This window comes from Xyrauchen texanus, chromosome 11, assembly GCF_025860055.1.
Source record: "Xyrauchen texanus isolate HMW12.3.18 chromosome 11, RBS_HiC_50CHRs, whole genome shotgun sequence".
Taxonomy (NCBI): Eukaryota; Metazoa; Chordata; class Actinopteri; order Cypriniformes; family Catostomidae; genus Xyrauchen; species Xyrauchen texanus.
The window spans coordinates 43576483-43720661 of NC_068286.1; the positions used below are offsets into that span (position 1 = coordinate 43576483).

Below are 144179 nucleotides of genomic sequence, written 5' to 3' on the forward strand. Positions count from 1 at the left end.
GTCAAAATACATTTTTGTGTTAATTAACATTATGCCACAAATGCTGTCGATTGAGCGTAACTTGTATTGAACCCGGAATATTCCTTTAAGCAAGTAGTATTCAGCTGGTCATGTGATTTTAAAAATGGCAGCCCCCATGAGGGTGCCCCTGCCCATTGTAGAATAAAACTGCTTTTATAAGGTTACTGATATGACTAGAGTCCTCATCTTACAATATGTGAGTGGTCGTGATTTTATACATGCCAAAATCACAATCCTTTTCATAGGAGTAAAACTTTTTAAATGTGGCAAAAATGACTAAGTGCAACTTTAATCAGATTACGAAAAAACTGTTCTCTCAATTGCCAAAACTTACAAAGAATTCTCTATCGGACATTTAAATTAGACAGGGACCAGGAATAAACTGAGATGGCATGACGATAGTGATTACTGGCATCAAGGAACAAGACTTGAGAGGCAATCTGAGCATCAGTTGCGTTGTAATCCTCTAAAGCTTTGGCTCTCACCTCAATTGTCTTTGTACTCTTAGATCAGGAATAGGAGAATCATTATGCTGATTGTATTTACAGTTTAACTCAAAGAATAGAGTTAAATTCATTGAATGTCTTGAAAAAACCTAAACAAACCAAAGATGTTACACACTAGGAAAGAGACATGCATTGGTAGATGGCTTGTATTCGTTTATCATGTTAAACATGAACTTAGTCTTCAGTAAAGACCGGCTGTATATAGTTGATGTATTATGTGACACACAAATGTATATTATTTTTGGTAGTCTGTTTATAGATACAGTCGCCAAGGGAGGCATCTCCCACCAATAGGGGAAAACAAATCCCAGTTATCACAGTTATCAGTTCATTTCTATGGGCAAAGTGAAGAGAAACGTACAATATATCATTTGCAATAGAGATTGCCATTTCTAGGTCTGAATTTACCCTTTTGATTTACATATATAGGTTAGTACTGTGCAAAAGTAAAATAGTCAAATCTATCAGAAACGTTTCTTTGTTTCCCCCATGCTAAACCTCACCAATCCTCAGAAAGTGACGTCTTACCGACTGTATCTTTGCGGTTTTTATTTTTTATTTTGTTCACTTAAAAACTCAACTTATACAGCTTTTCAGAAGGTATGTTTGAAAGGGTTTGAAGGAGAATTAAGTTTATTTATTTGCATGACAGCGATCTGTTAACATGATCTGTAAGTGTGCAGGTCATTATTAGTTTTGCTGATTGCTATTCAGGACGACTTCACAGAATTTTACGTTTTGTAAAGATTTAAATTGGAATATTATTTTCTACAGTGATGATCTTGATATACTAAACCAATTTTAAGAAATGCTCTCAATGGACAAACCAGATCAAGATCAATGTAAACATCTCAAATGCACATTATAAAGAAACATGCAAAATCGGTGCAATAAATATGTGAATGTATCAAACAGTTTCAAAGTCTCTGTTTGTTTATATCATGGTTGTACTGTGTTACTTGTGTGACTAGGAAACCTCCTTCCTCAAAACAAAGCCTTTTTGCTGATCCAGATGAGTACATAGCAAGAGGCCAGATGTGCTCTGGTAAAAGAGCACAATGCACACTCGTTTTTAGTCCCCAACCTTTTCCATCCTTTCTCAATCATTGTGTCCACTGCTCTTACATACAGCATGCTGCGTCTTCATTTACAGTCAGTTGTACTGTAGTAGATAACATAGTAGATAACCTCATCTTCCTCATTCACTTCCTCCATGTGTATCATGTAAAACAGCAGAGGGTGTGCTGTCAGAGCCTTTTGGTGAAACTTTTATCATCTTAATGCTGAATAATACTAGTCATTCATTTTCAGGATGTTAACCCTTTTAATGCCAGTTTGTTTATATAATGCCAGTGATGTTTTATTTTTTAATCACAGTCTAGGATGTCAGTGATTAGCAACAATGTTGATTTTGATGCATTATTATTTTTTGTGCAGTGTCAGATTTAAACAAACAAACAAAAAAAAAAAAACTCACACTTAGTACCTTAGAGGACAAATATGTCCATGTCAAAAAACTGCCATAAGAATATTATATATTAATATTATTTTCCACTTTCAATTAGTTAATTTTTTTAACAACATCAGTCCTGATTATAACTACCAAATATTCATTCATTTTCAGGATTTTAACCCATTAAATGCCAGTTTGTTTATATAACGCCACTGTTGTTTCATACACACACATACATATGTAGTGTTTCCATGTTTTATGGGGACTTTCCATAGACATAATGGTTTTTATACTGTACAAACTTTATATTCTATCCCCTAAACCTAACCCTACCCCTAAACCTAACCCTCACAGAAAACTTTCTGCATTTTTACATTTTCAAAAAACATAATTTAGTATGATTTATAAGCTGTTTTCCTCATGGGGACTGACAAAATGTCCCCACAAGGTCAAAAATTTCGGGTTTTACTATACTTATGGGGACATTTGGTCCCCACAAAGTGATAAATACACACTCACACACACACACACACACACACACACACACACACACACACACACACACACACACACACACACACATATAAACACACTCTGATATCCATACCAACACACCCACACAATTTTAGCTGCATCATTTATTCAATTGGCCTGCAGTGCTCTATAATACAGCAAACATAAAATTGGAAAAAATCATGTATTTGCTCCATAGGCTAAACATGATAAAAATGGCGCCATCTGGTGCGAAATATTACAAATTACAATTTTTAAGCCAGGGCTCCAGAATGAAAGCATAATATCATAGAATTCATGATGTTATGCTTTAATGCCACTGAAATCAAATATTGCAGTTTGGGTTTCAATGGGGACATTTTTGTCCTGAAGTTCCTGAGTGTAACTATTTTGTAAACTATACTTGTGGTGTATTATAGGAACTGAGCATGAAATTCAAAAATTCCCCCAAAATTACACACCTTTGGCAACAATTAAGCAATTGGCATTAACAAAATTATTGTTATTTTTTTATTTATTTTTGTTGAAAAAGACAAAAATGTCCCTAAGGTCGCACAAGGGTGAAACAATAAATGCTTTTTGAGTTATTAATTGTACAAAAGGGTATATCGTTTCTTATATGCTGAGAACTTTTGTGACCCATGACTTATTTTTATTTTTATTTACTTTATTTGTTTGTTTGTTTTTTCCTTCACCTGTACTTCTTATCTTAATGTCTCAGTGATTGTATTCATATATTGTTGGATCTTGTGTAATTTTATAATTTGTATATATAAAAAATCCAACTCGTATTTTTTTTGTACAAGTTCCATGTGCTTGTTGTAAATGTTAAACAAATACTATTTAGTTTCTTAGTGACTAAATAACTACAGTTTGTTCACATTCGGACTATTTGCATTATTTTAATTTCATGTCATTATTTTATTAATTTTCTAGCTTTTGCTTGTCGCTTCAGAAATACTAGTTCAAAAATGAAAATTCTCTCATCATTTACTCGCCCTCATGCCATCCCAGATGTGTATGACTTTCTTTCTTCTGCAGAACCCAAATGAAGATTTTTAGAAAATAAATCTCAGCTCTGTAGGTCCATACAATGCAAGCGAGAACAAAAAAATTGTTTTTACAAAAAAAAAAATCTCCCCCTTTGTCCAGCCCCGGCCAGATGGCGATATGCACGAAGAATGCGAATAACATAACAAACAAAAGAACAATGGGAAGTGAAAGTGAATTTTATATAGTAAAAAGGTACTTGCACATTGATCTGTTTCTCACCCACACCTGTCATCACTTCTGAAGAAAAAGATATAACCGCTGGAGTCATATGGATGACTTTTATGTTGCCTTTGTGTGCTTTTTGGAGTTTCAAAGTTCACTTACATTGAATGGCCCAACAGAGCTCAGACATTCTTCAATTAATCTTTGTTTGTGTTCTGCAGAAGAAAGAAAGTTATACACATCTGGGATGGCATGAGGTAAACAAGTAAACGAGAATTTTAATTTCTGGTTGAACTATCCTTTTAACGGAGATATTGAAGGTCTACAATTCACAGAGAGAACAATAAGGTAACCCAACTGAAATTTAAATAAGAGTTTGTAGGCAAATAGCAAATAAAAATAGCACAATGCACTGATTCATGTGCAAAATCCCACGCTCAAATAAAGGAAGGAAGAAAAAAAGCACACTAAAAAACAAGGCACGCTAGGCACGTTCTGCACGTGCCTCCTGTTAAACCGTGTCCACTCAGCAGAGAGCGCCCGTGGGTTTGTTTGGTGTCGCAGCTCAGCTGACTAATGTGTCATATGATTCCTACAACACACTCATGGATCTCATGTCTGCTAGAAACCTGAACTCTCGTCCCGATGGGGAAACTGCGATCCCGGAGTGTGGGCATGTGAAATAGAGTGCAAGCATGCCGACTCTGCTGCAGAAACTCTTCAGCAAGAGAGCTGTCGGTAACGGGATCGCCCGGGACTGTTCGAGTGAAGTGGAGCTGCGGTAAGCACGCGCCGACAGTACACCTTTGGATATATACAATCACGCGCGTACCTGTGCATGCAAAAGTTGGAGCGCAGCGCAGGGCGTCCCATTATATTACAGATGTTTCTCCTGCAATAAAGACCAGAGGTTATCGTGCGAATATATACGAGTTTGTAATCACTGTTTATAAACTCAGTGTGCCACCGTGCCTCACAGGCCATAGGTTCAGTGCAAAATGCGTTGTGGAAACACACACCAGCAGTTCTCATAAGTGCGTGTCGGTGTGTCCACCAGTGTTGGTGTAATGCATTACTAATTAATTTATTAATTAATTACTGTATTTAAATGAAGGGATTACTCTTAATTTTTCAGTAATTGAAGTACACTTACTTCTAATGTATTTGCGATACTGTATAGACTATAGAACAATTATATATACAATAGTGAATTTAAAATCGAAATGTAACATTTAATGTAAAAAAAAATATATGTTTTTTAATTTACCGCCGCCCTCTTAAATTCTTTGGCCAGTTCATGAATAATTTATTAATTTTATATGATTTATTTGAAAGAATTAAAGGAACAGTTTCATGTCTATCCTTGTATTTTTCATCTGGTTGAGGTTGATAAGGGTTTTAGAAAGTAATTAGGAGGCCTAATAAGTAATGCAATTACTTTTCAGACAGAGTAGTTAGTACAGTTATTAATTACATTTTTAGAGTAACTTCTCCACAACTGGTGTCCACTTTCATGTAATGCTTCCTATGTATTGATGCATGCATAATATTGCCATTTACGCATCAGGTTTTCACTGACGGCTCATTTATGTCCTCTCCTTTTATTTGCGTGTCTTCCCTGTCAGTTACTATTCTTGCCTCTAGAAGAATGAGTGACAGTTGGGCACAGGCAGTGTATAAATTGACAGCAACGCTAAGGTCAGGGCCGTTTCAAGGCATAGGCGAACTAGGTGGTCGTCTAGGGTGAAACCTGCAGGAGCCTATTTTAGCAACACTAAAAATAGGCTACTAATTTAAAACATAATATTCACAGAGGAATATGTTCTTTCATTTGCAAATTTTATATAATTTTTTTTAGGGAGGAGGAATTTATATTATAAAAAAGGACTCGATCTGTTTCTCACCCACACCTATCATATCACTTGTGAAAATATGGATTAAAAACACTGAAGTCGTCCAGATTCCTTTTATGCTGCCTTTATGTCCTTTTTGGAGCTTCAAAGTTCTGGCCACCATTTACTTGCATTGTATGGACCAACAGAGCTGAGATATTCTTCTAATAATGAAAGCCATACATATCTGGAATGGCATGAGTGGGAGGTGGGGGACTTTCTTTGTGACTTTGTTGCAACATGCTTATTATAGCGTTAGCAAATGGTACGTGTGATTTTGTTTGCTGGTGTGTGCAAATGTGGCCTGTGAGAGTGTCCTATGACTGGGTTTGGATCACATGCTTTGCGAGCGTGTGTGCGTGTGTGTGTGTGTGTGTGTGTGAGAGAGTTTGTGTTGATGACAGTCATGTGATATTTGAACTGAATTCATTTGGTCATCAGCTAGACAAGAGAACGCCCTCAAACTCTGAACACATGCTTCCTAAAACATCTGGCTCCCTCCCTCTCCTCTCTTTCTCTATATGTATCTCCATCTGAATCTCACCATCATTCTGTGTGTCTGTCAATTATGTCTCATAATGGTCAGTTGACTTGAGGAAGTAACATCAAGACAAAGTGAGATCTCATTTGTAAGAAAACTGCATCAGTGCACGCATGCATATACATGCGCACACACACATACTCTGTCTTGTGTACTGAGAGGAATATATTTGAAGATGAAGATTAAGAGTCGTAAGAAATCCACAACTTGGTGGTTATTCAACCCAGAGGATGCGTCAAGCAACAGGTACAATGAGTGTGTTTGCTTTTAGTTTTTCTTTGCTTATGAGTGCAATCCGCTTAATCTGTTTTTTTGCTCTGTACTTTTGAGTCAGTGCATATTTTATGTTTTTGTAAAGCATTGAGCTCATTATTAGTAATTTGATGCTTAGTCCTTATTGCAAGTGTGATCCTTAAGCAGTAATGTTGACATGAGAAACATGAAGCATGCCAGTAAAAGTTTATTGTATATATTGGCATATAAGCTATGTAAATTTGCCTTGAAACCGCATCATGTGAAAAATTTGAGTATTGCTTGGAGGCCCAGATAGAATCTGTGGGCTTTTTTGCATATTTGTAAAATTATATTGAATATATTTAAATATGGTAATATGTGTTAAATGGAGTTTGGAGTACTATGCTTATTTGGTAGGTAAAATCAGATTCAAGTAAACCATATTATTTAATAAATGCACTGCACATTCAAGGCCAGGTGATATGTAGAATTTGTGAATGACAAGTATTCAAATTGTTCAGAAATTTGCAACCCGCATTGTTTCAGTCAGGCCCTAGAGATCTGAAGTGCTTCTAGTTGTCAATCAGTGAAGTCTCTGTGTGTCTGTACTACAGTGATCATGTGACAGAGGTGATCATGTGATCCCACACGGGATGGCTGAGTTTGGAAAGGCATACTTCTCTTTCTGCTGTATTTCTGCTATTCCGAAACTCTACTGATGTGTCTAAAAGGCTCTGTTGAACGTATATTAGGCGACTGTTAAGGAGTATTTCTCCCTGTGTGTGTATATACTGTATGTGTGTTTTAGAAGCCTTTTTTTTTGTCTTTGCCTTTTTTTTTATTTCTTTTTTTAAAGTGGATAAGTATTGGATGGATGTTAAATTGTGTGTGTGTGTGTGTGTGAATGTGTAATGGCGGTACCACCCCAAGCAAGTCTTCTTTTCTGCATATACATGGTGAAATTATTTATTTTTCACAAATCCCAGCTAAGCTGGGGTCAGAGTGCAAGGTCAGCCATGATACGGCGCCCCTGGAGCAGATAGGTTCAAGGGCCTTGCTCAAGGGCCGAACAGGGGTGTCTTGGTGGTGTTGGGGCTCGAACCCCTGACGTTCTGGTCAGTAACCCAGAGCCTTAACCGCTGAGCCACCACTGCCCTCATATATACCTTTTTTGGGATGTATATGTAGTGTCTGGAGGCTGGGAAGTGATTGACAACTAATCTTACATTTACATTTACATTTACATTTATTCATTTGGCAGACGCTTTTATCCAAAGCGACTTACAAAAGAGGAAGAACATCAGCGAATCATCTTAGGGAGACAGTGGTACAAAAAGTGCCATATTACAAAGTTTCACTATCATCATAATAGTATACAAAACCGATTTAAGTTCAACAAGAATTTTTTATTTTTTATTTTATTTTTTATTTTTTTTATTGACCGGTTAAGTGCTTTTGGAAAAGATGTGTTTTTAGCCGTTTTTTGAAGATAGAGAGTGAGTTAGCTTCCCGGATTGAGTTGGGAAGGTCATTCCACCACCGTGGTATGATGAAACTGAAAGTCCGGGAAAGTGTTTTGGTGCCTCTTTGTTTTGGTACGACAACGCGACGTTCCTTAGCCGACCGCAGGCTTCTGGTGGGAACGTAGCTCTGCATAAATGTTTTAAGGTATGCTGGAGCAGACCCAGTGACTGTTTTATATGCCAGCATCAGGGCTTTGAATCTTACTAAGTTTCTGTAGCGTTTTACCCTTTAGGGCAGTATTTTTTGTTTTGTTTTTGAAAGCTTTCATCACAATGTATATTCTCTGTCTCACTCTCCCTTTTGTTTAGTTGGGCGTCTGCTGAGTTTGATCTAGCTCAGATCCGGTTGATAGTGTATCAAGACTGTGAGAGAAGAGGGCGCCAGGTTCTCTTTGACTCCAAAGCAATACATAAACTCAATGCATCTGAGTCGGTAAGTTACTTGTGTGTGTGTGTGTGTGTGTGTGTGTGTGTGTGTGTGTGTGTAGGGAGGTGTCTATGAGCACTGTTTGGGAGGAGTCACATGCTCTGTAATCCAGCTTGCTTGAATCTCATGACAGGTGTGACTGCTCAGCTAACTGGGTCAAAGTGTTTAACACCCATGAGTGGATGTGGATGTGTGCGTGGATGTGTGCATGTTTGTGTGCGTTGGATTGATATGTCCATTTACTGACTTTTGATTTTTTTTGTATCATGTACTGTATTTGTTTGTGGGTGATTTCTTTTTTGCATTAGGTGTCCAGGCTAGAAATTAAGGGGGAGCTCGGGGCAAAAGTGCCACTAAAAATCACTGAAATGACCCTATATTTTAAAATGATGAAATGAGGAACTTGTAATGAATTCCTCTGTTTATATTTGTTACATTTGATATAATTAATATACTATTCTATGTCTAATTATGCATTTGACCTCTTGTTAATGTTAATGAACTGGTTCAATTGAAGTAATTAAACTGAAAGGATGATACACAGTATTTTTTATAAAATTAGAAAAAGAAAAAAACATGCCCCTTAGAATAAAATACAGGGGGATATTTGGCCCCTTAATGGTAAAGTACATTTCGTACATTGTTCTGTGTACACTTTTCACTTCAAGGAAATCTTCGAGTCATTTTGAGAAATCAGATTTCCTTGATCGATTGAAATAAGAGTTACCAGTAAATGGAACATGAAAACCTACTGCAGTGTTTCCACTAGGATTTTTTTGACCCGTATTTATGCGTGACAGTGGAGGAATAGCTTAAAATTACCTTAGAATAATTACAGATGGGTTATTAATTTTCGCCTTGTCACATGAAAGTCACTAGATCTTTTTTTTTCCAATCAATGAAAGTGAATGGTGACTGAAACATTAACTTTTGTGTTCCATGGAAAAAAGTAAGTCATAAAGGTTCGCAAGTAATGACATAATTACTATCACTTTAAGAGTACAAGTCAAAACTCACCGGTTACATTTAAAGTTAAATTACATGTTGACAAAATGGATTGAAGGTGTCTCCCCCGCCCCTGGCAGCGAGCCCCTCCCCTCTTGCGGTCGGCGGTCTCAGACCCTGCCACGTTTCACCGGCTGGTAGGGGACTCCTCCGCACCTGGCAGCGGCCCTGACCACTCCAGTCGGTCGGTTAGGAGCCCCTTCTCCCCCTCGTGGTCGGTATGTGTTTAAGCGTTTCTTCTCACACTGCAGTAGTTCTGGTAGTTTTACACAAAGCATTTTTGCCGTTTCTGCCTTTCTTGTCAAAGGGTGTCTAGGCTAATATGAATTATTAGGGAGCGCTACGAAATGAAAGCTGGCAAAACTCGCTTTGACGTCGCACGCTTGCAGCGTTTACTGCTTTGCAGCGTTGATTATTAACAGGAGCAATAGTTTTATCTCATAGATTAATTCGGCACATTTCAGTCTGCATTGTTGTGAACCTGTCATATACTGCAGACAGTGAAAACTACTGTAAACTATTTTAGACCTGACAGCAAACCCGCTGCCTGCGAGTAAGCATAGCAAAGTGATATTTCTTATTTCACATTTTACAAGGGCTTATAATTAGTATTTTTAGAGAGAGGGTGGAAAATGTTCATGAAACTATGAAGTAAGATATATTTTTCGGCAAAAAAATTAACAGTCATGCATGACATGACACTTGTAATTATTTGCTGCAAAACTGGAACATTCTTTGTTCTTTAAATAACATGAGAAATACATTTTTCCTTGATCTTTTCACATGTAAGAGTCCATTGTACTATAAAAACATACTGTAAGTTTCAGAACTCAAAACTTCCTCCTCACAGCAAAAAGAGCATTTGTTGAAACCAAGCTGCCCAAATGACTCGTTCTCTACTTCCTCCACATTGTGATGTCACACTGTGCTAAACATTTGCATCAGACTGCCTCCACAACAACATGTCAAAGCCTACTTTACCTTATCACTTCTGTAGCCCCGCCCAGTTGTAGTGAGCAGTAACATGGCAAGGAGAGAGATCAGGTCAGTCAAGAGCAGAGAGCCAATCAGAACAGTGGCTGTTTACTTAAAGGAGAAGCAGCACCAAAACATTGTTTCTGATAGGGTCAGAATGAGGGTGGAAAATTAACATGTTTGACAGATAATATAAAAGGTAATGTCATGGCCCCTTTAAAATGGGATTTTACAATGTATTCATAATAAGGGTATGGGTTTTTTTTAACTCACCATGATTTACTACAGTTTAACATCAATATTTAACATTAAATTCTACTCTTTCTTTTACAGAGTCAAGACTTTTCTTTGTAAATTAAACATGTATTTGTTTATGTAGACCTATTTATACCCATCCATACATCCGTCTTGACCGTTTTTGAATGCCTTTGGCTCCGTCTGGACAGAGTGTGATTTATTGTCAGTAAGTTGTCACATGATTGGTCTATTTATTCAGCTCTCAGAGATAGAGAGTGTGTTTGTGTGTGTATTGCTATTGAATTGAATAATGTCACTTCCATATCATTTTTTATGTTCGTTGCAAATGCAAACAAACAAATCAGAAGTGATTCAGATAGAGTTTTGACATGCAACTGTTATTGAATTACAAAAGTTACAAAACTGAGTTTTCAGTTTCCATGGCAACATCGTTTAAAAGCATTTTCCCTATTAAAAGTACCCTTGCAAAAAGTAGTTTAGTCCTTAATAAGAAGTGAGTCCCCTGTTTTCCCACAACCTTTTGGGTTTGCAATGGCTTGCAATGAGGATTTTTAACCTTCAGTTTAAAAGTGGAATTTCCTCCTTCAGACTTGAAGGATATTTCATCTTGATCTTTAAAAACTGATTTAGTGGACTGATATCAATACGATACCCTGTCAAAACTGATATCATCATTTTGGGGAAAATATCTTAATCGGATTTGCTCCTGCATGTGTGCCATTTTTATTTGGGATACATTTCCAGCAGTGATTCATGAGTCTTTTGATGCCACGGTGTGTTAAGATTAGATTTCTGGTGAACTGTTAAAGCTGGTTGGATACATTTCCAATAAACACTAAACCAGATGCTCCAGACTCCGTTCTACAAGACATGAGACTGAGATGTGATTTGATGTGATTGATTGTTTCTGTTATCATGTTACAGACCGCTGACGAGACCAAAACTCCACACACCCGGAGTGGTTCTTGCCAAATCGGCAGCCAAGCAAATGAAAAATACAAGCACCCTACATATCAGGTTTGTGTTGTTCCATTAGTCATGGAAAACCTGAAAATATCTGGGAATTTAAAAATGGTCATGGAACAGCCATGGAAATGTCTATACTAAATACAGTTTTCTAGTTAATACTTTTTTCTAACTATAAAATATTTCATCAGCCAGATATTGCTCTTATGTAGAGCACTACCTGTTCACAAGCCATAGTGTTGTTCTGTTATATCTGTTCCTATCATGAAATAACAACATGCACTTTGAAGTTATGGCTGTATAAATGATTTACATATGACCTGTGTGTATATATGTTCAGTACACCAGACCGGCTTCAGATGTGAACATGCTTGGGGAGATGATGTTTGGCTCCGTTTGTATGAGCTATAAAGGTTCAACTCTGAAGATTCACCACATTCGGTGAGTCCTTGTAAGAGGGTAAATCTTCTTCGATGCAAACTTGATCAATTTGCTTGCTAATGATAATGCTGTGTTCTTGTGTGCTTGGCAGGTCTCCACCGCAGCTAATGGTCAGTAAGGTTTTCTCAACACGATTTGGCAGCAGCACCTCTGGAAGTACAAATACGTAAGTCTCTTGCTAGCTGTGATCTACTGCTACAGTTGCCCAAAAAAGTATTTGGACGCTCAAGCCAGAGGTAGAAATGCATCATCGTGTCATTTCATGTCAAGTGAAGTTAGGTCTACAGTAATAAAATGATTAGAACACTGAAAACACTTATGAGTTGACTGTACTCAATTGATTAACCCTTGAGCGTCAATAAAAAATGTTACTCCGACGTCTTTAGAGGACAAAAATGTCCGTGTTAAAACACTGCCCTAAAAATATTATTTATTAATATTATTTTCCACATACACTGACTTTGATTTTTTTAACCAACATCAGTCGTGATCATAACTACCAAATATTCATTCATTTTCAGGATTTTAACCCTGTAAATGCCCGTTTGTTTACACAATGCCACTGTTGTTTTTACACACACACACACAAATTTCTCAATACACACATACAAAAAACACTCTGACATCTATACAACACACACACACACAATTTTAGCTGCATCATTTATTCAATTGGCCTGCAGTGCTCTATATTACAGCAAACAGAAAATAGGAAAAAAGCTTTTATTTGCTCCATAGGCTAAACATGAGAAAAATGGCACCATCTGGTGGAAAATATTACAAATTAAAAATGTTAAGCCACGGCTCAGGAATGAAAGCATAAGATCATAGAACTTGTTCCCTCAATCGAATTGAATTTTTAAGTGTGGCTTAAGTGTCCAAATACTTTTTTAGGGCCACTGCACTAGGTGGCAGTCAGGTGATCTGATTTTAGTTACCACTTGATTTGAGGAATTCGGGTGTTCTTTGTACCACTGATTGTCTTGATTTATTTATTTGTATATATTTTCTTTTCTTTGGAAGACTACAAGACAGTTTTGAGTCGCTGAGCCAAACTTTTCCTAGTCACACCGGCAGCCTAGGTAAGGTGGTGCAAACAGTTCCTCTCTAGTTCCTCTTTCTTTGTCTGTTTATTTTCTATTGTCTCTCTCTGATTACTGACACACACACACACACACACACACATACACACACATACACACACAGTGTCTTTCTCAACATGGCCATGTACTACTGCTCTTGCAGGAATTCACTGTGTGCCTAGCGCTCCTCTGCTCTGCCTGGTTCGGAGCGCGTCTTTCTTTGCAGGTTTGTCTGGAATGCTGAAGCAGTGTGAGCATGTGTTGATTTCACATGCACTCACCTTTTATCCAAAAATAAAAACTCTTTATCATCAAGTACTTCACCCTCATGTTGTTCTAAACCCATATGACTTACTTTCTTCCATAGAACACAGAAGTTGGTAGATATGTGAAATGGAGCTTTTTAAGCTTCAAAAAGGATGCAAAAGCAACATAAAAGTATCATAATTGTGGTTCATATAATTAGGGTGTTACATTCCAAGTCTTCTGTAGCCATACAAGGGTGTTGTGTGAGGAACAGACCGGAATTGAAGTCCTTATTTACTGAATATCTTCCTTAAAAAAAGCGATAGTATGACTTAATATATACTTGGAATATAGCGCACACGTTGTATATACTTTTATTATGTTTTTACAGCCTTTTTAATGCTTAAGGCTCAAGTCACCATTCCGTGTAAGTGAATAAAAAAAAAATAATAATAATTTACAATTATCTCCTTTTGTGTTCCATGGAAGAAAGTAAGTCTCATTGGATTGGATAGATGGACTCAATGGATTGAAACAACATGAGGGTGAGTGAATAATGACAGAATAAAAATTTTGGGGTGAACTAATCCTTTAATGCTCACTTTCTAGTGTGCTTAGACCTTAAATGATTTTAGGCCCTTTTATATAATGCACTTTCACTGTCTGTGTGGCTCACCAGCATTGTTACGGATGAGATGGCTTGGCTTCATGGTTGCGGGGTTAACTCTACTCTTTTAAATGGGTCATTTTGCAGGTGTTGTGTGTAACCTGCATGCTTCATTGAAACAAAAACCAACACTTCCCCTTAATCACTCACCACACGAAGCAATGTGGACACACTTCTCGTCCCACTTGAGTTGAATGTGAGAGTTTAATGACTATAATGAGTATAATGAATGTTGTTGTTTTTTTTTTAGCCCACAGTAATCCAGTGGACATGCCAAGTAGAGGACACTGTGAGGACGGAGATAGTGGTATTGCCCGCACAGGTATGTACATTCATCTGAAAGGTAGAGCTCGCTGGTTATGTAGTAATATTAGGCAGATATTTGTGCCTGTTGAGAGTAACGACATTGGTCTGCAAATAGCCATGACAATGGATAGTGCACATTTCAGTTTACATTTTTTTTTTTTTAATTAGAGAGAAAAAGAAGTGATGACATTTAAACAATATTGTGTATTTTAGTGTAACTTTTTGCTATAATTAAAATTGAAACCGGAATATTCCTTTAAAACAAGATTTTGCATTACAAATAATTTTATTAGCGTAAACTTTGAGCTGGCATGCGGTACACAAATTTGCGGAAACCCTGATGATCCATGTTATCCGAGCATGATTTGAGAATCTTCTAAAGAGCATCTCAATGGAAGCAATAAAATTGGACCAGGAGTCAGGAGAGTCAACACAGTGAAAGTCACAAATTTCCTTTCTGACCTAGAACTTGTTCAGAACCATCAGAATCACTTTGTTATAATATTACTTTTAAACATTTTCAAAGCTTTTATTCCTAGGTTTAAATGAGATGTTCAATACCAGATTTTCAGTGTGGTTACAGGCTTTTGGAACTCATTGTATTTCTGTATAATATCGACTATCGGCCACTCTGCTGATGATGCAAGTATTGCATTGGTCTTTAAAACCCCATATCAGTCGGCCACAAATTATTTGCTTTATGCATGGTTCCCACGGTCATGGAAAACCTGGAAATATCAGGGAATTTAAAAATTGTGATTTCCAGGCCTGGAAAAGTCGGGTCAAATGTCGGGTGGCCCGATCACAATTATTATGGTATAATTTCTCATACGTGCTTGTGTCCAATAAATTCCCTTCAGAGAGCAGCTCATATTCTTCACATCTCTTACAATGCATCCGAGGACTCACGGGTGACAAACGCTCATTCATCACATCATTGCACATTCAATGCGTCCGCAGGCAGAGTTTGGAGTGTTACTTTTGAAATGTATTCAACTACAGATTACAGAATACATGCTGTAAAATGTAATTTGTAACGTATTCCATTAGATTACTCAAGGTTAGTAACTTATTCTAAATACTTTGGATTACTTCTTCAGCACTGGTAGATTAGATAGTAGCGAGTAAAGATGCTGACTACCATCCCTGGGGTCGTGACTTCGAATCCCAGTACGTGCTGAGTGACTCCAGCCAGGCCTCCTAAGCAACAAAATTGGCCCAGTTACTAGGGTGGGTAGAGTCACATGGGGTAACCACCTCGAGGTCGCCATAATGTGGTTCGACCTCGGTGGGGCGTGTGGCGAGTTGTGCATGGATGCAACGGAGAATAGCGTGAAGCCACCACACGTGCTTACGCACTCAACAAGCCACATGATAAGATGCGTGGATTAATGGTCTCCGATGCGGAGGCTGAGATTCACCCTCCACCACCAGGATTGAGGCGAGTCACTATGCCAGAGCGCATTGGGAATTGGGCATTCCAAAATGGGGAGAAATAATAACAAAATATAATAATAAAAAAAATAACACCGCAAAGCTGATGTCTTCTTGAGTTGTTACCTAGCTACAATGGTAAACAGCTGCCGCTTGTACTTGTACATTAATGATGCAATTTTACCACGGTTTGGACCCAAACTATACGATGTGAACAGAGACCAGCGGGGGCAGGGGCAGAGGTGGGAAACGAACTCTGGTGTGGTGCAAGCAATCGAACCAAGTGTAATCCCTGTCCATTTTAGGATTCACGCAATATGTTCGTATGGATTATATTTAAAATTTAACATTTTCAGTTTAACTTTTATCAAACAATGGTGTTTTTTTTTTTGTTTTTTTTTTCAAATTTCCAATTGTGATTTCGATGTCATTTTCAGAATGAAAGGCTAAATGTTTGGGCATGGAAATTAGCTTTTCAAGTCATGGAAATTCATTGGTTGAAAAGAGTGGGAACACTGTTTATGCATTAAGTGGATCCGATTTGTTGGACACATTTTCTGTCAAATGATGTGTGACCTTTCACTTTTTTAATATGCAGCGTCTTTAAGCAGCCTATTGGCCACGCCCATACCATCACCTGGCTCCTCCTCAAGCAGCGGCTGTGCCAGCAGTTACAATCGGCGATGGCTCCGTAGCCAGGCTACCAGTCTCCAACATGGACCCATGCCTCGCTGGTGAGTGTGTGTGTGTGTGTGTGTGTGTGTGTGTGTGTGTGTGTGTGTGTGTGTGTGTGTGTGTGTGTGTGTGTGTGTGTGTGTGTGTGTGTGTGTGTGTGTGTGTGTGAATGTGAGCCTTCCATGTGTAAGACATCAGTAGAGATATGTAACACCTCAGGCATGCATTTATACATGTTTGTGCATCAGGAGCACTGAAGAAATGTTCAACCTTTCTGATGAGAGCTGCAGTTCCAACCCTGCCATGATCCGGAGAAAGAAGATTGCCATCAGCATCATCATCAGCCTGCCGGAAAAAGAAGAGGAAAACCAACATTTTCAGAAGTTCTTCTTCTCTCACTTCCCTCTGTTTGAGTCTCACATGAACAAACTCAAGACTGCCATCGAGAGGGTAAGTGGAAAACTGCAGTTGAGTGATTTAGGGCACAGTCTGTTTATCGATGTCTGATGAATATTGCACACAAAATGTAAATCACTGACAATCATTCAAATCTGATTGGCTGTCTTTAAACAACTTCCTGGAGTAAGGGCACACGCTTTTTTTTTATCAGTCTGACTGGACAGGAAGTAGCGTTTACAAGGTACCGGGTTAACTTAACATAAGCGCTTTTGACAAAGTAATAATATTTTTAGGCACTTAATAGCTAGTAATATAGATTTCCATGTGCATCATTTTAGTTTGTTTGTATGGACAGATATACTAGAGTCTATACACAATTCCACAATTTTTATGGTGTTTTCTGACAGAATTTGTCAATAAGCTAGCATATCATGCTAAAGATTTGCATTGCACTGAAATATTGAGATGCATCAAGAATAATTTTGGAATTTGATCGTGACTTGAAAAATAGAATCGCAAGGTGCCTAAACTTTCCCACACCCAATCTTTTTTTTTTTGACAAACACAAAGTTTGTGTTTTTGTTTTCTTTTTAAGGCAATGATTGTGGGCAGAAGGATAGCAGAGTCCAGCCAGCGAGTGCAGGTGTATCTGTGTCGAGTAATGGAAGCACTGGGAGAATTCAGGTCAGTCGTGAGTGGGGTGTGGTGCTGATTTCCATCCTCTTCATTGATTCTTTACACTTCATGCACACACTTGTCTAAACATGATCTGCCTTTCTGTGCTCATTTGAGTCATGTTAGAATCTGATTCCCTTGTTTTGTAGGATGACAGTCTGGAACCTGTACATGGCTCCACGCATCAGTGAGCCAGTCTGGCTTACCATGATCTCCCAGCGTGCTGAGCGAAATCTGCTGTGTCAGCGCTTCCTAAAGGAAATGAGTTTGCTGATGGAACAAGGAGCCAAGAGCCAGTCAGTGTTCTTGAAACTCTCATCAAAACGTATTGCTTATGATCTTTAGCCCAATTCTTTTGCTAGTAATTTGTTATCAAAAGGTGTATTGGAAAATCAACCTTTTAAAGGGACAGTTCACCCAAAAAGGAAACTTCTCTTGTCATTTACTCACCCTCATGACATATGAATGACTTTCTTACACAAATTAAAATTTTTAGAATATCTCAGCTCTGTAGGTCCATACAATGCAAGTGAATGGTGACCAGAACTTTTAAGCTTCAAAAAGCACATAAAGGCAGCATAAAAACGATCCATACGACTCCAGTGGTTAAATCCATGTCTTCTGATGCGATATGATAGGTGTGGGTGAGAACCAGATCAGTTAAGTCCTTTTTTTACTATATATCTCCACCTTTGACCAGCCCTGACCAGTAGGTGGTGATATGCATGAAGAATGCAAATCGCCAAAATATAAAAGAAGAATGTGAAAGTGGAGATTTAAACAGTGGGTACGGAAAGTATTCAGACCCTCTTAAATTTTTCACTCTTTGTTATATTGCAGCCATTTGCTAAAAACATTTAAGTTCCTTTTTTTCCTCATTATTGTACACACAGCACCCCATATTGACAGAAAAACACAGAATTGTTGAAATTTTTGCACATTTATTAAAAAAGAAAAACTGAAATATCACATGGTCCTAAGTATTCAGACCCTTTGCTGTGACACTCATATATTTAACTCAGGTGCTGTCCATTTCTTCTGATCATCCTTGAGATGGTTCTACACCTTCAATTGAGTCCAGCTGTGTTTGATTATACTGATTGGACTTGATTAGGAAAGCCAAACACCTGTCTATATAAGACCTTACAGCTCACAGTGCATTTCAGAGCAAATGAGAATCATGAGGTTAAAGGAACTGCCTGAAGAGCTCAGAGACAGAATTGTGGCAAGGCACAGATCTGGCCAAGGTTACAAAAAAATTTCTGCTGCCCTTAAGGTTCATAAGAGCACAGTGGCCTCCATAATCCTTAAATGGAAGACGTTTGGGATGACCAGAACCCTTCCTAGAGCTGGCCGTCCGGCCAAACTGAGCTATCGGGGGAGAAGAGCCTTGGTGAGAGAGGTAAAGAAGAACCCAAAGATCACGGTGGCTGAGCTCCAGAGATGCAGTCGGGAGATGGGAGAAAGTTGTAGTAAGTCAACCATCACTGCAGCCATCCACCAGTCGGGGCTTTATGGCAGAGTGGCCCGACGGAAGCCTCTCCTCAGTGCAAGACACATGAAAGCCCGCATGGAGTTTGCTAAAAAACACCTGAAGGACTCCAAGATGGTGATAAATAAGATTCTCTGGTCTGATGAGACCAAGATAGAACTTTTGGCCTTAATTCTAAGCGGTATGTGTGGAGAAAACCAGGCACTGCTCATCACCTGTCCAATACAGTCTCAACAGTGAAGCATGGTGGTGGCAGCATCATGCTGTGGGGGTGGTTTTCAGCTGCAGGGACAGGACGACTGGTTGCAATCGAGGGAAAGATGAATGCGGCCAAGTACAGGGATATCCTGGACGAAAACCTTCTCCAGAGTTCTCTGGACCTCAGACTGGGCCGAAGGTTCACCTTCCAACAAGACAATGACCCTAAGCACACCGCTAAAATAACGAAGGAGTGGCTTCACAACAACTCTGTGACTGTTCTTGAATGGCCCAGCCAGAGCCCTGACTTAAACCCAATTGAGCATCTCTGGAGAGACCTGAAAATGGCTGTCCACCAATGTTTACCATCCAACCTGACAGAACTGGAGAGGATCTGCAAGGAGGAATGGCAGAAGATACCCAAATCCAGATGTGAAAAACTTGTTGCATCTTTCCCAAAAAGACTCATGGCTGTATTAGATCAAAAGGGTGCTTCTACTAAATACTGAACAAAGGGTCTGAATACTTAGGACCATGTGATATTTCAGTTTTTCTTTTTTAATAAATGTGCAAAAATGTCAACAATTCTGTGTTTTTCTGTCAATATGGGGTGCTGTGTGTACAATAATGAGGAAAAAAAATGAACTTAATGATTTTAGCAAATGGCTGCAATATAACAGAGTGAAAAATTTAAGGGGGTCTGAATACTTTCTGTACCCACTGTAGTTATAAAGGACTTAAATGGTGATCTGTTTATCACCCACACCTATTATATTGCTTCAGAAGATATGGATTAAGCCACTGGATTCGTATGGATTATTTTATGCTGCCTTTATGTGCTTTTTGGGGGCTTCAAAGTTCTTGTCACCATTCAATTTGTATTGCATTGTATGGACCTACAGCACTAAGAAATTCTTCTAAAAATCTTCATTTGTGTGTCTCAGAAGTAAGAAAGTCACACATCTTGGATATCATGAGGGTGAGTAAATGGTGAGTGTTTTTTGGGTGAACTATTCCTTTAATTTTGACAACAATTTTCATAATTGAACTTTTAATACACCACCAGTCAAACGTGTGGAAACATTTAACTGAACTGATGTTTCTTTTAATCTTTTGATAATAGTTTTGATTTCTTGTCTTACAATTGTATTATTTTATAGTCTTGGTGTTTTTCCTGGTTTTTATAAAATATGTAAAAACTAATAATAATAAAGCATGAGAAGGTGTCAAAACTGTTGTTGTGCACTTGTGATGATGATGTAGTGTGTAATTTACTGATTACATACATTTCCTTACATTTTCTGCAGGTTTCTCTCAGCTCTCCTTACTGCCGTTCTTACACATCACTTAGCCTGGGTTCCCACGGTGATGCCCAGCAACCTCCCACCAATCAAACACGCCTCCCAGACAGCGGATCTGTTAGCAAAGTCTCATCCATACAACCCACTATGGGCTCAATTAGGTATGACACACATAATACATACACACTCGCGAAAATAATCATATTACCACCAAGCAGGAAATTGTGGAGCATAATGGAGCGGCTGTGGCTCAGGTGGTAGAGCGGGTTGTCCACTAATCGCAGGGTTGGTGGTTCGATTCCTGGCACGACTCCTCATGCCGAAGTGTCCTTGGGCAAGACACTGAACCCCAAGTTGCTCCCAATGGCAGGCATGGCAGCTCTGCCGTCAGTGGTGTATGAATGTGTGTGTGTGAATGGGTGAATGAGATGCAGTGTAAAGCGCTTTGGTTAAGGTTAAAAATGGCTATATTAGTGCAGACCATTTACCATAATTGAGTACATTCTAAGCACTACCATGTTTACAGCCCTGCACCTTTTCCAACACATTTTTTTGTGTGATGGGCTGTAGATGATCCCAAATGATGAGAACCTCTTAAGAGTTAAAGGACACTTATGAACCATTTTGTTTACATAAATCATTTATCAGTTTGTGTACTTCGAGCTTGTGAGTCTCAGTGTATTAACATATTTAGAATGTAACTATGTGTAATATAAGTAATGCACTTATAAGTAATTAAAGGGATAGTTCCCCCATAAATGAAAATTCTCTCATCATTTAATCACCCTCATGCCATCCCAGATGTGTATGACTTTCTTTCTTCAGTAGAACACAAACAGATTTTTAGTAGAATATCTCAGCTCTAGGTCCATACAATACAAGTGAATGGTGATCAGACCTTTGTAGCTCCATAAATCACATAAAGGAAACATAGAATTATTCTATTTGACTCCAGTGTTTAAATCTTCAGAAGTGATATACAATAATAGGTGTAGGTAAGAAACAGATCAAACTTAGTCCTTTTTTACTCTAAATCCCCACTTTCACATGTGGTGCCTGATTATTTCCACTTTTACATCTGAAAGTGAAAGTTAAAGTGGAGATTTAGAGTTTAAAAAACATTAAGTATTGCTCTGTTTCTCACCCACACCTATTATATCGCTTCTGAATATATGGATTTAAACACTGTAGTCAAATAGATTATTTTTGTTTCCTTTGTGATTTTTGGAGCTACAAAGGTCTGATCACCATTCACTTGCATTGTATGGACCTACAGAGCTGAGATATTTTTTTTTTAAATCTTCATTTTTGTTCTGCATAAGAAAGAAATTCATGCACATCTGGGATGGCATGAGGGTGAGGAAATGATGAGAGAATTTAAATTTTTCTGAATTGAAATGCTGTAAATAATCCAATTACAAGAATTTTAAATGTAATGTGTTACACTACTTTTTGACTAAAAAGTTATTAGGTCAGATTACCTAAATTACTTTGTACTCAGATTACACCTAACACTTTCATGAGAACATAACGTTGATATTTCCTTTTGTGAAAAAATATAAACCGCTTTTAAAGTCCTGCATTTATTTGCATTTGCGACTATTGACCAGGTTCATTATTATGTGTTTAGGTGATCTGTATGGTGCTTTGGGCTCTCCAGTGAGAGTTTGTCGGACAGTGGTAGTGGGGCGAAGGAGGGAGCTGGTCCAGCGAGTCCTATATGTTCTCTCCTACTTCATTCGTTGCTCAGACCTGCAGGAGCATACACAACCCCAAGGACAGATGGACAGTCCAGCCAATCCCTGCTCCTCTCAAACCACCGATCTCACCCATGAGACTGAAAGGACCAATGAAAAAACAGACTCATCGAAGCCCATCCCCTGTGTTACGAGAACCAATGCACTGAGCACTGGCTTGGGTAATTTACATTCAGACATCCATTTAGAACAAAATGATGAGAGAACATTCTTAACAGATACAAAATCAACAAATCCCTCCACCTATCCGGAATCGACCACTGTCAGGCCTGAATGTACAGAGATTGGCCAGGAATGTTTTGGAGAAGACAACGATTCTGTTGGGAGCATATTAGAACACAATTTGTCCAGTCAGAGTCCTCTTCTCCAGAGGGTGCAGTTTCACATTGGCAGTCCCAGAGAGGCAGAGAATTATAAACAAGCGGGGTGTCTAACTGGGATGGGGTGTGGGCGGGCATTAGACAGGAAGTTACATCAAAGGCTTTTGACTGACATACGGAGGAACGAGAGTTCAGACAGTGCCCTAGGTGATAGTGATGAGGAAGAAACATCAGCGCAACAGCTCTATGTGGTTACAGATCAAAAGGAGTATGAGTTACCACTTCCAAGGTAAGTGCAACAGACTCTATTTAATATGTACACAACATCACAGGGGTTTTTCATACTGGGGTCCGGGGACCCCCACGACCACAAGGGGACACTAGGGGGTCTGTAGAATTTTCGAGAGAGTGAAAAAACAAAATGTAGTTTTTAGGACAAAGATAACTTGAGACATTATGGTTTAGTTCGGTTTTTTAAAGACCTGTCATAAGCCATGAGATTAATCATGATTATTTAATTCTGTTGACAGGCTAGCACTAGTTTGAAACAATAAGAAATATAAAATCCCCAAAAATCAAACCAAATCTGGACAAAAGTACTAAATTTAAAGTATTTTTATATATATATATATATATATATATATATATATATATATATACACAGTATCTCACAAAAGTGAGTACACTCCTCACATTTTTGTAACATTTTCATGTGACAACACTGAAGAAATGACACTTTGCTACAATGTAAAGTAGTGATTGTACAACTTGTATAACAGTGTAAATTTGCTGTCCCCTCAAAATAACTCAACACACAGCCATTAATGTCTAAACCGCTGGCAACAAAAGTGAGTACACCCATGAGTGAAAATGTCCAGCTTGAAAATATCCATATATATATATATATATATATATATATATATATACAAGGGATCATCATATTTGGGGGTCCTTGGCATCAAAAAGTTTGAAAACCCCTGTTCTAGCACACACTCCTTTAAAATGAAAGTTCACCTAAAAATGAAAATCCCAGATGTGTATTTCTTTCTTTCTTCTGCAGAATACAAATAAAGGTTTTTTTGAAGAATATCTCAGCTCTGTATGTCCTTACAAAGTGAATGGTGGCCATAACTTTGAAGCTCCAAAAAGCACAAAGGCAGCAAAAAAGTAATCCATATATTTCCAGTGGTTAATTCCATATCTTCAGATGTGATATCATAGGTTTGGGTGAGAAACAGTTCCATATTTAATCCTTTTTTTTTACTACAAATCTCCACTTTCACTTTCTTCGTTTATTTCACCACTTACTGGGCCGTGAGGAGAATTTATAGTAAAAATGTCTTAAATAATCATCTGTTTCTCACCCACACCTATCATATTGCTTCAGAAGACATGAATTAAACCACTGGAGTATTATGGATTACTTTTATGTTTTCATTATGTGCTTTTTGGATCTTCAAAGTTCTGGCGACATTTCACTTGCATTGAATGGACCAACAGAGCTGAAATATTCTTCTAAAATCTTAATTTGAGTTCAGCAGAAGAAAGAAAGTCACACATCTGGGAATGGCATTAGGGTGAGTAAATGATGAGAGAATTTTCATTTTTGGGTGATCAATCCCATTAAAACAATAATGCCTATTAATAACCTTGAGTGTCTTGTACAGTTGTCAGGTGGAGAGTCGAGCCAGTGTTAATCATTTTGGACACTCTTTGCTGGGGGGTTACTGTCCTCAGTATATGCCTGATTTTGTGTTACATGGCATCAGTTCTGATCTCAGGCTCAAACAGTGCCTTATGGCGGACCTGGAACACACTGTTCTCGTAAGTACAAAAACATTTACATTATTACTGCATACAGTAATTGACTGGTCACTTATTCTTAAGACAAAATAGGCTACAAATCTAAAGTTTATGTATCAAATAATTATTTTGGATTAATCTGGAAGACATGTTCAAAGGTATTCTATGATAGCTGCCAACAGGACCTGCTTAGAAATAAGTAAATTATGAATATTACAAGAGTCTGCGTGTTTATGCTTGTTTGTGCAGCATCCGGCGATGGATGAGCCAATCACCGAGGCTCTGTGCATTGTGGCGGACACAGACCGGCTGAGCGTGCAGGTGGTGACGAGTCAAAGACGCACGTGTGAGGGTGGACGGTTAGGCAGAGACGTGATGGTGTCCAACCTCATACATACGCTCATCACATCAGTTTTGGAGCTCTATGCACTGAACATCACAGCGGACTTTGTACGTCTCATTAACACACATACAAAAGTATTTACCATGCATTATAAACAGTATTCCGACTGTTTACTTAGATTCTGATTTGTTTGTGTATATGTGTGCATGCAATTGTCATTTCAGTGTGTGATGCACCTGGAGGACCGGTTACAGGAGGTGTACTTTAAGAGTCGATCCTTAGCAGAATATCTGAGAGGACAAACCAGGGTCCATGTTAAAGATCTGGGAATGGCACTGGGGTAAAATCACACTACACACTAGCTGTCGACCAGGCGCCCATTTTTTATACGTTGATTAGGGAGTTATTTGGATTTCTATGTTGAAGATTTTACCCGATCCTGGATTGTTGCATTCTTCGAAGAACATCTCGGAGTTGTTGTCATGGCAATAGGTCTGTAAGCTTAAAAAGGATTACATTGTACCTTTATTAGCTGATGCAATACTGGAAGTCTCTCCCAGCCTCTGCATCATTCTTACAAGAGCACATTTTTGAAACGGGGGTGAAAATAAAATTAGTATAATTGTAATTTTATGAATAATTTCAAATTGTATAAAATAATATTGTAGATATTAATAGGTACATCCTATTTTTCTCGGATGGACCACTGTAGTTGTGTAGCTACTTCATATTTTTTAAATTATTTTTCATTATTTTTTCACCATTATTTTTTCATACATAAACTTTAGGGTTTTCTGTCTGCATTAACCTTGGTTCTTAGCGCCATCTACAGCTCAACAGATGCAAAGAACTTAAAGGGATAGTTCAACCAAAAATGTCAATTCTCTCATCATTTACTCACCCTCATGCCATCCCAGATGTGTATGACTTTCTTTCTTCTGCAGAACACAAATTCTAATTTTTAAAAGAAATATTAGCTCTGTTGGTCCATACAATGCAAGTGAATGGGTGCCAACCCAAAAAGCACATACAGGCTCAATCCACATATATGAATCAAATTCACTTGTGGGTTTGAAGACCAGAATTAGCTAGAGAGGAATTATCACGATTAGAAGATCTGGAATACAATATTTTGAGACAACATTCCTGGAGGAACGTTGTCTCGTTTAGCTGTGTACTGTACTAACTGTATATGGTTGAAACGACAATAAAAACCACTTGACTTGAGAGCAGGGTAGCCGATGACCGATATAATGCTGATGTATTCATAATAAAGTTTAATGATAGCAAATGAGATGCACAGATGTTGCTGAAATCAAATGAGTATTTTAACATAAATAAAAGAATAAAAGGTCATGCAAATCTAGTGAAATATATGCATTTGTGTGTGTTTTCTTTCCTTCAGGATTGAGTCCAGTGACATTCCATTGCTTGCAGCAGTTGCCAGCACACACTCACCCTATGTGGCCCAGATTCTTCTTTAAATGGACCAAGCAAGATTTATTTCATTTGAAGGACCAATCGGAATGTGTGGCTGTTCTGCGTGGACCAGCAAAAATCTGATCACTATTAGATTAACACACCAATCATGATGCAATGTGCTCGACAACCAATCAGAGCCCACACCCAGCCTTTAATATACCAATCAAAAATTCCTCTTGTCCAGCTGACAGAGTTTTGTGTTTACGTATGTGTGCCGTCTAAGTAACAGATAAATGTAAATATGGCCACCCTATAGACTGAATCGTACACCACATTGGGACACTTGTTAATACTTTCCTTATGTCTTTTCAAAGATTTTATCTCAGAACTTTTTAAGATTTATATGAAAGAGAAGGCTGAAAAAGTTTTTTGATAGAGGACGTCACTAAAAGCCTTATGAAGTCCGATTTATTTATGAGATTCTTAAGGAAGCAATCTTTTGTATTAGCATCAGTTATCAAATTCTTGAGTGATTCTGTGTTGGATGTTTTGTGTGTTTTTTCTCTGCAAGTGTGCTTCAATCTGAGAAAGATGGGAGAATGTTTACTTAATAGAATATAGGTAGACTGTGGGTGATACTAAACATTGTTACTGTTAATTACTTGTCAATGGACAGTTTACAGATTGTGGATTACAACATTAATCTGGTGCTACTATAATGTTAATTGTGTCAAAGGCTTACTACAGTATGTACTTTACACTTTGCCCTTGCAAATGCCTGTTATTTATACTATATACTATACTTCTGTTTTGTGTTGTTTATGGTTCCAGTTAAAAGGCCTAGAGAAAGACTGTTTTGTTATATTTTTTTTTACAGAATTCTCTACCTCAAATAAATTAAAGTGGTCTGAGATTAATTTATAGGCTTGATCAGACGGTATCCCACTTGAGGAATGCATTGTGCTGATCTCAATGAGTAAACACTTAAATGCACTCAAAATTCAGCTGCATTTGAATGTCTACGAAGAGCATGACTCTGATTTTCCATACTGAATGCAAATGTTATTTTTTATTTTTTTGTTATTTTTCCTTTTATTTTTGGAACTTTAATGAACACTAAGGTAACATTTAACCATTTTCAGTAGTCTCTTTTGAGGCTGTACTGAAATTTAATGTTACTTTTTGGTCTGTTCTGCACATAACGTTGACACTTTACAGGTTGAAAGCGGTTGGGGATGTTGTCTATGACAATGGGATGTTGCTAAGTACTGAATGACTGACAAATAAATAACTTTTTGTACTTTTAAATATTTTACATTCTTGGCAACATGAGAATTTCAAGTTTGAATTATTAAAACTTTATAAAAAAAAATGATTAGCGACTTGCATGGCGATCTCATTATTGGCACTCCTGTTTGCTAGAGCTCACGATTGATGGTGGTGGTGTGTGTGCATGTCTGTACATGTCTGCTATGGTTGTTCATATTCTCCAGGCTGAACAGCTAGTTCCAGTAGCCATGCCCCAAACTCACGCTAAAGGTTGAGCTAGATGTGGATGAGGAGAGCTGAACTTGCCCCTCAAAATATAAACATCAATGTTTTGAAAGTGCCCGGAAGGCTCAGTGTTTATACTTTTGGGGGAGGTAAACCCACGAATGGCCTACTTATAGTTGTCAATGAACAATAAACTGGGAAAGTAGAACATATTTTGATATACAAATTTACATACTTCACCTTTAAGTCCCTTTTTACTATAAATCTCCACCTTTGACCAGCCCCGACCAGTAGCTGGTGATATGCACATAAGAATGCTAATCACCAAAAAACAAAAGAAGAAGAAGAATGTAGAAGTGAAAGTGAAATACACATATGGGATGGTCTGAGGGTGAGTAAATACGTTTTTAATTAAAGCTTGACTGTATGTTTCAGACTGCGCTTGCCCTCTCCAGTACAGCAGGTGGCGGAATGTGATTATCATGCACATTGCTTCTTAACAGTAGAGACGCGATTTCGTATGTGATGTTTCCCCTGGCTCGCGTCTCCATTGTATCCCTAAATAGATAGCACAATGTGTCACCTAACCTATGGACAGATTTTGCATGCATTCCTGGATGGTATCAGAGGACAAACCCGGCCTCTCTGAAGACGACGTGTAGAGTAAGTGTGTGTTGATTGTAACATCTGAGCTAGTAGCTAACAACAGAATCACGTCAACCCTCAAAATAACCACTTCCTCGTTTTATCGCCTATTAAAACTTTTAGTGATATTGGTTTACTTTAATTTTCATATATAAAACAAGAACTATGGTTTATATATCTGTTCTCCTGTTTGCACAGTTGTCATATAAACAATACGTGTGTTCAGGAAACCAGGCTCGCGCTAACATAAGCAGGGGCGTAGATTCCAGGTGGGATGGGGGACCCGTCCCCCCGTTCTGTCATTCTGTCTTGTTTTGTGATATGCTTCTTTAAAGTTTTCACTAGTGATTTGAAAAGGTATTTTAGTACACATTTGTAGAAGATTCAAGTCTTTTGTTGCCTGTCTGTAATTGTTTCGACTTCGCCTACACTGTTGGTGGTGATGTGTAGACAGATTTACCCCTTACAAAAATCACCATCCTTACTATACTACAAATAACGTGTACCGCAGTTAAACTGCAGCAACTTTGTAGTAGCCATCACTGTTATATAAATGTAGCTTTAAAAATGACAATGCTTCCGCAAGCTGCTTGCATTGTTTGAAGATGATACCATCTGAATTTATTATAGATTTAAAGTAGTAAATATAGTTTGTGATGTTTGCCTGAAACTTTGTTATCATGGATGATCTTCATGGTTTAATTGATGTATTACAGCTGTTACAACACAGCACATTAATTAATTAATTAATAATAATTCTTATTATTGCATTTCTCTATTCCTTTATTCCCAAATACATACCCTGATAGGGCTGGGTATCAATACAGATATCCCGATTCGATTCCGATTCACAAGATCTCGAATTGATATAAATTCATATGGGTGTAATTAAGTGTAATGCCAATTTTGCTTACATATGAAAGATATTATCTCCCAGCCCTATATAGGGGACTTTCTAACTAGGTACATTATGATTTTATATATATATATATATATATATATATATATATATATATATATATATATATATATATACACTCACCTAAAGGATTATTAGGAACACCATACTAATACTGTGTTTGACCCCTTTAGCCTTCAGAACTGCCTTAATTCTACGTGGCATTGATTCAACAAGGTGCTGAAAGCATTCTTTAGAAATGTTGGCCCATATTGATAGGATAGCATCTTGCAGTTGATGGAGATTTGTGGGATGCACATCCAGGGCATGAAGCTCCCGTTCCACCACATCCCAAAGATGCTCTATTGGGTTGAGATCTGGTGACTGTGGGGGCCATTTTAGTACAGTGAACTCATTGTCATGTTCAGGAAACCAATTTGAAATGATTCGAGCTTTGTGACATGGTGCATTATCCTGCTGGAAGTAGCCATCAGAGGATGGGTACATGGTGGCCATAAAGGGATGGACATGGTCAGAAACAATGCTCAGGTAGGCCGTGGCATTTAAACGATGCCCAATTGGCACTAAGGGGCTTAAAGTGTGCCAAGAAAACATCCCCACACCATTACACCACCACCACCAGCCTGCACAGTGGTAACAAGGCATGATGGATCCATGTTCTCATTCTGTTTACGGCAAATTCTGACTCTACCATCTGAATGTCTCAACAGAAATCGAGACTCATCAGACCAGGCAACATTTTTCCAGTCTTCAACTGTCCAATTTTGGTGAGCTCTTGCAAATTGTAGCCTCTTTTTCCTATTTGTAGTGGAGATGAGTGGTACCGGTGGGGTCTTCTGCTGTTGTAGCCCATCCGCATCAAGGTTGTGCGTGTTGTGGCTTCACAAATGCTTTGCTGCATACCTCGGTTGTAACGAGTGGTTATTTCAGGCAAAGTTGCTCTTCTATCAGCTTGAATCAGTCGGCCCATTCTCCTCTGACCTCTAGCATCAACAAGGCATTTTCAGCCCACAGGACTGCCGCATACTGGATGTTTTTCCTTTTCACACCATTCTTTGTAAACCCTAGAAATGGTTGTGCGTGAAAATCCCAGTAACTGAGCAGATTGTGAAATACTCAGACCGGCCCGTCTGGCGCCAACAACCATGCCACGCTCAAAATTGCTTAAATCACCTTTCTTTCCCATTCTGACATTCAGTTTGGAGTTCAGGAGATTGTCTTGACGAGGACCACACCCCTAAATGCATTGAAGCAACTGCCATGTTATTGGTTGATTAGATAATTGCATTAATGAGAAATTGAACAGGTGTTCCTAATAATCCTTTTAGGTGAATGTGTATATTTATACTTATATAATATAAATAATTGTATTTTATTAAATCTCCATCATTTTGGGCATATTTTAGCTTCTCAAAAATGAACAAATGAATGTATTCCATCAATAAATGTTAATATTGCATGCATTATACTTTGTTACATGTTTACATGCAATTTGTACTAGAGGCTCTGAGTTGCTCTGACAACGACTTGATTGCGATTCTTTACCTAACAATTACAATGCATTGTGAAATCTCAAATTTGTTCTGAATTTGCTAATTTTGGAATGATTCATAATTTCTTTTAAAAATATGCTGAACAAAAATGTAAATTTTTTTTACTGAACATTCTTAATTTAGACAGCAAATTTTATGGAGATATAAAGCTATTCAAACATATCATTATTGGGGACGAAAGCGACAACAATAAATGGAGCAAGCAGTTATGAATAATGACACAAATAGCCGAACTCAGTCCATTAATTTCAAAGTGCACATTTTCCTTCAATCTTGCTTACATCTTGTCTGTTGTGAGGATGCCTGTGTAATCTGAGATGGCATCGGTATCACATTGGGTATTAATATAGTAATGATAATCGATTCTTAATTTCTGTAATCAAGCATCAAAGCATCGATGCATTTTTTCACCCCTAATTTGAACTATTTACTATTATTTATTTACATTGATTTGTTGAACACTAGTTAAGATCGATACTGTCTCTTTAATAAAACTGGCCGTTCAGCCAATGGCTTATCATATATATTTTTAGTCACATAGTGTGAAATTTGGTTGCAAATGTGAGCGATTTCCTCTCATTGTTGTTAAGGGTTGCCAGTGGAGTAAAAATGTATTTTGGGATTTAAGAATGGAGAACGTTCACGCTGCATCTGAAAATCGGTATTTCCACCCAGTCCTACACCCTGATGTGTCAGACAAATGAATAATAGACAGATTAATAAGCAGTTTTAACCAAAAGCACATGAGGTCAAGTTATAAATTGTTTAGTCAATCTCACACAATAAGTTTGACAAATTAAGGGTATTAAAGCTTTACTATTGCATCACTGCTGCCTGAAGTATTCATAAGGATTTGCAAAACATGAAGACGTTGAGAAATTCTGAAATTGCTCCTACTGCATCATAGAGACTCATCCTTCGTTAGACATAAACACTGTCTCTCAAACACTGGTTGCATCCATCCTATTGCATGGACTTTTTTCTTATAATTGATTGTCATCATTAGACTTGACATCTAATAATAACTAATTTAATAAAACAAGAACAAATTTATCAGTATGATATTATACTGTACAATATATTATATTATACAGTATGCAATATTATCATAAACACTATGTTGCTCAATTGCATCATATTAAATCAATTAACAATTTTGGGTCTACATATCTGTATATTTTTGCAAGTATTTTCTTAAATAAATGAGCTGGGCTTCCTCAGCTGAGTCTTGTTTCTTCCTCATCCTAAAATGACCATCTTACGAAGTTTTTTTACCTTTGTCTCGCTCACTGTGTGTTTATGAGACCCAATTCTCTGTAAGGCTGCTTTGGAACCAAATATAAATAGCACTATGCAAATACATTTAATTGAATTGAAATAAGTTCACATTGTATCTCCTTGCAGCAACATGGTATGTGCAAATATTTATGTTAAAAAGTTTCATAGGGCATAAAAATACAATTTGATTAATATTTTGTTCATTACTAAAAGACATTGCTAGAAAATCGTTCGAGCATTAATGACTAGTGGTCGACCGATATGCGTTTTTAAATAGCCGATGCAGATATCCAGAGAGCAGTGTGACTGATACAGTGCCGATACATCACACAATTTAATATAGTAAATAACATAAACATAAAATTTCTAAAACATTAATAAATCTTATTTAGCACTAGATTTACTCAATTTCACACATAACTTATAATAATAAGTTACATAAATTAAAAACTTTTATTATATTTAATAATCTTTGTATTTATTATTGTATTTTAAATGGTAGATAGCTGTTTCTTCTGATTTCTGTTTAGTCATAAAATTTTAGTAATTTATTTCTGCATGACGAAATTGTTAATATATTAGAAAGAAGGAAATGACAGTACACACAGTAGTCCAGCAACAATGGATTGCATTTGTGCATTAACAATCGCATTTTCTCATAAAAGACCCGATCAAACCAGTTGTACATACAGTACACTGTGAATATGGCATTTACACACAGTGCACACGAGGCAAATTTCTTTGAAGTTGCACTGTTATGCGGACCGTTTAAATGAGACTGCGTTGCACACCGGTCTATTATTGTAGTAACACGATGGAACGTAGCAACAAAACGAACTGTGATCGGTAGATAACATGTCTCAGATGCTCCTTCACAGGCAATTCTCTGTGCCCTCGTGGCCTTAAAAAAAACTAGTCGGACACATGGGAAAATGTATCGGCCAGTGTAATTACAATTTCTGAATAACGACCGATTTATTGGCCTCGGCGATATATATCGGCCATTACGATCCATCTATATATACATATATATATATCGTTATCTTATATATATATATTATATATATATATATATATATATATATATATATATATATATATATATATATATTATTATCTTCCCTGAGGTCCACTTATAATATTAATATCTTATATTATATAACTTATAATTTAGTCATATATAATCATTTTCCACCCTGTCTCTGGTCCTCGGTCTGAAAATCTCAGTTTAAAGCTCTCTGGCGCTTTCAGATTTATGTACATACTGTTATGATTGGCTAACATCGTGTAGTTCTTCCAATGCATCCATATTTGAAACCCAATCCTACGAAAATGAGCAAACTCCACACAACATTATAAAACTACATTTCAGGGTTAACACATAACGTACACCGAACACATGTCATCTAAATATATTACACTGTTCTCTCAAGCAGCACCATAAACTTTCAAACAGTCATAACATATGATATATTCATGAATTAAATTGTTTATTTATATTTTTGCGGACCAATAGTGCTTTAACTGCCCCATTTTTCTTTGCAAAGCTTGAATCATATTGTGACTGGTTCACAAGCAGTCCACACTGATATGAGCCAAAAACATACAATCCACACAGAAATGTTCTGAATACGCAAATGTAATACAATCCACGTGATGTTGAGGTGCTTCAACTGGCTTCAACACGCCAAAGCAGATAGCCTGGTCTTCACAGGAGCGACATCTCACAGATCGTCCATGTTTGTTTACACACATGATGGCATGTGTTTCTCTCAGTCAGTGGAAGCAGCTGATTGAGATGCCGACCAGTAGGTGGCGATAAAAGTTGAGATTGTACCGCTCTTAAAACGCAGCGAACATCGGCGGAAACGCATCAGAAAGAACAAAGAATCCATATACTGCATGTTTACAAAAGACTTAACAATTAAAGTTAGCAGCAGCACAACAATTCTCCTTTTTAGAGATCTAACTTGACATTGCACCTTTTAACAGAGGTGCAAGATGAATGATAATGGTCAAAGCCGTTCGTCTAGTGCATGTTTATGTAGAAAAATATTTAAATCCAGAAAGGTCCATGAAGGTGTTCTGTGTAAGTCTCCTTGGGATGAATCTCTCATGACAGGCCCATCTCTGTCCTCTTCACCTGTGACTTACTGTCTGAGCACCAGTGGGTGGGGCCAAGGGTGCAATGACAGACAAATAGGCATTGATGTCTTGCTGAAGAGGCAGTCATATGCAGATTTATTTGGTCCTTGTGACATCACAAGTTCCACAAATTCCAAATGGCCCGTTTCTAGAGCCTTGTTTAAATGAATGCTCTTTTTCTAATAAGGACGAAGTTTTCATTTATGAAAATTACAGTATGTTTTTATAGTACAGTGACCTCTTGTATGTCAAAAGATCAAGGAAATTTTGATTCCTCATGCCATGATTCCTTTAACAGTCCTCTAATTTCTATTCTGAATTTGTTCAGGTCATGGATTTCCCAGGGCACTTTGAACAGATCTTCAAGCAGCTGAACTACCAGCGGCAGCATGGACAGTTATGTGACTGTGTGATCATGGTGGGCAGCCGTCACTTTAAGGCCCACCGAGCCGTGCTTTCTGCCTGCAGCACACATTTCAGAGCCCTTTTTACTGCTGCAGAGGGAGACGCTAGCACGAGAATGATCCACCTGGACTCTGAGGTGGTGACGGCTGAAGCATTTGCTGCTCTCATGGACATGATGTACACATCAACGCTGATGCTAGGGGAGAGTAACGTGATGGATGTTTTGTTGGCTGCTTCTCACCTGCATCTAAACGCTGTTGTGAAAGCCTGCAAGCACTATCTAACAACTCGCACTCTTCCCATGTCTCCTCCAGTAGAGCGTGGTAGCCAGCATCACTCCGAGCAGCAACAAGTAGCAAGTGCCGCTAACTCTCACTTCCAGCGCTCATTTCTGCTGCAGCAACTTGGCCTGAGCCTGGTCAGCTCTGCTCTGGGTGGGGCTGAAGATGGGGCTACAGGGACCGGGAGGAGAACAGGTTCAGCATGTGGGAACGCGTTAGTAGATCAGCGTGGTTCTCACCCGACACGTCGTTTCATGAAGCGCAAACAGCCCTTGTCTCTGATTGCCCCAGAACGGGCGAGGCAGCGCCTCTCCTCGCAGGTAGAGGGGATTGTGGGGGATGGAGAAGGCAGAGAGGGTGGAGAGGAGCTTCTTTCACCAGACTCTCACAGTAAAATGGCGGAGGAGATCGTCGCTGGGGAAGATGGAGGTTTACTAAAGCAAGATGACTACCGAAGGGGCTTGACCCACAAAGACATGCAGCTTCCCAGCCAATCGGATGGGGGCATGGGATCCGGAGCAGAAAACATGTTGCTGTTGCCACATAAAGAGGAGTACAGTGATGGAATGAAGATCAAGAGTGGAGGTGAGGAAGAAGAGGAGCAACATATGCAGGTTGTGGTGAAGAGTGAACCACTGAGTTCTCCTGAGGATGAAACTAGCGATGTTACTTCCCAGGCAGAAGGGAGTGACCAGGTAATTGTTGTTAATATTAAGTTAGTGAGACACTGGATATTGTTTTGTTACTGCTACATATGTTTTTTAGTATTTGATTGTTAGGTTAGACAATTTAAACCCAAATTTGTCCAAATAAACAAACCACACACTTTTCCTAAAACTTTTTAGAGCTTCACATCATTTTGAGCCCAAAGCATAGTTCACTTTTGGTCAACACTAAGCATTGTTTCCACCTTCGTCTTCTGTTTTTTAGTGGTGATTAGCGGCGATCTACTGATAGTGCTTCTTGGTGACAGCAACGGCTCAATTGTGAGTGTTGCCACCTTGTGAACCCATTGATTAGTGCAAATAATTCCAGGCATTTGCGCATACTGCACGTTCAGAGTACCTGCGGTTAGAAAAATCGGGCCACACGTGTCAGTGCTCGTGAAATCAGCCGAAATTTGTGATAAGCGCCCTGTACGCAGATGCATAGGTTAGCTTCTGGCCAAAGGATACTCTGGGCTTTACACAACACATGTAAAATTGTATTGCTGAAATATGGCATGCAACGCACAGAGGCGCAAGTTTAGTTCAATTTGTTTGTGTGCATAATGACATCAAATGAATATAAAAAAACACACAAATATAGTGACCCACATTGTGTTCTCCATCGTGTGCACGTTTGTGGTGACACAAGTTAACGACAGAAAAGCACCTGGGTTCAACAGAACCATATGTAAGTCTGAAACCAGACCAACACTGCGGGGGTGCTGGGAACAATCACGCTCTGATTCAAACGACAGAAAACGTGCCCAGTGTTAAAACCATCTCAAAAGAATTGTCTCATTAGAGTCATTAATTCGTGATTTTGATTACACTTGTCGTGATTTGTGTTCACACTATATATAGAGTAGAGAGGCAGCTCTGCAACTGAATATTGCAGCCGGTTGGTCAGCATTGACCCTTTGATAAATAAGTAGTGTGATGTTTTTCAGGTGGAGACAGTTGTAGAAAAGCTGGAGCTGAGTCCGGAGGGCAGTGAGCGCAGCTTCTCCGATCCCCATCCCAGCTCCGAACTACTGATTAAAGGAAGCAAGGGATTAGGAGCAGGAGGAGAGGCACTGTTCTGCAGTGATGCTTTGGAGTCCTCCTCTGGATTGCATATCTCTAGTTTCCTGAGCCCAAAGAGCTTTGTTAGCAGAGCGACATCATCTAACCTTGCCACAAGTGTTGACAACGTTCCCAACACTACAACTGGTGAGTTTCAAACTGACCACGATCCTGCTCACTTTTTCCTACCAGCTGTTTCCGTCAACACTGCTTCTTCCTCCTCAATGCACCTGCTCCCAGGGGAGTCACAGGTCTGCTCCGACCTGCAACCAGAGTCGCTCCTGCTGCGGCCACTGCATGATGGAATAGCATCATCCTCTTCGTTGGCAACATCTCACACTGGTGCTGTAGAACAGCTGGCGCTGGAGTTCCAACGCAACATTTTGGGGTTGCAGACGTTTTCTCGTTCAACCAGGGGTGGTGCTGGAGCGTGCCACGCATACCGACGCATTGCTCCCAAAGTTCCTTTGGGTAGTGCTTCAATGCACACAGATGGTTCACAGCAACAAGACACAGCCTCCTCGTCTACTTCCTCCACAATGCTTCTAAATGGGGTCAACTTTGAGGGCTCTGTTTCTGTAGGTCAAAACAGTGGCAACTCAAACTTGAACCCGCTCCCCCAGCTGACAAGAGCCTCTGCAGATGTTCTGTCGAAGTGTAAGAAGGCACTTTCAGAGCACAACGTGCTGGTCGTGGAAGGTGCCAGGAAGTATGCCTGCAAGATCTGCTGTAAGACTTTTCTCACTCTGACTGACTGCAAGAAGCACATCAGAGTTCATACGGGAGAGCGACCATATGCCTGTCTGAAATGTGGCAAGCGCTTTAGTCAGTCCAGTCACTTGTACAAGCACTCAAAAACAACCTGCTTACGATGGCAGAACATTGAAATGGCTAATGCCCTGCTCTGATTAAACACTCACTTATTGATAAAGCCACTCCAAAGACACCATCCAACAATGGGTGGCCACCGTTCAGTTTTTTTTACTGCTTTCTAGACGATAAAGTATGTGCAGACCTGTGCACCATAGTCTTAGATCTACCTATCTGCTCAGCTGTATATGGTGTAAAATGACTACCAGATTATCAACAGTATTATAACACTTTAAGCTGTTATAGATGTTGCATCGGTGTAGGAGTTTTCTTAACATACTCAACAATTTATGATGAAATGGCTACGTTCTCACTGTCAGTGTTTGGGATTGAAAACTGTATTTACTTGCAGGTGTGACACAAATAACATAAAATGGCAAACAGGAGCTGATTGAATAATAGCTGTAAGATCAGGTAACAGAAGTAAGGCCCTTTGTTTTTGTGTGTTCCGGAACGGATCGCACCCGGTCAACCACGTTGCCTTTCAAAGTATACTCTTCTGACAGTGAACAAATATGGACGCGTTCAACGCGTAACTCTTTTAGCACAGTCAAAGGCAATAGCATGCGCAACGATGCGCACAGACGTGGACTATCCACGTTTCTAAAATATCTGGCCCACGCGCGGACATTCCACATGGACTGTGATGATGACGATATTTGCCATCACGCATACTGTGTGCGTAGATCAACAACGCAACTTAAAGGACACTGCGACAAAAGTTGCCAATGAAAATGTTGTTTATTTAATTACAAAGATTAATATTAGAAAAAGTGGATGGTGTGTTTTAATCACTGATGCAGTGCAGAGTGCAAGATGGCAGAGAGCGAGCGAGAATATGTGTCCTTGGGTTTTAAAATAGTTCCTAGCAGGTGAAGCAATCAACTAATTGATTGCCGGTAAGCTACCAGGCACCTGCAACATACCACAGGTTAGAACTGGTAATGCTGAAAATCTGAAAAAGGTTAAAACCACACCATTCCCCTATATTCTGTCAATTTTCGTATCCCATGAGTGATTGACTGCAATCAAAGAATAGCTTGTGAATTGTGCCCTTATGTCATACACATACATAACTAGTGGTCGACTTCATACAGCATGCATCATCGCTCTCGAAATTCGTTAATGACTCTTTAAAATGCAAGATGGTCATTATGGATATAGAATGCTGTTGTTCGTCTGGAAACTTTCCCAGAACCGTATTTAGCTCTCCAAAAAGGACTGACAACTGTATTCTGCTGCTGTGTGAGCATAACCATGGTGTGCTCTCTTGTTGCTTTGGATTTTTCACTTTGAAATGTCTTTTAAATGTCTGTGATCAGAGGCTTTTAGCTTCAAGTACTCTATGGAAGACACAGGGGGGTCAGAGGAGTTGTCTGTTGCGTGCTGTCAGTGTTTTAGCCAGGCTGATTTCAGGAAAATTATGTGACTCCGTCAACATTTTTGCAAAATTATATTACATGGTTCCTTACACATATCGTGACAGTTCGAAGATGAAATGTCCACTAAGTGGCGCTAACAGCAAGTTAAATTCTTTCCCAAGCAGATGAGGATTTTTAGGTTAAAGCTTTGAGTTTTAAATCAACAGGACCAGAGTTCAAAAACAGATTTGTTTTTTATAGTTAATGCTCCGTCGTCATGCACTATAGTAAAAATGTTAGATGTCACAAACTGATAATCGGTTATTTTGCTCTTGTTTGTGTGAAAGGGAATAAAGTCATTGTTGTAGCACCTCTAGTGTTCATTTCTCCAGGAAAATGCAGCAATATGTACAAAAGGCCATGTAAAAATAATTTACCAAAACTTTTTGTTTAGTAATGTGATTCTACTTTATTGTTATTTCTACTTAATTTTTGTAGAATTTTTAACATTTAGATCATACAATAACAGCTAAAATAAAGAAGATTTTAACCGATTCTAGGTCAGTCATTAGATAAACTTAATTTTCCACAGAAATGCATAAATACCTGAACTTCAGTTGCACATGCACAAGGGGTCATCCTTGACCAAAGTCGACACAGATCACCCTAACAATGACATCACACAAAACAACTATTTGCAACTGTACAACAAAAATGATACTACAAGAGCAACAACCTCTATTGAGTTCTTCATAGCAACTATTCAAATGCCCCCATACGTTCTCTTAACCATGGAAACATAATTCAATAATTCAAGCGCAAGGGATTATGGATATTCCCCATATTCTATTTTTCTGTACTCAGTCTTTTGAGATGTGAACACTTAAAATCTGTCTATTAGATCTATAGATTTGTCAGATAAATTCAATGAACATCGCTTTTTTGAGTTATGAGCCTAAAACTTGACATTTCAAATAATGCCAACTTGAGTCATGAGTTCGAATCCAGGGCATGCTGAGTGACTCCAGCCAGGTCTCCTAAACAACCAAATTGACCTGGTTGCTAGGGAGTGTAGAGTCACATGGGGTAACCACCTCGTGGTCACTGTAATGTGGTTCGCTCTCGGGATGCGTGGTGAGTTGTACGTGGATGCCGTGGAGCAAATGGTTTGGCTTATGAAATGAGAAGCCTACCAAAATCACTGCTGTTACAGTTTTCAAAGGTCAAATAAACTGCTTTCTAAAAGAGGGCAAATTCAGAGCTAAATTTCTTGTTAAATTTTTAAATGGTGACCATGTACAAATAAACAGAATTGATCAGTAGCCTTGTTGCCAAGATATCTGTTAACTAATAAATGCTTTGTTTCCTTACTGTCACTTAACAAGTAAGGGATAGTTCACCCAAAAATGAAAATTCTCTCATTTACGCACCCTCATGCCGTCCCAGATGTGTGTGACTTTTTCTTCTGCAGAACACAAATTATGATTTTTAGACAAATATATCAGCTCTGTATGTCCATACAATGCAAGTGAATGGGTGCCAACATTTTGACACTACAAAAAGCACATAAAGGCATCATAAAAGTAATCCATAAGACTCTAGTGGTTTAATCCAAGTCTTCAGAAGTGATATGATAAGTGTGGGTGAGAAACAGATAAATATTTGTTCTTTTTTTGTTTTTTATTATTCTCCCTGCCCTGTAGGGGGCGATTTGCAAGAAGAATGCGAATCACCAAAAACACAAGAATAAGAAAGTGAAATTGATCTGTTTCTCACCGACACCTGTCATATCACTTTTGAAAATATTTATTTATCTTCTATAAAGCCTATGTGATTTTTTTTTATTTATTTTTTTTTTAATTTTTGGCACCTATTATATTGCATTGTAAGGCCCAAAAGAGCTGAGATAGTCTTCTAAAAATTATTATTTGTGTTCAGCAGAAGAAAGAAAGTCATACACATCTGGGATGGTATGAGGATGAATAAATGATGTGAACATTTTCATTTTTGGGTGAACTATACCTTTAATGATGAAGTGCATTCTGGAAAGTAATTTCCATAACGTAGTCTAGAACAAAATATGAATGTGGTCCAAATGAAATCTTTAGCAAACAAGGGATACCTTTTTAATTGAAAGGTATTCCTTTATGCACAGAAAAGGTAAATGTAAATGTGTTTCCATCTGTATCACTGTGTATTTCTGCCTGTTTCTGTTGTATTCAGTTGTACATTGATAAGGGCCGTTTGCAGACATAAACGCATCAACAGAGCATTGCATAGAAAGACCGGGAACTTTCTCTTTGCTTTGCTCCACAGTTACGTCTAGCCCTTAAGCAGTTATAACTTGCCGTCTCGTACAAATTGTGAAAAGTGTTAGCTCTTAGTTGTTTTGGTGCAGTTGTAAGTTTAGTAAAGATTATTAATAATGTGCCTACAAATTTAGTTGGACAAAGAGAATAATAGAGAGTGAAAATGGACCATGATGTAAAAAACAAAATTGCACCTTCAGTTGTTATGGCTATAATGTTGTATGTTTTGTGGACTTACAGATATACATCTTTTTTTTAAAAAGAAACAGAAATCACTGTAAATAAAAAAATTATGATGTTGCAGGATTCGGTTGTCATTGTATTGGTGGTTGTTAAAAGGAAGAGTTGTGTTTATTATAATATAACAGTCTTGTTGTTTTGTGGGTAATGTTGTCTTGTGTGATGTGTTTGATACTGTATGAGGGTACTGAGTATAACTGTGTAATATGTTTAAAAGCTGCTTTTATTAACACATTCCAACCTGTAAATAAGCTACCTTACTGAAGATTTTAAGCTTTTTGTTTATGCCATCTTTTATTTGACTGCAGTAATGCCTGTTGCCATTGAGCTAAATATTGACCCTGCTTGAATTGTTTCAGTTTGGAGGAACCCAAAGGTCATAATTATGGCAAATTAAGACTTAACCACTTATCAAAGACTTAAACCTGGCAAATTTGTGCAAAGCAACACAGAGATATATCTATTGAATTATAGGTGTTGTACTTTATTATTAAAAAACAATTTCCGAATCATTCATGATACATCTGTGCCTGAGTGTTTCTTTAACATAGAAGTTGAAACATAAATGTTTTTGAAACGGTTCTGTTATAATATTCAAAATATACATACTGAATATCATATTTAAATCCTGTTTGAACTCTCAGTTTATATTTGAATGTATGTGCATACAATGTGTACACCGTGTAAACAAAAGTCTGATGAAAACAAGACATGGTGAATCGCAAAAGAAGTTAAACAACTGCCTTCTTTGACCATTTATGTGGTTCAGATCTAGAGATGACAAAAGTGAAGAAATTAATGTTTGTTTGTGTTTTTGCTATAATTAAATTCACATTGGTAGGGCACTAATTTTTCCCTACCACTTTAACAATAAATTAAGTGAATAAAATCATGAAGAATGTTAGATATTCACTCTTGTCTCTTCATTCATGTATTTATGTATTTCTTTTATTAGAATAGGAAAAACGTAAAAGTTCCTAATACTGCAATCTGTCCTAATCTAACAAAGCCAAAGGTACACATGAACTAAAAGGTTTGCTAAGGCTTGTTAGACATGCATGAACATTGCTTGACTTTGTTGAGTTTGCTCTTTGTAGATCATTGATCTTAGACCGTGAACTTTGTCTGTGTACTCACAAACACTGCCCTTTTGATTTTAGAACACAGTCAGGGGTTCAGCATTGTTTTTCTTTTATGTTAATTGTTGGTGTTATGCGCTAGAGCTTAAGTTCTTTAGGCATAGGTTCTCCCCTGAGTCCAGCCAGCAGGTTGTTGGCAGCGAGAGCAGACATGGCGTTCCGTGTGGTATAGGAAGCACTGGCAATGTGGGGAAGAATCACTGCATACAAACACAAGATCACCAATTTTACCAAAAAGTCTGCTACAGGTATTATTTATTTATTTTTTTCAAAGAACGTCTGTCAAGCCTTAAAGGGATAGTTCACCCAAAAATTACAATTCTCTCATTTACTTCCCCTCATGCCATCTCAGATGTGTATGACTACTTACTTTCTTCTTCAGAACTCAGATTTTTATGAAAATATCTCATCTCTGTTGGTCCATACAATGCAAGTGAAAAGTGCACAGAGATCCTCTCTAAAAGCACACTGAAGACTGTCAAGAAAGACAGTCTGACTCAACTGAGTGACCAAATGGAACGTTCGTTTTGGACACAATTAAATATTGGCAAACCAATCATATTTTCCGTTTCAGTAAGGGGACATTTCTAGCATCTACAGTGAAATGCTGATGCGACCTCAGCACTGGAGTCACCATAATTTGTGCTGTATTTTTTATTTGCTGCTAAACGTGAACATATTTATGCATTTAAATACAGCTATTTATGAATTTATGTACTGATTACCATTGTCTCATGTTTGCCAAAACATATTGAGTGGTCCAAACATCATCTGCAGCCTGAAACTGAACTTTGGGTTGGATGTTAGGATTGAATGCACTTGGCTGCATAGGATGCTCCCTTGCTCCCTATTTAGTGAATGACTTAACCTCCAGTGTGCTGTCTGTCTGCACTGTTCGCAGAACAGTTCGAAATGCTCCTTATATTCATCCTAACTCCATATAAAGCCTCTGAAAGCAACATTTATATTCTCAATGTGAAAATGCACAGTAAATATAGGATTTCTAATGAAAAACTATAGGGTTATTTTCCACTATAGTGGTCACTATGTTTAACACCCTGGCGTTTCATGATAAATAAATAAAAAATTAAATGGCATATCAGATGAAACTAGAGACTTTTGACTCAAACAGGTTTCAATGTAAAAACTTAACTAGGTTTCTTACCAGATGTTGTTTTTATGGCATCTCTCCCAAAGACAAACTCTCCTGACTGCTCAGAGTGTCCTGAACTGAGATCAGTCAGTTTAAATAAACTTAAATTATGCATAGCGTATAGAGAAGAGAAGACAAAACACAATATCCACGCAGAAGGACACGGGGTCGCACGAGGCCAAGAGTCCTTTTTTGTTTTTTCTACAGGGAAGGGAATAGAATTTATAGGAAAACATTGACTAAAATATTGATCTGTTTCTCACCCACACCTATCATTTTTCTTCTGAAGACATGGATTAAACCACTGGAGTTGTATGGATTACTTTTAAGCTGCTTTAATGTGCTTTTTGGACTTCAAAGTTTTAGACCCTTTTGACTTGACACAAAAGAAAGTAAGTTATAAACATCTGGGATGACATGGTAAATAATGGGAGAATTTACATTTTTGGGTTAAGTATTCCTTTAACCCTTAAATTAGTGAGTGCACCTGAAACATACATGCACAGACTCCTTACCGCAGTTTTTGAGAGTGAAAAGAGGATGGTTTGTGGGCAGCGGTTCAGGTGTGGTGACATCCAGCCCAGCTCCAGCGATCAGACCAGTGGACAGGGCTTCATACAGATCCTCTTGATTAACCACTCCCCCTCTTTACAACAAGAACACAATCAGAGTCATGCAGCAGAGGAGTGCCTTTCTCAGGAACCCACTGAACTGAATCAGCACTGTTACTCAACTGAAGTGAATTTTGTTACTCTACTGAAAGTCTCGGTTTGCCTTGCACACAGGTATTTGAATTGCATACATGATGTTATTGTAGTCATCTTAGGCAAACTGTTACCTGCTTGTGTTGATAAAGATGGAGTTTTTCTTCATCTTGGTGAAGAGGTTTTTATTGCAGATCCCTTGAGTTTCTGGAGTCAGAGCACAGCATATTGCCAGGAAATCAGACTGCTTTGCCAGCTCATCTAAAGAGACTAAACCCACACAGATTATTATTTTGCTTCCTTTTAGTCGCAACTTTCAAGTCATTATCATTTTAAAGGAACGGTTCATCCGAAAATGTAAATGTTTTATATATTCACCCTCATGTCTTTACAAACCTGTTTTACTATCTTCTGTGGAACACTGAAGGGGCTATTTTTAAAGAATGTTTCGTTTGCTAAGACAATAGCAGTTGATAGCGACTCGTTTTAAAGCTTAAGCACCCAAAATTGTCATAAAGTAGTCCATGCAACTTGTGTGTGAAATTCCAAGTTTTTTCAAGGCATGCGATCACTTTGATAAACAGGCCCAAATTGAAGTCGTTATTCACTCTCAAATCAAATTATTGATTGACTATTATTGTAGACAGTGTACAAATCAAATATACCTTCATGTCAATAACATTAAATCTCAATGAGGTTTGAAGTGTCACCATATTTGATTTAGGCTCTGTGTACAAGAATTGATCAAAGATTTAAGAGTGAAACACGACTTAAATTTCAGTCTGTTCATCATACTATGTGACCATATACCTTCAGAAGACTTGGAATATGGCTCACAATTAGCATGGAGACATTTGCCTGCTTCAGTCGCTTTCAAATCTGTGAATAACCCCTTTTGAGTCCTCTTTTGAAAGTCATATTGTTTGGAATGACATAAGGGTGAGTAAATGGTGACAATTGTTTTGTGAACTATTCCTTTCACCATTATAAAAATTGGGGAGGTGTTCTCACCATAGTCTGCCTGTATCATGTCTGCGAGCTCAGGTCTTGGCTCTACATCTGTGTAGATGAACTTCTTCACCTTAAACGGCTTTAGGCGCTCTGCAATAGCCACGCCTACCAAACACACACACATACACACCTAAGAAACTTTGTTTTTTTTCCTCCCCTTTTTCTCCCCAATTTGGAATGCCAAATTCCCAATGCTCTCTAAGTCCTCATGGTGGCATGGTGACTCGCCTCAATCCAGGTGGTGGAGGACGAATCACATGTGGAGGCTTCATATATACAGCAATTAGTTCAAGTCCTCTAATCTGATTGGACAAACTGCATACGCAGAGTGCTGATGTTTAGTATAGCTTGACTGTTTGTAGCCCTCCATTGCTTGGCAATACTCAATGGTCAACATGATCTAATGGGAAATCGGTATGTTACTTCCACAATTTTCATGCCCCCAAATTCAGCTCCGATGTGCCGAATTACTAGTGTCACGCAAAGATACGCATGAGTTAAACTGTAGTTCTAGCTTTGGCCATTGGGGGCAGTGATGATATTCAGTTTAACAGTACTCCAGCTTGTGTGATATTGCTAATCCAATAAATTATTTTAAAAAATACTCGTTATGCCACCCTATTCCTTACCAATCCTCCCTAGTCCCAAGATGCCGACTGTGCTGTTTGCTAGTTCATGACCACACAGCCATAAGGTTCTCCATGTTCCCCAGCCACCCCTAAACAAACACAAGTAATGAGAATGAATCAGCCTTCTAATGGATGATTAGTTATTCCTGGCATGTTTGTGAGTGCTGAAGGATGATTTTAGTACGTTTTTGCCTCGTGGGTAGCCTCAATGAGTCTTCTTGATGTAGTGAGTAACAGGGCAACTGTCAGTTCAGCAACAGCATCTGTAAGAACATCCGGAGTATAGCCTACGCTGATTTCCCTGAAAAAAAACACACACACACACATATATCCCCAAGGCACACGTCAAGATATTCTTAATTGAATATTACACATGCAACTGACCTTTTCTTAAGTTCATCCAAAGAAAGATGATCAAAGCCCACTGACATAGTGCTGAGGACTTTCAAATTTGGACCTGCATTTTTGACACACACACGCACACACAAACACATTTAACCATGTCACTGAATTTGTCATTTTTTTGGTCTAAATTATAACTATTTATTAATAGTTAACCTGCAGCATCTAGTAGTTCTGCATCAATCTTCTCTGTGAGTACACACAGTATTCCAGCGCAACCTTTGACCTTTTTCAGCAGCTCCTGTCGGGGCACAGGGTCATCAGAATCCCACATCTCAAACTGCACCCTGTGAGTTTGTAAGCAGAATTGAGAGAAGGAAATAAAGGGTAAGAGAAATACATGGGGAGAGCAGCTCTGTATCTTTAATTCAATGAAATCTAGATTACCTGAAACAAAACAGGTAATATCACTGGAAGTGCTCACAAACTCCCTAAATAAAGTTTAACATACTGCCAAAATACATATGAGTCTGATATACTAATATGATATACACTCAAACAACATATTTAAGCCTATTTTTAATCATAAAGCATTTCAACTTCATAACAAATGTATAGCTCAGTCAGTATTGAAGCTGACTACCACCCCTGGAGTCATGAGTTCGAATCCAGGGTGTGCTGAGTGACTCCAGCCAGGTCTCCTAAGCAACCAAATTCTCCTCAAGGTCGTGATTAGTGGTTCTCGCTCTCAATGGGGTGCGTGATAAGTTGTGCATGGATCGCGGAGAGTAGCATGAGCCTCCACGTTCTGTGAGTCTCCGTGGTGTCATGCACAACGAGCCACGTGATAAGATGCACGGATAGGCAACTGATACTTGTCCTCCACCATACGGATTGAGGTGCGTTACCACGCCAACAAGAGGACCTACTAAGTAGTGAGAATTGGGCATTCCAAAACTGGGAGAAAAGGGGATCAAAAAAGATTTATGCATAATTTTTACCTCTTTTTAATTTGTTCTATATTTGGCACTTTTTTGTTTTATTATTGTTTGTATTATATTTTACAAATTATTTATCAATATAATTTTTTATCAAAATTAGTTCATTACACACACAAAAACATAACATGATTTATGCACTTTAATTTCATAAAAACAGTTCTCAAAAATATAATTGAGTAATCTTTAACTAAATTAAATCAATGAAACTCAAATATTTTAAGTGTTCATGATTTAATTTTGTTAAAGATTACACTTTATTATGAATTTGGAATGCTTTTGTTTATGAAATTAATTTGTATTAGCAGACAAATCTGTTGACATATTAGTCTGATCCACTAATATACTGATAATAATATATTTTAAACACCATACTGCCATTGACAAATAATAAGCAATGCTGGCATTTTTTTATTATTATTATTTAATTCGTTTTTTGTATTTTTATTTCATAATTTTTTCCGACAATTTTTATTTTTATTATTTTATAATTAATTATATCAGGACTAAAATTAATTACGATATCTAAAGAAATAGGCAGAAAAAAAATATAATAATAATTAAGTTAGGCTACAAGTGACTTCCTTCAACCTAAAGCTCAGACAGAGAAAGCTCAATTCGTCAAGTTTGTTATTAACTTTCTGTTCTCTCTCAGTCACTTATCTTTTGCTGAGCAGAAGTTTCACATGTTTACCTAATGTTTAGTTCACAAACATTTTTACTTTATTAAGGTCTTGGTGGGGTACGCCTACTCTTTCCATTATAAGTCCATGTTGCACTTTATGTGTCAATAAAATAAAATAGAAATAGTACTAATAATGTGTAATTAGTTGCTCTTTAAAATAATGTCATATTAAGTGAATGTTTGTTCCTTAGTAGGCTGAAGTAAAAACATTCTAACATGAACAAAATAATATGTGATTCCGGTGAGTGCGCATTTTACGCCATTGATCACAGTGCAACACATTTCATGTGGCTAGCGCGTGAGTAAATGACGACTTCAAACCTACTGTCCGGATTTGCGGAGAATCTCCAGTCCGACCGGCGGCACCTTGCGCGTCACATACACTTTCGGTAACGTGGACATCGCGCGATGAAATCCGGTAACGGTACGCGGAGCGATTTCAGTACCGATCCTCCGCAATCTCCCGAGCGCTGCTCTGCTACACCACATTACGAAGCGAATAATTAAATAAATACAGTGATCTTTGTCAAAGGATGGCAGAACTTGGAAAGGGCAGGAGCTGTGTGTGGAGAGGGTTGAGTATGGGGGAGGAAACAAATGGGTGGTCTGTCTCTCTCCAGACAACACGGGCCAGAGAGCAAATATAGAAGATTACAGTTTTCTTTGTTTGTTTGCTTATTCTTCATTCCAAAGTACCATAACTGACCACTAACCATAGTGTCTGTGACTCAACTGCTGGTATCAATTAAATTGATTTTGTTTCAGTCAATCATTAATCATTAATTCAGTCAATTATTTAAGGTAATGCATCTAATAACACTGAAATACAGTAATTTAAGCAAAACAGTCATTCATGATATGAACAAATGAAATTATATAACTCATAGCCTATAGATCATATTTGATCTAACAGATCTTAACTTCTGTTTATAAGGATATAAGCATTTTCCCGATCACCCAACTGGGAATTGCACATACTGTAGTCAACCAGAAATCATATACCATTTCATTGTTACAATACTGAGAGATCAAATCCAATCAAATCAAGTCCCTTTATTGTCACTCAACCATACACACAAGTGCAACAGTGGGTGAAAGTCTTGGGTGCAGTTCTGAGCAACATTGCCGTCATGACAGTGATGAGATACATACCAATTTACAATAAACTTCAGGTTTACACAACACAAAATATAAAATATACAGTAGGTTGTATTGTACTGTATTGACATTCAGGCTGTTGGTTGATAGTCAGTTGCCAATGTGTTGTTAAGTGAGAATATAATTTATGACAGTCCAGTGTAAGATGAGTAAAGTGCAGTGCTGATGTATATTGATCGTGAGAGATCAAGAGTTCAAAAGACTGATTGCTTGGGGGTCGGCTGGTGCGGGCCGCCTGCCTAAAGGTAGAAGTGAGAGCAGCTCATGGCTCAGGTGGCTGGAGTCTCTGTTGATCCTCCGAGCTTTTTTCACACACCACCTGGTATGTCCTGGAGGGAGGGAAGCTCACCTCCAATGGTGTGTCTGGCAGTTTGCACCACACTTTGCAAGGCTTTGTGGTTGTGGGCGGTGCTGTTGCCGTACCAGGCTGTGATGCAGCCAGTCAGGATGCTCTCTACAGTGCTGGTGTAGAACCGTGTGAGGATGTGGTGGTTCATTCCAAACTTCCTCAGCCGTCTCAGGAAGAAGAGGCACCGGTGAGCCTTCTCCACAATGGCCTCAGTAGGGACAGACCATGTGAGTTCCTCTGTGATGTTGACACAGAGGAACTTGAAGCTGCTGACTCTCTCCAGATATCACCTTCTTCATTCACTAAGGAAGGGAAAGCATCATGACTTTTCTTTATCAGGTCTCTTAGGGAAAAAAGCTGGCAAGATATATGATGACATTACGTTTATAAAAGAAACTGAATTAGTTAAAAGAAAATATATTTTTCTTTTCCGTTTTGTTTTTCTCCACTGTACTCCAATCCAGTCGGTGGCGGTAATGCGCATATAACCATGTTTCCAACCGCCATTTAATACCAAAGAAGAAGAAGAAGATAAGCGAAGAAGATGTGTACTGCTTCTTTCCTGGAGCAGATTAACAGGTAGCGTGTTCTCAGCTGTCTATTTACATTTTACTCTATATACCAATGTAAACCTCGACTCTTTGAAAGCAATAAGCCACCACATCTCTTAATCTGTATTAAACAGAGTCGTGCCAGCATATTTGGCTTTTCTGCTTTTATCTCAATAGACAACCTAATTTTGTGATGAGCTCAACTAGCCGGTGTGCTAATGTTACATAGATATGAGTAAGCAATATGATGCACTGATGATTAAATGACATGTTTAAAGCTCTGTGATTAAACGCGAGGTATGTTTTTGATGATGAGATAGGTTGTATATTTTAGAAGTTCATAAAAATCATTTATAAGCCGGTAGACTGAATGTGGAGGACATTAGACATGTGTCTGTCAGTGCTCAAACAAAGTGCTTCTTTTAAAATACATAATTTGTGGCTCTTTTGGTAGGAATGTGTGCGTGTTTCGTTATAATCAATTGCATGTGGTAAATGCTGCATGACAACGCATGAAACTGCATGTATTGGTTGTCGGGCATTATAGAGTCATTGCAAAGTGACTGAGATGGCTGTCCAGAGCTATTCATGATAGACCAGTGTACCTTTAGTTACACTTTGTGCTTCGTTTCTGAAGAGTTTGCCAGATGACAAGTAATATACAGTTTGTGACACAGCCAGGTCTATGAAAGCAGGTTGTCGGCATCTGCAATCTAACCTTTCTGCTCTGAATGCATAGATTAACCCTTGTGCGTCAATAAAAAAAATAAAAAAAACGTTTCTCAGAGGTAGCCTACTTAGAGAACGAAAATGTCTGTGTCAAAAAACTTCCATAATAATATTATGTATTTAATATTATTTTCCACTTTCAATCAGTTAATTTTTTTAACAACATCAGTCCTGATCATAACTACCAAATATGCATAAAATCAGGATTTTAACATTTTAAATGCCAGTTTGTTTACATAATGGCACTGTTTTTTTTTTTTTTTTACACGCACATAAACACAAGTTTCATACACACATACAACACACACTCTGACATCCATACCAACACACTCTCACAATTTTAGCTGCATCATTTATTCAATTGGCCTGCAGTGCTCTATAATACAGCAAACAGAAAATAGGGAAAAAGCATGTATTTGCTCCATAGGGTAAACATGAGAAAAATGGCACATTTTGAAGGCGGGGCTCCGGAATGAAAGCATAATATCATAGAATTCATGATTTTATGTTTAAATTGTACTGGGATCAAATATTGCCATTTTAATGGGTTTCAATGGGGACATTTTTGTCCTGAAGGTCCTGAGTGTAAATATTTTGTGTACACAGTGTATTATAGATGTATTATTGGAACTGAGGTTGAAACATCAAAATTCCCCCAAAAATACACACCTTTTGCAAAATTTATGCTGTTGGCATTAACAAAAACAATCAAACAAACTAAAATGAAGATGACAAAAATGTCCCTAAGGTCGCACAAGGGTTAAATCTTAAATTATGCATAGATTAAAGCATATAGCAAAGCAAATATAATGTGATATATGGTGATTATTATTATCAATTAAATAAATATAATTTTAATTAAAATAAATAATTCAGATAATTAAAATATATTTTGTATTATTGACCCAAATTGACCCGGTTGCTCGGGACGATAGTCACATGGGGTAACCTCCTCCTGGTTGTGATTTAAGTGGTTCTCGCTCTCAATGGGGCGTGTGGTAAATTGTGCGTAGATCTTCAGAGTAGCATGAGTCTCCACATGCTGTGAGTCCCCGCGGTGTCATGCACAACGAGTCACGTGATAAGACCCGTGTCTCAGAAGCAGAGGCAACTGAGACTTGTCCTCCACCATCTAGATTGAGGAGAGTAACCGTGCCACCACGAGGACCTAGAAAGTAGTGAGAATTGGGCATTCCAAATTTAGGGAGAAAATGGGATTTAAAAAAAAAGGGCTTTTCCGAGGACACGTGTGTCAAAGTGCAATCGTCCAACAGACTCTTTTCAAAGCATCTCTCTTTGGATGCATTATGTCATAAACAGCATTTTTAGGATGCTATGTCAAGTTATACGTAGTTTGAAACGTAGAAAAACACCTCTTAAGGCTCCTGGATTCTTATAGCTGCGTGTTGCCTGTAGAGCTGGAGTTGCGCTTACTTCCCCATGCTGACCGTGACTTGTAAAAACATGAGAGTAGTTGCTCAAGCTTAAAATCTCAGATGGTTGAAAAATTCCTTATTACGGCCTTGAATATGATTACTTTGTTAATTTTTTAGTAATCCATCTCACTATTTTTTTAGTAATCCATCACACTAAATGAATGCCTTAAATTGACCTAATTAACATTATTAGTCACATTACATGACATCAACCTGAAAAGATATGGAAACTAAGCCTTTTCTCTTACCTTTTAAAAGTCGATAAGCCTATTTATGTTGCTATCCTATCTATGCATGATTACATGGTTAGTTACATTTTATTATGTGCATTTTGCTCTGCTGTCCCTTTAGAAAAGACATTTGACCCACCAGTTGAGAACCATTGTTCTAAAGCTCAGGTCATGTTTCTCAGGTCTTCTGTAATCCAGCAGTGAGTTGAGGCTTTTTATCTCTCTTACAGCATCTTATAGAGGAACACCTGGACACCCCCTCTCCCCTTCCCACAATGGCCGACTCCATGGATATAGATGACTCTTTGTACAGGTAATCTGTGCATACTGGACCTAAAACACAGCTTTATCAAGCTGAATTTGAATGAAACCAAGACACACTTCCATTTCGGTCATATCTAGAATGAAATGAATTGTGAGGAAAAAACTTCAGAGCACCTAACAGCGTGTGTGTGCGTGTGTGTGCGTGTGTGTGCGTGTGTGTGCGTGTGTGTGCGTGTGTGTGCGTGTGCGTGTGTGTGTGTGTGTGTGTGCAGTCGGCAGCGGTATGTGCTGGGAGACAGTGCCATGCAGCAGATGGCCCAGTCTGCTGTGTTTCTCAGTGGAATGGGAGCTGTTGGAGTGGAGATAGGTGGGTGGTGCTAATGCTACTTTCTTACACCACTTTAAATTGTATATTATTATTATAAAAAAATGAAAGGAATAGGCTAATATGCCTTTTAAACTCAACCAAGCCAAATGAAAACAAAGACAAAAAAGTAGTGTGGAGACCGAATGTCTGAAATTACTTGTGAAAATGTGCCTTTTTTATTGTCATTTGTTTGAAATGATTGTCTGAATTTCTTAGCATTTAGTATGTATGTTGCTTTACTGACAAAATGCTCTGAACCTGGCACAGACTCCAACAGCTTGTGCAAAGCCTGATGATCCATGTTATGCCAGAATTATCGTTAACAAAATTCTTAATTTTTTTATTTTCAAAATTCTTAAAGATAGTTCATCCAAAAATAGAGAATTCTCTCATATACTTTCATGCCATCCCAAATGTTGGTAGGAAACAGATCAATATTTAAGTCCTTTTTTACTATAAATCTCCACTTTCAGAATGTGAAAGTGAAATTGGGGATTTATAGTAAAAAAAGGACTTAAATATTGATGTTTTTCTCACCCACACCGATCATATCGCTTCTGAAGATAAAGATATAACCGCTGGAGTCTTATGGACTACATTTATGCTGCCTTTATGTGCTTTTTGGAGCTTCAACGTTCTGGTCAGCATTCACTTGCATTGTACGGACCTTTGGATTCTGCTACATATTGTATTCATAAATACACAAATATACATTTACTTGTTTAAAATTACACTTACTTGTATATCTGTCTGTACAAATAATAATTTTGTAGATAATGCATAACTTATCCACACACTTCGTATTCTTGTGCACATACGTTTCTGCCTGTCATATCTGCTCTCACTTTTACTAAAAATTGTTAATTCAATTTCAGAGGATTGGAAAGTATTCTTGATTGAGAGATTCTTTAAAATCGTGACTTAGGATCTAGTTACTGATATTGTCTACACATTTTCTTCCATATTTGCTCTTTGATTCCTTATCCTATAAGTTCCATGTTTTGTACCTGGTGGTATTGACTTTTTATTGTAATTTGTTTCTGAATCTGTCATGCAGCAAAAAACATTGTCCTGGCAGGAGTGAAGGTAAGGGAAATGTTTGAATTCGTCCTCATTCTCGATCTGTGTTTTTGTTGATGTTGAGGCTTTACTTTCGTTCTGTGATTTTTCTGTTTTAGGGCATTCCTTTTTATTTTGGAATTGCATTAAATTCAACTTAATGTAATAGGCTGGATTTGTATTGTTATTTTTATTTGCTGTGACTGTATTGTACTTGTAGCTAACATTTTTATTGTAATAGTGAATTTGGACTATTTGCGGATTGGTTGCACATCCATTATCAGAGTGCGTTATGAGACTTTACGCATGTGTGTTTGAAGGGAGTCACCCTCCATGACTGTAAGCGATGTGAAGTTTGGGATCTGGGCACCAACTTCTTCATCAGAGAGGAGGATGTACATAGCCAAAAGAAAAGGTACACTATACTGTCCAAGCATAATACATTGCAACCAGAGTTCATGCTGACAAAGGGCTGCACATTTAATCAGATAAATTATCGAGTTTTCACCAACAGCTGCCACAATTTAAGTCCATTTAAGTCTACTCATGTTACATCAAAAGTTTCTTTTTCATTTTCTATTTAACATGTGTTTTTGCAGCTATTGAACATTGCAAATCATTCACAGACAAGTCTGTTGTCAATGTGTAGTTGACAATTTAGGTCATAAATATGGTGTGGAGGGGGTCTGGGTAGCTTAGTGGTAAAGATGCTGGCTACCACCCCTGGATTTCGCTAGTTCGTACTAAGTGACTCCAGCCAGGTCTCCTAAGCAACCAAATTGGCCCGGTTGCTAGGGAGGGTAGAGTCACATGGGATAACCTCCTCGTGATCTCTATAATGTGGTTCGTTCTCTGTGGGGCGTGTGGTGAGTTGTGCGTGGATTGCTCCACACGCACTATATCCTAAGATGTGCAGGTTGACGTTCTCAGATGCAGAGGCAGCTGGGATTCGTCCTCCGACGCCCGGATTGAAGCGAATCGCTACGCCACCATGAGGACTTAAAAAGCACATTGGGAATTGGCCATTCCAAATTGAGAGAAAAAGGGGAGACAATCCCAAAAAATATATAAATAAATATGGTGTGCCATTGATCCACCCAAAATAAGTATTTTAATGTAAATTCTATGAATCAAAACTGAATCGTAATTACAATATCAAGGGAAATAATCAACCATTATGATTGGTGTCATAACCATGCATCCCTAAATGGGCAATTGTGACACCAATGGGCAAATGGGCAATTGTGACACATGACACACTACAGTATATCTTCCTTGGCAGGTTTTCCAGTGCATAGTGCGTTTAAATTGAGATTAAACACAAAACAAGTTTTTATTCTATTAATTAGGAATTATTTGTATTATTGTTATGACCCTGTATGGAGTGGCTCTTGTTTTCTAGAATGCCCTGATTTTATCCACAATGATTCTTTCTTTTTTCCCAGGGTGGAGGCTGTCCATTCTCGAGTGGCTGAGTTAAATCCCTACGTTCAGGTCAGTGTGTCCAGTGATGTCCTGGATGAAAGCACTGACCTCAGCTTCCTGAAGAGATACCAGGTTTGTCTCAACTGAGACTCGTACCTTACCACGCCATAGTGTTTTTGAACAGGATCAAATACATCTAGCATCTTGCTTGTACTATTTAAAGGAACTGTTCACCCAAAAATGAAAAATCTCTCATCATTTACTCACCCTCATGCCATCCCAGATGTGTATGACTTTCTTCAGCAGAACACACATGAAGATGTTTAGAAGAGTATCTCAGCTCTGTTGGTCCATACAATGTATGTGAATGGGTGCCAACATTTTGAAGCTCCTAAATCCACATAAAGGTAACATAAAAGTAATCCATTAAACTCCAGTGGTTAAATCCATGTCTTCTGAAGCGATATGAAAGGTGTGGGTGAGAAACGGATCAATATGAAGTGCTTTTTTCTTCACTTTCTCCTGTTTTTGATGATTCATACATTCTTCATGCATATCGCCCCTAATGGACAGGGAGGAGAATCTATGACAAAAAATGACTTAAATATTGATAATTTTCTCACCTACACCTATCATATTGTGTTTGAACACATGGATTTAACCACTGGAGTCTAATGGATTACTTTTATGCTCCCTTTGTGGCACCCATTCACTTCCGTCGTGAGGACCTACAGAGCTGAAATATTCTTCTAAAAATTGTCATTTGTGTTCTGCAGAAGGGAGGAAGTCATACACATCTGGAATGGCAGGAGAATGAGTAAATCATGAGAGAATTTTCATTTTTGGGTGAACTATCTCTTTAAATGATTTACCTTTATTCAGATTTTTTTAAACCATAGTGTTCTGTCTTGAATTATTAACTATAGATTAATCTGTATGTTCCTATCATATGTGTGTTTATTTCCTCAGTGTGTAGTATTGACAGAAACAAATCTGAGCTTACAGAAACAGATCAACAATTTCTGCCACTCTCAGCAGCCTCCTATCAAGGTAGAGTCATTCCCCAACGCACTTCTACTTGAAGATGGATCTCTGTTTGGATGCTTGAATACAGATTAAAAAAAAAAAAACCTCTGTAATCAAACCGATTCACAATTGTGCAGTGATCTGATTGATTCAGGATCAGTCTTTATTTACCCCTGGGAGATGTATAGACAGACATACATCAATAAGAATTCATTTCTGTAAACCCAGCTAGCATGATAACAGTAGTTTCATGGATGTGAAATCATTGTTTTTTTGGTGCAGTTCATTGGCTGTGATGTCTTTGGGATCTGCTCACGAGTGTTCTGCGATTTTGGGGACGCGTTTGAGGTGTCTGACCCTACAGGAGAGGAACCAAAAGAAATTTTCATCCAGAACATCAGCCAGGTAATTAAAGCACCGTCCTGCTTCTCTTTTCATTTGATCCTACCCATAGTCTTCTGGTGATCAGAGATTTCTTTACCAATGCGCAGATCTGAGAAGTGTAAATCTATAATACCCTATTATAACTTCCTGTTTGAAATCCAATCATAGGAGTGCCCTGGGGTGGTGACGTGTTTGGACAGTCGAACTCACGGCCTCCAGACAGGGCAGAGTGTGTTTTTCAAAGAGATCAATGGCATGAGTGAACTCAATGGAACCACACATGAAATTACAGGTACAAACACAAAGTCTTCACACACATAGTAAATAGACAGTTGAGTACATGTATAATATTGGTCCACAAGCAGTCAAATTTGCCTAGGATTTCACTTAGCTTTGTGTGGTTCGCTTAACTTTTGTCAAGTTGTGTCATTCTGCCTCATTTGTCCAGCGAATTGTCCAGTATTCATTGGCTACGCTTTGAAAGATCAAAGGAAAATGGGGTCAAGCTATTTATCTTTTTTACTCTGAGTGCCCTGTTGCTATGCTTGACTGCCATTATAACATTCTTTGGGCAACTTTGATGTCATGTTAAAGGGTCTTAACTTATCTAACGCTGTTTGTGTGTGTTCAGTTCTTTCCCCATATAGTTTTGCGATTGCAGATACCTCATCTTTCCAGCCGTATGCTCATGGAGGTCTCTTTCGCCTGGTCAAGATACCCACAACCATCAGCTTTGTATGTCAACACCTCTAATCCCTTCAGTTGATCTGTTTGATAGTGGTGACATACAGTATAACGAGCAACTGTTTCCTCTGTCTGTTGTGTGTTTGTAGGAGACGATGGAGCAGCAGATATCTGACCCTCAACTCCTCACTCCAGACTTCAGCAAACCAGAGGTCAGAATCACAACCTCTTTCATTGCTGGAGTCCATTTACTGTTGCTGCAGTTACTGACAATAGAATCTGTATTCATTTTAAATAAGGTTCCTCTACAGCTCCATACAATCATGTTGGCTATGGATGCTTTCTTGGATCAGCACGGCAGACTTCCCAACATTGGGTAATAACATTCATTTTATCTCTGTATTTCAAAATCTTGTAAGCTGCCTATAGTAACATTATTTTGGGGCATCATGATAACAAATGGAGTCTGGGTAAGAAGCTTACTAGGTTTTCTCACCAGGGTCCTATAGCATAACTTGTAGAGCATGGTGGTAGCTGCACCAAGCTCATTGGTTTGATTTCCAAGGAACTCACATAATGGTAAAATGTACACATTGAATGTTGAATGACTTTGAATAAAGGCGTCTGCTAAATGAATACATGTGTTACATTTAAGATGCCATTATGATCAGTTCTGTGATAATGTCTATGTACAAGGGAAGCAACGATATGAAAATATTGGGCCGATAGCCTTATAAGGTTTAGTAGTGGCAGTGGCGTAGTGGGCTAATGCACACAACTGTTAATCAGAAGGTCGTTGGTTCGATCCCCACAGCCACCACCATTCTGTACTTGAGCAAGGCACTTACGTACTCCAGGTTGTTCCGGGGGGATTGTCCCTGTAATAAGTGCACTGTAAGTCGCTTTGGATAAAAGCGTCTGCCTAATGCTTAAATGTAATTGTAAATCGCGCAAGGCCATGTTGCGATTTTAATCTTAATTCAATCATTCATGCTGCATTAATAGATTACAGATGTCTCAGAAGTCAAAGTCTGCTGGTTTCAAAGCGTTTTGGATGATTCCCCTCATCATGTGATGTAGCCTATAACTAAGTGCTGCTTTCACAAGTGTCACATACTTTTATGATGGTATTGAGCATTAATGTGACCACGAGAAAGAAGAGTAATTAAATATTACGAGTTATAATGATTGACATGACGAATAATAATGATTCTAATGTATTCTTTGTCCCCGCTGTATGTAGTTGTTTGCAGGATGCTGATCTGCTCCTGAAGTTCACGGAGGAGATGAGCAAAACACTTAAAAACAAAGTGAGATTTTATTTTTACAAGCATTCACAGTCAATTCCTGTTGCACATATCGTCACACATTTTTCTTTGAAATGTGCGTGTTTGTCAGGTGTGTATAAACGAGGATCTGGTGAGGTGTGTGTCACGCTGTGCGAGGGGCTGTCTCTCTCCTCTCGCGGCTGCGGTGGGCGGTATCACTAGTCAGGAGGTGCTAAAGGCTCTCACTGGAAAATTTGCACCACTTAAGCAATGGGTAGGTCAAAAGACAGCGGCTCTTTTTGGTCTTGATGTATATATGGCATTGATATCATCTTTACATGCGTGTCTATATAGTTTTATCTAGATGCAGTGGAGGTGATTCAGCCCCTTCAGTCTCTCTCTGGTGAGGAATTTGCCCCTAGGTAAGCTTCACATCAAATAATGAGCTTCATTATCTGTTGTTAGTTTAAATGAGTAGTTTGATCAGCGTTATGTTGACTTAATAAATCTTAAGAGTTCCAAATATTAAGTTAGTAATCATGTGTCATGTAATAAGAACTGAGCTGATTTGTTACATGAGGATTGTTTATTAAGGGCATAGAGTGCCTTTTCATTTTTGGGTAAACTAATCCTTTCAATGTCTATTTTGACATGTATTTGTAGGGGTGATCGGTATGATGCACTGAGGGCGTGTATCGGCCAATCACTGTGTTTGAAATTGCACAAGTTTCGTGTCTTCATGGTGAGTGTAAGAGGGGACAGACTGAACTAAAATAATTATTTTAATAATTATGTGTTGAAAACCGATGTCAGGAACTGCCCGCATTGAGTTTGATTCGTATTTTGATAGATTGTTCATCTCGTTAATGATATGATGCAACAAGCCATGCTGTAGTTTATGTAAAAACATTCTCCCCTACTAAATGTCAGCCAGTTGTGCAGTCCTCCAATAACGTTGGAATGACCACTAGGGACTTGCAAGATCCAGTTGTGGCTGGTGGTGTGAACAGGTCTTGCCTATAGTTGACTCTGCATATAAGCCATGATAAAATAATTCATTTTAACATTGAAGAAATTACACACTTCAGCTTAAATACATATATACTATATAAGTGCAGACCAAATAAAATAAAAAACTACACTTACTTTCACTTTCTATGGATATAATGTAGACAAGTGTTACACTGCTGTTTGATTGTCTAAATATGTGCTTGTAGGTGGGCTGTGGTGCTATTGGCTGTGAGATGCTGAAGAATTTGGCACTGTTGGGAGTGGGATTGAGCAGATTTTCAGGAGAGGTGGGCTATACACCTGAAAGAAGCTTAATGGTTTTTCCTTCTTGTTTACATGAGTAATGGAATGTTAGTATAATTCTTTTAATATGTTTAATCTTTTTTTTAGATTTGCATCACCGATCCAGATTTAATTGAGAAATCTAACCTTAATCGGCAGTTTCTCTTCAGACCTCACCACATTCGGGTACCTCTTTCATACCTTTGTCATCTGCTGCTCCAGGCATGCAATGAAATGGCCCTGTTTACATTTGGTATTAACATCTGTCTCAGTGTGGTCAACCAAGACCGGTACAGTTGAAGTCAGAAGTTTGCATACACTTAGGTTGAGGTCAATAAAACAAATGTTTTTGTTCAAAAGAAATCAGCCAAGACATCAGAAAAAACATTGTGGACCTCCACAAGTGTGGTTCATCCTTGAGAGCAATTTCCAAATGCCACGTTCATTTGTACAAACAATAGTACACAAGTATATACACCATGGGACCATGCAGCCTTCATACTGCTCAAGAAGGAGACACATTCTCTCCTTGTGATGAATGTAGTTTGGTGCGAAAAGAGCAAATCAATCCCAGAACAGCCAACCTTGTGAAGAAGCTGGAGGAAACAGGTAGACAAGTATCTATATCCACAGTAAAATGGGTCCTATATCGATTTAACCTGAAAGGCTGCTCCGCAAGGAAGAAGTCACTGCTCCAAAAACACCATAAAAAAGCCAGACTACAGTTTGAAAGTGCACACGGGAACAATAACTTAATTTTTGGAGAAATGTCCTCTGGTCTGATGAAACAGAAATGTAACTGTTTGGCCATAATGACCATCGTTATGTTTGGAGACCAAAGAGAGAGGCTTGCAAGCCGAAGAACACCATCTCAACCATGATACATGGGGGTGGCAGCATCATGTTGTGGGGGTGCTTTGCTGCAGGAGGGAATGGTGCACTTCACAAAATAGATGGAATCTTAAGGAAGGAAAATTATTTGGATATATTGAAGCAACATCTCAAGACATCAGCCATGAAGTTAAAGCTTGGTTGCAAATGCGTCTTCTAAATGGACAATGTCCCCAAGCATACCTCCAAAGATTTGGCAAAGTGGCTTAAGGTCAACAAAGTCAAGATATTGGAGTGATCATAACAAAGCCCTGACCCAAATCAGCAGATCTGAAAAAGCATGTGTGAGCAAGAAGGCCTACAAACCTTACTCCGTAACACCAGTTCTGTCTGGAGGAATGGGCCAAAATTCCAGCAACTTATTGTGAGAAGCTTGTGGAATGCTTACCAAAAGGACTGACCCAAGTTAAACAATTTAAAGGCAATGCTACCAAATACTAACAAAGTGTATGTGAACTTCTGACCCACTGGGACTGTGATGAAATAAATAAAAGCTGAAATAAATAATTTTGGTTGCTTAGGAGATCTGGCTGGAGTCACTTAGCATGTCCTGGATTTAAACTCGCGATTCAGTGTCTTTACTCACTGAGCTACCCTTTAGAACTGTCCACATGTCAAAATGCAAATTATATTAGCGATCTCATTTAATTATATTTTTACTGTCCTGATGTTCTCCCCATCTTCCATGTCTCTCTGTAGAAGCCAAAAAGCACTACAGCAGCAGAAGCTACATTAGAAATAAACCCAGAGCTGCAAATTGAAGCTCATCTGCATAAAGTGTGTCCTGCTACAGAGGACATCTATAGCGATGCTTTCTTCTCCCTTCTCAACCTGGTGGTCACTGCACTGGACAACGTGGAGGCACGGAGATATGTGGATAGGTAATCCTGTGACATCACAAAACTGTTTCTCATATAGTGCATTTGTGATGTTTTGCACATTTTCAATGGTTGTTTTTTCTTCTAAATTGCAGTCGAAGTGTATCCAGTCAGAAAGCTCTGTTAGACTCCGGTACCATGGGTACGAAAGGACACACCGAGATCATCGTCCCAAACCTCACAGAGTCCTACAACAGCCATGTAAGTGTGTGTATACATGGGGCAGGCTGTGTGCCATTTCATGTGTTTGTTTTTGTGACATGACTGATGTTTTTATGTTTCTTAGAGAGACCCACCAGAGGAGGAGATCCCGTTCTGCACTCTGAAGTCTTTTCCTGCTGTTATTGAACACACCATACAGTGGGCCAGAGACAAGGTCAGTAAACACACACCCACACTCCCTTATCAGCCATACAGAAGTAGTTTGGGGATCTTCTATGAAACTGTAGCTTGCCACGCTTCAAGCCACTCAGTGTTTTAAGGAGTCTAAATACTGTTCTTTAAAAAGTTACTAACAAACCATACCTACCTACATAAAAGCTATTTAAATTAGCTATATAATAGTATTTATCTTACTTAGGGTGACAACATTCAATGGATAAATTTACACTAAATACAACTAATAACAATAGAAAACTAATTTAAGTATCCAACTCAATATTTTTCTATATAAAGACCCAAGGACTTCTGCATATGGAATGGATGAATTGTTTATTTACTTGAACCATCTGAACAAACCGATACACTAATATGAAATGTGGGGGAGGACAATTTTGGAGAGTGCATTTGAATATTACTTCAGTAAGCTTGTTTGTTTTTTACTAGGGCTGTCAATTGTTTGACATTTTAAATCAAATTAATTACATGACACTCCGATTAATCGAATAAATTGCAATTAATCGTATATATATTTATCAACTGAGAAAGGACCTCAAATAGAGATCCTTCAATATAAATTATGCATAATTGTAATTATAGATTTTCAAATGGAAAAATATTGTATTATTGTGGCAGACAAGTAAATAATTAATAAGACAATACAAAAAGTTGCTTTAGAAGTCAATATATTGTTTATTTTATTCCCATATCAATGAACAAGCCTACAGTCAACAGTAATCCATTTAGCATTGAGTTCCTCAATCTGTCCTGCTCTCACTGGAGCATCTCTTTTGGTTTTCAGTGTCATAAACGCTGCATTTCTAGTAAGATAAACCGATATATTGGTTTTACCGATTAATCTGTGCTATTAAATGCTTTTTGTAACTATTGTTATCGTCAAAAATATATGCCGATAGTTGCAGATAGTTTTTTCTTCATTTCATCATTTCAAAATAAGAGTCCCTGGTGTGTTTTTCTGGTTACTTTTGGTTGAACAATAAACTGCCTCTGGGATTTTATTCATTTATGACTCTTTTTTTGGTGCCTTTCATAGTAAGGAAAGAATAAGCAAATTTTGGGGCATTCTATAAATCAGTTTTAAAAACTATCGCCGATCTATCGCTTATCGGCAAAATACACTATCGTCGGCCTCTAATTTCTAGGATGATGTGTCAAGTTAAAAGTAGTTGAAACATTGAAAATCGCGTCTCGAGATCCCTGTGTTCTGTTGTTCTTCACCCAGCTGTCAAGAAAGCATCATGTGACTGGCACACATTCTGTGGCTGCGTTGCTTGAGAGGTTCATGGAGCCGCTTAACCTGTTGATACGCAATTCCCCCGCGCACGGTGGTGACGTCACTGTGCTTACATTTAATATATCATTTTCAGTCTATAAATGTAATTAATGTTAACAAATTATACATCTTTTCAAAGGTCTAATGGTTCAACATTGATATCCGATCTCTGTTTCACAATAGCAATTTAGTTATTTGTGCCAGGAGTACAAATGAAAACATGCAATTTCAAAACGGGACTTCATACCTTTGTTATGAAAACGCGATCACCAGATGAATCCAGTTCAAAACACTTGGGTCAATTGTCCATGACAAGCATTCATTGAAAAACACCCAATAGCACTTTTTTCCATAAAAGTGATAAATCTGAGAAATATTGATATAATCTCCATTGTTTACATGCGATCTCACCTGGATGAATTACCCTTCATCATCGTTCTTCAACACACTATTCAGTCTGAGCAGCATTCATGTTGTAAAACTGTATATGATCTTATATATTAGAGCCTCATAAACAAAATGAGCCGTCTCCAAAGTCTATTTTTAAATATGCGGCGTTGTTTTATTCATAATAGCCGAGCCGTGCAGTTAGATTTTGTCTCGTCTTGAAAGGCGGAGCCTTAATTTTACTCTGTACTCTTCCAGCGATTTTACAGAGATAAAAGCTTGCAGGAACCTCATTTTTTGTGAGATCATCTTCAAATTTGAAACGTAACTTCTTTAGACTTGTGGCTTTGCGAACATTGTATTTCTGTGTTGTCTTGCCACTTTTATTATTGTTTTTTTAGATTATAAAAACATGTTCAGCACAAAATATTTCCATTACTATAAAATTCAGCTTCTCTAACTTTAAAAAAATAACAACATATATTAATTCTGATAGTTGGGAAATAAAGCACAAAGTGTCTTCTTTCAAAAGATACTACAACTGTGTCCATACTCCAAACGGTCCAGTAAATACAGTACAACCATTTAAGTTCAGGTATGTCATTTTCATGGTTTGTGCTCAAAAAGGGGGTGCGTATCAACAGGTTAACTGCCCTCTACTGATGCAGCTCCTAAAAACACATGTGTTTCAAGCTTGAATTGCTCCCATAATAGAAAACAACTTGCAAACCAGTCAGAAAGACCTCATTGTATGTCTACTTGGAGCTCTTAATAGCGTTTGAAGATATGAGTGTTCTGATTAGTGTGTGTGTGTGTGTGTGTGTGTGTGTGTGTGTGTGTGTGTGTGTGTGTGTGTGTGTGTGTGTGTGTGTGTGTGTGTAGTTTGAAAGTGCTTTCTCCCACAAGCCCTCCGTTTACAATATGTTCTGGCAGAGACATTCGTCACCTCAGGATGTGCTACAGGTGAGAATATATACTACACACTTTTCTAATCTCCCTAGTTTTGCCTTGTGATGTCATCTAACTTCTGCTTGTGTGTGTAGAGGATGATGGCTGGGGAGAGTATGGAAGGATCATTTCAGGTCATTAAGTTGTTGAGTCGGAGACCCACTCAATGGGATCACTGTCTATCCCTTGCACGCCTCAAATTTGACAAGTACTTCAAAAGAAAGGTATGGAAATGTAATAATGTTATAACACTTCGTCTGATTTTACAGAGAACCCACTTGAAAAATAACAGTCCACTGTTGAATTGCTTCTAATAATTCTAAAGAAGCAATTCTGCAGTGGACTATTATATTTCCAGTGGTTTCCAATGAAATCTGATATTCGATCATCTCTAAAGCATGACCAGTACAAAGAACATGAATGTTCCCAGGGCCAAGGGATTTGAATCACTGTAGGTGGTGTTTATAAAATAGTAATAACATAGTAATACATCCTCATTGACAGAAATGTTTATGTAATATAAAAATGGAAGTAATATTGTACAACATGCCACTTTTACATGAATATTTCAGGCATTACAACTACTGCACTCATTTCCACTGGACACACGACTAAAAGATGGCAGTAAGTGAACATGCTTAATTCACTCATGCAGAGAAGCTGCATTATTAATCACCAGTCTAAAGATCTGGCACCCATATCTTTTCCCATCTAAAGTGTTTATCCAATGTTTTCAGGTCTGTTTTGGCAGTCTCCTAAACGGCCGCCTTCTCCTATAGAGTTTGACCTCAACGACCCACTGTGAGTATGAAAGTAAAGATCTTTATAGATTGTCATTCACAGCAGCAGGCGTTCACTTTCAATGGGTTGAACACAGAAATAGAAAAGAAGTGATGTTAAGATGTGTGGAAGTTTTTAATGAGAAAATGTCTCTTCCTTTTAGGCATTTCAGTTTTGTTGTCAGCGCAGCTCGCCTTTTTGCTGGAATTTATAATATTCCATACTCAGAAAAGGTAAAAAGCAAATTTCACACGTGGGTATATGTTCATTTTTCACCTGTGTGGAACTAAAATCTTGAGTTGATATCTAAAGTCTTCACCTTTTGCTGTTCCGTTTAAACTGAATCATCTATGCTCTTGAATCATTCATAGAGTTTTTCCTTCGAGGCAGTATCAAGTGTTTTAACTGCAGTGGAGGTTCCCGAATACAAACCAGCAGAAAAGGTGTCTGTTTAAATATAGTCCGTATTTTTCTCTGGTGTAATGGCGCAGAAATCGCATGCTTTTCCTTTAAGTCAATCACTAAGTTTGTGTATGTTCTGTGTTAGCATATAGAGACAGATGAAAATGTTAAGAAGCCTGATCAGATTAAAGTGACAGTGAGCAGTGATGAGGAGAGAGAGGCGATCTCACAGCTACAGGAGGCCATCAACTCCAACTTCATATCACCTGGTGTGTTGATACACATCCACAATCATATTCTCATGCATTGCACATAACAGCTGTAGGAACCAAACCATGCAATCCAATTTTTTCCTTCGTCCATCTTTAGAGAGGTTACGGATGAATCCATTGTACTTTGAAAAGGATGATGACTCAAACGGACACATGGATTTTGTAGCAGCAGCGTCTGCCCTTCGAGCTCATATGTACGCCATTGAGGCTGCTGACAGACTACAAACTAAACGGATTGCTGGCAAAATCATCCCTGCTATCGCCACATCTACAGCTGCTGTTGCAGGACTGGTCAGAGAGAAGAAAATATTTCGATTATTTCTATATCATTCACTCACACAGTTGTTTTATACACTAGCCTCAAAAGGTAGGCAGACATTTAAGCCACAATTAAAGGGATAGTTCACCCAAAAATAAAAATTCTCTCATAATTTACTCACTGTCATGCCATCCCAGATGTATGACTTTCTTTATTCTGTAGAATACATATTATGATTTTTGCAAGAATATTTCAGCTCTGTAGGTCCATACAATGCAAGTGAATGGGTGCCAAATGTTTGATGCTCCAAAAAGCACATAAAGGCATCATGAAAGTGATCCATACGACTCCAGTGTTTTAATCCATATTTTCAGAAGTGATATGATATGTGTGAATGAGAAACCGATTAATGTTTAATGTAAAAAACTTAAAATTCTTCTCCCAGTCCAGTAGGGGCTGATATGCATGAAGAATGTGAATCACCAAAAAACACAAGAAGAAGAATGTGTAAGTGATCTGTTTCTCACCCATACCTGTCATAACACTTCTGAAAACATTTATTTAACCACTGAAGTCCTATGGATTACTTTTATGCTGACTTGTGTGATTTTTTTATTTTTTTTTTGGAGCTCCAAAAATGTGGTACCCATTCACTTGCATTGTATGGACCTAAAGAGCGGAGATATTCTTTTAAAAATCATAATTTGTGTTCTGCAGAAGAAAGAAAGTCATGCACATCTGGGATGGCCTGAGGGTAAGTATATGATGAAAGAATTTTAATTTTTGGGTGAACTAATCCTTTAAAATACAAAATCAAACTAATTGGCTTTCATTGTAAAGAATGATAGCAAGTACATTTTCAAACAAATCATTTTACAATAGGAAATTTGCTGGGTTTCATATTCAAATTAGAAAACAATTGATATATTGTTCAAAATTTAGACAAAGTATTTAAACACTTTCTGGTCGAGCAACTCTAGCATCATTTTGTTTGCAGGTGCCACTTGGTTTTATTTTACTTTTTATCTAAAGCAAAAATTTGCATACATTTTTTAATTGTAAATTAATTGTCCATAAATTGACATATGCTTTAAGATTATTTAACTGTTGGCTTTGTGTAGGTGGCAGTGGAGTTGATAAAAATTGCTGGTGGTTATGGATTTGAGTCGTTTAAAAACTGTTTCTTCAACTTGGCCATTCCGGTCATGGTCCTCACAGAAACAGCTCAGGTCAAGAGAACCCAGATCAGGTAATGGCAAAACGCATGCATTTAAACTTTTGAACATCTCGTATTTCGTACAAAATGTGTTTAATAACTTTATTTCGTGCCTCTTTTTTTTTTTTTTTTTACTAGAGATGATATCTCCTTCTCTATCTGGGACCGCTGGACAATCTTTGGTCATGAGGACTTCACATTGTCTGATTTCATTAGTGCGGTTAGAGTGAGTAACACTTGAGCTCCCATATCAAATGTGTTAAACGCAGATTAATAATCTGTTCGCATTTATTAAAAATGAATTATTGAATTACTTGCTTTGCACTTGGTTTTCAGGAAAAGTATGGAATTGAGCCCACTATGGTTGTTCACGGGGTGAAGATGCTCTATGTGCCGGTTATGCCAGGCCATAACAAAAGACTCAAACTGACGTAAGGCCCAAGAATAAATACTATACTACTTATATATGTGTGGAAGGAAAATTCAGTCATCCTTTACTCAACCGCATGTTGTTTCAAACCTGTATGACTTTCTTCCATGGAACTCAAAAGGAGACATTTTAAAGAGTGTACTTGTCTTTTATTCAATGCAGTTACGAAAAATAGGGACTGGAGTTTTCAAGTTTCAAAAGAGAAGTCTTCTGAAGCTTTGCGAGCAACCGACCGAAATATTAGTCATCATTCACTTATAATCTTCACCTCCAGAGAGCTTCAATCTACTACGACCAGATCATTGAGTCAGTAACTTAAACTCGAGAACCTGATTAACTAGAGATGAGACGATATATCGAACTTCGATATATCACATCCCAAAAAAATTATTAACCATATTGAGGCAAAACTTGATATATTGAAATTTACAAAACAATTTCGGTCCATGTGATTTTATAAATGAAATTACCAATTTTTTCTACACTGTTTACAGGGTTCACACAAGGTGCTTAAAGTGCTTGAATTTAGCTTTTAAAAATGTAAGTTCTGGAATACCTGGAGAAATGCCTTGTTTTGTTGAAAAGTGCTTGAGATTAAAATGGACCATTTGCTCCGTGTAATGTGTGTCCGTCAAAGATGAGATCCCGCACTCCATTTTCAATGAATAATGTGTCTTAATATCCTTTCCGTTCTTTACAGTCAGATAAAAAGTAAAAATAAATATTAATTTTAGTCACACAGCATACACACAGTTCCACCTTCTCTCTTGTTAATAAAACGGAACAGCTGTGTACGAGTAGTCACGTTGAACTCTTAAAGTGACAGTACTATTTTAGCACTTGTTGTACAAATGTATATAAAATCAATGTTGTAACTTATAAATTGTACACATTATTACAATCAGTTTTATATACAATAATACTTATATATAATTTATATTTATATATATTTAATGATTATTAATTAAATATTAATTTATAGAATTTAGAAATGTTATATTTTTAAAAAGTAATTATAATAATGATGACAAACACATTATTAAAAAATAAAAATATACACTTTCAAATACTTTTTCAGAACAGGTTCTGTTCTGTTGCTTGTTCTGCACCTCATCAGCCTGAATGTAGCCCACTATTTTTTAAGGCTTATTTGTTTGTGAGCTTTTTTTTTTAGAGAAAGATACAGTATATGAGAAACTCTTATTATTTAAATTGTGTATTAAATAACTTTATTTTGAGGAGAAATTATAATGTGCATTTTGCTCAAACATAGATCGATAGATAGATAGATAATACAAAAATGCAATTTTGTTACACTTTATCATTTAAGTGTTATAATATCGAATCGAGATTATATTGAACCATGAACCTCATATCGTATATTGAAACGAATCATGAGAACCATATTGTCCCATCCCTACAATTAACCAAATGATTTAAGAGATAAGACTCAAAAGAATGATTCCTTCATGAATCGAACCCCATAACTTCTCATGTACGTGCCAAGAGGAGCTAAGACGGATGTCAAGATTTTCAGTGAATAATGACTTAAATTGCAAGAAACCTTTTAAGTTAAGAAAACTCTTAGTTATAATGGCAATGCTGTTGTCAGCTAGGGTTTTCTTAACTTACAGGGTTTCTTACAGCCGGCTGCTGTTCCTCACACAAAGCCAGAAAACTCTGTGGCTTCAAAAGATTTGTATATATAAAACACACAAGTCATATGGACTACTTTTATGGTGCTTTTACATCCTTATTGAAGCGTCAAATCTCCGGTCCCCATTCTTTTGTTGTTGCATGGCAATAAACAACCAGTACATTGTGCTCCTTATGTGTTACACAGCAGAAAGAAAGTCTTACAGGTTTGAAATGACATGATGGTGAATAAATAATGACAGTTTTCATGTTTGAATAATTCCTTCAAGATGAAATTTAAACTCTTATGTAGTTCCATAACAGTAAACCTGTTTCTCTCCACCTATCTCTACAGCATGCATAAACTGATCAAACCCTCATCTGGCAGAAAGTATGTTGACCTCACCGTATCATTTGCCCCCGAGGCAGATGATGATGAGGATCTGCCCGGCCCCCCAGTGCGCTATTACTTCAGTCAAGAAAGCCAGAGCGATGAGACTGCCTGACACACATGCACACACAATCACAGAGTCTCCCCTCTCTTGGCCTGTGGACCACAAGTGGAGTAGCACTTGATCTAAATCAATGTACATATGATTTTTTTTTTTTCTATTTCTTTATTGCACAGCATTGTCTGTGCTGATGCCTTAAGATAATTATATTGTGCTTCAATGTGACTATAATAATGATTATAATGTTAATGCTCAGAAGAGTAAAAGAAAAGGAAGTGTTTACATGATTTCCCCAGGGCTTCTTGTTACTCTTTGTTTGTCTCTTAGACTGGGAGAGGACTCTGTTCAGTGTAAGTCACTGGAGGGCTTATAAGAGATAAAGATTCATCTTGCTCTTCTGTTGGGATGCACTGATTGTTTATTCATTGAAATATCCCTAGCATTTTAATGACCTATAGATACTAGCACCTATAATGTTATCGGTGCATCCCTACTCTCAACAGTAATTTATTTGCACATGACTAAATGTTTTGGGAGGATATTGGGGTTTAATAAGTTGTCTGTCAATGTAAGCAATGTTAACGCCAAAGATTTTGCTTCTGGTTTAATTTCATCAGCAGCTGCATTCAGAAGTTCTTCGCAACTTCACAAGTCTCATTCGAGTTTGCTGCTGGAATCGAGTTATGACAGAAATTGAGTCTCTTAAACTGATCTGTCCTGTGTTGGACAGTTTTGGCTTAACTATGCTGCAGCAACTATTAAGTCTATACAAAAACCAAGTACAATTTTTCTTAGTTTGTGTTGACATAGTTGCTGCGTTTTGCATTTGTAAGACAGTATGGATGTCAGGATTTTTCTTTCCTTCATTATGGTAGATTTAAAGGAAATTGATTCTGTTGTCACAAATACTATGACAGTTCCACACCTTTGTAACAATCCAGTGTAGGAAGGGTAATAAGAGTGGTAAAAATGCATTCTTAACAGTGCCACTAGGTGGAGCTATAGTTAATACATTATCTTAGCAACCATCTACACCGGTCTATTGCTATCAGCTGCTTAAAGGGTTAGTTCACCCTAAAATTCTCTCATCGTTTGCTCACCCTAATGCCATCCTGGATGTGTATAACTTGTATCACAAATTAAGATTTTTGGAAGAATATCTCAGCTCTATAGGTCCATACAATGCAAGTGAATGGTGGCCAGAACTCTGAATCACCATTAATCGCATAAAGGCAGCATATAAGTAATCCATACAACTCCAGTGGTTAAATCCATATCTTCAGAAGCGATATGATTAGTGTGGATGAGAAACAGATCGATGTTTAATGTTAAATCTCCACCTTTTACCAGTCCCTACCAGTAGGTGGCAATATTCACGAAGAATACAAATTTTCAAAGACGAAATAATGTGGAAGTGAAATTAATTTGGATATTTATATTGTAAAAAGGGCTTAAATATTGATGTGTTGCTCATACACACTTATCATATTGCTTCTAAAGACTGAGTCTTTTTTTATGGGTTACTTATATGCTGTTTTAATGCGAATTTCGGAGATTGAACGTTCTGGCCACCGTTCAGTTTCATTGTATGGACCTACAGAGATGAAATTTTCTTCTAAGTGTCTTAATTTGTGTTCAGCATAAGAAAGAAAGTCAGACATAACTGGATTGGTATTAGGGTGAGTGAATTATGAGAGAATTTTCATTTTTGGGTGAACTATTCCTTTAATGTCCTTTCATTCCTGCGACGTGAACATTTTGGCGACAAATCTTGGTTGTGACTCAACATAATCACAATGATATAGACATTATCCCTCACATTGTTTCATTCATATTACCTGAAGTCCAGCCTGCATGTCAGCAGGAAAAACAACCTTTTCACAAGTTCCTCAATACATCTGCAGCCGTTTTGATGTCATGCAATCCTTCTAAAGTGTCCTTGAATATGTATATCTGAGTTAGCCAAACAGTTAATACATGAGTGGCTGGCAATAGTGATGGGAAATCACACACACATGGTCATAAAACTTAATCTAACCCCAAACTTTGAGATCACAGTGAATATCTTTTAAAAAGTATTAAAACATTTTCTATTTTGATCCCTTTAAAATGGCTTACCTTCAGATGCACAGAATACTCTCATGATGTCTAGCACTGATTTTATCAAAAACATGGTGATTTCTAAAGGCGTTAAACCAGTGGTTCGAAGATGATGTAATATGCTGTCATTGTGACCACAGTATTCAATAAAGTCCAATAAAATCACTAATTTTAAGTCAAGTCAAAATGGCATTTATTAAGATTTCCTCTTTTATTTCATTTATTCTTTATCTGTAATTGTTGTTATGCATAGTATCTTAAACATGCTATGACAGCAGATAATACATGCATACAGTATAATCCTCATATAATACCATTTCAAAAATATAGCCACAAGGAGTAAACAATATGCGTTTTAGGATGATACAATCGCTTACTAACCTGTGTATAAGAAATAAAGAGGGGAATAATTGGTTAAAAAAGTGCAGTTCTTACCTTTAGAACTAGAAGTTATTTCTACCTGATCTGTTCCTAATACTCAGTAAATTGTAACACAATGTATTCAGATTGATTCAGTCTTATTATTCATATTATGATTACATTATTTAGTCACATATTACCATATAATCTGAACTAACTAAAAATACTTACATTTCAGCAAAATACATCAAAACTTACTTTAAACTCCTTTGATAATCCTCAGAGCAGCTTAATCTTATATACAGTTTTGCATGTGCTTTTCATACTAAACCAATTCTTAATTCTGGGTACATAGAGATTTATATGCAATCTTTCAGTCAGCATTGGAACAGTATTGCAACATGTGTCTATCTTTCTAAAGTGTGTAACACACTAGTTCAGACAGAGGAGACCTCTGGAATTCAATTTATCCTGGAGTGTCAAATAAACTAGCTTGGTGCAGTCTGTGAGGTCAAGGTTCACACCAAAAGTCTCTCCCATCCCCCTATCTCCCATATATAAACAGCACAGATGGTTAATGGGTATCTTGTTTAACATACACACTGATACTTGCACCTCTTTCTCCTCCTGTGCTTTCTTCTCTGGAGGAAGATGGTGTAACAGCATTTCAGTCTAGACATAGGACAGCTGTTAGTTCCTTAAAGGAATAGTTCACCTAAAAATTTAAATTCTCTCATCATTCACTCACCCTCATTCCATCCCAGATGTGTATGACTTTATTTATCTGCTGAACTCAAATGAAGATTTTTAGAAAAATATCTCAGCTCTTTTGGCCCATACAATGCAAGTGAATGGTGGACAGAATTTTGAAACTCCAAAACGCACATAAATCAGCATAAGTAATGGTGGTTAAATGTATATCTTCAGAAGTAATATGATAGGTGTGGCAGATCACTTTTACATTCTTGTGTTTTGGTGTTTCACTTTATTAATGCATATCGCCCCCTACTGGGAAGAGAGAAGAATTTCAAGTGAAAAATGATTTAAATATTTATCTGTTTCTCACCCACACCTATTATATAAATTTTGAAAATATGGATTAAAACACTGGAGTCGTATGGATTACTTTTATGATTCTTTTATGTGCTATTTGGAGCTTCAAGGATTTGGTCACCATTCACTTGCATTGTATGGACCTACAGAGCTGATACATTCTTCTAAAAATCTTCATTTTGAGTTCAACAGATGAAAGAAAGTCATACACATCTGGGATGGCGTAAGGGTGAGTAAATGATGAGAGAATTTTCCTTTTTGGGTCAACTAACCCTTTAATCCACAACAATTTATGCCAAACCACTATAAATTGGGTCATAGGATCTTTTCAGTCACTTTAATTTTTTGAAAAAAGTGGTAACATGCAGTTTTTACCTCAAGGATATATATCTACTCGATTTATCCCTTAAAATTATGTTTCTTAATGTGACCTGATACATTTATTCTGATTAAATAGGCCTAATATTGTTATGTTTAATAACACCAGTTAGCTAATTTAGATGTTACCACATGTTACCTTATATTTATTTAGAATTTTGAAAAATCGCAGGGGCCACTAAAAATACTAAAAAATGGTTAAAGTCAACCCACCACAGGTTACTTTACAGAATGGGAAAAAACAACAACATATTAAATATTTAATATGGAGTTATAACTGATAGGATAAGAAATCAAGAATACTTATTGGAATAATCAATTTATATAACTAGGACTATAATAAGTTATTTGGAACTATAAACCCTAACATTAAATAAAACATTTAAACACACACACCATATATATGAAAGTTGAGTTAAACACATGTGATATGCATTATATATATGTATATGTATTTACGTATGGATGTGTGTACGAACAAATGTAAACATAAACATTGTTGTACCTATTCATTGTTGAGGTAATCAACATTATGCCACAAATTCTGTCGACAAATTATGTTTAACTTGTGTTGTGTTGTCCCGTTCTCCAAACTTTCCGTCACATGCTCTCTCTTCTCACGACTCGGGAAACGGGAATGTGTTTCCTGTGGTCCGCTCGCTCATTGGTCCGCTCCCTTCCGGGGAGTCGCGGATTGGAAGAGTCCGCCTGACATCTGGAAGGGAGGAAGAGAGAGAGAGAGAGAGAGAGAGAGAGAGAGAGAGAGAGAGAGAGATCAGAAAAGAGGAAGAGAACGAGAGAGGGTGCTGACATCTGAGGTGAGTGATGTTCTATGCTAAAAAATCTAACCTGGACATTAGAACAGCAGGCTTTTAGATTTGAGGTCGTCTAATCTTTGCCGTTTGACACATCTGGTATAAATAAAATTTAAAAGGTTGTACATATAAAGTTTAAAGGACATGTTTCGACAGACGCCCAGGCAGAAGGGCTTTTAACTGTATCGTTTATTGTCGTTACATTGTATCCCCGAGCGGACGTTCGAATTCTGCAACAGTAACATAAAGACAATATCGCTTGTTACACTGTAACATTTTGGCGCGTGTTTGACATTATTATATCCTGTTCGTTTCAGTTGAGATGGTGTGTTTGGGGGTCGTGTGTGTGGTCGTAGCCCTCCTTCCGAATTTAGCTTGATTAACGGGTCACTTTGTGGCTGTTGAGCCTTCGCTTTTGCGGAGAATGTCAATCCAAAATGAGGGTGTATATTAACAAATAAACGTGACATGTGGACCGAACATTACGTTTATTTTGCCAGTGACAGGGTTATTTATTTTACTTGAGTCGCCTCCCCCCGGCCCCGTGCTTAAGGCCAAGCTATCGGAAAATTCAAAGCTGCGGGAAACGATAGACCTATCATACGGGCCTGTGACAGACCCGCACGTTTAAGTTAAAGCGAGATACTGTGCTTTACGAGAAATCAATGTGAGCGCATGCACGTAGCGGCTGACAGTCGACATTGCGACACACATCTACAGCACTGCCGCGCGCCCGTAGGCCTGATTAATGTAGGTGCGCAGTGGCGACGTTCTAGTCCGGCTTTATGACGCCCGTTCTGCGGCAGGCACAGGCAGCACCAAGCGCATACATGTTCCCGTAATACCATTTCCTATTCTCCGAACTTATACGATAGCCAATAACACCGCATAACGCAGGCATTTACTAGCTCTGGCTTTCCCATAAAAACTAGTCCAGGGCAGGGGCGTAGTTTTCAGGAGGGATGAGGAGGAGGTAAACCCCCCTGCATCTGAAAAATGTTGAATATCGTGGAAAGGTTCATTTCTTTCAGTAATTTAATTCAAAAAGTGGAACTTCTAGATTCATTACACAAAGTGAAATATTTAGACTCTTTTTTTGTTGTTGTAATCTTGATGATTACGGCTTACAGCTCATGGAAATCAAAAATCTTAGTATCTCAAAATATTAGAAAAAATAATTTAGAATATAGAAATGTCAACCTTCTGAAAAGTATGTTAATTTATGCACTCAATACTTGGGCGGGGCTCCTTTTGCATGAATTACTGCATCAATGCGTCACAGCATGGAGGCAATCAGTCTGTGGCACTGCTGAGGTGTTATGGAAGCCCAGGTTGCTGTGATTGCGGCCTTCAGCTCGTTTGTATTGTTGGGTCTGGTGTCTCATTTTCCTCTTGACAATACTCCATAGAATCTCTATGGGGTTCAGGTCAGGCGAGTTGGCTGGCCAATCAAGCACAGTAATGTAATGGTCAGCAAACCAGTTACTAGTAGTTTTGGCACTGTGGGCAGGTGCCAAGTCCTGCTGGAAAAGGAAATCAGCATCTCCATAAAGCTTGTCAGCAGATGGAAGCATGAAGTGCTCTAAAATCTCCTGTTAGACGGCTGCACTGACTCTCAACTTGAGAAAACACAGTGGAACAACACCAGCAGATGACATGGCACCCCAAATCATCACTGACGGTGGAAACTTCACACTGGACTTCAAACAACTTGGATTGTGTGCCTCTCCATTCTTCCTCCAGACTCTGGGACCTTGATTTCCAAATGAAATGCAAAATTGACTTTCATCTGAAAAGAGGACTTTGGACCACTGAGCAATAATTATTTGCAGTAATTTGTGCAAAAGGAGACCCGACCAAGCATTTAGTGCATAAATTAACATACTTTTCAGAAGGTCGACATTTCTGTATTCCATGAGTTGTAAGCCGTAATCATTAAGATAAAAAATAAATAAATAAATAAGCTTCAAATATTTTACTTTATGTGTAATGAATGTAGAATATATGAAAGTTCCACTTTTTGAATTAAATTATGGAAAACTTTTCCACGATATTCTAATTTTTTGAGATGCACCTGTAAATGCTTCACATTGCAAACCCCCAATGTACAAGCCAAATCTACACCCTTGGTCCAGGGCTTGAAATATAGCAAATATTTTTAATATTGAGAGCAGCTTTGGGAATTGTTGTTTTTTCAAAGGTGGTTTCAATATTTCTGGAAAAGAATATCATTTATAGGTGGCTGCCAGTTATTTGTCAGTTTGTTTTTGAGCATTTAAGGGTGTACTCACACTAGACGATCTGTATCGTGCCTGAGCACATTTGACTCCCAAAGTCCAGTTTGTTTGAGTAGTGTGATCACTCCGTACTATGCCCAGCCCCACTTGAAGAGGTATTCTAGGACTCAGGCACGGTTGAGTTGGACTCAGACTCGGTACACATCTAGTGTGATCGCTAACCGTGGCCGTGCACTGAACTCGAACAAGACATCAATGATGTGACTGTTTTAACAAACATGGTGGCAGAGGTGTAGTGTTTACTGGAAATTTGGGCAGATGAGAGTATACAGGATCAACTGGATACAACACACAAGAACTCCAAGATATTTGGTAAAATTCACGACTATCTTCATGTTCGTGGATACCAAAGAACCATTGAGCAATGTCAAAGCAGAAAAAACTGCATGTTCAGTATCTGAAGGTACAGGATGCACTCTGTAAATCTGCAGCTCATCGGATAAATTCCAGTGGTACAATGCTGTAGACAATTAGGCATGTGAGAGGGCGTAAGTGACATTACAACGATGGACTCCATTGTGCTGTGCAAGAGCGATTTTTTTTCCTGTTTTCTTCAAAACAAAAAGTCGTAATGACATAACATGCTCAGGACCGTAACGTTGAATGCAATGTGAGTGCAGGCCAGCAGGGGAGTGGGGAGGGGGAACAGTCGTGCTTGGGCATGGTACAAGGCAACCGGGCCTAGTGTGAGTACGCCCTATGTGTGCTTGTAAATGACAAGAGGCCATTTCCACTCAGTTTCATCTCTGGGCCTGAGTGTGTGGTGTGATAGCTTCATGGGCTTGTCTTCCCTGTCGTTATTACACAGTTGATATGCTCATAATAACTGTGGGCATAAATGTTGAAATATCATATAATTATATAACAATTTGATATATTCTGCAGAACACAATTTAAGAGTTTTAGAAGAACATCTCAGCTCTGTAGGTCCATAAAATGCAAGTCAAAAGGGTCCAAAGCATTGAAACTCAAAAAAGCACATAAAGACAGCATAAAAGTAATTCATATGACTCCAGTGGTTAAATCCATGCGTTCAGACACAATATTATAGGTGAGGGTGAGAAACAGATCAATATGCTAATGCTATTCTATTTCCCCCTAATTCAAAACCTTTTTATTACATAGGGATGTCCATTATAATAATTGCTGTGCCCCCATATAATATACAGTCTAAGTTGCAGACACTGTGTGTTAGTAATGGAAAGTATAAGGACTTTGAATTATATACAGCAAGCTAGTTACTGTAAAGAACTCTATGGATAATAATGGAGGACACTTTAGCGTAATTCTCTGCTCTGTCCAGTTGTCTTTTCCAATGGCATTCTCTTCTTCATGATCTCCTAAACCTGACTTTTATCCCTTGACTCCTTGTCTATTTGTTGTGCAAGATCAGCTCAGTGGATGTTTTTTTTTCTTCTGGTCAGCTGTAGTGAAAGTAGTACTCTTGTTCAGGATTCATATTTCCTTGCTGTTTTTGGAATGAAAGTCTGCTGGAATGTTTTGCTGAGGGTCGTTGTGGTTAAAAAGTGAGCAGGCTTTTTTTCAAAGCTGTCTGTTCATCAGGGTTTGTTATATGATGGAATGCTTGCTATAACATTTATCATGGTTAATGTTTATATATATATATATATATACTGTATAATATATAATGGTGAAGTGCATAGAAATCCACAGGAGTTTTCTGTGTGTAAATGGAAATGTATATCTTAAGGTTGTTATGTGCTGACATGTATGTTGTGCTATACTGCCTGGTTTCTTAGTGCACAGATTACCAGTTTTTGTAACCAGATGGTACCACCGCGTGAAAACGTGAGATGCTTTTGTCACTTTCGTTTAGTAGTGTAAAGAAAGTGAGAGTTATTATGATTAAATTGTTAATATTATTATTCGAATTGTATTTTTTACATTTTGATGTGTAGAAGGCGATCTAACAATGCAAAATTAATGGAAGCATTAAAGTTATAGCTTAGTTAGCTCATGAGTTGATATACAGAAAAAAATGCTTAAATGTCAGCCTTTTTCAACAATTAAAACAGTTGCTTTATAGATATTAGCTATTTAATAATCTTGCTGAAAATAAAAATGAAAATACTTTGTGAACATTCGTAATTTAATTTGTTAGTCCTACATGCAACAATGTATTTAATTAATGGCGTTATCCCATGTTATAATTGACACGGCTAGTCGGCATTGTATATATATATATATATATATATACACTCACCTAAAGGATTATTAGGAACACCATACTAATACTGTGTTTGACCCCCTTTCGCCTTCAGAACTGCCTTAATTCTACGTGGCATTGATTCAACAAGGTGCTGAAAGCATTCTTTAGAAATGTTGGCCCATATTGATAGGATAGCATCTTGCAGTTGATGGAGATTTGTGGGATGCACATCCAGGGCACGAAGCTCCCTTTCCACCACATCCCAAAGATGCTCTATTGGGTTGAGATCTGGTGACTGTGGGGGCCATTTTAGTACAGTGAACTCATTGTCATGTTCAAGAAACCAATTTGAAACGATTCGAGCTTTGTGACATGGTGCATTATCCTGCTGGAAGTAGCCATCAGAGGATGGGTACATGGTGGCCATAAAGGGATGGACATGGTCAGAAACAATGCTCAGGTAGGCCGTGGCATTTAAACGATGCCCAATTGGCACTAAGGGGCCTAAAGTGTGCCAAGAAAACATCCCCCACACCATTACACCACCACCACCAGCCTGCACAGTGGTAACAAGGCATGATGGATCCATGTTCTCATTCTGTTTATGCCAAATTCTGACTCTACCATCTGAATGTCTCAACAGAAATCGAGACTCATCAGACCAGGCAACATTTTTCCAGTCTTCAACTGTCCAATTTTGGTGAGCTCTTGCAAATTGTAGCCTCTTTTTCCTATTTGTAGTGGAGATGAGTGGTACCCGGTGGGGTCTTCTGCTGTTGTAGCCCATCCGCCTCAAGGTTGTGCGTGTTGTGGCTTCACAAATGCTTTGCTGCATACCTCGGTTGTAATGAGTGGTTATTTCAGGCAAAGTTGCTCTTCTATCAGCTTGAATCAGTCGGCCCATTCTCCTCTGACCTCTAGCATCAACAAGGCATTTTCAGCCCACAGGACTGACGCATACTGGATGTTTTTCCTTTTCACACCATTCTTTGTAAACCCTAGAAATGGTTGTGCGTGAAAATCCCAGTAACTGAGCAGATTGTGAAATACTCAGACCGGCCCGTCTGGCACCAACAACCATGCCATGCTCAAAATTGCTTAAATCACCTTTCTTTCCCATTCTGACATTCAGTTTGGAGTTCAGGAGATTGTCTTGACCAGGACCACACCCCTAAATGCATTGAAGCAACTGCCATGTGATTGGTTGATTAGATAATTGCATTAATGAGAAATTGAACAGGTGTTCCTAATAATCCTTTAGGTAAGTGTATATATGAGCGAGTCTAACACTTTTAGTCTAACAATGCTGACTAGCCGTGTCAATTGTAACATGCGATAACGCCATTAATTAAATGTTCTAGACCAGTTTTACTTATCGTATTGTCTGTTTGATATGTGTAGAAATTAAATACATCCAGCAGATTCACAAAAAGCCATTTTGCACTGTGGCTGCTATGACACTATGTCCTGTAAGATCATTGTTGTTCATTTGTTCTTATTATATTGTATATATATTTTACATGGTATTTAACATATATTTGTTGCAACAATTTTGTTTTAAAGGTAAAATCATTAGCGATACAGTCATATAGGATGCAGCATTCATGATTACATTATAAAGTTTATTATGAATCTGTCGATGGATCACCAGCTTTCTGACAGATAGGCAGTAGCTATAGAGACTGGGGAAACTCACATCTGGGCTCCTCAGGAATGCATTCTCTCTCCACTGTTCTTCTCCCTGTACACGAATGACTGCACTGCAAAAGACCCCACTGTCAAGCTCCTGCAGACGTTTGTTGAGAAAATTGTCAAAATATAGTGTCACATGGCAGAATTTACCCCAACCGTTAGCCTGTGATAATCATGATGACAAGGTAAAGGTCCTTGAAAGCCAATTTATTGTTCGTGAAGCATTACTCACACTGTTATGGGTTGGTCTTAACAGCATACCTGCACAGATCTGATGGTGCAAACACATCTGCGTCATGACACATTCAGGAGTGCCAACACAAATATATCTCATGCACCTGTCTTCAACAAGTGCATGAGAACAAATGAATGGCCACTCTTTGCAATTAATTGAATCTTATTTTAAAAAATATTCCCTGTATTAAATAAAATAAATTACTAAACGAATAAAACATTCAATTAAAAAAATCAATTACCAAATTAAGAAATTATATTGTTAGGTCTATACACTCGCCTTTACACAAACTTAAATGACCTTACCCAAATCATTGCCTTACCCTGTTTTGTAGACGAAAAATAGTCGGCTGAATGACATTATCAGAATGTTCTGCACATTTTTCAAGACTATAAACTATCAGAATTATTTGTTCAATGCTGAGTTCACATTCAGAAAACTAGCTTTTGAACATTTTAAAAAGTTTGAATATTTTAAATCTAATCCTCTTTACCTCGGATCGCATTTGCTGAGGTTCTTCAGAAAATACAAATTGCATTATGATGCTAAAATACATTTTAGATGACAATCAAGTTCAGTTGGTCGTTAAAAGTTGTTGGACAAATATGCGGGACATTATGCAGTTGTTATGGCGATGCTTTTGATTAGATGATTGTTCAAAATATTGAATATCAGGAATGTATCATATGTTAACCCTGATACTGCACCACATCAGTTTTTTATTTAATAGCTGCACACAGCATATACACATGGATGGATGGATGGTCCTTATACTATGACCGAAAGTTTCAACTTGTTGTGGGTTGCCAGCTTGAACAGGGCCATGATGATTCGCTTTCGGGTCGGAACCGGTGGCAACCTGCGATAGGTGCAACATCAGGACAAATATTACAGTCCTATTAGAAGAACAACTGCTCCCTTTTGATTGCAGTTCCTCCTCTTCTGATTGCTTTTATTTGTTAATTAAAATGACAGTAAACTGGATAATAGGGACATCTGGGAGGTGAATTAGAGATAAACACACATTTCTGTTTGGAAACGGCTTAAGGACAGATTTCTTTTGCGATAAACCAAAACTTATACAGCAAAGTGTGTTGATAAAATATGGACAAATAAAATTCTTCATTTCGGTTCTGCTGAAGAAGGAAAGTCATACACATCTGGGATGGCATAAAGGTAGGTAAATCATGAGAGAATTTTCATTTTTGGGTGAACTAATCCTTTAATCAGCGACAATACTATTTTAAAACACAAATATATCATATGGCTTCAGAAGACATGGAATATATCAGACAAGACTAATGGACTACTTTAATGGACAGTCTAGTTGACTATGGTGTTTTTATTTTATTCTAATTGATGAAAGAAAATAAGTCTGTGTTGGAATGAAATGAGGATGTGTAATCTCTCCTTGAGCAGCAGACTGGAGTGATATGACAATTTCAGAGTATGGGTAACCATCTCCATACTGGATCTGATCATTGTTGCAGCGTGTGTGTTTTTCTTTAGGTAAGCGCGATGTGATGTCACTGCTAATAGCAGCATCCAGACACACATATTTGTGTGTGTAGTGGTTTATATGCCAGCAGGCTGCTGCACTATGTCTCCGTCTCCCTCTTTAAGGGTCTGGACTTGCTGACTGAGGAAAAAGTGAGTCAGAGGGGGATAGAGAGATGAAGAGAAAAAGAGAGAGAGAGGGGCGAGAGGGAGGTGTCCTGTAGACTGCAGCTGATGGCTGAAGGGGTGGTATATAGTACAGGGGAAGCTGCACTGTTAGTTTAGTGGCTGTATTATAATGTTTTACAGGAAAGTGTTATTGCTGCAGACTGCGAGTTTGAGCCTGCTATTCCATCAGGATTGCATTAAAACTGGCATTGACTGAAGGCTATACAATTATATAAGTTAGTAGGCTACTTTGTCTTTATGAAATCAGACAGCCACCCTAGTTAGGGTAATAATGTGAATGCAAACTGGACTGAGACCATTCTCAACCAAAATAAGACCTCAGTCCTGTTTTGGTGTGAACAGAAAGAGATGTGAGAACAAGGTTCTTTTTTACTCTGTTTACATTTTGATCCACATTTTGATTCTGGGTTTTGTTCAAAGATTCAAGTTTAGTACTGTAGAGTGAGCAGCCAGGCTTTGTAATTCAGCCTTGATCAGTTCTGCTGTCCTGATGATGGAAGGGGGCTAGGATCACGGTGGCGCGCGCGCGTGTGTGTGTGTGTGTGTGTGTGTGTGTGGATTATTATCACACCCCTCTCATCTTACCAATAGTTGCCTTCGGCTTGACTCAGGATTATGAAAGTGCTGTTTCATTCCCACTGCATGTGTCCAGTCTAGTATGTGTGTGTGTGTGTGTGTGTGTGTGTGTGTGTGTGTGTGTGTGTGTGTGTGTGTGTGTGTGTCCTGACTCCTGATGTCTATTTTTCCTGGCCTAACAATAGGAGGGTTGTATTGTTATTTCTTATTCAATACTTCAGCTGTCACCAATTAGTGGACTGTGGTCCGAGTCCGGACCCTGGCCTGGTTTCATCTGGACTGCGAGATAATAACAACGGTTGTCCTATCTTAACGTTTCTACAGTTTTACTGAGCTGTGCGTCAAAACAATGGAACTATACACACCAACGCATGCACTCAGGGGTGATCAGTGCAATACCATCTTTTTCTCAAGTGCCGAACTCGCTTTATTTCCTGCTCTGTGCGTGTTGCCTCGCATAAACCTGAATATGTTACATAGAGTTTCAGGCGTGTTTATTTTAACAACAGTAGTGGCGAGACGGTGAACAGTAATGTAGATGGAGACTGGCATCGTTCGCTAAAACACTGCAGAAAATGAGAATAAAGCAAAAAAAAACAATCTCATCTGTCTGATAAAAGACAGGAAAAGTTCACGTGTCACCTTTTTAGACTAGCGTCTTTTTCGTCTAAATTTAGCTTTATTAATCAGCATTTTACAAACTGTTTTTGTTTTTAATTTTGAGAAAATTAATCAGAGATGTCCTAATTTCTTTTTTTTACTTGTACAAAGTACTATTGCTGTGTGTGTGTGTGTGTGTGTGTGTGTGTGAGAGAGAGAGAAAGAGAGGTGTATTGCATTATTTGCCTGGCTTTAAACAAACAAACAGAAAAACACAAATTTGCCTGATAATTCAATTCACTGACCCCTTGAAATGAGTCTGACATCACTTCCTATTTCCTGTGGATGTTTTCACAGTACTTGAGTACACAGCACACACACACACACACACACACACACACACACACACACACACACACACACGCACACGCACACACACTCACATTCCTCTGTGTGTTTATTCAGAGTGATTGTGTGTTTGCATGTCAGCCCAGTCAGACTTTTCTTTATGCTTTTTTGTGAAAAGAAAACATATTTATTCTGTTTTTCTGGATGAATTTGTATATTATACTATCTGCCTCTCCTTGGTCGACCTTCAGTTGTGATGGGAAAGAAATTAGATTGTGTCAGACATGGAGATGTGAAAGACACAAATGCAGTCGCTGCACATTTAACTTCTGCCTCTCCTTGGTGAATGTTCTCCCATCAGGAAACTCTGTTGACGTCCATCTTGTTTTTTGTTTTTTTTCGTGTTGATTTTTTCAACAGAAAGATGAGGTGAGATTCAGGTTACATATGCACCTGAGAGTAAATCTGCATTTCCAATATTCCTTAGTGGCATGTGTGCATATGTGTATGTTTGTCAAGTCTATCAGGTGTAGATGGTAATTTTTATGGTAATTTTTGTGCCTCAGAGCAATGTGCTCTCAAACTTGACAGGTCCAATTGCATGCGTATTTATGTGTGTGTGTGTGTGTGTGTGTGTGTGTGTGTGTATACCTCCAATCAGCCATCTCTGCTGCTGTAAATTCAAATGTATCCACCCATTACAAGCCAAAAGCCAGAGGAACTCTTAATTTTCTAAAAGTTTTACAATAGCTTGTTTCTCCACCATTTAACTAAATCTTACTACACTTATTACCACAGTTATATTATAATTGAAGAGTTTATTTCATGTCTGTTGATGATTGTCTTTTTCAACGTTAAATCATTTCTGTAGAAATTGTAAATGGTGGTTGTTGATGCAAAAGTCACTGAAGCGATGCTTAGGTGTTCTGGTTGGTTAATATTGTGTTGCTTTATGGTTGCTTGGGTGCTATGGGAGGTTGCTAGGGCATTGTTAGCTGGATGCAACTTTGTCTGGGTGTTTTATAGGTAGTTTTGTTTCTAGGAATGTCATAAAATATTGATATATCAATTGTTGATCGGTATGTTATTTTCTTTATACTAGGTCGACTGATAGTGGATTGCTGATACCGCTAACTAAGGTGGTGGAAAAGATGATAACCGATTAATCAGCCGATTAATGCAACAACTAATCGATTAAATCGACAATTATCTATAATGAAAATCATCAACAATTAGTTTAATTATCGATTAGTTGGATATTTGCTGCAAGCACAAAGGACATCCATCAGTGACGTCAATTTACAGCCCAGTAAAAAATTTGTTAAAATGCGCATTAGACTTGTTCTTCTCCAGCGCATAACTTAGATTTCACTGCTATTTTCTATTTTTTGTAATTTATACATGTTATGAATTCAAAATCGGGTGCGTATTTCCATTCCGCAAAACCATTGGTCTTTAACACAAGCGAGTCTCTGCGTGCACAAATCCACATCAATCAAACCGATTGCAATGGAGAATGGGAGCGTAATCATTTTGATTAAACTGTAGGACATCACACCACAAGCTTTCATAGATGTCACAATATCCCAGAGGTTCAAGTGTGCTGGCTTTTTTTTATCCCCCAATTTGGAATGCCCAATTTCCACTACTTAGTAGGTCCCCTTGGTGGCACGGTTACTCACCTCAATACAGGTGGTGGAGGACAAGTCCCAGTTGCCTCCGCTTCTGAGACCGTCAATCTGCGCATCTTATCAGATGGCCCGCTGTGCACAACACCGCAGAGACTCACAGCATGTGGGGGCTCATGCTACTCTCCACGATCCACACACAACTTACCACGCACCCCATTGAGAGCGAGAACCCCTAATAGCGACCACGAGAAGGTTACCCCATGTGACTCTACCCTCCCTAGCAACTGGGCCAATTTGGTTGCTTAGGAGTCTTAAGAGGCTGGTGTCACTCAGCACACCCTGGAACCCTCGTGACTCCAGGGGTGGTAGTCAGTGTCAATACTCCCTGAGCTACCCAGGCCCGCCAAGTGTACCGGCTTTTACATTTTTTAGATGGTTTCTTCTCATGTAAGTGCATGTAACTAATACAATGAGCTTAGGATGTCTAGACAAAAAGTTTAGCATGAGAATTTTCAGTGCGAGAGTGAATCTGATGATTGTACTATATAAACTGTATGCTTAATATAATGTATAACAATATTAAGGGTATTTACTCGCGCAAATCAGAGAATAGCTCGCGAAAATGTGAAACTTGATGCACAGTTTCACACGCATGCCAGCAACCCCATGGATGCATATATATTTAGAAAATACTCACGCATTAATGCCACTCAATGGATGATCATATACTTGTGAAATACACAGAACATGCACATAGCCCATACTTAAGAAAAACATACTTACATAGTCTGTAGAGGTAAAAAGTGGCCAGCCACTCCCTCTCGCGCATATGCGAAAACGGGATCGACACAGATATACTTAAATTTTATTTACTGAAAATTCCATTTCATATGTGAAACTTGATGGATGTGGACATATTTCTAAAATACTCATGCAACTTAATGGATGCACAGATGCTACCTGTTAAATAGTCAGGCTTACGTGTCAACACGTTGCATGCACATAGCCTACACTTAAGCAAAACTCAAACAGCTTTTCTGAAAAAGATTCCGCCGTCCTCACCGAGCTTCTCAAAATTTACTTTTGACTGACAGTGGACACCCCTCATAATTATATTGTTTGCATTACTTTGAGTTCATCCTGTTATTTAAATTTTTGTGGTGCACACATTAATACATTTGAAGTCAAACGAAAAATATCGGAAATATGCTATTTTAAAAAAAAAAGCTATTTAACTTAAAAGGGACCTATTATGCAAAATTCACTTTTACATGGTGTTTGAACATAAATGAGTGATTATAATGATAAAAATCCACCCAGTCCTTTTTTTTATCCCCATTAATCATAAGCACTGTCTCAGAACAAGCCATTTGCGGATTCTGTCCAAAGTGACGTCACTTTATACAGGCCCTGCCCACAACTGTTGATGGACACTGCCGATGGACATGTTTGTTTGTGTGTGTTGTTTCGTTATAGCGCATAGCTAATGTTGTAATAGTATTTGTGTGTGTGTGTGTGTGTGTGTGTGTGTGTGTTGCAAATCTGCTGAAAGAACTCTACAACAAATAAGTACATTATTCAAATAACCATTCTGAAATTTCCTGGTTCATTCTCAAAGTTGTTACTTGTGACGGAGTCTCTCCCTCATCAATGTCTGACTCCGGTTCAAACATATAGGGCTGAACACCACTATTTTCACTGTCAGTCATATTGCTTATGATGTCTAGTTCTCCGAAGCAGAGATGCGGGGCGGGGAGCACCAGCTCATTTGCATTTAAAGACACACACAAAAACATCTCATTTTTATTCCCACCCAAAAAATGGCATTTTCAACATGGTATAATAAATGATCTGTAGGGTATTTTGATCTGAAACTTCATAGACACACTCTGGGGACACCAAAGATTTAAAGAACATCTTGTGAAAAGGGGCATAATAGGTGCCCTTTAATACGTTGTTGTTGTTGTTGTTGTTGTTGTTGAGCCAACAAATAATGTTTTTTCTGTGTACCAGACTGCTAAACAATCTGATCAGGAGTTACATAGAGAAAGTGGGAGAGAGATTACCATGGATAATCTGTTTTATGTAATATAAAGACTTTGCTTTGATTTGTCAAATGTTAGTTTCAGTTTTTAAAGCTGAAACAGTTCCCAACACATTTTGTTTTTGCATCTGATGGCCCTGAGTATTACTGTGTTTTACAGAGGAAATACTGGGAACAATGGACTCATTCTGTTGGCTTTTATAGAACAGACTTATTAATACACACACACGTCTCACCATCTCTTTCTTTTGCTCTAAATTTCTTTCTCGCACTCTGCTTGTTGTGTCTATTTGAATTTCATTGTTGCGTGTGTGGGAATGAGGGTGTGTATGTGTGTGTGTGTGTTTGTGTTTCTGTTGCTCTTATGGCCTGCAAGTCATGTTTATTGTAGCTCATCCGCTCTGTTCATTGTTCAGGAGTCTGTGTTTGGTTCATGTGTTCCTTATCACACCAGTTGAGCAAATTGTAATTACGAGCTCATATCAAAAGTGTTAAAATCTATTTGATGGCATCTGGTTTTCAGTGAAAACTCATATTTGTGCAGTGAATATTGTTTTTGGAGTATAGGAAAAAAAGTTAAAATAGAGAAATGTAATAATTTGGCCAACCATTTAGTCTATTTTTGCTTTACCAGCTAAAATAGTCCCAAACAAAGCCAAAACATGATCAAAGTTTTCTAGCAAGTCAGTCCACTGTCTGCCATCTTTGGAACGCTCTCGGGAGGCTATTTCCAGTCATACTAGTGCAGCTGCTATCTACTTGAATGGAGAAAGACCAAAATCTCAAAAACGGTTGGTCAAGATTACGATCAAAGAACACATTTCAAATCAGCAATAAATTCTGACAATCATAAATTGTGATTCTTTACCTCACACTATGCTAAAAAACAAAATTTTCCCGGCTTGTATAGCTAATAGGGGTGTAAAGATTAATTGATCTGAATCGATGCATCAATCCAATAACCAACGATCCAAAGTTATCGATACAATGCGCAAATAGTGGTGGTGGCGTAGTGGCTAAATCACAGGGCTGTTAATCAGAAAGTTGCGGGTTTGAACCCCACGGCCACCATCATTGTGCCCTTGAGCAAGGCACTTAACTCCAGGTTGTTCCGGGGGAATTGTCCCTGTAATAATTGCACTGTAAGTCGCTTAGGATAGAAGCGTCTGCCAAATGCATAAATGTAAATGTAAATATCGCAAAAAATTATTTTTTAAAGATGTGCCTTGTTAGGTCAGTAGTAAGGATGCTGGCTACCACCCATGGAGTTTTCTAGTTAGAATCCCAGGGCATGCTGAGTGACTCCAACCGGGTGTCCTAAGCAACCAAATTGGCCCGGTTGCTAGGGAGGGTGGAGTAACACGGGGAACCTCCCCGTGATGGCTATAATGTGGTTTGCTCTCAGTGGGCCATGTGGTGAGTTGTCCGTGGGTGCCGCGGTGGATGGAGTGAAGCCTCCACACATGCTATATCTCTGCGGTAACACGCTCAACAAGCCACGTGATAAGATGCGCGGGTTGACGGTTTCAGTGGAGGCAACTGAGATTCGTCCTCTGCCACCCGGATTGAGGCGAGTCACTACGCCATCACGAGGTTTCAAAATGATTGATCATCGCATGTATGTGACTATCATGTAATAATAAAGTTGATATACTGTATTAAGGAACCAGATTCCACAAAACTTAACTCACCGTGGTTGGAGTGCAGTGACTGTGTGTGCTTCAGGGTCTCGGTTTGAATACATGTATTTGTTTAAAAAGAGTACACAGGCCAAGTGAAAAACACAGCTCAGTAAACGTCTGCTGCCAGAGACTTAAAAGACGTGTTACATAATGATAGAATTTTTAAAAAGAATGTTTTTATGTCTAGCTTGATCCAGTCGTACTGTCTCCATTATTAGGAGAAAGCAGAATTGACGCTCTGCACTTTTGAGTGTCTATTGAAAATAAGGTGACATACAATGACAAGTTTATGACATGACTAGACCAGAACCGTGGAATTTCACATTCATGATGACATAAGTGAAACATGATCCGAGATGGTGCAAGGCTGTATTGGTTGCATATCATTGTGCATTGTGTGTATTTGCGTGTGTGAGAGAAAGCCCTCTCCAGATGTTTGGCATTAGTGAGTGTTTAAGGGGGCTGGACTGGCTTTTTAGTGATGCCCTACATCTACCTCCCCCCATTCCTGTCTGCTGTTGAAACGGGAAATGGGTTTTGGGCTCATTTCAGCTTCTGGGCTGTGCTAGCCTCTGGCACTCACACAGTATGTGTGTGTGTGTGTGTGTGTGTGTGTGTGTGTGTGTGTGTTTATGTTTAATAGGGACAAGAAAGCTTCTTCTTTTTGTGTTCCTGATCGAGGCTATGTGCCTCTTGTCTTCTGCATTGCTTTCTTTGCCTAAATCTTCGACATTTCTATTGCATTCAAACAAAATTGCAGGTATGTGTCATTTAAAGTCAACATGAAATCTAAATTTTAATGCATGATGTTGTATTGTAAATGGTCCATTGATGCGTAATTCCAAAAAAACTAAACATTTTCATTAAATGTTTTCTGAATTCAGTGTTATAAAGTTTAATACAATTTTAGCATAAAAAAAACTGTTAAATGGAATAAAAGTAAATTAAATCAAAACAGAACAATTACTTTTTAATAGTGGTGTATCAATCTAAACTGGGCGATCTTTGTCTTATATCCGTGATTTGTGAGTTTGTGCGATTATGCGCGCTTACAGTTTCACTTTCCAACATGTGTGCTCTCCACTCCATGTGCGCTTAATCTCTCATCAGTCGCTCATCCAAGCACTATTTTGTGAGAACACTGATTTAAATAGATATTTCATATTACTACTAATAACAGCTTGTATTTTTATTACAGTGATTTGTATTACAACAAAACGCAAAAGACTGTGAACAAATCATAGAGACTAATTATTTCTCACTTAGGCCTAAGCGGATTTGCAGTTTGTAATGGATGCAGTGCTGTTAAAAAGTATTTGCCCCCATCTTGATTTCTTCTGTTTTTGTGTAAATCTCATACTAAATTAAAAAGTGTAGCAAATGGCACTTAAAATAGAAAAATCTGTGATCAAATCGAAATTGGCTGATCTCAGTGTCAATTTCAATGATTATATCGGCCTCAAATTTTCTATTGCTTTTTAACATACTATACCATTGCATTATTTTAATAAAATGAAGTGTTTGCAGATCCTCACAGCACATTACAAAACACAACACTGGAGTTATTTTTTGTCAAATACAGTGCTGTACAGCCGAGCATCACAGTATTAATGAAGGCATTGATGACAAATTTGATTTACAGTAGTACAGCAGCACTCTTGCTTGTGAGATATTGCTTAAATATAATGTAACATTTATTGATATATTATTAGGGTAAAAAGTATGAGCAGCAAAAAATGTAAGACCTATAGACACCAAACTTGGCAGGATGGTCCCAAATCCCTGGCACTATTCTACCCTAGGTGGCACGATAATAAGAGAGTTTAAGTTTTTGCTCAAAACTCTGGAACAAGAAACATTTCGATTATAGCCTTTATTGAGTCAAGCTCTACAAAATGTATATCTGGAATATGTCACACTCTGGAAATAAAATGGGTTGCGAATGGGGTTTCACATTGACTTTAAACACAATTCTCTATACATGTGTCATAGTAAAGTCAGTCAAGTTTATTTCTCATTGTCTGATTCTTGTGTAAACTTTAGCTGTGTATTTGTCTGAAATGACAGCATTGATTTAAAGGGATAGTTCACCGCAAAATGAAAATTCTCTCAATAGGTACTCACCCTCATGATATCCCAAGTATGACTTTTTCTTCACAAGAACACATCTTTGCTCAGTAGTTCCTTAAAATGCAAGTGGATGATGTTTTCCCATTCGAAGCTATAAAATCACTGACAGTCAACATAAATGTCATCGATATGACTCCAGCGGTTACATTATTGTCTTCTAAAGCAACACGATCACTTTTGGTGCGAAAAAGCAAAATATTCAAGTAATTTTTAAAGTTTAAATCATGCTTCCCCTCAGGAGTGGTAACATAATCGCATTGGCACTTGAAATGCGAGAACAGACCCACGTGCAGCACTGCTGAAGAGCAGCGCTGTTTACAAGTGAGAAGGAGGAACACTGTAGAGTAGCTTGGTTGGTTTTGGTTTAGATGTATATTTATGTTTCTTTTCACAAAATGGTATGTTTGTGTGCTTATCCTGGATGTCTCAACCGAGTGGAGATGGCAACGTGAATACGTCACACGAGAGTTCGCTTGAACTCCACCCTCTCATGAAGCTTACCCAAAGCTTTAGATTATAGTTAAAAAGTACTTAAATATTGACCTTTTTGGCACCAAAAGCAATTGTATCGCTTTATAAGAGATTAATTTAACAGCTGGATTTATATGGATGATGATTATGCTGATTGTCTGTGATTTGTATGAAATCACCATCCACTTGCATTTTAAGGACCTACTGAGCTAAGATATTTTTCTTGCAGAAGAAAGTTATACACACCTGAGATATCATGAGAGTGAGTAAATAATGAAAGAATTTTCATTTTTGTGTGAACTATCCCTTTAAGAATTTCATTAGGTTTGATCTCATAGCGGTTATTAGGCACTGATATTATATGCTACACATACTTGTCACTCTTCATTTAAGCCTCAACAGAGCAGATTGCACCAGTAGAAGCAGCCACTTCATATTCATCTCTGGTGCATTTGGCGTATATCAGCATTTTCTTCTTCCGCCTGTTGGGGACACCAGCATCCAAACCCATTTTGGAACCGTGTGTGTGTGTGTGTGTGTGTGTGTGTGTGTGTGTGTGTGTGTGTGTGTGTGTGTGTGTGTGAGACAAATGGTGATTAGCTTAATGTATCTCAAAACTTCTTGTGTGCACACAATGTTTATACAGATGTTGATGGAAATCCAAAGTGTTGTTGGATTTTCTCTTTTTTTTCTCTGTAGCCTTTAGTCCACTAGTTCCCTCTTTTTCTCTCTCTCCTTTTTCTTCATCATTTGGCAGCTATTTTCACAGTGCAGTGTGCTGGAAACCAAGACTTTCTGAAATGTGATATCGACTTGCCTCTTGCCTCTTTTCCCAGCATTCATCTGTGTTTTGGCATGTATATGTGTTTGTGGGCATTTTAAGTAGAGTTTTAAGTTGGATTTTTCTTCCACAACACTCGATTGGATGCACTTTTATGGCAGTCCAGACTCTGACTTCACATGTTCCTCCCTGTTTCTGCTGCTAAATAAATGTTCTTTAATCTCACCAGTCGGAGGTCTCACTCTTCTATCACTCGCTCTCACTCTCAGTAGGGGCACTTCATAGTGCTCTGTGTTTTTGATTTGCACAGTTGGATTATTCGGCAGGGCATATTTACTTCTGTTCTGTGTGGTTTGTTTAACATTTTTATTTTCAGCTGTTAAAACTATCAGTGTAGTGTATTTAGGAAGTTTTCATTGGTATTTTTGTCATATTATTATTGACTTGTTGTGACACACTCGTACACACTGCACTGCATAAATCATCTTAATCAGTTTTAGGTCTAGTTTTCTAGTAAAAAACATAAACAATTATTATATAGGGTTTTAATAGGGCTTAGTAAAAATATTGATTTTCAGATGCATTGCAGTCGATCTCGATATCGATTCTTAAAATCGTAAGATCGATCTATGTGGCAACCCTCTAAAATGCGAGTAAATCACTCGCAGATGCAATAAAATGTTACGCTCCCTATGCTGCTAAAAATGTAGAATAGATTTAATTCTAATCACGAAAAGCACGGATGGGGAAAAGAAGCCATTTGAGTCCTCTCTTTAATATGCACTCTTTCTTAAAGATACAGTACCTATTTTATGCACGTGTTCTATAACTATGCATTAAACAATAAACATGTAATGAAATATAATATATGTAAATATAATCATATTTATTGATGGAATACATGGATATGTAAATTTTTAAATAGCTAAAATGTGACCAAAATGATGAACAACAAATAAAATATAAATTGTAAAATGTATATGTTCATAATGTACCTAGTTAGAAGGTCCCCTGTATAATTAACAGCATTAGCTGGGAGAGGATTTCTTTCATATCTAAACAAAATGGACATTATAATTGATATATACCAAAGTGAAAATGATAATCTGAATCGAATTGACAGCTTGTGAATCGGAACCAAGTTAAATCTGGAAATCTGTATCAATACCCAGCCCTAGTCTATATTAAACCTGTAACTTAGGTTCATTTAAGCCTTTAAGGTTTTAATATAGACCTCACAAAATTTTGTTTTATATATACACTCACCTAAAGGATTATTAGGAACACCTGTTCAATTTCTCATTAATGCAATTATCTAATCAACCAATCACATGGCAGTTGCTTCAATGCATTTAGGGGTGTGGTCCTGGTCAAGACAATCTCCTGAACTCCAAACTGAATGTCAGAATGGGAAAGAAAGGTGATTTAAGCAATTCTGAGCGTGGCATGGTTGTTGGTGCCAGACGGGCCGGTCTGAGTATTTCACAATCTGCTCAGTTACTGGGATTTTCACGCACAACCATTTCTAGGGTTTACAAAGAATGGTGTGAAAAGGGAAAAACATCCAGTATGCGGCAGTCCTGTGGGCAAAAATGCCTTGTTGATGCTAGAGATCAGAGGAGAATGGGCCGACTGATTCAAGCTGATAGAAGAGCAACTTTGCCTGAAATAACCACTCGTTACAACTGAGGTATGCAGCAAAGCATTTGTGAAGCCAGAACACGCACAACCTTGAGGCGGATGGGCTACAACAGCAGAAGACCCCACCGGGCACCACTCATCTCCACTACAAATAGGAAAAAGAGGCTACAATTTGCAAGAGCTCACCAAAATTGGACAGTTGAAGACTGGAAAAATGTTGCCTGGTCTGATGAGTCTCGATTTCTGTTGAGACATTCAGATGGTAGAGTCAGAATTTGCCTTAAACAGAATGAGAACATGGATCCATCATGCCTTGTTACCACTGTGCAGGCTGGTGGTGGTGGTGTAATGGTGTGGGGGATGTTTTCTTGGCACACTTTAGGCCCCTTAGTGCCAATTGGGCATCGTTTAAATGCCACGGCCTACCTGAGCATTGTTTCTGACCATTTCCATCCCTTTATGGCCACCATGTACCCATCCTCTGATGGCTACTTCCAGCAGGATAATGCACCATGTCACAAAGCTCGAATCATTTCAAATTGGTTTCTTGAACATGACAATGAGTTCACTGTACTAAAATGGCCCCCACAGTCACCAGATCTCAACCCAATAAAGCATCTTTGGGATGTGGTGGAACGGGAGCTTCGTGCCCTGGATGTGCATCCCACAAATCTCCATCAACTGCAAGATGCTATCCTATCAATATGGGCCAACATTTCTAAAGAATGCTTTCAGCACCTTGTTGAATCAATGCCACGTAGAATTAAGGCAGTTCTGAAGGTGAAAGGGGGTCAAACACAGTATTAGTATGGTGTTCCTAATAATCTTTTAGGTGAGTGTATATGCTTATAGAACACAAACAAAACTGTTTTTACTCAGTTTTTTCTGTCTTAGCTTTGCTTCTCAAGTAAATTGATCTCATTTTAAGGATGTTTAGGTAGTTTTACTCTTAAAAAAAAAAGACAAATCAAAAATACTGATTAAGGAAAAGTTTTTTGCAGTGTTTTAATTTCAGTTAGAAACAAACGTAACAGTGTTTTTCTCTTCTTTTGTTACACCTTCCAGATAAGGCACCTCATTTGAATGTGACAGAAGCCCCTCTCTACCTGCAAAAATACAGGTGTGTACTTGTGTGTGCGTGTGTGTGTGAGAGAGCGATGAGATTTGTTTTTCTCAGATAGCTAATTATAGCCTTCTGAAAATGACATGCCAAGAATTTTTCTGCTTTCCCTCACATTCCTGGTTTGTGCTCCTTGTAAAGACACACACACACACACACACACACACACACACACACACACACACACACACACACACACACACACACACACACACACACACACACATGTTGTGTTTCCATGTTTTATGGGGACTTTCCATAGACATAATGGTTTTTATACTGTACAAACTTTATATTCTATCCCCTAAACCTAACCCTACCCCTAAACCTAACCCTCACAGAAAACTTTCTGCATTTTTACATTTTCAAAAAACATAATTTAGTATGATTTATAAGCTGTTTTCCTCATGGGGACCGACAAAATGTCCCCACAAGGTCAAACATTTTGGGTTTTACTATCCTTATGGGGACACTTGGTCCCCACAAAGTGATAAATACACGCTCACACACACACGCACACACACACACACACACACACACACACACACACACACACACACACACATACACACACACACACTCAAAGTGGATTTGAGTGTGTGTGTGTGTTTTGATTATAACTGTATCTGTTTTGCTTCAGTATTAATTTCTCTTACAGGAGTGGAAATGTTATTAAAGTGTATTTCATTCTATTGTTTAATTTTGTGTGATTGGTGTGTGTGTGTGTGTGTGTGTGTGTGTGTGTAGTGGTCAGGCAACTAACTTTAAAGTGCCACCACCACCAAATGTCCCCATGAGAAAAATTCTTTAATAAACATACTAAATGTCTTAATGAAAAATTTAAAATGGATTAAAGTGGATAGGTTTAGAGGAAAGACAATGTCATTATTATGCAAGTCAATGTGAAAGTCCCCATCATAATAGAAAAATAAATGTATGTGATTTGGCTGCGAGTCTGTGTGGATGCTATATGTTCTCCCTGAAGTGTCAGTTACTGCAATAACATTTCGTAACACACATTACAGGGAGCAATCCTTCAAATAATAGAGCTTTGGAAGATTTTGTACTTTCTGAATATTATTTGCATTATTATTTCTTTAGAGAATGCAATGTATTGTAATAGTAATACAGGAAGAGAGAGAGAATTTGAATGTATGCTGTAAAAAGATGAAAATGTCTTGTGAAGATATGTCTTTTTATGCATTTATCCACTGCTCGCTTCATAATCTCTCCCATCCCAGTGTATGTTTGAGTTTGTGGGCAGGCATGAATGAACTACTAAAGTCAAGTTTAATTCATGTACTTAAACACACACACACACACACACGCACCTCTTCTTTATGGTCATGAGCCGAGCACCCTCCTGACCGAGAGAGAGGCATGAATGAGGGATCTCGAAGAGGTTAGCCACCAGTCAGACATCTATAATTAAGACTCACCACACACATAAACACACTTGATTTTTACAATATTCAAAATATATCTTGATATTTATGAATTTGCTTGACATTTTTTCAATCAGAGTAGCCATCATTTCAATCAAACAGCCATTTTTGCCAAGTAGATTAAAAAGGCGATTCTGAAGGAGCACTAAAGGGAAGAGTGTGTTTTTTTGGCTGTCGAGTTCAAATCTCCCTTAATGTGAAGGACCGTGAAGCCAATCTAATGACACAGTCTTTAGGAAACGTAATGGCCCATTAAAAAGTCCACTAAAATTATTGCAATATTTATGATGTCGCTTAATTTTATATCACCAGCAAAATCCTTTTGAATATATATTTTCCAGCCCCATTTATTTTTGACTGTAGTATTTAGACTACATTCCAGTTGTTCTGTGATTTAAAAAAAAAAATGAATTTACTACCTGATGAGGTGATTCCCTGTGAGACTGTGTGTGTGTGTGTGTGTGTGTGTGTGTGTGTGTGTCTGTGTTTCTGTTTGTGCCTCCACCCTGACAGTTATTTTTGTCTTTGCACTCCAGATGCATAATCCCACCCCATGCTGCTCCCAGAAGAAACACACACACGCATGCACTCACGCACGCACGCACACACACACACACACACACACACACACACACACACACACACACACTCCTTAGACGAGGCATGGATGTAGTGAAAATGCATTAATTAAAAATATCCATATGCTATCTAATGTCTCATTATCATATTTTTTTACTGTGTTCAGAATACATTTCTAGAGTGCTTCCACGGTGATATACTCGGCTGGTGCTGATTGGCGGAAACCTAAATGATGCGCTGATTCTTCACCATGGCCCAGGAGGCTCTGTGGAAATACCCACAATCCTCAGCTCCCTGGTGAGTGTGACTGCCTGCTCATCGAATTATATCTGTTGAGTGTGTGTGTGTGTGTGTGTGTGTGTGTGTGTGTGTTTGCTTTACCCTATGATTCATTTTAAAGATATGATGTGCAATGCTGCACAAAATTGAAATTGAAGTGACACATTTGAGATAATGCAAAAATGTAAAGACCCCTTGAAAAATGTGAAATGTCCATGTGAAATAGCTTTGAGGCCAGCTGATACATTTTGATAGAATTACATTTTAGCAGAAATAGCCATTTATCCATTTATAATTTAAAGTCTTTACATTTGGAAATTTTTTTAAATAAACCACCTGTTGATGTATAAGCAAGTACAAATTCAAGGTTTAAAGCTCTGATCTTACTATTTAAAAATAAAGAAGGTATGAGCCCTTTGCAATGTCCCACCCAAACTTTCTGTTTCAATTGGAAATACATCCAAACTGCACTCGATAAGCCATTTTATGGGGTCTTAAGTTGCACTATGCAGTCCCTCCAGGAATTTTCGATCTTATGATTGCAAGAATTTATGCAAATTCAACCAATCTCCACATTATTTGCGGTAGCTTGCCATTTTGTATAATGTTTTGCATAAACTGTGAATCTGAGGTAATCCGAATGCTTGCTCCATATTGACAGCGGCAAAACAAGTGCTTAAAAAGCTTGAAGCAGTCGAGACCAGTCGAAATGGACAGTCGCTATTGTTTAATCTCCACAGTAACAGAGTAAACATGTACTCTTTGTCTCATATTCTGCTAGTATGAACCCGCAACAGCCAAGAATGTAATTTGCCATTACACGAATGTTAAAGTGGGTAAAATTGGCGCATGCATCACAGCTAGTTTTTAATCTTTACGTACAAGTTGCAAGTTGGTGACGGCCTCAGTTCATTTCGAGTGCTCACAATACGCACTGTTGCACTGGAAAATGAGACTCAACATTCGGGATACATGTTCATGATTGGCATTTTTATATTAGCAATCCCCCTGGAGCAACCTGGAGTTAAGTGCCTTGCTCAAGGACACAATGGTGGTGGGTCTAGAACCAGCATCCTTCTGATTACCAGATTACCAGTTATGTGCTTAGACCACTACACCACCACCAATTGCATTGCATTGTAAAATAATTAAGGGTCTTTCATTGAACTCATATTAGCCATATCTCAGGTTTCACATCTTAAATGTTGTAATGCACTAAAATAATTACAGACAATTGCACTTATAATGTCATTGACTCAAATTGGACAAGTATACTATGATTATTTGTGAGTTTTAAGTGCACAAAAAAACGCTGCAAATGGCATAGCAATTTTTTAGCTGGTCATTTTTGTCCACAATAATCAGGAAAAAGTGCAGAGAAATCCTGGTGGGACTGACTATGTACTGGATCAATACAATCTGCATGCATGGCGTTGTATTTCTATGCATGTGTTGTTGGTGGATGGACTTCAAGGTCTGCAGATGATGAAAGAAGCTCATTGTGTTATTTCTTGCAGATTTACACTGACAGCGTCTCAGGCTCAAGGAGACAACCTGCCCAAGGTCTGGCAGCACTCTGTGTCGGTATCTGATTTGTGTCCAACTGTCTTAATGTGAGTACTTGGATATGTGCATGTCATTGGTTAGACCCATCTCGCATTGAGTGTGATGTCTCTATGAACTGCTTTGTGCATGTTTGGGAAACTCAGCTCATCTTTCAGCATTAACGTGATTTAATTTAGTCCTAAATCAAATCAGAGGAGGAAACACTGGGTTGTGGGTCAGCTATAAGTTGTTTTCAAGTCCCTCCTGATTAAGTTGATTTTAAATGTGTTAATTCAGTTTTGTCCCACAGAAGCAGCACAGTCTGTAGTGCAAGTCATATAGGGCAGTGGTGGCTCAGCGGTTAAGGCTCTGGGTTACTGAAGGTCAGGGGTTCAAGCCCCAACACCACCAAGACACCACTGTTGGGCCTTTGAGCAAGGCCCTTGAACCTATCTGCTCCAGGGGCGCTGTATCATGGCTGACCCTGCACTCTGACACCAGCTTAGCTGGGATATGTGAAAAATAAATAATTTCACCATGTTGTATGTATAATGTGTGACAATTGATCAATTTATTTATTAAGTCTTGAACAAAAGCAAACAAATGTTTTATGAACTTTGTTGCAGAAGCAGTCCTATTGTTGATCTCATTTAAATAATGAAATCATGAGAAATCATATTTTCTTTAATCTTTTGAGATATAATGTAGGAGTTCAGTGTATTATAAACAGGGTTGGGGAGTAACGGAATACATGTAACAGGATTACATATTTAAAATACAAAATATAAGTAACTGTTGCTTAAATTGCATTGCGTTGGTCTCCAAGTCTTTCTTTTGTTCGTTACTCTTTGTTTATGTGGGGTTTTGATTGCTTTATCTTTTCCTTACTTTAGCTATGATGTCAGTCTGCGTGCCCTCACCACATAACTCCTCCCCCTCTGTGGATGTAGCCAATCGCAACGGGCCTCCTGCAACTCCGCCCACTTCCCTCAGCCTGCTTTCTTCACACAATCAACTGCTGAGTGATGATGTCATCAAGCAAGGCCAGGTCACACCTCCTAAGTGTAGGAAGAAGTATGCACTCACAAGCATTCAGAGCGCGATGGGCCTCGGCGAAGGCGTGACATCACCGTCGTCTTCTTCAGAAACTACTGCCAATCCAAAACTGGCCAAAAATGGTGCGAATAAGTTACGTAAAGCTGCGGAACGGCAGGATCACAACAAGAACACCACCGAAGAAGACGAAGATGGAAACTTAGTTGCTGAATCAGAGCTTAACATTGATGACGAGTTGAACGTTGAAGAATTAAGCCTTGATAGCGAGTCTAACATTGACTTTGATCCCAATAACGAGCTTGTTAACGAGGATATAAATGAGTTGGTTAATGATGACACTAACCAGGAGAACTATGTTCAGTCTGGGGAGAATTGTGATGATCTACTCATTCTGTCAGAGAAAACTGAGATTGTCTCAGACATGAAGTCCCCCGAGCATCTTAAGACCAACAGTTACCTGCAGTTATGCCTTGAAGACCTGTCATACAAACGGCCCGATATGCAGGATGATGATGTCACAAAGCAATTGCTGGAAAAAGAGAAGAATCCCTGTCTTATGTCTCCAAGGAAACAGCACAGCCCCGAGGACACACCCCTGCTGTCTGTCAGCTCTTCGTCTTCCTCTTCCTCACCAGAGACGAAAAAAGACAGACCACGGACGGGAGCCAAGACAGACCGTGCACTAAACCGTATCCAGAACCTGCCACACAGCGATGAGGAGTCCAGCTGGACCACATTGTCTCAGGACAGTGCATCACTGGACTCACCAGAAGAGAGCGGTCAGTACACTTTCACACTATGTTACGATGCTGGTCTCCTCAGCGTGGTTTTGTTTATAATTTGGCCCACTGTAGTGGAGATGGTGCGCTTCTGTGATGTGTGTGGTTTTCAGTTTGACTGAAGTGTGTTGGCACAAGGGTTTTTGTGTGTTTGGACTTTTCACTGGAGTGTGATAGGTATGCACAGGCAGCGTGTCAGTAAGTGACTGGTTTTCTTTTTGGGCAAAGAAGTGAAGCTGTGGTAGAAAGGATTTCAAAATTTGTGAACAGCATGTATCACTGTATCAAAATTTTTATGATATTGAGATTTGAGAGTTGCAATGAAGAAAAAGATATTCAGTGAATAACAACTTAAATTTACACCTGTTCTTTACAAGTCATATGGGAGTATGAACATGCTAACAAATTTAACGTTGAAGGTTGCGTAAATGATCACATAATTTGCCTTTTGGCTGAACCATTCTTTTTCAAGTACTCGCAACTAGGCTTCAGATCGTTGCCTTTTTCATGCATCAATAATCAGAAATTGTCCCGGTTATCTATCTATATCAGCATTTTGTTTTCTGATATAAAAGGGCTACCCATTCCAGAATAGTCTTGTCTCTTTATACATATTTCTCAACACAATTTTAGTAAAGTGTGAGTGTCAGGGTAAACTCCGGTTACTCTCCACCAGGTTAAACGGCTGCAAATCGTCGACTATAAACATAGCTAAAAAATGTGTTAGCTTCTTGGCCTGGGTTCAAAGCTTCAAAGTGTTTTTTTGCCTTTCACTGCACATATCTGCCATTCGCCATGATATCTGTTCATATGGAACATTGGCCAACTCCATCAACCCAGAATCTGAAATGATTTTGTCCTTTTCCCGATACTCTACAATTTGTTTATCTGCCATAACATACAACATAATGCACAATGTAACACTATGCGAAACTTCAGCTGCATCAATGTAGAGGGTGCCAGAGGTGACGATTACTTTGTATTAAGTACAGTATATGTTACATCACCACCTTGTTGTCTCCCAAAGCTATTGTGCTAAGTTCAACGGAAGGCCAACTGACTGTGAATGGGAAAGTGCAAAATTAGGCTTCTAATTTAAATGTTGGCTTATGTTAATATATTGATGCCTCAAAAACATATAGAGAAAATAATGTTTTATGACATTTTTACTTGTAACCCAAATGTAGTGTATTTGAACATGTTTTTCGTTAGTTAGTTTATTTGGTGTTTCCAGTAAACCTACTCAGAGTTTATAAATGGTGCAAGTTGCTCAGCTTGTTGTATTTTCTCTGCAGTGAGTATGGAGTGGTGGTGGCGTAGTGGGCTAAAGCACATGACTGTTAATCAGAAGGTCTTTGGTCTGATCCCCACAGCCACCACCATTGTGTCCTTGAGCAAGGCACTTAACTCCAGGTTGGTCCGGGGGGACTGTCCCTGTAATAAGTGCACTGTAAGTCGCTTTGCATAAAAGCGTCTGCCAAATGCATAAATGTAAATGCATAAATGGACAATTTGCCTGTTTCTGTGGCAATGACCGAGACTCCTCTCTGCCCCATCTGTCACTCAACCTAGGCTGCCAGTGACTTTGTCAATGTCTCTCACACTGTAGTCAGAAAAAGTTCACAGTTGTGTGGCAGGAATGTTTGGCCAGCGAGGAGGGTAATTGATAGGTGCGAACTGGTTTTACACACAGATGTTAACTGGCATTACTGCAGCAGGGTTTGCACTCTGACTGTAAACATGATTATTTCTAGCTAGATTTCTACTCTATTTTACTTCTTGCTAAACACATTTGGAATTGTTTGATATGTTTGAAATTAGGGATGTGCATGAGTAACAGAGTACTCGTTCTGCACCAACATCTTGAGTATTAAAAACCCCACTTGAATATTGCATATTCATTTTCCTTTCCGCAATTCCCTGCTGTGAACAGTGCTGATTTACACTGCTTTCCCTCTGAATCTCTCACCAAATCTCACAGATACAATTGAATCCACTGGGGGCCGCTTTGGATACTGTAACAGTACAAGGATGGGCAAGGAGGATGCAGGAACTGGCTGAACAGTCAACATAAAATTTTTATGCAAAACTCAACATGTGCGTCTCTCTCCCTCAAACTGGCGCCTCCGGCTCGTCTTTATCCCCTCTCGGCTAATTAGCCCGATTCTGGGCCGGTATGTCCTCACAGCCCGGCCCCGCCCTCCTCCTCGTCACAGAGATGTGTTGTTGAGGTGTTGGATGAGAGAAGATATATCATGGCGTCTGTGCTTCTAAAGCAAAGTCAAGTTATATTAAAAGGCAAGACTTGTAATATTTTGGTTCTTATTGAAGTCATGCAAACCAACAGATGGAGATCTGTTTTTATGTTGGAAAAAATGCAAACCAAAGGCGGAAGTTGATCAGACCAGTATGTTTATGTGAGCGTGAAATCTCTTAACACAGGCAGAGCACATTTTATAAAAAGCCTCTTGTTTTGGTGTTTTTGTTTTCCATTTTTTTATTAATGCATATTGTTCTTTTTTTTCCTGAAAGAAAAGCATAGTTTGTTGACGTTAACTTAGTTTGAAACCGTTCTTGTAACGTTTGTGAATAAAACAAAATATAAGATTCACGTACGTCTCATAAATGTTTTTTTAATTTACGAATAATAGTACTCCACTATAAAATTACTCAAAAATACCCATTCTTATTTGAAATGATGGTACATTTCACATCTGGAATGGCATGAGGGTGAGTAAATGATGAGAGAATTTTCATTTTTGGGTGAACGTGAACCTTTATAGTGATGTCAGGTTTTTATGGATTACTTTTATGTTTCCTTTATGTGATTGTTTGAGCAACAAAGGTCTGATCACCATTCACTTGCATTGTATGGACCTACAGAGCTGAGATATTTTTCTAACAAAAAATCTTTGTTTGTGTTCTGCTGAAGAAAGAAAGTTATACACATCTGGGATGGCATGTTAGTGAATAAATAATGAGAATTTTTGTAAATAAAAAATTGGGTGAACTATCCCTTTAAGCCATTTTGGAACAAATGCATAAATATTGAGGTATACTGTATATTGAATAATGTCAAAAAAGGCTGAAAATATGGAGTCCTTTAAGTTCTATCAACCTGCCCTTATGACCATGCACTGGGTGACACTGCAAGAAAAATGATCCCGGGGTTGTCGGGGTTACAGAAAGGGAGGTTAGTTTGTGTGGCCACACGACCAATCGTATGTCGAGGATGAACAGGAAGCCGATATCTATCTTCCTGACTGATTAGGATAAAAAATAAACAGCAAATAAACAGTCTTTCGCTCTCTCTCTACTACCCTGTATCTCCCTCTCTCTTTCTCCATCAGTCGCCCCCACCTCTGCTTCCCTCTCTTGCTCTTCGGTTTCCTCATGTCGTCTGCTCTGCTTACGGCTGCTCAGTCATGATGCTGGGTAAAGACTACATGTTGGCCATTGTTATAGTGAATTACGAGGGTAGGTACTGTGCGTGTGTGTGTTTGCCTGTATACAAATGAATCTGTGAGTCCTTGCTGCGCATGTAGCTACACGTCTGCGTTGCTTGTGCATGCTTGTAAATGCAGGCGGAGGAGAGAGATTAAAGAGGGAGGTTGCTGTGAGGGGTTTCACGAGCTGTGTGCTGCATACTAAAGTTTGTGCATATGTTCATGGCAAGCACTTCGCTCCATTAGTGTGTGTATGTGCACATGTGCATGAATTTTACAGATGTGCTCCCCTCCCCCTCTTTTCAGCACATGCTTTATAGACTGCAGAGAGAGAGAAGGAGAGGAGAGAGAGGTGAAATGAAAGTGGGTTGAATGTTAGAACCAGCATAGAAAATAATAGTTGCTACATGGAAGCATTTCTCTGTGTGCATATCTGTATGTGTTCCTCTGTCTCTTTGTCTCTCTCTCTTAGTGTTAAAAACGGAGTGGCTGTTTTTGTCTAAACATCCACCAAATAATTTATCGTCAACCTGATTATGTCTATTTCTTTGTATTTTTGTCCGTATTAATGTTTTGTTCTCTCTGAGAATTGCAATGATCTTTTTAGGCAGCTGCTGTGACCCACTTTACATCAGGGACTGCAACTCCCACGATACACCTCTGCTAATCATAATACATTGTATTAAAGAAACTACAGTACTGTGCTGCAGTGCCTCATTGTCTTATTAAAGGGAACTGGGGGACAGGAGAAGATGACTTTATTGAGCACACAATAGATTAGATTTACATGACTAGTGCTGGCTAAAAGGACCTCACTTAGTCAGTTCTGTTGGCTAATTATTTACTCATTGAAGTGAGATAGATGTGCCTTAAAGAAACAGTAAGGATGCCCAACTCATGTTCTTCATTCATTTAATGGAGTTTCCTTATAGGATATTTTAAGGAGGTCTAGCATACCTGGAGAAAGCTTTCCATTAACATTCCATTCATCTCAATGGCAGTTGCCTAGCTGGTGCAGGACCCTTGGAAGTTTACACTTTAAAATCTGCCATCTCTGCTCATGATCACTACAGTGATCACTAAATTTTTAGCCAGTCACTACAGCTATAAATGGTCACTCTTATTACTCTGGAAAATAATGACCTCACTGATTGGCCGATGGCACCACAAGAATTTGCATCGGCCCCAGACCTTAACTAGCAACAATCCTAAGCTGTGACATGAAAGGCAGAAGACATGGACAAACAGAAGTCCATTTCATGCTTTTAAAAGCATTTTACCTGCTCTCTGAAAAAATCTGATAGAAATAGAAACCAACAAATAAAATATCCTCAGAGTATGATTAAAAACAGCAATAGTGTCTTAATGTTGATTATCACACACACACAAACACACACAAAAAATGGGACTGGTCCCTTGTTTATTTATTTATTTTTCAAATAGGGAAAATAATTTTAGTGTGATAAAATAAAGGATTTAGCAATGTTACAATGTATATCAGATTTCAGGTTTACTGGCTTTATGTTGTCATGACAACAAAGTTGAAATATTGGATATTAGCTGGTAAGCAATATTTTCACTGCAAAAACATCTTAACTCATATAATGTGTCTTGTGGCTATACTTTTGTGTATTTTAAAGAGGTAGTTCACTCAAAAATTCAACTTCTTTAACAATTTACTCACCCTCATGCCATACCACATGCGTATGACTTACTTTCTTCTGCAGAACACAAACAAAGATTTTAGAGGAATATTTCAGCTCTGTTGGTCCATACAATGCAAGTGAATGGTGGCCAGTAATTTGAAGTTCCAAACGGATATAAGGCAGCATAAAAGTAATCCATATGAATCCAGTGGTTAAATCCATAGGGACGTTCCATTCCGTAGGGCTCATCCCTATACCCTATGCCCTCTAAAGTGAGAGCTTTGAAGTGTGTAGGGTTCAAAAATATCAGTAATTTGGAACACACTAGTGCCATCTATCCAAGCCAAAGGAGCCACTGCATTGCACAAATGCTTACACTAATGAACATCACCTGCACCTAATCAAAAATATTTAATATGAAATATGGTTTTGCCTCACTAACTGCTTTTCAGAATGCAAATGGAAAATAAATCATATAAATGTTTATGGCTTTATGAAGAAATGTATGCTTCATGATTTTTTTTGTTTGTTTTTTATTTTCTCCCCTTTTTCTCCCAATTTGGAATGCCCAATTACCAATGTACTCTAAGTCCTCGTGGTGGTGTAGTGACTTGCCTCAATCCGGGTGGCGGAGGATGAATCTCAGTTGCCTCCATGTCTGAGACCGTCAACCCACTTATCTTATCAAGTGACATGTTGAGCGCGTTACCTTGGAGATACAGCGTGTGTGGAGGCTTCACACCATCCACCGCGGCATCCATGCACATTTCACCACGCGCCCCACCGAGAGTGAACCACATCATAGCGATCACGAGGAGGTTACCCCGTGTGACATTACCCTCCCTAGCAACCGGGCCAATTTGGTAGCTAAGGAGACCCGGCTGGAGTCACTCAGCATGGGATTTGAACTAGTGAACTCCAGGAGTGGTCAGCATCTTTACCACTGAGCTACCCAGGCCCCCCAAGCTTCATGTTTAAATATTTGTTTTATTTAAAAAATAAGAACTGCAAAAATAAAATGCAAATTAATTAACCAGTATACAAATATACAGTATAGTGTCATAAAAAGTACCGGTACTTCTGTACCAAATCGGTACTAAAATAAAAAAAGATGTAATGATACCAGTGTTTCTTCAGTACCATTATAACCGAGTGACACACAAAACAACACCCCTTTTACACTATTAGCACAACTAATAGTGATATGTCCTAGTTTGATTATTAAACCGTGAAATGCTGCAATCATAGTCTGTATGAGCTGCATGAGCTTTAAATGAAGACCACTCATACACTGACTCCACAGACTGTGAGAGAGATGACAGTGCAGAACGCTAATCAACTCTGAAGCATTATTTTTTATATAATTAGCATATTTAAATCACAGCATTGGTGCTTTAACGATAACACTGGGCCATGTATTGAAAAATACATGTCAAAATAAAAGCACAATTCATAATAAAAGCTAAACAACTGAAATTGAATAAATTGCAATATTAATATATTATAACTATATAATAAAATGTAATCCTCGCTGTAAAAATAATATTAATGAATAATGAATAATAATTTTAATAATAATAAAAATTAAGCAATAAATTACAAGCAAGATTGCTTCTTTACTGAATGAATGTATGTTAAAAAAATGCAATTGCATGTTAAGTAATTGTTCTATTTTTTTACTTGTTAAAAGTTTTTAAAAGTTTAAGGAAAATGTTTGATTAGACACCATTTTGATAATGAAATTTTGGAAAAATAATTAAAAAAAAGGAAAAAAGGATTTGGGAAAAAATTAAATAGATTTCATTAGGGCCCTGCTTAAAAACAAACAAGTGTTAGAAATTCATATTTTTATTTATTATTTACATTGAAATTTTACTTAGGCTAAAGTAGTGTGTTCAATAGCACATTGTCATATTAGCAAATTTTTTCTGTGTATAGAAATTGGTATCAAGAAGCATGACATTTCACTGGTATCGGTACCGACAAGTGAAATGTTGCCTTATTCTGTGGGATCTTGCACCAACTAGCTACAGAAAAAATATTGGGCCTGTTTAGGATACAGTGCCAGTCATATGCTGCATTCATTTTGTGGAGGTCTCATGTGAAGAATGTCCTCCTAGAATTCTTTCAAACACACTCTGTGTAAGAGCTTTATAGGTTTATTAAGGATGTGTTTCCTTGTTTGAATCTGTTGAGCAGATGTGAGTAAGACGCTGCAGTGGTTTTCTGTGAGTACGTGTGGTTTTCCTCGCCCATATTTCATTGTGTGAATAATGATCTTACCAACATCTGAAACATGAAACAAACATTCCCAGCTGCTGTGTGGGCACAGATAGAACAGTAGCGAGTCATGCATATGTTTGTGTGTGTGTGTGTGTGTGTGTGTGTGTGTGTGTGTGTGTGTGTGAGAGAGAGAGACAGATTTTACAGTATGATAGAGTCCATGAAAAAATGCCTATTCATGGTGGCAACCTCGTCATGCACTTTATTTTGTAGCTCTTTCAAAGTGTTCTAGCAAGCAAATGTTATACAAAATGACTGTTTTCAAACAAGTTTCCTGAACACTCCCTCCATCTGGCATTAGTTGGACAAAAAGATAGCACCACAGTGTTTATACTTTTCATGGGGAGTCAATTCAAAATGTACTTGCTTTTTATTTGTCATATCTAGGATAGTAGTTGGTATTTTTACATTGAACATATGACACCTTTCTTTGTCGTTTTGGCTGTGATAATGTTGTGCCATGATATGAAAAAGCATTACTGCATTATAGCATACTCATATCCTCAAAAATACACTTACAGCCGTGGCCAAAAGAATTGGCAGTGACATAAATGTTGTGTTTCGCAAAATGTTCTGCTTCAGTTGTTGTGGTGTTGATTCACATTGTTTCTAGATTATAGTGCAGAGTGATCAGATGCTTTCACAGTTTTTTTGCCCCTGGCACAAAATGACCAGCTAACATAATTTCACTAATCATATAGCAGCACCTGGGAAAGTGTCATTCAGATTGGATTATAAGAGCAGACTGATTGCTATAAATGGAGGGAAGAATTGTTTCCAATCATTGTGTTCTTGTTAGCAATGGTTACCTCTAAAAAAAGATGTGTAACCATCATCGCTTTGCATCAAAATGGCCTCACATGCAAGGAAATTGCTGCAAAGAATATTGCACCTGAAAGAACCATTTACCAGATCATCAAGAACTTCAAGGAGAGAGGTTCCACTGCAGTGAAGAGGGCTTCAGGATGTCCCAGAGTGTCCAGCAAGTGCCAGGACCGTCTCCTCCTGAGGAGTCAGCTACTGAATCATGTCGCCACCAAGAAAAACATCAAGGACAGACTGAAATTCTGCAGGAAGTACAAGGATTGGACAGCAGAAGACTGGTGCAAAGTTATTTTCTCTGATGAAGCCCCCTTCTGACTGTTTGGGACATTTGGAAAATCGATAGTACAGAGAAGAAAATTGAATGCTACCATGAGTCCTGTGTCTTGCCAACAGTGATGCATCCTATGACCATCCATGTGTGGGGTTGCTTTTCATCACAGGGAGTGGGCTCTCTCACAATTCTGCCCAAAAACACTACCATGAATAAAGAATGATATCAAAACGTCCTGCAAGAGCAACTTCTCCCAGCAATCCAGGAGCAATTTGGTGATGATCCGTGCATTTTCCAGCATGATGGAGCACCATGGCACAAGGCAAGAGTGATAATGAAGTGGCTCGGAGATCATTACATTAAAATTTTGGATCTGTGGGCAGGCAGCTCCCCGGATCTTAATCCCATAGAGAACCTGTGGTCAATCCTCAAAAGGCGAGTGGACAAACAGAAGCCTACAAATTGTGATCAACTCCGAGCACTAATAAGGCAAGAATGGATCACCATCAGTCAGGATTTGGCCCAGAAGCTGATATCCAGCATGCTAGAGCGAATTGCTGAGGTTATGAAGAACAAGGGTCAACACTGTAAATATTGACTCTTTGCATATATTAAATGTTTTTGCCAATAAAAGCCTTTAAAACTTATGAAACGCTTATCATTGTTTTCCAGTATAGCATAGAAAAATTTAAAAAAATTATCTACAAATACTGAAGTAGAAAACTTTGCAAAACACGAAATTTATGTCACTGCCAATACTTTTGGCAACGGCTGTAGATGGAGTGGGTCATTATCTATGCTTTAACATAAATTATTTGGTTGCCAATTAAATGTCCATGTAAACAAGTTAAAGCTGTTGTCCGCGTGTTGGGAGTCTTGGATAATTTGGTTGTCGGATGTGTTTGGACCACGCCTGACCTTGTGTATTTATGTTTACAGATATCTGGGGGGAGCAGTCATTTCATACAGACCCTGATTTGCCTCCAGGATGGAAGATGATGACAGACATGGCTGGTATTTATTACTGGCACATTCCAACGGGCACCACACAGTGGGAGAGACCAGCCCCATGCCATCCGGTGCCAATTGAGCCCAACCATGCCAACCGCAAACACTCCCTGGGCTCTCTGTCACCCTCGCCCACCCCGGATCATGAGGTACGCACACACACACACAAAGATTACACACTTTGAAACCATGTGGTTATGCAAACCGGACTTACATTAAGTCATTTTCACTGGATAAAAATGAGATTTATCCACCTTGACCATTGATGTATTTATTAGTCTTCATGTCTTCTTTTATGTTCTCCTCCAGTCAATGTCTCATGCTGATGTGTTTTTTGGAGCGTCGAGTCGTTCAGGCAGCACCACCTCCGAGAGCTCCTTTGAACCCGCCCCCATCCCGTCCTCTTCCTGTCTGGACCCTACGCCTATCCTCTCCTCAAACTCTTCCTCATCCTCCAATGGGAATGTTCCTTCCTGTGGATTTGTCAACAGCTGCTACTTTGTAAGTCTGTTCATCAGTCTCCCATTTTACAGCTGTCCTGCAATTCTCTGATTGTTTAGGTTTCACAATGTGAACATTTTGGTTCTGGATATATTAGTCAAGCATGCATAGAAAAAAAAAGTTAACCAGTAGCAGTTTAATACAGAATTGTATGTATTGCAATGGATTAAAGTAATATTCCAAGTTCAATACACGTTAAGCTCAATTGACTAACTATACTGAAATATTTATCGCTTCTATTATATCAAATCACCTACTGTGATATTTGTCATACTGCCAAACCCTTATTTCTAGTAATAAATGTACAACTTTGTGTGTGTGTGTGTAGCCTCGTTCTTCATCCCTACAGATAATGCCAGGAAAGGATAAACACTCTGAGATGTGCCATCGGGAAGAGGACAAGGTAATTAACTTTTTCAAACTTTTTGCAAGATATATACATCCATACCGCACCTATCCAAATACACACACACACACATGCACACACGCACACACACAATCACCCACACTCAACAGGCATCATACACAAACATATGCTTGTTGGGTGATCTAACAACCCTGTGCTGTCTCTCTCCACCCTCCCACCCTTGACCCCTCAACCTTGTCCACCCTCTTTGTGTGTATGTGTGTGTGTGTGTGAATAATGGTGCAGAAAAAGCCATGGAGTGATTTTGCAGTGGGAAAGATTGATAGTGAGATCTGGAAGGTTAGTATCTCAGGCAATTTCTTAATGACCTGTAGAGCCAAATGCTCAGTAGAATGTCTTCTGGAACAGTCAACACTTTATGTTTGACACAGGGTCCAAATTTAACTTTATGCCACAATTGCCAATTGGAGCGTTACATTTATTGACCATATGTACTTCTCACCGGCTATGAAACCATGTGAATTGTTTATTTACACCAGCAACGGTCAGACTATCGCTCTTACAATTCGGTTGAATCCACGTATTATGTTCCTAACGAATTTTACGGCCAACTAGCAAAAACGATTACGCACTGCTCACGGAGTATGTGTGAATAACGCGTTACTTGCTGTTTACACTTGTGCAAAGCCCCTCACTTAATATTTAAGATTTAAAGTATTTTGTGTCTAACTTTAACCTTGTGCGACCCTGTTTCCACATATGTGGACATTACGTTTTGTCTTCGCTATTGGCTATGCTTAATTGCATTTTTTTAAAACCAACTGATATCAGTTCTGGAGACTCTAGGCTGTCATTAACTCTTTCCCCGCCAAACACGGAATTTTCCGTGTTTTATGAAAAAACGCTTCCCCGCCAAACACGGAATTTTCCGGGTTTCCGTGTTTTAGGTGTTATACGGTAAGGAAGACCCCTGCGCATGTTTTGAAAGAGTACGCAACTCTTTGATCAAAGAAACAGACTGCGATCGTCTCAAACATGAAGAAGTGGAGTATTGAGAAGCTCAAAATATCAGACATAAACATGCCTTTTTCTCAGCTTTTTGTCTGAAATGTTGTTTTTTGACAAAACCGACCTCTGTTCAAGTCGCAATAAAAAAGAACAAATGAAGAGAAAATAAAATCGTTTTTTTTTGCCTAAAAGCAGAGGCTCAGATCTTTATTGTGATATATAGCATTTTCATATATTCATGGAAGAAAATATTCTGCGGGCCATTAAATTTTAGCGAAAATCGTCAAAAACCCTGGCGGTGGCTGGCAACTTTTTTTAAAAAACGCTGGCGGGGAAAGAGTTAATTGGTTTCATTTCAGTGCACCGAGTCATGTGACAAAACAACATGGTGTCAATCTCAGCCGAGTTTGTCTTTCAGAGAAATGGCAACAAAACTACATCTGGTAAGAAACCAGCTTAAGTTTTCACATTTAAATCCTGTTTGAGTCAAAAGAGTAGAGTCTCTAGTGTCATCCAATATGCCATTTTAAAAATTGCTTTGATTTATCGCGAAACGGGACGCTGTTAAACACAATGTCCACGTTCGTGGACAATAGGACATACCTTCCATAAAAATCCTCCATTGACTGCGCATTATCACATTGAGAATCAATTGATGTATTCAAAAGCTCGAAAATGTTGCTTTCATAGGCTGTATATGGAGTTTGGATGAAAATAAGGTGTGTTTCAAACTGTTCTGAGGCCAGTGACTACAGACTGGAGGTTAAGTCATTCACTAATTAGGGAGCAAGGGAGCATCATATATCTCTCCTATGCAGCCTAGTGAATTCATTTCTAACATCTGGTGTAAAATTCAGTTTCATGCTGCAGATGATGTTTGGACCACTCAATATGTTTCGCAGACATGGGATACTGATAATCAGTACATGATTCAGAATTTTTTTAACGCAAATTTTATTTTAACATGGGTGGCAGAGATTTGATGATTCTGGCCATTACTTTTAATCAGAATTATTTATTCAGCTTTATAGAAAATCAGCTGTAATGTCTATAACGTCTCTAACACATGAATAACTAACACTCCTGGATACATAATAAACTATTTGATGAAAAAAAAAATCTTGAAAATACTTACAATTCCACAACATAGTCCCTCTGTCCACAAATGTGGACATACATTTTTAGGAAAACTATTTACTCTAGACATTTTTATTTTTTATTTTTTTGCTTGGTTATTAGGTGCTACTAGATACAAGTCAAATAGGGAAATGGAAAATGCACACAGCAGTCATGCGGGGGGGTCTTAGGAGGTTAAAGGTAAACCTGATATTTAAGAAAAGATAACCGATTAAGTGGAAAAGTGAAAATATCGGTTAAAAATAGAGGCCAAACTGACTTAAAATTGCGGGCTCATTTTCATGTATTTAGTAGCAATGCACTGAATATATACAGTGTTCCCACGGAATACCTAGAAATATTATGGATTTTAATTTTGTGATTTAAAGGCCTGTAAATGCACTTTGTGAGTGCAATCTCAATAAACTTATATTGAATAAATAAATAAAACTGAATAAAATAAAAACAAAACAAAAAACGAATGGATATTCATTGTATATAATGTGTGGAACCCTGTACATAACTGTTTAAAATTGTAAATATTACAACATTTAAATTCCTTATTATTGCCCTTGTCAAACATCTCATTATCATATATCTTGTGCCTCTGCACTTATGCAGAATGGGTTCTACCTGTAGACGTTCTACTGATGAAGTTGTGTTCTCTAAAATCTGCCGAGCAGATACCTTTTGCTTTATACCTTCCTCACCTTTTGCCGTTTAATCTCATCTGAGCATGGCTTTCCTCCTATTCACTCCTCCTGAGTCTCGAGTCACTCTTCATTTCTCCGTTTCCTCTTTCCCGTTCCTTTTGTAAATATGCTCATGTACTTTGTCTTCACATCAAGTGTGCCTGAGTCATGTTTAAGACTGGTAAGTAGTTGATTTCATCGCTCATTGCGGGCACTGTCCTTTCCGGTTTTAAAGAGTTTTGCTAAGCATGATCTGCACACAAAGCACACAGATCTCAGCACTGGCTTTAGACTTGGCTGTATGTGAGTTTGCTTTATGTGTGTTTGCTTGTTTTAAGCATCTCTGTAAAATCTCTCCGCCTCAGGATCTACAGGCGGCCACAGTGAACCCTGACCCCAGTCTAAAGGAATTTGAAGGAGCAACCCTCCGCTATGCCTCCCTCAAGCTACGGTGTGTGTGGCTTTATGCAGTCATAGTTTGGGGATGAACTGGTCCACAGAAGTTAGCTAAATATGACAAAACCTCTTTTTGAGATGTTTGGTGATGCTCTAATGTGGAAGTATTGGATGAATGAAAAAAAACTTTTGCATATGCATTTTTTTTCCCTTCATATTAGATAGATTTATATCTTATTTAGGGGTAGGATTAGGGTTTTGGTTATATAGTGTAAGGTGTAGTAACTATAATTAGATTTATATAAAACATGACTATTGTACAGTATGTTCCATTTAGATAGCTAAGTAAGCGTGTGTGTGTGTGTACAGGTTTGTAATATATTACAGTAGGTTTAGGGATAGGGTATAGTAAAAATCATCATCTTTGTATGAACACCATTATGTGTTTATGAGGTCCTCTATGGTTTGTGTGTGTTTATGAGATGTGAGCTGCATATACCTCTTCTCATTTTGTGTATGTGTGCATTTAGAAACCCTGCTCCCGTTGAAGAGGAAGATTCCAGTAGCATTAACAGTGACCCTGAAGCCAAGGTGAGACCACATACTGCAGCTATTCAAAGATAACAGCTCAACAGAGAACTTAATTTAGTCTTGAGGGAAGGATCCAAAATTAACATTCACCAAGTGTCAAATGTGAGTAAAAATGTGCTTTGAATTACTTGGCCTGTATTTAATAATCAAATATGGCTTAATTTAAATGGTAAGAATGATAGTCCGAAGCTCCTGACCCCTTTGAAACCTATCTGTCATAATTTGCACATCTTCTAACAATATTTTCCTCATTGGAAAATCTTAAGTTTTTCAAGTTTATCTAAAAAAAAAAATTTTTTTCCAGAACTGCCATAAATGTGGAATATTCCTTTCATAAAGTCACAATTTTGGCCTGCTTCTGGTTAACCGATGGTTTAAGAAAGAATTTACATTCTCAATCACCATAACATGACCCCGTATTCACCCCTCTTGTGAGCATGTTCTTCTCAATTAAGTATGGCAAATAAATGCCACGTTTGATTCAGATGGCAGCATTGGCACAGCTAATTTGAAAATCAGTGTTTATTACTTGTTGTTCCCTGTTTGTTTATTTGTGGAATTTGGTGTTGTCAGGAGTTTCCAACTTCCAATGTAATCCTAAATATACAGTGCCACAGTGCCATCTACTGACAGAAATTCAGAAGTACCTCACTCTTGGAAACATGTGGAAGGGTTTAATGGACAAACAAATGTGTAAAGTAATTATGTCTTGTGTTTATGTTTAAGTCCTTCATAAAACAATGTGGAACTCGGATGTTAGCTGAAAGCACTAAACAACTCCAATTCTGATAAAAGACTATGCATTAAAAGGATAATCACGTGCATTTGTGCCTTGAATCACAAAATGTGAAACAACACAATTGAAAAAAGCATATTTTCTAAAATTGATTTATAAATGAATCACATCAAGGGCATGAATATGCCATTTTTTTTTCATTTTTTAAATATAATTCTTACTGTTATGTTATTACTGACTAGAGAGTGTTCTGCAGAACACTCAGATTTATGACATATTTTAGTTGATTTTACGTTCAGCGATCAATAACAATGTAGTAAGCTGAATTTAAAGGGATAGTTTGCCAAAAAATGAAAATTCTGCCATCATTCTTACACTCATGTCGTTTAAATGTTGTATGATTTGACTGTGGAAGACTAATGAAGTTAAAGGAAAAGTTCACCCAAAAATGAAAATCCTCTCATTTACTCACCCTCATGCCATCCCAGATGTGTATGACTTTCTTTCTTCAGCAGAACACAAATTAAGATTTTTAGAAGAATATCTCAGCTCTGTAGGTCCATACAATGCAAGTGAATGGTGACCAGGATTCAGAAGCTCCAAAAAGCACATAAAGGTAGCATAAAAGTAATTCATATAAAAGTAATCTATATGGATTACTTTTATGCTACCTTTTATGTGCGTTTTGGAGCTTCTGAATCCTGGTCACCATTCACTTGCATTGTATGGACCTACAGAGTTGTGTTCTGCAGAAGGGAGAAAGTCATACACATCTAGGAGGGCGTTATGTTGAGTAAATGATGAAACAATGTTAATTTTTGGGTGAACTATTCCTTTGCTCTTTTCCTACAAGGAAAGTGAACGGTGACCATGCCTGTCAAGCTATAAACGGACAAACAGTACCATAAAAGTAGTGCAAATTACTTGTGTGCAATATTCCAACTCTATTATTACAAAGCAGTCGTATGGTATAGACTATGTTTATGGTACCCTTGTGGTGCTTATTTTGTCCTGTTTGGAGTTTGATAGCCACTGGTCCTCATCTACTTTTGTTGTATGGCAAAGAGCAGCCTGTACAGTCAGCTAAATATATATTTTAAGAAAATGTGGCAAGGAGGAGGGCGGGGCCACTAATCAGGCTAATCAAGCCGACGAGAGGGATAAAGGCCGCGCCTGAGGCTCTGGTACAGAAAACAAATCATACATGTTTTAAGCAACATGAGGATGCAATTTTTCGTGAGCTTTCCCTTTAACACATTTAGCCACATTTAAATCCATTCTTCAAATTTCCCCCTAATATCAGCGTAGTAATGCTAATAAAGTCTGCAAACTCTGTCTGGACTTGGTTATGATCATGGAATCACACTGATGATTAATGAGAATTAATCTATTACTCATGTTACCATTCAATTTACTGTATACCTCTACCTCCTTCTGTCTCTCCTCCAAGTCATTGTACTTCTCTCTTTAGGGTTCTGCTCTTTCAGCAGCAGTTAAAAACAAACTGAAGGAGGATGACTGCATTCTGTCTATTAATAATCTCTCTCATACATGAACACTCCCATAAGGATGTAGCCTCATCACCAGGCACATGCACACATAAACATCAACGGGGGCTTGAGCACCTGCCCTTTTTCTTCCTCGAGAGAAAGTGCCCCGTTTTTAAAAACAAAATTTATTTTATAATTGAATATTATATATTCTTTTTTGTGCACAGCTTCCCTGTCAAACAAATATATTTATTGAATAAAAAAATCTAAACATCAGGTCAGAAGATGAGACTTTGTAGAGTTATGGCTTGTATGGAGGTAAGTGGTGATGAACAAAAGACTAAGCTACCAGTGCCTTGACTTTACAGCTAATTAGCCAAAAGACAAATATAGTTAACTTGTGTCTTGCTAATGTGCATTACTCATGAGCTACTAGCTAATGTAATAAGTTAGCTAATGTTTAGCTAAGGCAATATATCATGGACATACAGTCTAATGTACTGTACTTAATGGAGACAATACATGTGAAAACAGTAAAATGTATGTCTAATAACATCATCACAATCGCCACATTGATGTGCAAATTAGTCGTTATCTAATTAAAATATGCTAATTTGCTTACATTGAATTGTTATGTATTCCAATTACACCAAAATAATTAAAACGATTTATTGCCTTGTGCAAAATAAACAAATTATTAGTGAAACTATGTCCCTCTCCTTGGTGCAGTCGTAAAAAATGTCTTTTTTAAATAAATTATTATGAGAAAGCCCTTTTTTTTCCACTTGAGCCCCTGCCCCCAAAATGTCTGTGCACGTCCCTGCTCATCACAGAGTTTAATAAAACAGAAGAGAATGAATGATGGAACATTCTAGTCTCAGAGCGCTCAGAGAGACCAGAAAGGAGGAGGGGAAAGAGTGGAACATGAAAGAAAAGATCTTCAAGTTAAAGGGATCTTCCCGTTTGATCTTGGCACCCTGCCATGAAAGTGTGTCTCTGTGTGTGTGTGAATGATGGTGAACTTAAGATTACAGACCCAGGCTCTGTTGCTTAATAACAGAGTGATGGGTGAACTGATGCTGAGTTTTGTAAGAAGAAAAGGACTCTCTCTCTCTCTCTCTCTCTCTCTCTCATCAACTGCATCTATTCTTAGAGGTTGCCATGTGAAAATGTAAAGAGGCGTTTCCTCATTTCAGAGTCTCTCTGTAGAGGAGGAATCTGGATATAATATAATTAAATATTTTATAATATAATCATTTATATAATTTTTTTCAGCATTGTTATATAAATGTTATAATTGTGATGCTGTGTGTTATATGTTACTGGGGTTGGTGTTTGATTGTTGGGTTTGTGTTTATTACAGTGTTTTGCTGTGCGCTCTCTGGGCTGGGTAGAGATGGCTGAAGAGGACTTGGCTCCTGGTAAAAGCAGCGTTGCTGTTAACAACTGTATCCGTCAACTGTCCTACTGCAAGAATGACATCCGAGACACTGTGGGCATCTGGGGAGAGGTGAGAGACACCGTCTCTCTTACACACACACACACACACACACACACACACACACACACACACACACACACACATGTAGTGTTTCCATGTTTTATGGGGACTTTCCATAGACATAATGGTTTTTATACTGTACAAACTTTATATTCTATCCCCTAAACCTAACCCTACCCCTAAACCTAACCCTCACAGAAAACATTCTGCATTTTTACATTTTCAAAAACATAATTTAGTATGATTTATGAGCTGATTTTCTCATGGGGACCGACAAAATGTCCCCACAAGGTCAAAAATTTCAGGTTTTACTATCCTTATGGGGACATTTGTCCCAAAGTGATACACACACACACACACACACACACACACACACACACACACACACATTAGCTGCATCCAAGTATGTATTCTTAGTACATAGTATGCCCAAAAAAACAGTATGCCAATGTAGGGTGTCAGAATCTTCAGTATTTATAAACTAGTGAGAAATATGAGCCATCCCATAAGGCCTTGGGGGCTGAGGAGATGTCACGTTCCAACACTGGATTTGTTTTAAATGTCGGAGAACCCCGAGTCAGCAGCTCATGTCAACTGTAAATGCTATATACTGAATACCAAGAAATATGTTTCTTGTGCTTAAATGGGCCTTGTTTAACAAAATGAAGGTACAGTATTTTCATATATTTGGGTCACTGAACAATGCCCACGTTACCGGATTAAGTATGTCCGGAATGTATTCATACTACTCACTTGCATACCAAAAGAATGTACTTATTTATCTGCTGAGAAATGCGTAATTCTAAGAGTACAGACTCTAACAGTACGCAATTTCGGACACAGGGATTTGTTTTAAAGATACCCACTATAAGTTTCTTAACATTTCCTGTATCAAAGAGCCAAGAAAGAAGAAAGTAATGAAATGAGGGATCGATGAAATGCCATGGAGGAAAAAACGTACAAGTGAATGTAAGAGGGAAAGGATAAATGAGAGTTCAGTGTGTTGTGACAGGACACAGAGGATGAGAGCCTGTGTTCTCCTGCTGCCTTTTATTTTTTGGTCTGATCATTTATTCATTATATAGAAGTACAAGCATCCTAAGACCTCTCAATTGTGATTTGATGTCACTGTTTCAAAACCTAGTGAACAACTCAATAATTCTTTATATTACACTGGCAAATATGGCCAATATGTAAAAATTGTTGCATTAGAAGCCAACCTTGATTCATTTATTGTGCGATTTCCAATATTAAGTAAATATCTTTAGATTTTCAGTATAAAATAATAACTGAGTGCAACTTTAAGGCATCATTAGCACACTCCTGACTTGAAGGCTGTTCCAAAATGTAGACCAGCATAATTATGTTGCCTTCTTAGTAGGGCTGTGACGGTATAACTATTTCAAACGCCTGAGGCATTTATCACGGTATACAGTATTATCACGGTATTGTATTGAATGTTGAAAGATGTATCAACTTTATTGTTGTTCTTAATTACAAGATTTAGTTACTTGTTGTATACTTTTTAAATGAATACATAACAAAGAAAGTAACTTTGCAAAGATCAAACCATATTGGATTCAGAGAGACTTGGTGGCTTTCAAAGGTCTGAGTCCAATGCTTCAATTTTGCATTGATCTAATTTATTCTGGCTTAATTTCATTGCAAATGAACAAGTAACAACAATGGAAGCATTTTGAGGGAAAAGTTTCATTGAAAAATAAACATTAATTTTTTAGTTTTCTAGTAATTTGGTATGTCTTCCTATCTCTACTGTCTACTGTAAGTTTTAGAGTGTTGGGGATGTTGATTGATTGATCATTGCTTTGCATGATGAGCGCTTTTTGTATGACATACAGAGTTCTATCACTTAAAGGAGTCATGACATGCCTTTTTTATTATTTGAATATGTTCCTTGAGGTTCTCTTATAATACTACTAAATATCATAAATCATATATTTGTAAATCATGATCATTTTCCACCCTAATTTTGACCCTCTGTCTGAAACGCTCTGTTTTGGTGCTGCTTCTCCTTTAAGACTTGACCGTTGACGCCCACTGTTCGGATTGGCTCTATGCTCTTATTTGACCTGCTCTCTTATTGCCATCTCTCTGCTCACCGCTTCTGGGTGAGCTATGGAGGTGATTAAAGGCTTTGAAGTTTTGTTGTGGAGGCAGTCATATGCAAATGTATACCACAGTGTGACATCACAATGTGGAGGAAGCAGAGAAAAAGTGTTTTTTGCAGCGTGGTTTCAACAAATGCTCTTTTTACTGTAAGGAGAAAGTTTTGAGTTCTGGAACTTACGTTTTTATTGTTACACACTGATCATCCACAGCATTTAAACCACTGACAGGTGAAGTGAATAACGTTGATTATCTCATTACAATGGCACCTGTCAAGGGGTAGGATGTATATAATATTACACAGCAAGTGAACAATCAATTCTTGAATGTGTTGGAAGCAGGAAAAATGGGCAAGCTTAAGGATCTGAGCGACTTTGACAAGGGCCAAATTGTGATGGTTAGACGACTGGTTCAGAGCAGTGGAGTGTCCCCAGTATGCAGTGGTTAGTACCTACCAAATGTGGTCTAAGGAAGGACAACCGGTGAACCGGCGACAGGGTCATGAGTGCCCAAGGCTCATTGATGCACGTGGGAAGCGAAGGCTAGCCCATCTGGTCCGATCCCACTGAAGAGCTACTGCAGCACAAGTTGCTGAAAAACTTAATGCTGGCCATGATAGAAAGGTGGCAGAACACGCATTGCATTACAGCTTGCGTATGGGGCTGCGTAGCCGCAGACCAGTCAGCGTACCCATGCTGACCCCTGTCCACCGCCGAAAGCGCATACAATGGGCACGTGAGTGTCAGATCTGGACCTTGGAGCAATGGAAGAAGGTGGCCTGGCCTGATGGATCACGTTTTCTTTTAGATCATGTGGACGGCCGGGTGCATGTGCGTAGGGTGCACCATGGAAAGAAGTGTGATGCTCTTGGCAATGTTCTTCTGGGAAACCTTGAGTCCTGGCATTCTTGTGGATGTTACTTTGACACGAACCACCAACTTAAGATTGTTGCAGACCAAGTATACCCCTTCATTGCAACGGTATTCCCTGATGGCAGGGGCCTCTTTCAGCAGGATATGCACCCTGCCACACTGCAAAAATTGTTCAGGAATGGTTTGAGGAACATGACAAAGAGCTCAAGGTCTGCAAATTCCCCAGATCTCAATCCGATGGAGCATCTATGGATGTGCTGTATAAATAAGTCAGATCCATGGATACCCCACCTCACAACTTACAGGACTTAAAGGATATGCTGCAAATATCTTGGTGCCAGATACCACAGGATACCTTCAGAGGTCTTGTGGAATCCATGCCTCAAGAGCTTGGGTCAAAGCTGTTTTGGCGGCATGAGGGGGGCCTACACAACATTAGGCTGGTGGTTGTAATGTTGTGGCTGATCAGTGTATGTCAAAAGATAAAGGAAAATATTATTTCTGATGTCATGACCCCTTTATCAAATTTTACTTTGGATAATGCATTGAAAAGCGAATGCCCTACATAGACAGCAAGTCAGCTCGGAAGGTTTTGAAAAAGAGCCTTATTTTTTCCTGGCTTGTGTGTGTGTGTGTGTGTGTGTGTGTGTGTGTGTGTGTCCATCCAGGGGAAGGATATGTACCTCGTTTTAGAGAATAACATGCTGAATCTGGTCGACCCAATGGATCGCAGCATTCTGCACACACAGCCAATCGCAAGCATCCGTGTGTGGGGCGTCGGCCGTGATAATGGAAGGTAAGCACAAGTCGCCATGGCAATGATTGGTATGGGCTAGTTGAGGATAACATGTTTCATGATAAAAGAGTTTATGAAATGTTTAATAAATTAAATAAACAAATATGATATCAAAATGGTATTAGAACTTTGTGAATGTGTTATGTACCTTTGCTTCTGTGATGTTCTAGCACTGCAACTTAGACAAGCTGACAGTGTCATAATGAGGGTGCCGTTATTTCATTAACATCACGTTTTTCAGTTAATTTGTGAATAATATGGTTATAACAGTTAATAAATATAGTTGTCACTACCTACATTTCTGCCCCATTATAAATTTTTCATCAGATATATTATGAATATACATTCATAATATTCTGTTTTAAGCCTATTTATAGGCTTAATTGTGTCATTTAATATGATTTTATGTTAATTAGATTTTATTGGTTGGAGGTAATATATTCTCAATATAATTATTCAGATTGAAATATGTAAATTAATTATATATTAATTAAATAAATTATAGTTGTCAAATAAAAGAATGACAGTATGTTTTTCATATGTCAAGGAAGAAAATGCTCTCATAAATGTAAAAAATAAAAAATGCCCCTGCCCACAGATCCAGGGGGTAGTTGTTGCCCCATTATGGAAAAGTACATGTTTTTGACACTGTCCCAAACCCATATGACATTCTTTCTTCCGTGGAACACTAAAGGAGATTTTTAAGCAGGATGTTATACTCAGTCCCTATTCACTAACATTGTATTGAACAAAGAGCAGAGTCAGCCTTTTTCCAAAATGTTTCATTTTGTGTTCCATGGAAAAAAGAAAGGTACATGGTTTTGAAATGACTACAAAATTGTAAACGTTGGGTGAACTATTCCTTTAACCATAATCACAATGGTGTGTACACTCAACAAATGGCATGAACATGCAAAAACAATCTTTTTTATTATATTCACTCCTTGTTTCTCTTTTTCATCTTAATTTGTATCATGCCCAGAAACCTACTCCCAGAAGTCATCACATTTAATTTCAATTAGCAATTTCAGATCAGCAAACCTCAGCATCTTTGCACCTGTGATTTTCTTCATGTCTTTTCAGGCTAAAACGGTTCGCGAGAGATTCACTTTCAGTCTTGCACTCCTCCCCCTCCTTCACACTAAAGGTCACAATAATGATTTTAGACTGAAGAAGTCACCCTAGTGAAAGGAGGACAGAAATAAAAGATTGATGATCGAGAGACGAGTGCTAATGAAAGTTTAATCCAGTGATATGGGGCTGTCCGTGTGTGTGTGTTTATGTGGTCGTGCAGAATGTTGCATATGAATTGCTCACACACTCCTCTTACTAAAGAGCTGTATTTTTCCTGCTTTAGTCCCAGAAGGTGTGTGTGTGTGTGTGTGTGTGTGTGTGTGTGTGTGTGTGTGTGTGTGTGTGTGTGTGTGTGAGAGAGAGAGAGAGAGAGAGAGAGAGAGAGAGTGTGTTTGTGTGTGTGTGAGAGAGAGAGAGAGAGAGAGAGAGAGAGAGAGTGATGCAGGGGGGGGGGAATGCAGCATACTTTATCAGGGCTGCTGAATCACAGTTTTGCCTCTTTGAGTCTAAGCGGTACTACTTCATGACCAGTAGACGGCAGACTTCATATGCGCAGTCCACATGAATCATGCTTCTATCTGGGCTTTGTCAGATTTATGGTGTTGCCTGCATGTAGAAGTATTTGTTTGCGTGTGCTCACCATGTTCACTATGCTAATTCACCACTAAGCCCATCAGTAGCATTTTCCTCCCAAGACCCTGCAGGAGGTTACCGTAGCGACAAGCAGAATGGGAGGGGGTGGGTAGAGGAAATGCTGGTATTGGTTGAAAAGAGAGAGAGTGAAAAAAGGGGATAAAAAAAAGAGAGAGGATGAGTGTAGAGAGGTAAGCTGCATGTTTTTAACAGTGCAGAAGATGCGATGAGGAGGTGTAAATCTGTAGAAGAGGGGAGCAGCATAATGCTACAGCAGGAAAAACATGTTACTTAACTAGATGTGAGTATTCTTTCTCTGTTTCTCCATTTCTTTTCATTCTTTGCTCTGTAGGCCACTTCATTTAAGACATTACTCTAATAAGTGAATGAGCATTTTCTACAGCATGACATTTTTGGTCAGTAGTTCTCAATTGAAATATGTACTGGAATGTGAGAGGTAGAAAAATAAATTGAAAGAGTGGGTTGATTTGCTCTAGATAGTGTGGATTAGGAGGTTGAAAGGTTTTCAGTGGAGAAGTATGGACGTATACTGTGCATTGTTGTTGTTTTCTGTGGTGAGAATCGTATTGTGGAGTATTGTGTGTGCACTTATTAAAGTAGGTCACGGGATGTTCACGTCATCTTTAAATGGGTTACATTTAAGACTGCAACTTTGTAGCATCTTCACTCAGATCAGGACTTCCCTCGGATATCATCGCACACATGTGCACAGACTAGCACAGATGCCATTTGACAAACTCCTCAGGGGAACCACAAGGTTCTGTCCTTGGTCCATTTGCATTGTTGCTTATTACTTCTTGTAGATTGTCCTTGACCCTCCAGCACATTTGCCTGCTGTCAGATCCCGCAAAGGTGCTGTTAAACAGCCCATTCTAAACAGTTGTTCCACCCTGGGGAGACTGTATAAGGAGGAGAAGGAGCTCTAATAGAAAAATGAAAAGGAGAAACTTTAAGAAACGATGTTTGTCCTTTCAGTTAAAAGAGCATTTTTAATAGTTTGTTTACTGCAGAACGTGCATGCACATTGAAGGGATATTTCACCCCAAAATTCTGTTAATATTTACTCACCCTCATATCTTTCCTAACCCATATGGCTTTAATTTGAATGTGGAGCTCACAATATAATAATGTTTTAGAGTGACCAACAGAACTGCATAAGGGTGTGCAAATGAAGATTTTTTTTTGTAAACTTACCCTTAACTGGACCAGTCTGATTTTGTGTGTGTGCGTCATTTGAGCTAAATAAGCTAATTTTTATTTTATTTCTTTGCTGTCAGTTTTAATTGCTGATTGAAATGTAATATTGACAAACTGTCTGCAAGTAGATAGTTACTGTACTTGTATGCCTACTACCTCTAAATACCACAGTGTTACAGTTACATATTCATGCCTTTTACCACCTTTGCAGCATTGCCACCCTCATGTTTTGAGCTGTCACATACATCATGATATATCACTGAATTGTCTCATCACACCTTATTTTCTCTCTCACACACTCATATTTACATGGATGCTAGTCCTAATTTTGGAGGTTACGAAAATGTTAATCTGTTGCAAAACTGATCTTTTTGTGAACTAACAATGTCCTTCGCACAGCAAGCTCCAGCAATTATTGTTATTTGCCCTATGTGTGTGTGTTAGTGGTACCCCACAGCAAGATGGAAATCCTGTCAGAGCCATTTTTATGCTCTGTCTAATGCACATGTTCTTTGATATCTGCACGCATACACGCACACACTCTATTGCCTCATCATATTTTCCCTTTTTTCCTTGACTGCTTACCTGGATTTAGAGAGAGGTAAATGGATTTCACATTTTCATCTCTATTGTCCGCATTGGGATGAAGTCCAATGCTAGTTTTATTTTTGTTCATAATAGTTTATTTTTAGCGGAAATGTTAAAGAATGTGTATGATACAGGTGGAGGTGTATATTTACAGACACTTTTTCATTTAAGACAGCAGTGTGCACCTGCATTTACTAGTAGAGGTGTATTTATCATATCCACAGTTGGATTTTACATAATTTTTTGTTTGCTTAAAATGAGTGTGTGTTTCCTAGATTGATTGTGTCTGTTAAATCTAAAGGGCATTTCATCCATCAGGGGTCATTGAGGGCTGTTTTTAGCATATACATGTATGCGCACATGCACACATATCCACACAGACTATACAAATGTGTTTATTTTCTGAAAGCAATTAAAAGATTTGTTTAAACTTCTGTCTACATTTGTGTTCAAACAGGGATTTCGCATATGTAGCGCGAGATAAGGATACTCGGATATTAAAATGTCATGTGTTCCGCTGTGACACCCCTGCCAAAGCCATCGCTACCAGTCTGCACGAAATCTGCTCCAGGGTAAGAAACTACACGCTGAACAAACAAGATCTTACACTTTTCTGCAATTCTGCTTCGAAATATCTTGTTTCAGGCCTGCTTGAAGTAATATCCTCAATGGTCCATTCAAATAAGGTACAAAAAATTATATTAAACAGCAGAGAAACGACAGAGATAGACAGTCTCAAGTTTGTGCAAAATGACAAGACACCGCACAAAAAGAAGAAACAAGGTTCACGTTTAATTTATATTGCTGATTTAGAGGAATAGTTCACCCTCATCTTCTGCAGAACACAAATGAAGGTTTTTAGAAGAATATTTCAGCTCTGTAGGTCCATACAATGCAAGTGAATGGTGCCAACATTTTGACACTCCAAAAAGCAAATAAAGGCAGCATAAAAGTAATCCATACAACTCCAGTGTTTTAATCCATATTTTCATGAGCGACATGATAGGTGTGGGTGAGAAGCTGATCAATATTTAAGTACTTTTTTGCTTGAAATTCTTCTCCCTGTCCAGTAGGGGGGATATGCATAAAGAATGTGAATTACCAAAAACACAAGAAGAAGAATATGAAAGTGATCTGTTTCTCACCCACATCTATCATATCGCTTCTGAAGACATAGATTTAACTGCTGGAGTCGTATGGATTTTTTTAATGCTGATTTATGTGACTTTTGGAGCTTCCAATTTTTGGCACCCATTCACTTGCATTGTGTGGACCAAAAGAGCTGAGGAATTCTTCTAAAAATCTTCATATGAGTTCAGCAGATGAAAGAAAGTCATGCATATCTGGGATGGTATGAGTATTAATAAATGATGAGAGAATTTTCATTTTTGGGTGAACTATTCCTTTAAAGGGGTCATATAATGCCATTTTTGTACAAGTTAATATGAATCTTTAGGGTCTAAATGAAAACTTTGTAATATACTTTTATTAAAAATTCTCATTAGTAGTTTAAGAAAACACTAATTTTACCTGCTCAAAAACAGCTCTGTTTTCAGCACGCCGTTTCAGTGCATATGACTTTAAATGATAATGAGCTTTGGTCACCCCGCCCCTCCGTTATGGAAAACATGCCGTAATGTACCCTGAGTGTAAACATTAGCCACATTCATTGTGAAGCGTGCAAGTGATTTGCAAAGATTAATATAAAGGTTAATAAAACGTTACACTTACTTCTTCTGGAGGTGCAGAGGGAATATAAATAGTTGGTACCGAATCTTTTTTCAGCAGCAGCAGATTCTTAGCAAAACCAGCTTTATACTGACCCTCGTTTATAAAGCAGTCTGGTAAAAAATGATTCGCGCAAACATGAGCGCATTGATGTTGCTCGTGGGGAATATTCCCATCGTAAACAAAACTCAGCCACTGCGTCTTCAGCGGTTCAGATTTAGGAACATCAAAATGACTGCTGTGTTCGTTATTACACCGAAGAACAAACACCACAATCACTTAGGTGCCATTCTGCTCCAGTGTATCAACAATGATGACGGACTATGATTGACAGCTCGCTCACGAGCGAGGGAGGGTCTGTGTTGAAACACTGCTGTCAATCAACAATCCTGGGAGGGGCGTCCGACCGTGTGACGTCACACGGTCGAACGGCTCGATTTGAGGCAGGGGAAAATATATAAGGAGATTAAAACAAAAACACTGGATGGATTTTTATCATAATAAGATGGTTGTGTACAGGCACAGCCAACACACATTTCAGTACAATCAACTTGAAAAAATGCATGTACCATTATATGACCCCTTTAAGGCCCTGTTTAGATACTAAGATCTGACTTCTGTGGAGTACTTGTATGAAGTGGACTTGCTTCGCATATACTGTGTCACTGCATGTTGATATCAGACCTACTGCAAGAGTGCATGTATGTGTATACACTTTTAAATCTGACTAAAGCAAGAAAGAGAAAGACAATTTAGAAAAGTATTATTGGTATTGGTGTTATGACATAAAGGTGGAGGCGGAGGGATGCCGGAAGAAGGAAGGTGTGAGGGAAGCAGCCGCTTGTACACAGATATTTGGGATATGATTAGCAGACCTAGATGAACAAGGTCCTCCCTAATTTATGTTTGAAACCTAAATGAGTTCAATCTCTGCTGTAAGGATGTGTTGTTTGTACTGTGTAACAGATCATGGCAGAGCGTAAAATTGCCAAATCTATGGCTGGAGGATTCCTACAGGACAGGACACACACTGGGCTTGATGTCCCTCTACAAGGTAACACAACATGCTAATATGTGTGTTTTTCTCTGTAAGAGTGCATAATGTTTGTGTGTTAATGTAATTGATGTGTGTTACCCTTAGCAGAGTTCCCCACACCAAAGACTGAACTTGTGCAGAAATTCCAGGTGTTCTATCTTGGCATGTTGCCAGTTGCTAGACCTTTAGGTGAGAAATCACACACCTAAACCCCTTATCCTACCACTGGTTTGGACACGCTTGACTGAATTTATGTTTGTAGTGATCTTTAAAACCTTTTGATTTAAAGGCTTATGCTGAAATACTTGAAATCAGTTCATATTAATTGCTTACAGGTGAAACTCGAAAAATTAGAATATCGTGCAAAAGTTCATTAATTTCAGTAATTCAACTTAAAAGGTGAAACTAATATATTATATAGACTCATTAAAAGCAAAGTAAGATATTTCAAGCCTTTATTTGATATAATTTTGATGATTATGGCTTACAGCTTATGAAAACCCCAAATTCAGAATCTCAGAAAATTAGAATATTACATGAAATCAATAAAAAAAAGGATTTTAAATACGGAAATGTCGGCCCTTTGAAAAGTATAATCATGCATATGTACTCAGTACTTGGTTTGGGCCCCTTTTGCATTAATTAATGCCTCAATGCGGCGTGGCATGGATGCTATCAGCCTGTGGCACTGCTGAGGTGTTATGGAAGACCAAGATGCTTCAATAGCGGCCTTCAGCTCTTCTGGATTGTTTGGTCTCATGTCTCTCATCTTTCTCTTGGCAATGCCCCATAGATTCTCTATGGGGTTTAGGTCAGGTGAGTTTGCTGGCCAATCAAGCACAGTAATACCATGGTCATTGAACCAGGTTTTGGTACTTTTGGCAGTGTGGGCAGGTGCCAAGTCCTGCTGGAAAATGAAGTCAGCATCTCCATAAAGCTTGTCTGCTGAAGGAAGCATGAAGTGCTCTAAAATGTCCCGGTAGACGGCTGCGTTGACTCTGGACTTAATAAAGCACAGTGGACCAACACCAGCCGATGACATGGCTCCCCAAACCAACACAGACTGTGGAAACTTCACACTGGACTTCAAGCATCTTGGATTGTGTGCCTCTCCATTGTTCCTCCAGACTCTGGGACCTTGGTTTCCAAATGAGATGCAAAATTTGCTCTCATCAGAAAAGAGGACTTTGGACCACTGAGCAACAGACCAGTTCTTTTTTTCTTTAGCCCAGGTAAGACGTTTGACATTTGAAGCCCATGTCCAGGACCCGTCTGTGTGTGGTGGCTCTTGATGCAGTAACTCCAGCATCAGTCCACACCTTGTGAAGCTCCCCACACATTTGAATGGCCTTTTCCTGACAATCCTCTCCAGGCTACGGTCATCCCTGCTGCTTGTGCACCTTTTTCTTCCACACTTTTCCCTTCCACTTAACTTTCTATTAATGTGCTTTGATACAGCACTTTGAGAACATCCAACTTCTTTTGCAATTACCTTTTGAGGCTTTCCCTCCTTGTGGAGGGTGTCAATGATGGTTTTCTGCACAACTGTCAGGTCAGCAGTCTTCCCCATGATTGTGAATTCAACTGAACCAGACTGAGAGACCATTTAAAGGCTCAGGAACCCTTTGCAGGTGTTTAGCTGATTAGAGTGTGACACTTTGAGCCTAAAATACTGAACCTTTTCACAATATTCTAATTTTCTGAGATTCTGAATTTGGGGTTTTCATAAGCTGTAAGCCATAATCATCAAAATTATATCAAATAAAGGCTTGAAGTATCTTACTTTGCTTGTAATGAGTCTATATAATATATTAGTTTCACCTTTTAAGTTGAATTACTGAAATTAATGAACTTTTGCACGATATTCTAATTTTTCGAGTTTCACCTGTATATGAACTACTTTACAATGCACAATTTTTAATGTAGTAAAGTTTTTTTTTAATGGATGAATTGGAGTAGCTAGTGAAGAAAAATCATCAGAGGATCCAACCCTTATGAAAGGGATAGTTCACCCAAAAATGAAAATTCTCTCATAATTTACTCACCTTCTTTATATCTCATGTGTGTAATACTTTCTTTCTTCACAAGAACACATTTCAAGATAAACAGAAAAACATCTTTGCTCAGTAGGTCCTTAAAATGCAAGTGAATGGAGATTTCTTTTTTGAAGCTCTAAAAATCATGGACAGTCTGCATAAACGTCATCGATACGACTCCAGCTGTTAATTAATGTCTTCTAAAGCAATACAATCACTTTTGGTGCAAAAAAGATAAATATAATTTTTTTTTTACTCTAAATCATGCTTCTGGCCTTGAGTGTGACATAATCGCATTGGCACTTGAAACACGCGAGAACTGACACACGTGCGACACGCTGTTTACAAGTGAGAAGGAGGAACACTGTACAGTATCTTGGTTAGTTTTGTCTTCTATCTGTTTATTTTCTCACAATGGTGTGTTTGTGTGCTTATCCTGGATGTCTCAACCAAGTGGAGAACGTGAGATTACGTCTGTGTCCGTGGCAACACGAATACATCACACGAGAGACCGCTTGGACTCCACCCTCTCGTGAAGCGTTGGATTATAGATAAAAAGCACTAAAATATTTATCTTTTTCACATCAAAAATTATCGTAGACATATATTGTGACAAAACTGTTGTTGTATCAATGACATTTATGCAGACTGCCTGAGATTTTTTGAGCTTCAAAAGAGAAATCTTCATTCACTTCATTCACATTTTAAGAACCTACTAAGCATTTTGGGTGAACTATCCCTTGAAGTTGAGAATGAAAATGGATAGCTACGTTTACAAAGCTATTAAATACAAGATAGTTTTGATATGTTTACCTATTTGGTCACTGCATAATTCCCGTAAATCCAGTTGTGTTATTTCATAGTTTTGATAATTTTACAATTACTCTAAAATGTGGAAAATAAAGAATGAGTTGGTGTGTCCAAACACATACATGCAGTTACACAGAATGTCAAATGTCCCTTTTCTCTAGGCATGGACATTCTCAACGATGCAATAGACAGTTTAATGTCCTCATCATCCCGAGATGACTGGATGCCCGTGATTCTGAATGTAGCTGATGCAACAGTCACTGTCATCAAAGAGAAGGCATTTACAAAACTTTTACCTGTTAAAATTCTGAAGGATCTTTGCAAAAATAGCTGTGTACTATACTAAAGCACTGTAGTATTGGAATACTAAAGTATATTGACAGATATCTTGGCCGTTCACATAGTTAGAGTCTTACGCAGATGAAAATTCCCTTTGTCAATTAGACGTAGATGAAAATTGAATGTCACTCATACTCAAGGTGTCATAATCTATTTTAGGAGGACGAGGAGGTGCTAGTGGAGTGTCGCGTGCGTTTCCTGTCATTCATGGGAGTAGGAAAAGATGTGCATTCATTTGCATTTATCATGGATTCTGGGAACCAGCACTTTGAGTGTCATGCGTTTTGGTGTGATCCCACTGCTGGCGGTGTGTCAGAGGCTGTTCAGGCAGCATGCATGGTGAGTTGCAACACCAGAATAACAGCATATCCAGACCATGTCAGATGAGGTAGAAAGTCTGCAAAAGGGCAGACTGTAGCAGGGCTTGACAATTCATCTAGGCATCTCAACATTTTTCATCTCATATTTACTCAACCTCATGCCATCCCAGATGTGTATGACTTTCTATTGCAGAACACATATTATGATTTTTAAAAGAATATTTCAGCTCTGTTGGTCCATACAATGCAAGTGATTAATGGGTACCAAAATGTTGATGCTCTAAAAAGCACACAAAGACAACATAAATGTAATCCATACGACTCCAGTGGTTAAATGTCTTCAGTAGTGATATGATAGTTGTGGGTGAGAAACAGATCAATATTTAAGTCCTTCTTTTGCTAGAAATTCTTCTTCCTGCCCAGTAGGGTATATAGAAGTATTTTTTATTTTGGATTGAATTTTTTGTGACTTAAGAAAACAATGCCAGTTTATGGGAAAATCTTTCATTCTTAAGCACATTTTGCATGTAAGTGACTACTTCAGCAAGCTGATATTTATTATGCATTTTTCCCCCAACAAAACAGTTGTTGTGATACAGTACGGAGTTGCAGATACTGTAATAAATAGTTTATATATATATATGCACTGCCTGGCCAAAAGAAAGTCACACACTCTAATATTTAGCTTTAGCTTTGATTACGGCACACATTTATCGTGGCATTGTTTTGACAACCTTATGCAGCGTCACAGTATTTATTTCCATCCAGAGCTGGATTCATTTGGCCGAGATCTTGTATTGACGATGGGAGGGTCGGACCACTCCATAAAGTCTTCTCCAGCACACCCCAAAGACTTTCAATGGGGTTAAGGTCAGGACTCTGTGGTAGCCAGTTCATGTTGAATTGAACCACTCTTTCACAATTTGAGCCCATTGAATCTAGCCATTGTCATCCTGGAATATGCCCATGCCATCAGGGAAGAAAAAAATCAATTGATGGAATAACCTGGTCATTCAGTACATATCAGCTGACTTCATTTTATTGCTGCATAACATTGCTGAGCCTAGACCTGACCAACTGAAGCAACCCCAGATCATAACACTGACTTAAATCCAAATGGCGACTTTTTTTTGGGCCTGGCATTGTATATGTAGGTATTGTTTGATTGCTGTAAACAAACCTTTCAATTCTGCTGTGCTGGGTTTCTGATTGTTTTGTAGGACAATTAATGGTCAAATATAAAGCACATTAGAATGATTTATGATGAGCAATATTCACAATTGCTTAATTCAATAAGCAATATTTCATATAAATAGTCTATATATTTCCCAACCAGAGTCAAGACCACATACAGTTTAAGTCAGAAGTTTACATACACCTCAGCCAAATACATTTAAACTATATCTGAAAAATACATTTACACGTCTTAAGTCAATTTGGATCACTACTATATTATAAGAATGTGAAATGTCAGAATAATAGTAGAGAGAATGATTTATTTCAGCTTTTATTTCTTTCATCACATTCCCAGTGTGTCAGAAGTTTACATACACTTAGTATTTGGTAGCATTGTGTGACAGGGCGGAGGGTAGGGCCACTCCGCCATGCCACACATTGCCTTTAAATTGTTTAACTTGGTTTAAATGTTCCACAAGCTTCTTACAATAAGTTGCTGGAATTTTGGCCCATTCCTCCAGACAGAACTTTAGAAACTGACTCAGGTTTAGAGGCTTCCTTGCTTTCACATGCTTTTTCAGTTCTGCCCACAAATGTTCTATTGGACTGAGGTCAGGGCATTGTGATGACCACTCCAATACCTTGACTTTGTTGTTCTTAAGCCATTTTGCCACAACTTTTGAAGTATGCTTTGGGTCATTGTCTATTTGAAAGACCCATCTGTGACAGAGTTTTAACTTCCTGGCTGATATCTTGTGATGTTGCCACATAATTTTCCTTCCTCATGAGGCCATCTATTTTGTGAAGTGCACTAGTCCCTCCTGCAGCAAAGCACCCCCATTACATAATGCTGCCACCCCCATGCTTCACTGTTGGAATGGTGTTATTCGGTTTGCAGTGCTCACCCTTTTTCCTCCAAGCATAATGATGGTCATTATGGCCAAACAGTTAAATTTATTTTCATTGGACCAGAGGACATTTCTCCAAAAAAGAAAGATCATTGTTCCCTTGTGCACTTGCAAACTGTAGTCTGACTTTTTTATGGCGGTTTTGGAGCAGTGGCTTCTTTCTTGCTGAGCAGCCTTTCAGGTCATGTCGATATAGGACTCGTTTTACTGTGGATATAGATACTTGTCTACCTGTTTCCTCCAGCATCTTCACAAGGTTCTTTGCTGTTGTTCTGGGATTGATTTGCACTTTTCTCACCAAACTATGTTTATATCTAGGAGAGAGAATGCATCTCCTTCCTAAGTGGTATGATGGCTGAGTGGCCCCAAGGTGTTTATACTTGCATACAATTTTTTGTACAGATGGTACCTTCAGGTGTTTGGAAATTGCTCCCAAGGAAACATTGCTCCGCAGTGTTTTTCTGAGATCTTGGCTGATTTCTTTTGATTTTCCCATGATGTCAAGCAAAAAGGCACTGAGTTTAATGTTAGGTCTTAAAATACATCCACAGGTACACCTCCAATTGATTCCAATTAGGCAAGGCAGGCAAGGCAAGGCAAGGCAAGGCAAGGCAAGTTTATTTATATAGCACATTTCATACACAATGGTAATTCAAAGTGCTTTACATAGAAGAGATTAAAATAAGAATAAAAAAATAAGAATAATTGAAACAGTTTAGAATAAAATAAAATAAAATACAGTGCAAACAGTCGGACACACAGTGGCACAGTGCTCATTCAGTAAATGCACAGCTAAACAGATGTGTTTTGAGTCTGGATTTGAATGTGACTACTGTAGGAGCACATCTGATCTCTTCTGGAAGCTGGTTCCAGCTGCGGCTGGCATAATAGCTAAAAGCAGACTCTCCTTGCTTAGAGTGAACCCTTGGTATTTCTAGCTGATGTGATCCTAATGATCTGAGTGATCTGTTGGGTTTATATTCAGTGAGCATATCTGCAATATATTGAGGTCCTAGCCCATTGAGTGATTTATATACCAGTAATAATACTTTAAAATCAATCCTAAATGTAACTGGGAGCCAGTGTAAAGACCTGAGGACTGGTGTGATATGTTCATATTTTCTGGTTCTGCTCAGAATCCTGGCAGCAGCGTTCTGTATGAGCTGCAACTGTCTTATGGTCTTTTTGGGAAGGCCAGTGAGGAGTCCATTACAATAATCCACCCTGCTGGTGATGAAAGCATGCACAAGTTTCTCTAGGTCTTGACTGGAAACAAAGCATCTAATTCTTGCAATATTTTTCAGATGATAGTATGCTGATTTAGTTATTGCTTTGACATGACTACTGAAACTAAGGTCTGACTGTAGAGACACACCAAGATTCCTGACTTGATTTTTAGTTGTTTGACCCCTAGTCAATTAGCCAATTAGCTTATCAGAAGCTAATTTTTTGGATTTTTCCAAGTTGCTTAAAGGCAAAGTTAACTTAGTGTATGTAAACATCTGATCCACTGTAATTGTGATATAGTCAATTAAAATGAAACAATCTGTCTGTAAGCAATTGTTGGAAAATTACTTTTCATGCACAAAGTAGATGTCCTAAAGACTTTCCAAATCTATAGTTTGCTAATATCAAATCTGTAAATTTGTTAAAAAAATTGTTTTAATGACTTTAACTGTTTTAGATTAGTGTCTGTACCAACTTGTCTGTTCTGTTGTCAAGACTTTTCACTTGCACAAGACAGTTCTATTGGAATTATAGTTATAGGAGGACTAGTTGGTATGAAATTTCAGACAAGATCAAGTTCTTTATTTTCTGGCCCAGCCTGTTACAACATCAACATCAGAATTAAACTTTCAACACATTAATTAAATGTTTTTTTTTTCTTGTTTTCTTATGTCTACACAGCTGAGGTATCAGAAGTGTCTGGTGGCACGCCCTCCATCTCAGAAAGCCTGCTCACAGGCGCCCCCTGCGGATTCAGTCACACGCCGCGTCTCCACCAGTGTCAAACGTGGAGTTCTTTCCCTCATCGACACACTCAAACAGAAGAGACCTGTCACTGAGCTTCCCCAGTGATCTGACACACAAGCACACACACTCGCTGTCACACGCTCTGTATGCTTATAGCTATCAAAATATTTTGTACATACCAGTCACTTGATGGAAATGAAGAGGAACTCAAGGACTAATCAATAGATGAGCTTATGCCAAGAAAATATACCCTTTATTCAGAAACACACACTTGATCCACTAACTTCAGCCTCTTTCAATTGCTACAACCCATATGTCGGTCGTATCTGCATGGAAAGCCACGACTCTCAAGCATGACGGATATCAGCAGGCACCAACCAACTACAAAACACCACCCTGTGCGGACAAAGCCTGCTTGAATTTCGTCAGCAGAGATTACTTGGGCTGCATCAACATTAATCCGTATACATTTGAAAACTATGTTTTCATTTTCGAAACGCTCTGTCTACACTGCTGTTTTCAAGCGTTTTCCAAAAGTTGCTCGTCCACACTGAAACATGCTTAAATCCCCTTACTGCGCATGTGAAAAATTGCCGTTGCATGTATGGTCTGAAACACAATTGTCCTCTTGTTCCATTGCCGGACACCAATTCCGAGTAAACTTCCCATCGCCTTGGAAGGAATGCAATGTGAATGTTGTACAAAGTAACATTTATCTTTAACAACGCTATTAAAGTGAATGTCAGGCAAAACAGCGCCGCCATAACACAGGCCGCCATATTGATTGTTTTGGTTGAATGGATCATATGACTGCGTCACATGACAACAAACGCGTCATCATTTTCGGATATCTTTGTTTTCCCATTCCACACAACAACATGAAGATGGCGTTTTATCCACTTGGGAGAGTGTTTTCAAAAAGCTCAGTTTTCGCTAACAAAAATGCCGTTTTAGTGTGGACGGAAGACCCAAACGGAGAGAAAAATATGTGTTTTCAAACGAAAACGTATTAGTGTGGATGTGGCCTTAATTAGAATGAAAGTTTGTTTGTGTGTATAATTCAAAACAAATATGGCTGCTTTGCCTCACCAGAGCTTCTTTGGTATTGTCACAGTTAGTAACTGTAGCTGCATGATCAGATGTGTGTGCAGAGTGTGTGTGTGTGTGTGTGTGTGTGTGTGTGTGTGTGTGTGTGTGTTGAGACGAGCTTGATGCTGCTTAATTTGCTTAAGGATGTTTGTACTTTAAGTGTCATGAAACCACACTTTTTTTGTTGTAACTCTGTCACATCTTTTATTATACACTAGTAAGTTCTGGTCCTCTAAACTTATTGGACAAGTGGTGTTTCAAGAGTGCTGATATTTAGTATACACGGCACTGGGACACTCCACTGTTTGTATCTCTCCACTTGTCTGTGTTTGCAAAATTCCAGACAGGCTGTCAGTCTATGTGTTGCTCTGCAAAATGCAAGCCTGCTTTAGCTACAATTATTTTAATTTGCGAAGCAAATATAGACAAAATATGTCGCATCTAAAGTGTAAGTTACTCGATACCAACTTTTTGTTCATAGAACTGTTGTATAAAACCACTACCACACTTGCATTCGTGCTATTGGTCTGAATATCAGCTGATTATCAAAACAACAGCACTCTTGCTCATGTGATATTGCTTCATTATCCTGATGAATGTAATGGGTAAAGGAGAGAATGGACAGATGAGAGAAAGTGATGTTAAATGACTCGGTGGCACTTGTGATGGGTTAACGTGTAAAAACGAATCAAAGCTTTTACCAAATTATTATATTTTTTTCCTTCTTGAAGCTCTGCGGACATTATTCTATTCTGGACTCTTTCTGTTGCTCAAAAAGTATGCCAATATGAAACACAAAAATGAATGCATATCAATGGATAAAGCATCCCATAGACTTTCCATACATTACCACAGTTAGTGTGGAAGGGGATGACCCATTCGGTGTAGTGTGTAGTGAAAATGTTTGAATGTGTTTTTTTATATTTCCAAAGTGAAATTGCCTATTTTCCTTTAAAAAAAAGAATGTTGGGGAGGAGAATCGAATAACTCTTGGTGAAAGAACTTCATGTAGAGCCAAACAGTTCAATCACGTTGAAATTCGGCTTGGACCCCCAGCATAGTGCGTTCTTCAAGTAACTCAGACTTGATGCTCCTGAATAAGGTCAATTCTGCAGTGACTGTAAGTGAAATAAAAAAGATATACTTGACCAGTTGGAACAGTTTGCAGCAGATCCAGTTTAGTGGAATAACTTTAGTGTTTGTGAAGAGCTGTTAAATTCCAGCGTCCTTTCCTTGGAACGCTTCACAACGCTTCTTTGACCCACACGCACCCATGTGGTCTTGCTGCACTCTGGGATTGGTCTTTCCAGACGTGTCACCTGTAATCCTAGACTTAACACCCTTTCTTTCACAAGGGTTTTGAAGAGTCACTTATGTTTGTACATACAGTATCTCTATATAGCAAACATATCATAAGCCTTTATTTTTCAAATTTCAGATACTTTATTTTGTCATGTTTTGTTTTGGTAGGTTTTTGTTTTTTGCATTGGCATGTCTCGTTAGCCTGTTTATTCTGGTCATACTGTGTACAAATCATTGTATGTGTTGTAGATAAACCAATTGACAATACAAAGATAAAAAGAAGTAGTGTGAAAGATGGTTGAGATTGTGAATATGAATTTATTTTATGATCCTTTTTAGGAGAGCTAGCTATAGGACAGATGTGAACTGTTAAGTGTCTATCTATGCAGTCTTTTAGCACGGAGGACGATTTGAGAACAAAGACACATTGCCTTGCATGTCCTGGGACAATTTAAGAAGAAAAATTGTATTGAAAAGAAATGATATTTTTTATTTTATTTATTCTATTTTATATTGGTATATACTGGTTTCAGTGTGATGCATCATATGCTCAGACATTCTTTACCCTGTCTCAAACAACCAATCACAATTTCTGGAAAGAAGACAAGTCAATCCAAAATATTGTACAGTTACTCTGGTGACCCTGAAGAAGTTGTGCATGTTCATGATAACAACATTTGTAAGACCTCAAAAGACCTTTACATTCTGCCCAAACAAACATTACATATTGTACTTTAGGTTGTACTTTAGGTATAGCTTTAGAAGATGTTCCTAAAGCTAGCGATTGACATTTTAAACGTATTTTTCCAGTAGGAGACAGATCAGCTTTTTCACAATGACCATAATTAAAACGCATCTGTTTTTAATTTGTTTGGGCAGTGAGTAGATGTGGTTAGCTAGCTCCATTTTAGTCATTTACCATTACTCTTGTACCTTGACTGCACAAGAACACCGCTTTCACCTAGCAGATAATCCGAGTATGAGATGTTGAAATAATAACTGTAATAACTGCATCAGCTGTATATTCATAATGTGTTAAAATGACCTGGCACAAATCAGTCTGCCTGTGTACTGCACACACTCTATCCTGCTCTTTCTTTAAACTATTTTATTTGTTTATTTGTTTTGCAATTTTGAAGGGAGCCTACGTTTTATGATATTATTACTATGTGATACACTTTATTGTGAATCAATTCAATGTATTCTTTCTATTGATTCACCGTTTTTGTGGGGTTCACAGTGAAAATGAATTACACTATATTCAAATATGATCTCCATGATAACAGTGTTAGCTGCTACATGCAAAACCAGAAAGAGGGAAGAGGCTTATGGTAATGAAGGTAATGTAGTCCAGTACATGAATTCATCATAGAGTTCTCTGTTGGCCAAGAGTAGTGTATTTGTTTGTTTGGCTCATGTTCTTGCATGGTGAAACACTTTCTGATCATTGACTTTCAGGGGAATTATCACACGGATTAACGAGCAAAGAATTAACACTCCCAGTGAAACACAAACACGTTTTGTGTGTGTGTGTGTGTGTGGAAACATTGGCTTTCTCTGCTCAACACTAATTTGTACACCATATAAATGTAAACTGTTGTGGAAATAAATAGCAAATATCACAAAATGTCAAGATGTTTCTGTCTCTTTCTCAAAGATACACTCTTTGTCATCATACGTATGGTGTAGTGTTAGTAGAGGGGATTTCTTAATATCTTGATGATTTTACAAAGATATTTTTACCAATCACAAACAATAATGCTTTTTTGGCATGATTGATACAATGCTTTTTTGGCATGATTGATAATATGTACTGTTTTGTCAAAGTGTATGAAGTACATACAGTAGAGAAATAGACAGTATAGAAAATATAGATGAAGTAAATGCATGAAGTGGAAGATAGAAGACAAGGAAAATGTACAACCCAAATTCCGAAAAAGTTGGGACAGTATGAAAATTGCTAATAAAAATAAAAAGGATTGATTTGTAAATTATATTCACCTTTTGCTATATTGAAAGCACCACAACCACACATAATATGATGCTTTTACCTTGTGAATTTGATAGTTTTTTTTAAAAATGTACAGTAATTTCAAACCAGATCATTGCAACATGCTCCATAAAAGTTGGGATAGTCAAGTGTTTACCACTGTGAAACATCACCATTTCATCTAATAACACTTATTAAGCATTTAGGCACTGAAGACTAAGTTTAGAAAGTGAATTTCCCCCCAATCATCCATTATGTTGGTCTTTAGCTGCACAATTACGGGGTCTTCGTTTCTGGATGGTGTGCTTCATAATGCGCCACACATTCTCAATTGGAGACAGGTCAGGACTGCGGGCAGTCCTGCTGGAAAATGCAGGGACATCCCTGGAAAAGACGGTGCTGGATGGCAATATATGTTGCTCCAAAGTTTTAACATATCTGTCTGCATTCATGGTGTTCTCTCAGATGTGCAAGTTCCCATGCTATGGGTATGACACACCCCTGGCCCATACAGACACTGGCTTTTGGAACTGACACTGATAACAGCTTGAATGGTACTTTTCCTATTTGTCCCTGAGAACACGACAGCTGTGTTTTTCAAAAACTATTTGAAATGTGGACTCTTCAGACCAAAAAACACAGTTCCACTGTTCTACTTTCCATCTATGATGAGGCGGAGCCCAGAGAAGTCAGCAGCGCTTTTGGACAGTGATGATGTACAGCTTCTCCTTTGCATAGTAAAGTCTTAACTTGCATCTGTGAATGCAGCAGTGAATGGTGTTGACTAACAAAGGTTTACTAAAGTTCAAGCCCATGTTCATGATTTCCATTATAGATGAATGATGCTTTTAAGACAGTGATGTCTGAGGGATCAGAGATCACGCGCATTCAGTAGTCAGTTTTGTCTTGCCCTTTACGCGCAGCGATTTGACCAGAATCCTTGAATCTTTTAACTATATTGTGCACTATATTTTTCTCAAAATGCTGGATTATTTGCTGAAGCATCTGTTGGCAAATTGACAAGTCTCGAATGATTCTTGTTCTTGAAGGACTGGGCTGTTTTTGGAGGCTCCCTATATAACATGACACGATTGCCTCACCTGTTTCACATCTGTTTCACATTGCCTTGTTATTTTAACTCGTCAAATTATTATTAGTCTTAAATTGCCCATCTCAACTAATTGGCAAATAATTATGTTTTTTTGTATTATTATTATTATTATTATTATTGTGCTTCCTTAAACCAGTTAACCTGCTATTTACAATTCCAAAACACCCATACACTAAGGCACAATGATTTTCCCTGGGTTCAACAGTGGTCTTAGGTGGTTGCCGAGGTAACAAGCTCAAGTTCGTTACCTAATTCCAATGAATTACTAACTAATATAATTACTAAGCTGCATTTCATGTTTACATTTGAATTTTTTTTACTTTTTAAAAATAAAGAATGAACACAATACATTTTAGTAAGGGTAATGATGCGTATTTTATAGAGCCTTGTAATTGATCTTTACTTCGTTTGTGCTGTTTATAATGTCGGCATTGTCTAGCATTTTGAGAGGTTTGACTTCTTCCACAGCGCTTTAATGTAGATGATTCTCTACAGAATTCAAATGGGGTGTAAAGGTTTTGTGGTCTCGGCCCGAGATATCAAGTCAATGCTTGTTGAGTCGCTTTGTGCTATCCCAGAGCTCTATTTTCTTTTAACTCAAACGTTCGTTATTATCATCCTCCCCAAAAATTTCTAATTCCACTTCCTTTTCAGTGGATTAACTGCTGTTTCCATGGATACTGCAACTTTAAATCCTTATATTTAGTGGCGTGTGACAGGAAGGACTGAGTGCCTTGGACAGTGTGTATGTGCGTACCTAAAGGGTAATATTTTGGCTTGTTATCTGAATTCTCAAGTGCTCTCTCTACCTTGAGAGAGGTTCATACTCCTCTGGATATGCTGAGCATGTGCTGTACACCACGGCTTTCACCTTAGGAACTGCAGTTCAGCAAGTCATAACTCGATAGACATTAGTAGTTATTTTATAATTTATAAAGATGTGCAGTAGGCCTATCTTACTGATTGGAGAGAGAAAGTATCCAGGGAATGGACTAGTGGATAGAAAATAGGTTCAGTTAAAAGGACAAATGAAATCTCTCTGCATTAGAGAGCTCATTAAAACCACACCGTTTTCTTATTCTCACTGAGTGGGAGTTTAGATAATTATGTATGTAATTATTCAGTGTCACAGATTCAAACAGTTAATCAAAGAATGACTCAGAAGTGAGAGCATGGGCAGGTCTTGTGTCTGATTAGCAACCAGTGCCTCCAGTTTA

The 144179-nt window shown here is 38.2% G+C and overlaps 5 protein-coding genes across 9 annotated transcripts; 4 read left to right on the forward strand and 1 right to left on the reverse strand.

Annotated features, from left to right (window-relative positions):
* The first annotated feature begins 4274 nt into the window (after positions 1-4274).
* LOC127652055 (folliculin-interacting protein 2-like) lies at positions 4275-27443 on the forward strand. Of its 3 annotated transcripts, none has more exons than XM_052138108.1 (18): positions 4275-4489; positions 8208-8331; positions 11488-11580; positions 11870-11970; positions 12062-12136; positions 12994-13052; positions 13216-13278; positions 14216-14287; positions 16304-16439; positions 16629-16830; positions 17375-17463; positions 17604-17750; positions 20452-20606; positions 22076-22811; positions 24190-24346; positions 24575-24775; positions 24893-25008; positions 26074-27443. In XM_052138108.1, exons 1-18 carry the CDS (start codon positions 4404-4406, stop codon positions 26150-26152), a joined length of 2691 nt encoding a protein of 896 aa, XP_051994068.1. In that variant the 5' UTR covers positions 4275-4403; the 3' UTR covers positions 26153-27443. The 3 variants fall into 3 exon arrangements, with proteins under 3 accessions (XP_051994068.1, XP_051994070.1, XP_051994069.1); XM_052138109.1 differs by lacking the exon at positions 4275-4489 and adding an exon at positions 6136-6387; XM_052138110.1 differs by lacking the exon at positions 13216-13278.
* A 656-nt stretch (positions 27444-28099) lies between these two features.
* Positions 28100-38478, forward strand: LOC127651677 (zinc finger and BTB domain-containing protein 5). Its single transcript, XM_052137628.1, has 3 exons — positions 28100-28247; positions 34453-35505; positions 36465-38478. The coding sequence occupies exons 2-3, from the start codon at positions 34456-34458 to the stop codon at positions 37485-37487; spliced, it is 2073 nt and encodes a 690-aa protein (XP_051993588.1). The 5' UTR covers positions 28100-28247; positions 34453-34455; the 3' UTR covers positions 37488-38478.
* Positions 38479-41832: 3354 nt separating this feature from the next.
* On the reverse strand, positions 41833-48592 carry grhprb (glyoxylate reductase/hydroxypyruvate reductase b). The gene is made up of 9 exons (XM_052137629.1): positions 48346-48592; positions 46554-46684; positions 46380-46452; positions 46180-46296; positions 45996-46084; positions 45367-45471; positions 44490-44625; positions 44167-44297; positions 41833-42698 (listed from the first exon to the last, which is right to left on the reverse strand). Exons 1-9 carry the CDS (start codon positions 48507-48509, stop codon positions 42577-42579), a joined length of 1068 nt encoding a protein of 355 aa, XP_051993589.1. The 5' UTR covers positions 48510-48592; the 3' UTR covers positions 41833-42576.
* Positions 48593-49993: 1401 nt separating this feature from the next.
* On the forward strand, positions 49994-72748 carry uba6 (ubiquitin like modifier activating enzyme 6). Its single transcript, XM_052137423.1, has 33 exons — positions 49994-50106; positions 52704-52786; positions 53010-53104; positions 54162-54190; positions 54484-54578; positions 55609-55720; positions 56558-56638; positions 56897-57019; positions 57167-57290; positions 57630-57733; positions 57832-57894; positions 57982-58058; positions 58926-58992; positions 59081-59224; positions 59305-59372; positions 59614-59692; positions 60168-60248; positions 60352-60429; positions 61834-62015; positions 62108-62213; positions 62299-62388; positions 64954-65034; positions 65115-65243; positions 65592-65643; positions 65757-65820; positions 65963-66032; positions 66171-66242; positions 66347-66470; positions 66571-66764; positions 67854-67981; positions 68087-68174; positions 68285-68379; positions 70369-72748. The coding sequence occupies exons 2-33, from the start codon at positions 52749-52751 to the stop codon at positions 70517-70519; spliced, it is 3084 nt and encodes a 1027-aa protein (XP_051993383.1). The 5' UTR covers positions 49994-50106; positions 52704-52748; the 3' UTR covers positions 70520-72748.
* Positions 72749-75126: 2378 nt separating this feature from the next.
* Positions 75127-141486, forward strand: LOC127651517 (amyloid beta precursor protein binding family B member 2-like). Of its 3 annotated transcripts, none has more exons than XM_052137390.1 (19): positions 75127-75174; positions 96221-96275; positions 98466-98596; positions 100096-100191; positions 101017-101958; positions 111369-111586; positions 111747-111938; positions 112267-112341; positions 112591-112644; positions 115487-115572; positions 116048-116108; positions 119698-119844; positions 123503-123630; positions 127601-127715; positions 129838-129925; positions 130013-130096; positions 132915-133030; positions 133252-133431; positions 137405-141486. In XM_052137390.1, the coding sequence occupies exons 5-19, from the start codon at positions 101019-101021 to the stop codon at positions 137573-137575; spliced, it is 2655 nt and encodes an 884-aa protein (XP_051993350.1). In that variant the 5' UTR covers positions 75127-75174; positions 96221-96275; positions 98466-98596; positions 100096-100191; positions 101017-101018; the 3' UTR covers positions 137576-141486. The 3 variants fall into 3 exon arrangements, with proteins under 3 accessions (XP_051993350.1, XP_051993349.1, XP_051993351.1); XM_052137389.1 differs by lacking the exon at positions 75127-75174 and adding an exon at positions 90808-90892; XM_052137391.1 differs by lacking the exon at positions 75127-75174 and adding an exon at positions 90808-90892 and having other exon boundaries at positions 130016-130096.
* Positions 141487-144179: the final 2693 nt, after the last annotated feature.

What these genes read in the sequence shown, in the direction of transcription:
- LOC127652055 (XM_052138108.1), top strand. Translation starts at nt 4,404, where the DNA reads ATGCCGACTCTGCTGCAGAAACTCTTCAGCAAGAGAGCTGTCGGTAAC. An exon ending in TCGAGTGAAGTGGAGCTGCG is followed by an intron (nt 4,490 to 8,207) that starts GTAAGCACGCGC and finishes CCTTTTGTTTAG; the next exon opens with TTGGGCGTCTGCTGAGTTTG. An exon ending in TGAACATCACAGCGGACTTT is followed by an intron (nt 24,776 to 24,892) that starts GTACGTCTCATT and finishes TTGTCATTTCAG; the next exon opens with TGTGTGATGCACCTGGAGGA.
- LOC127651677 (XM_052137628.1), top strand. Translation starts at nt 34,456, where the DNA reads ATGGATTTCCCAGGGCACTTTGAACAGATCTTCAAGCAGCTGAACTAC. An exon ending in AGGCAGAAGGGAGTGACCAG is followed by an intron (nt 35,506 to 36,464) that starts GTAATTGTTGTT and finishes GATGTTTTTCAG; the next exon opens with GTGGAGACAGTTGTAGAAAA.
- grhprb (XM_052137629.1), bottom strand. Translation starts at nt 48,509, where the DNA reads ATGTGGTGTAGCAGAGCAGCGCTCGGGAGATTGCGGAGGATCGGTACT. An exon ending in GCTACCCACGAGGCAAAAAC is followed by an intron (nt 46,085 to 46,179) that starts GTACTAAAATCA and finishes GTGTTTGTTTAG; the next exon opens with GGGTGGCTGGGGAACATGGA. An exon ending in CATGATACAGGCAGACTATG is followed by an intron (nt 44,626 to 45,366) that starts GTGAGAACACCT and finishes GTGTGGGTTTAG; the next exon opens with TCTCTTTAGATGAGCTGGCA.
- uba6 (XM_052137423.1), top strand. Translation starts at nt 52,749, where the DNA reads ATGGCCGACTCCATGGATATAGATGACTCTTTGTACAG. An exon ending in GTACATAGCCAAAAGAAAAG is followed by an intron (nt 54,579 to 55,608) that starts GTACACTATACT and finishes CTTTTTTCCCAG; the next exon opens with GGTGGAGGCTGTCCATTCTC. An exon ending in GCTTCCTGAAGAGATACCAG is followed by an intron (nt 55,721 to 56,557) that starts GTTTGTCTCAAC and finishes TTATTTCCTCAG; the next exon opens with TGTGTAGTATTGACAGAAAC.
- LOC127651517 (XM_052137390.1), top strand. Translation starts at nt 101,019, where the DNA reads ATGATGTCAGTCTGCGTGCCCTCACCACATAACTCCTCCCCCTCTGTG. An exon ending in CGCCCACCCCGGATCATGAG is followed by an intron (nt 111,587 to 111,746) that starts GTACGCACACAC and finishes GTTCTCCTCCAG; the next exon opens with TCAATGTCTCATGCTGATGT. An exon ending in CTGTGGGCATCTGGGGAGAG is followed by an intron (nt 119,845 to 123,502) that starts GTGAGAGACACC and finishes GTGTCCATCCAG; the next exon opens with GGGAAGGATATGTACCTCGT.